General features: G+C 48.4%; 6 protein-coding genes across 16 annotated transcripts; 3 read left to right on the top strand and 3 right to left on the bottom strand.

Annotated features, from left to right (window-relative positions):
• The first annotated feature begins 18,073 nt into the window (after positions 1 to 18,073).
• ZNF174 (zinc finger protein 174) lies at positions 18,074 to 25,024 on the top strand. 2 transcript variants are annotated; one of them, XM_070362363.1, is made up of 4 exons: positions 18,074 to 19,290; positions 20,540 to 20,750; positions 21,067 to 21,078; positions 21,212 to 21,294. In XM_070362363.1, the coding sequence occupies exons 1-4, from the start codon at positions 18,883 to 18,885 to the stop codon at positions 21,277 to 21,279; spliced, it is 699 nt and encodes a 232-aa protein (XP_070218464.1). In that variant the 5' UTR covers positions 18,074 to 18,882; the 3' UTR covers positions 21,280 to 21,294. The 2 variants fall into 2 exon arrangements, with proteins under 2 accessions (XP_070218464.1, XP_005901372.2); XM_005901310.3 differs by lacking the exons at positions 21,067 to 21,078; positions 21,212 to 21,294 and adding an exon at positions 24,047 to 25,024 and having other exon boundaries at positions 18,083 to 19,290.
• Positions 25,025 to 32,319: 7,295 nt separating this feature from the next.
• ZNF597 (zinc finger protein 597) lies at positions 32,320 to 38,595 on the bottom strand. Its single transcript, XM_070362581.1, is given in 5 exon segments — positions 32,320 to 34,893; positions 34,895 to 35,096; positions 35,099 to 35,689; positions 37,248 to 37,374; positions 38,563 to 38,595. Coding segments are annotated over 5 exon segments (1,269 nt in total). The 3' UTR covers positions 32,320 to 34,577.
• A 755-nt stretch (positions 38,596 to 39,350) lies between these two features.
• Positions 39,351 to 67,670, top strand: NAA60 (N-alpha-acetyltransferase 60, NatF catalytic subunit). Of its 3 annotated transcripts, XM_070362173.1 has the most exons (8): positions 39,351 to 39,406; positions 40,352 to 40,419; positions 60,337 to 60,452; positions 62,064 to 62,193; positions 63,200 to 63,296; positions 63,966 to 64,200; positions 65,218 to 65,570; positions 66,335 to 67,670. In XM_070362173.1, the coding sequence occupies exons 3-7, from the start codon at positions 60,343 to 60,345 to the stop codon at positions 65,372 to 65,374; spliced, it is 729 nt and encodes a 242-aa protein (XP_070218274.1). In that variant the 5' UTR covers positions 39,351 to 39,406; positions 40,352 to 40,419; positions 60,337 to 60,342; the 3' UTR covers positions 65,375 to 65,570; positions 66,335 to 67,670. The 3 variants fall into 3 exon arrangements, with proteins under 3 accessions (XP_070218274.1, XP_070218273.1, XP_070218272.1); XM_070362172.1 differs by lacking the exons at positions 39,351 to 39,406; positions 40,352 to 40,419 and adding an exon at positions 50,547 to 50,728 and having other exon boundaries at positions 65,218 to 65,528; XM_070362171.1 differs by lacking the exons at positions 39,351 to 39,406; positions 40,352 to 40,419 and adding an exon at positions 50,547 to 50,728 and having other exon boundaries at positions 66,335 to 67,669.
• A 1,726-nt stretch (positions 67,671 to 69,396) lies between these two features.
• On the bottom strand, positions 69,397 to 70,806 carry C25H16orf90 (chromosome 25 C16orf90 homolog). Of its 2 annotated transcripts, none has more exons than XM_005901314.2 (3): positions 70,761 to 70,806; positions 69,981 to 70,334; positions 69,397 to 69,586 (listed from the first exon to the last, which is right to left on the bottom strand). In XM_005901314.2, exons 1-3 carry the CDS (start codon positions 70,804 to 70,806, stop codon positions 69,429 to 69,431), a joined length of 558 nt encoding a protein of 185 aa, XP_005901376.1. In that variant the 3' UTR covers positions 69,397 to 69,428. The 2 variants fall into 2 exon arrangements, with proteins under 2 accessions (XP_005901376.1, XP_070218210.1); XM_070362109.1 differs by having other exon boundaries at positions 70,791 to 70,806.
• A 6,605-nt stretch (positions 70,807 to 77,411) lies between these two features.
• On the top strand, positions 77,412 to 107,924 carry CLUAP1 (clusterin associated protein 1). 5 transcript variants are annotated; one of them, XM_070363199.1, is made up of 13 exons: positions 77,412 to 77,944; positions 80,608 to 80,719; positions 81,755 to 81,839; positions 83,993 to 84,172; positions 87,130 to 87,225; positions 89,367 to 89,450; positions 93,788 to 93,921; positions 95,969 to 96,110; positions 97,957 to 98,029; positions 98,904 to 98,981; positions 102,881 to 102,988; positions 104,126 to 104,181; positions 106,867 to 107,152. In XM_070363199.1, the coding sequence occupies exons 1-13, from the start codon at positions 77,923 to 77,925 to the stop codon at positions 107,011 to 107,013; spliced, it is 1,317 nt and encodes a 438-aa protein (XP_070219300.1). In that variant the 5' UTR covers positions 77,412 to 77,922; the 3' UTR covers positions 107,014 to 107,152. The 5 variants fall into 5 exon arrangements, with proteins under 5 accessions (XP_070219300.1, XP_070219297.1, XP_005901377.1 ...); XM_005901315.3 differs by lacking the exon at positions 98,904 to 98,981 and having other exon boundaries at positions 77,413 to 77,944; XM_070363196.1 differs by lacking the exons at positions 97,957 to 98,029; positions 98,904 to 98,981 and having other exon boundaries at positions 106,867 to 107,924.
• Positions 107,925 to 108,063: 139 nt separating this feature from the next.
• NLRC3 (NLR family CARD domain containing 3) lies at positions 108,064 to 138,433 on the bottom strand. 3 transcript variants are annotated; one of them, XM_070363193.1, is made up of 20 exons: positions 138,127 to 138,433; positions 128,556 to 128,648; positions 127,753 to 127,814; positions 127,292 to 127,493; positions 125,453 to 127,202; positions 124,376 to 124,462; positions 122,655 to 122,738; positions 121,932 to 122,015; positions 120,508 to 120,591; positions 118,877 to 118,960; positions 118,229 to 118,312; positions 117,548 to 117,631; positions 116,933 to 117,016; positions 116,291 to 116,374; positions 115,810 to 115,893; positions 113,670 to 113,753; positions 113,195 to 113,278; positions 112,445 to 112,528; positions 111,975 to 112,058; positions 108,064 to 111,675 (listed from the first exon to the last, which is right to left on the bottom strand). In XM_070363193.1, the coding sequence occupies exons 4-20, from the start codon at positions 127,467 to 127,469 to the stop codon at positions 111,585 to 111,587; spliced, it is 3,198 nt and encodes a 1,065-aa protein (XP_070219294.1). In that variant the 5' UTR covers positions 127,470 to 127,493; positions 127,753 to 127,814; positions 128,556 to 128,648; positions 138,127 to 138,433; the 3' UTR covers positions 108,064 to 111,584. The 3 variants fall into 3 exon arrangements, with proteins under 3 accessions (XP_070219294.1, XP_070219295.1, XP_070219296.1); XM_070363194.1 differs by lacking the exon at positions 118,877 to 118,960; XM_070363195.1 differs by lacking the exon at positions 127,292 to 127,493.
• Between the last annotated feature and the right edge of the window lie 684 nt (positions 138,434 to 139,117).

Raw genomic sequence — 139,117 nt, 5'->3', positions numbered from 1 at the left:
AGTGGAAGCATGGAGTCCTAACCACTGGACCACCAGGGAATTCCCAAGACCATTTTTCTTTCAATTAAATAGTTTCATTTAAATCGTTTTCTCACTGGGCCTTCCCTGGGTCCAGTGGTTAAGACTATGTGCTTCTACTGTAGGGGGCAGGGGTTCAATCCCTGGTCAGAGAACTAAGATCCTGCATTCTCTGTGGCCAAAAATAAATAAATAAAAATAAATCATTTCTTCACCAAAGTCCCAGCCATCAGGTTTGCTACCAGCATTTGGATATGCTAGTGTGGTCAGTGGTTATGGAATGCTCTTAAGCAAGTTTAAGAGCCCAGGAAAGACTGTCCATCTGTAAAGCATCTCCTCTGTCTCATAATCTAGTCCTTCACCCCTTAAGTTTCTGGAATTCAGTAATCAGTCCATAACTCAGCAAAGAACTCAGGTACTGGAATCAGAATGCCAGTTTGTGATTCTTCACATCACTAGAATTGCCAAGGAAATCCACTCCTGCCACCACAGTCCATGTGTTCTTTCCCCAGGGAGGAAAGCTGGGTTGATATGAGAAAGTTGCTTGACAAAACATTACCAGAGAAAAGGAAATCAATTGGTTTTAGGGCTATTTTCTAGAGTCTTGTTTCTCCCACAGCACTTAAACACATGCTTTATACATAGTAGATGCTCTAAATACTTTTGTGAGTTAATTAACAAGGCTCGTGAGTCTTCCTTTTTCACACTAGGAGCTAAATACATTAAGTGAACCACTTTCACATTTGCCACTTTGGGGTCATCCGGTCAATTGGACAATGCTGAATGAACAATGATAAATTTCCCCTCTTTCCATATTTCCATGCCTCCCAAAGACATCTAATTATATTGTCCCGGCCTGAATCTGTTTTTCCAGTTTCAGATCAGGGCCATGACCTATTTTCTCAGTTCCTTACACAGTAATACTGAGCTATGTCTCCAGGACTTACCACTTATCAACATTATCTTGGTCAACTCATTAAAGTCTGGAGTCTTGCAGACTCAAAATTTCTATTCATCAGCACACTCAGATAAGATGCGCTTCTCAGGACGCAGAATCACAATGATCAAGCTCCTAAAGGTGATATATAAACCAGAATGCCAACTGATTAATTTATGAGAACAGTACTTTCCAAGGAGGTATGTGTATGTTCAGTTGTTCAGTTTTGTCTGACTCTTTGCAACACTTTGGACTGTAGCCCGCCAGGCTTCTCTGTCCATGAGATTTTTCAGGCAAGAATACTGGAGTGGAGTGGGTTGCCATTTCCTCCTCTAGGGGATCTTCCTGACCCAGGGATCAAACCAGTGTCACCTGTGCCTCCTGCATTGCAGGGAAGATTCTTTACCCGCTCAGCCACTGCAAACTTACTTGGGGGAAAATATAAAGAAAATAAATAGGCATTCTGTTCAAACACTTCAGAGTTCTGCAGAGTCTCCCTATGGAAAGTACAGGACAGTTTAAATCTAACTTGCAGTTAGGGGCATGGTAAGACAGAATTAGAGGGAGGAGAAAAAGCTTGAGACGTGAATGCATCATGGGGACAACATACACCATCATCAAAGTGCACATGTGTTTGTCCTCCATTCTCAATGGTGGGCATGAAACAAAGTCAAAAATAGGAAGAGCTGAAGCCAACACAACATTGCAAAGCAATTATCCTCCAATTAAAAATTAATTTTTAAAAAATTGGGAAAAAGCTCCTTGTTTTGAGGACTTTTATGTTCCATTTCTAGGTTTCAGATGAAAAAAATATGTTTGATGCCTTATTCAGTTGGAAATTCAAAAAAAAAAAAAGAAAAAAAATGAAATACCAAGAAGTATAAAAGGTTCACCAGCGTTAGTAAAATAGGAATGTACAGCATTTGAAGATGCTGGTCTGGTCAGTGGATTTAAGTAAGTTTAATATCCCGTTTCAGAGAGCCCTTCAGAATCTGTTCAGATCCTAACCTCCACTGTAAACTGGCAAAATGAGTTCGGTGACTAAGTTTTGAAACTTCCAATGAAAATAGTCAGTCCTTCCCCTGTCTTCACAGCCTTCAAGCTCAATCCCACAGCTGTGGTTAGATGTTGGAATAAAAGAGATGATGAGAAATAGGAACTGAAAAGTGACTTTGGCTTGGTAAACTTACGCTGTATTATGTGAGTGTGAAATTACAGGCTAATGATTGGGTGAAAAGGTCGTTTATTTGACTATAAAGATGATTTGAACACATTGACTTTACTGGGTACTTACCCTGGGCTAGGTAACAATCTAAACTCTTTACATGAATCTCCTCTAATCCTCATGATAACCTATACCATCCCCATTTTAAGATGAGCACATTGTAGCCCAAGGGGAAACATGCTCACAGCACACAGTAGTAGGGCTGGGAATCAGACCCAAATGCATTTGACTCTAAAACTTGTGCCTCTTCCAATTTTTTTTTCTTTTTGAAATAATCATAAACCTACAGAAAAGTTGGAAGCGTGATATAAAGGGCTTTCCCCTCCCCAGATCATTTGAGAGTAAGTTGACAATATGATACTCTGTCTTTTTCCCTCAAATATTTTATGATGTATGTATAACAAACAAGGACATTCTCCTATAGGACCTCCATGTAGACATCAAAATTACTAAATGAGCATCAATACATTATACTATTTAATCCTGAGACCCCATTCTGCTTTTATCAGTGGTCCCTGTGTGTCTTTCATAGCAAAAGGATTCTGTTCCAAATCACATATTGCATGTAACTGTCATGTCTCCTTAGTCTCTGTCAGTCTGAAATGGTTCCTCCATCTTTTCTTCACTTTTGGGACCCTGACACTTTAAAAGATCATCAAGTTATTCAGTGGGACATATCCCTGTTTGAGTTTATGGCTCCTTATAGTTAGATTCAGGTTATCTTTGTCAGGAACTCCTCAGACGTGATGTTGCCTTCTTCTCATTGCATGCTATCACGTGATGCTATGGACTGAATTATCTACCATACCCCAAACTCATACACTGAAGCCCTAAGCCCCAATACAATTAATTGCATTTGGTCATAAGACCTTTAGGAAGTAATTAGGGTTAAGTGGTATCATAAGGGTGTGCCCGCTCCCCAGTCTGATGGGATTGGTGACCTTACAAGGAGAGGAAGGAGAGGAAGGAGAGGAAGGTCTTTCTCCACACACTTGAAAGGAAAGCAAGCTTCTGTAAGCCAGGAACAAGCCCTCACCAGGAACAGTTCTTCCAGAACCTTAACCTTGGGTTTCCAGGGTCCATAATTGTGAGAAAATTAATTCCTGTTGTTCAAGTCACTCAGTCTATGGTAGTCAGTTGTGGCAGCCCAAGCAAGCTAAGTGGTGTAAATTTCAGTGTCTCTCATTGTTAATGATGTTACTTGGATCACTAAGTGAGGATGGTGTCTGTTAGACTGTTCCATTATTTCCTACTTTGTAATTAAGTATTTTATGGGGAGGTACTTTGAAACCGAGGCTTCCCAGGTGTCACTAGTGGTAAAGAACCCGCTTATCAATGCAGGAGACCTAAGAGATGTGGGTTCAATCCCTGGGTTGGGAAGATACCCTGGAGGAAAGCGTGAAAACCCACTCCAGTATTCTTGCCTGGAGAATCCCATGGACAGAGGAGCCTGGTGAACTACTGTCCATGGGGGCACAAAGAGTTGGAAATGACTGAAGCGACTTAGCATGCGCACATGCACTTTAAAACTACTTACATATCCTGATACTAATTAAACTCAGTTTACTCTTTTATTTATGTATATCTTACAGAATCAATGTTTCCTGTTTTATTCTATGGTTTATAACTTGTTAATATCATTATATTGTTCTCCCCTGTTTAACCACTGGGAGTCCATTCAAGCTGACTTTTGTTTTTTTGACTTGTCCCCATATGCCTTGAGCATTTCCTTGCTTGCTTCCACAAGATGTCCCAGATTTATGTTTTATTAACCCTCTATGACACTCTTTTTCATCACCTGAAAAATGAATATAGTAGATGGCAGGAACAATGTAAGGATCAAAACAGGTAGTGCATGTTCTAGTGCTTGTTGCTAAGTCACTTCAGTCGTGTCCGACTCTGTGTGACCCCATAGACGGCAGCCCACCAGGCTCCCCCGTCCCTGAGATTCTCCAGGCAAGAACACTGGAGTGGGTTGCCATGTCCTTACTGATCTAACAAAGATGAGTTATACTTAATCAAAAGATGGAATATTTACCCTGAGGAGGTTTATTAGTCTGTTTCACATCCCAGTTCTCTCCATTTATATGCTGATGGAGAGCTACTCTCACTGTGCAACCAGGTTGTTTATAACTGATAGATGGATGATGTGGGGTCAGAATAAAGGCAGGGAGAAGCCGCCACTATTCTTTTCCTCACACTGTCATCCCAACCCATCAGCTCCCTCTTCACAATATATCCAGAATATCCCAATCCAGAATCACACACACATGTGAAAATTAGGAAAGTATCTGAATGTTCATCAAAAGGAAAATGATTTAAGAGTGAACTTGTAATGGGGAATGTCAAAAACAGGAGTTTAAAAAAAAATGAGGTTGATATATTGAAACAGAAAAGCTTGAAGATATACTAAGCAGGCAAAATTGCAGATTATGGTTCAGCAAGATACACACACTAAACAGTTATTTCCTCTTGAAAGGGAGTGTAATTTTGGAGATAAGAGATGAGAGAATTCATTTTTTTAAGTGAGAATGTTTTGCAGTACTTTTGGTATATGAAAAATTAAAATGTAGGGGAAAAAGCATTGGGTTAGAGGCGAGTTCTAGTCCTACTTCTGTGATTACACAGTCACTTAAACACTGTTGCAATTTTCTCATCTAGAGGATGATAACAGAATTGGCTTTATAGGATTGATGTCAGGATAAGTTACTGTGTTGTTATTGTTCAGTCGCTAAGTCGGTTCCCACTCTTTGTGGCCCCATGGACTGCAGAACGCTAGGCTTCCCTATCCTTCACTATCTCGTGGAGTTTGCTCAAACTTGTCCGTTGATTTTGTGATGCAATACAACCATCTCATCCTCTGCCACCCCCGTCTCCTCCTGACCTCAGTCTTTCCTAGCATCAGAGTCTTTTCCAATGAGTTGGTTCTTCAAGTCCCATGGCCAAATATTGGAGCTTCAGCTTTATTGTCAGCCCTTCCAATAAATATTCAGGGTTGATTTCTTTTAGGATTGACTGGTTTGATCTCCTTGCCATCCAAGGGACTCTTCAAGAGTCTTCTCCAGCACCACAGTTCAAACGCTACTGTGTATGTGTATAAAGAGTACACCGTACACAGAGTACATCATGAGAAATGCTGGGCTGGATGAAGCACAAGCTGGAATCAAGATTGCTAGGAGAAACATCAATAACCTCAGATATCCAGATAACACCACCCTTATGGAAGAAAGTGAGGAACTAAAGAGCCTCTTGATGAAAGTGAAAGAGGAGAGTACAAAAGTTGGCTTAAAACTCAACATTCAGAAAGATCATGGTATCCGGTCCCATCACTTCATGGCAAATAGATGGGTCAAACAATAGAAACAGTGACAGACTTTATTTTCTTGGGCTCCAAAATCATTGCAGATGGCGACTGCAGCCATGAAATTAAAAAACGCTTGCTCCTTAGAATAAAAGCTATGACCAACCTAGACAGCATATTAAAAGCAGAGACATTACTTTGGAAACAAAGGTCCTTCAAGTCAAAACTATGGTTTTTCTAGTAGTCATGTATAGATGTGAGAGTTGGACTATAAAGAAAGCTGAGTGCCGAAGAATTGATGCTTTTAAACTGTGGTATTGAATAAGACTCTTGAGAGTCTCTTGAACTGCAAGGAGATCCAACCAGTCCATCCTAAAGGAAATCAGTCCTGAATATTCATTGGAAGGACTGCTGTTGAAGCTGAAACTCCAATACTTTGGCCACTTGATGTGAAGAACTGACTCATTTGAAAAGACCCTGATGCTGGGAAAGATTGAAGGCAGGAGAAGGGGACAACAGAGGATGAGATGGTTGGATGGTATCACTGACTCGATGGACATGAGTTTGAGCAAGCTCCGGGAGTTGGTGATGGACAGGGAGGCCTGGTGTGCTGCAGTCTATGGGGTTGCAAAGAGTTAGACACGACTGAGCAACTGAACTGAACTGAAGACATCAGATATCTTATGGGTGGAATAGAGACTAGCAGCCCACAGTGTTCAGTTTTTTTGGAAAGAATGAAATCATGTCTTGTGAAGTTTGGGTGGGGAGGGGCAAAGGCACTAAGGCTGGAAAGCAGGGAGCCTGTTCCAAGACATGGGAGCAGCTCACTTGTGCTGGATTGTAGGCTGTGTATAGGAGAGTGGGCAGTGAGGCTGGAGGTGTAGGTTAGGTCTTGAATGCAAGGGAGAGCCCTGCAAGTTAGGTGGTCTGGGCTTATTTCAGCGGCCTTAAGTAGTCTTGAAGGCTTTTGAGTAGAGCAGTATATTCAATTGGATTAGATTTGTAGAAAGTCAAGAATCTGCTCCCACATGGCAAGTGGGAGACCCTTGTACCAGCCTGGCCTAATGATAGTGCCCCAAGACCAGGGGTTCTTAACCGTGGGCCATGTTGCCACTCAAAGATATTTGGCAGAATCTGCAATCATTGCCAGGACTGGCAGGTGCTCCTCATAGCTAGTAGGTGGAGGCCAAGGGTGCGGCTAGACATCCTGTGATGCATAGGCCACCCATCGACACAGACAACAAAGACCTGTCTAGTCCCAAATGTCAATGGTGGTGAAGCTCGGAAATCCCGCCCTGGAGCCATGGAATGGACACCAAGGGGAGAAAGAGAGAGCTCAGGGACATTTCAGCCAGAGACCAGTCTGTCTCCTTTCATAGTCTTTATAATGCTTAAGTACTGGACACCCAGTTAATCAGGTATAAAGACCCAGACTTCCTTGTCTTGTTTTGCCCTTTCATTCCTTTACAAAATATTTATCTGGTGCTGTGATTCAGCAATGAACAAATCACCCATTCTCCAAGAACCTTACATTCTTATATAGATGATAGACATTAAACCAATAAATACATATCAAGTAGTGAGATATGCTACCAAGGAGTTCCTTTAAGGTGGAGCTTCTGTTACTACCACCACAAACCATTTACTCTGCATCTTGTATGTGCCAAAGCCCTGGGCCAGATGCTTTACAAATAGTATTTCTAATCTTTTTCACTATGCTGCAAGGCCAGCATAGTTATGCTCACATGACAAACAGTAGCTTAGAGAAGTTGAATATTTTCCCTAAGGTCAGTTACTATGGAGCTGAGCTGGGACTGGACACTGGATCCACCTAATAGTCAAAACATTTCCATTAGGTAACACTGACTTGAATGGGAGAAAAAAATCTGTGCCTTCTCACCCAAACTTAGCAAAGTGAAGTAGAAATGAAGTTTTTATTGGAGAGGCCTAGCTGGCCAGACTGATAAGACCCTGCCGCTGTCAGGCAGGGCACTGGGATTCTTACTCTTCTGTTCTATCCAGTCACACATACCATGCCTCCATGGAAGGGGTACCTCTTGACCATCCTCTGCAAAAAGTGAGATCTCTGATGTCTCCTTTTGTTTCTTTTTAATTGGTCTCTTTCTGCTTTTTCTCACCTTGGGCTATAAAAGTTCTTTGGATCATGTCTAATCTATACTGTGTGATTAACTAGCTCTTAATTAGTGCCAGGGATGACAGCATCCTTGGAAGGTAGTTGGTCGTAATGGGTGTGACATGAAACCTCAGCTGTGCCTTCCTCCTCCCAAGGAGGCTGGGCCTATGGCCCCTGCCACAACAAGGCTGCCCTGGTGGTTTGAGCATGTAGTATAAGGTCTGTGTTTCAAGGTTTCACAGAAATTGGTAGCCAGAATGTTGAGAGAGTGAAAAATTCAAGGTTTCGAAATTGATTTGACTCAGGTTCAAAATCTAGCTCTTTCACTTAGTCACTATGCAAGTCACTTGACCCATGATAGCAGGTGTGCCTTGGGACTACTAGGAAACCCAGACTTGATTTGCAAATCTCAGTAAATCCCCAATTTATGGAAAACTCCAGAAGTGCCACTGGAATGGCCAACTGTACAGGGAATGCCCAAGCAGTTTCAGGAGCACAGCTTCCTCCAGATGCCAGAACAGGGTGGTGTAAGTTCAAAGTCCTACAGAGCCAGGTTAAATGCTAGCATCCTGTGACCTGCACATGTGAACCCCCTCTGTCCTTTTCTTGGTCTCTACCCAGAAGCCAAGCTGAGGATGAGCAACAGGAATGCATGGAAGCTGGAGCTGATGATGATGAAAGCAAGAATTTGCCTGTTATGTCAGCAATGCCACGGGCACAGTCTGGCCCAGGACCCCAGAAGTCCTGGCTATCCCCAAACTGACTGGTAAGGCAGTCCCTCACAGCAGAGGCAGAAGGGAGGTGACAAGAGAAGTCTGGTAGGAGGCCTGAAAGGTTGGCTCTGGCTTTGGCTGTGACCCCATCTGCCATTTTAGGCTGAGGAACCAGAGCAGATGTGTGAAAAGGTAAGGTGTGTAGACTTCAGTGTACTCTGAGTTGTGAGAATATTTTTCAATCTTGTCTGTAGGAAGTGGTTAGCAGTCCTTGGGATAAAAGGAATACTGTCAACTGAAAAATTGTATCAATTAGTTAAAATGTTTCAGTGAGGAAGGGAGGTATAGACACTATATGGAGAGCCCTAGTATTAAATGTACAGGGGAAAACTGGGCTTTTTAATTGGTATCTGAAGGGCTGAAGCAAACCAGGAGTATAAGTCACACACCTGAGGAAATGGATAGACCTGGGATGTTGCCTTTTGTACAGCCTACTTCAAATTTATTCTCAACTGGCTGGTGAAGTGATCAGGCTGATTGTCAGCGGGATGTAGACACTAAGGTAACAGAGGGGGCAACCATAGGAAGCTGTGACCATGCAGGGAGTAATGGGATTACAGGAGAAAGGTTGGGTTCATCAGAACTTGGAAGCTTGGAAGGGTGGCCCTGCAGAGCTGGGACTCAGATCCTGAGGCTTGCGGGCTGGGTGGTGCTGCCTGATATACTCTATTTCTGAGGGACCCAGTGAGGCTGGTTCTGGAAGGAAAATACAGTGTGTTTCACTCACTGCCTTCTATTTGGCTTCTATGTAATACCTGGTACTTTATAGGCAATCAGATATTTTTTGAATGAATGAATAACTGAAGATATTCTCCAGTTCTGTCTGCTCCAGACACTCCTAAAACACTGACAGGCAAGGCCTGGGTGCTCTAGTACTCTGGGTTCCTTCTCCTGCCCAGCAGACTAGAGGGTAAGGTGGTTTGGAGAGTGGAGGCACTCGAAGAATTCCAGGAGTCCAGCAGCTGTATCCCAGTTTCCCTGATCACCACACACCCAGGAGTGGGAGTGTAAGGCCTCCTCAGACAGCCATTTTGCTTTTTTGCATTTCTTTTTCTTGGGGATGGTCTTGATTCCTGTCTCCTGTACAATGTCATGAACCTCCATCCATAGTTCATCAGGCACTCTGTCTATCAGATCTAGTCCCTTAAATCTATTTCGCACTTCCACTGTATAGTCATAAGGCTGCAATGGCGCAGGAACAGCTGATAGGAGCTATCCCACATCCAAGGCCAGGGGTGGCGGCCGAGAGGAGATACCCCACGTCCAAGGTAAAAGAAACCCAAGTAAGACTGTAGGCACTGGGAGAGGGCATCAGAGGGCAGACAGATTGAAACCACGATCACAGACAACTAACTAGCCAATCTGATCACATGGACCACAGCCTTGTCTAACTCAGTGAAACTAAACCATGCCATGTGGGGCCACCCAAGATGGCCAGGTCATGGTGGAGAGGTCCGACAGAATGTGGTCCACTGGAGAAGGGAATGGAAAACCACTTCAGTATTCTTGTCTTGAGAACCCCATGAACAGTATGGAAAGGCAAAAAGATAGGACACTGAAAGATGAACTCTCCAGGTTGGTAGATGCCCAATATGCTACTGGAGATCAGTGGAGAAATAACTCCAGAAAGAATGAAGGGATGGAGCCAAAGCAAAAACAACACCCAATTCTGGATGGTACTGGTGATCGAAGCAAGGTCCAGTGCTGTAAAGAGCAACATTGCATGGGAACCTGGAATATTAGGTCCATGAATCAAGGCAAATTGGAAGTGGTCAAACAGGAAATGGCAAGAGTGAACATCGACATTCTAGGAATCAGCGAACTACGATGGACTGGAATGGGTGAATTTGACTCAGATGATCATTATATCTACTACTGTGGGCAAGAATCCCTTAGAGGAAATGGAGTAGCCATCTTAGTCAACAAAACAGTTCAAAGTGCAGTACTTGGATGCAATCTCAAAAACAACAGAAAGATCTCTGTTCATTTCCAAGGCAAACCATTCAATATCACAGTAATCCAAGTCTATGCCCCAACCAGTAATGCTGAAGAAGCTGAGTTGAATGGTTCAATGAAGACCTACAAGACCTTCTAGAACTAACACCCCGAAAAGATGTCCTTTTCACTATAGGGGACTGGAATGCAAAAGTAGGAAGTCAAGAAACACCTGGAGTAACAGGCAAATTTCTCCTTAGAGTACAGAATGAAGCAGGGCAAAGGCTAATATAGAGTTCTTCCAAGAGAATGCACTGGTCATAGCAAACACCCTCTTCCAACAACACAAGAGACGACTCTACACATGGACATCACCAGATGGTCAACACCAAAATCAGATTGATTATATTCTTTGCAGCCAAAGATGGAGAAGCTCTATACAGTCAGCAAAAACAAGACTGGGAGCTGACTGTGGCTCAGATCATGAACTTCTTATTGTCAAATTCAGACTTAAATTGAAGAAAGTGGGGAAAACCACTGGACCATTCAGGGCAGGACTCTTGGTGAAGCTTTTCTCACTCTGAGAGCACTGGTGAGGCTTTTCCCTCGTGTGGGGTTGTGGTGGGCTCTCAAGGGGGAGCCGTTGTTGAAGCTTTCCTCACACTGCCCACAACTGTGGGGCTCTCCTCAGCGTGGACTCACCATAAGTGATGAACTGGAAGCTGTTGTTGAATCTTTTCCCACAGACCGCACACTAATATGGCTTCTCCCCCATGTGGGTCCTCTGGGGAACAGTGAGGCTGCAGCTCTGGTTGAAGCTTTTCCCACATTCCCTACACTGGGAGGGTCTCTCTCCTGTGTGAGTTCTCAAGTGAGCATTGAGGCCGGAGCACTCGCTGAAGCCTTTCCCACACTCACTGCATTTGGGAGGTTTCTCTCTGGATTCTTTGGTGTCAAGCAAGATAAGAACTTTGACTAAAGCTTTTCCCACATTCATGACATTTAGAAGCCTTTTCCAGTTTGGGAACTGGGTGGTGGTGAGAGAGACAACTCTGAGATCAGTGAGAGCAGTTTTTCCCACACAGAAGGTGTGTGCAGGTATCCTCCCAGTATGAAGCCTATAGGGGTTCATCCTCTGCTGGGATGCAGGTTTCTCCTTACTCTCCCTGGAGAAGCTCCTTGTTGCCTTCCTGACACTGGCGTGCCTGCCCAGCCTCTTTTTAGCTCGGAGCACCCAGAGACTTACTGGGACCTCGGAAGAGGCTTATTAATTTCTTCTTCCTCTGTATCATCCCATTTCCAGTTCTCTTTTGTTCTTGATATCTCTGTCTTGCCTGCCTCTGTCCCATCTGCTGAGTCAGGCTCTTGTGCTTCACCCTTGATTTTTCTTCCCCAGTTGCTGGTGTCTTGTGGGCTTTCACTCTAGTCTCCCTTGTGGAAGAAGTCTTAGGCTTTTCCCTTGCCCTGCTTCCCTTACTATCTGGGGTCTCTGCGTGTTCTCTGATCCAGGCCAGTTGTCACTGGGGCAGAGCAGGACCATGGTTATCAAATCAGGGAGAGAGCAAGGCAGTGAGAGGTCAGGCCTCCCAGAGAAGGATCAGGGTGGGTAAAGAGCCATGTCATGATGTCAGTGGACAGAACAAGGGGACAACCCAAGAGAAACTCAGTGGACCACATAATTTTTCTAACATCTCCAGAAAAAAAGATTTTTAGGGAGAGTGGGAGTGCAAGGTGAAATGGAAACTTAAAGAGACAAAAGGTGTCAAACACAGCTCACCTGGGCCCCAGCACCTGTCTCCTGGTCTCTGAGACCCCTCTTCTGTGGAAGGTTCCCAGAGACCTTTGGAGTAAGCCAGGCTAGGGGAGAAAACAGCCACTGCCAGAGGGCAGTCTCCACATAACAGTCACAGAGCAGAGGTTGTAAGTGGGGTGCCAAAGCCTGCAGCCCCAGCAGCACCTGGCAGCGCACCAGAGATGCATATTCCTGGGCTCCACCTCAGATCTAAAGAATCAGCAGCTCTGGGGTGAGGCCTGGGGTTCTGTTTAACATGCCCTCCAGTGAGTCAGGTTTCAGGACCACTACCATAGCCAATTGCCTGTCTCTGTATTAAAAAGTTTCTTTTACTAGATCCCTCCTGACACAATAGCTTTTTTAAAATAAAAAGTTTTTTTTTTTTTCATTTTAAAGAAATATGTGCATGGTATATATATATAGCGGGGGGAGAGAATGTTTCCTTGCCCAACCACCCAGAGATAATCATAATGCTCTTAAAAATACCACAGGAACTCAATCCTTTTATTTTTTCAGACCAAGAGAATGAATTATTTCTCAGACCCCCACCTTCAAGAATAGTACAAAGGAAATGGTACATTTTGCTAACTTACTAGTGGAACTTCAGAGGACACTCAGAGTTCGGTGACCCCTGGGGAGGCTTCACCACCTGGGATCTGAGCCACCTGCGGGCACAGCAAGCTGTCAGAGCCGAACGTGGAACATGATGAGTCCTGTCCCCTTTACTCAGACCCCTGAGCCTCAGAAATCAGACACCAAAGAGCACAGATGTTCCCAAGGATTCAAAGTAAAATAAATTCTAAACAGCAAGGTTTTCAGAGATACTGATAGTGTATTCACTTCGCTTGAAAAATACAAAAGCAGGTAAACTCAGAAGGTTTTCCATTTCATCAACAGAAGCTTGCCTTTTTAAACCGCATGAAGACACAGTGTTTTTCTCTAGGATCTGAGTTACATAAAGATGAGGTGGCTTTAAAAAATTACTTACTTAATAACCTGTAATGACAGTTTTGAATTAAGCAGAAAAGGCAGCAGTAGCCTTCAGCTAATCTAGAAATGTATGCAGCCAAAGTGCTTCACAGAAGGAGACTTACAAAGACAGACCCTTGGCTGGCTATGCAGTGGCATATTGTGCCTAGTCACTCAGTCGTGTCCGACTCTTTGTGACCCTATGAACAGTAGCCCACCAGGCTCCTCTGTTCTTGGGATTCTCCAGGCAAGAATACTGGAGTGGGTTGCCATTTCCTTCTCCAGTGACATATTACACAGCCCTAAAAACAGACCAAGGAGTGATACTTTGTAGACTGGAAACATAAATGAGAGAGGCTAGAAACAAAAGGTCATGTATTGTAGGATTCTTCCTGTAAAATGTCCAAATCAGGCAAATCCATAGAGAGAGAATGAGGAGCAACTCCTTAATAAGCATGGGGTTTATTTGGGAGAGGTGGAGGGGGAGGGAGTGAAAACTGTTTTGAAACACACTAGAGGTGATCATAGTACAACCTTGTGACTGTACTAAATGCAGCTGAATGGTTCACTTGAGATGACTAATTTTACATTAGGTGATTAATTTCACCTCAATTAATTTTAGTTAAATTTTTGATTAAAATTTTCCTAAAACACTAAGACAAATTTCAAAAAAAAGAGCCATGGAAGAAAAAAAGTATAAGAAATGTATTTAGGAAGAAATTAAGCCAGATGGAGAAGGGGGTTATGTTTTCAAGTTCATGAAGAACTGCTTTGCAGAAGGTGAGGTCAACATGCTTTAATAATACCTGATTCAGAGGCAGTAATATTAAACTGTAATAAAAAAATTAAGTTAACACACAAAGGATCTCTGCCCCCATTTTAAGTGCTAGTACCATCAACTAAAATTTGAAGTATTGATTTTTGGATGTATCTCCAAGGCATTTAACCTGGAGGCCAGGGTCCAACTCCAGCTCAGACCTGCACTTTCCAGTAGATGATTGTCCCTCCCACCCCAGGGGAGGGCGGAGGCTCCTGCTTAAGCTTCTGACTGCCCCCACGGTCTCTGGGCTGAGCTCTGTGACCCCTTCACAGTCCATTCCCCTGGATGAACCCCCTGTTCAGGTGTCTGTTGTTTAGTCACTAAGTCAAGTCCAACTCTTTTGGGGTGGGATCTCAGTGATTCTCTGTTGCCCCCAAGACAGCTGTCTCATCGATGGGCATTTTCAGATCCTTCCCCGATTCCAGGACCTGGGGACAGACCCCATCATCTGTCACTACAAATTCCTGCCTAAAGTGACAGAGGAGAGATGATGAGAGGCAGCTGGAGTCTCACTTCTACTTCCTGCTTCCCTTTCCCTCCCTAAGGGGTTTCAAAGAGCTGTTTTAACGCTTACATTCCTGTGTTGTTGTCATTCACATGAAGCGTCTGGTTCTGAGGTGGTGCTGGACAGTAGGGAGAGATGGTCCATACATAAGTGGCAAGGGGTCTAGGATGACTGTGATAACAGAGGGATTCTGCCTTGCTTAGTCTCCTCTCCAAACTCTGACTTCATACAGATGCTCTCCTGCATTCTACATCCAGCCTAGTTACTATCAACAGTCGCCCAACCATGGATTTTATATTAATCTCCCCCATTTCTGATGCATCGTCACCACACTGCTCCTCCCTCCAAGTTATGTCAGAACCTCTCAATCCTCAATCTTATGAAATTTTATCTACAACCCCATCCCCCAACTCTTCATCCTACAGCTGGTATGCACATCCGCCTCCTCCCTGGAAAACACAAGCACATCCCAATCCAGCCATGCAGACTCAGAGCGCCAGTGGGCTGCCTCCTGCTCCAGACACAGTCACACTCAGGCCAGCCCTCCCCTGACCCACAACTGAAGGCTTCATGTTACTTTTCCTTTTCCTATGCCTTTCACACCACCCCCTTCTTCTGAAATATACAAGAATGTTACACTGATCAGATCCCAGACTGAATCTTTCCCGCCACATGTGGGCATCATGTGAAACTCATTACTGTTTCAAACCGACCACTTAATCCAGACAGCAGGGACTGGCTCTAGTGTGACTTTGTTTAGTGTACAACACATGGCACATTCCTTCAAGGAACCTTCTAGCAAGAGAGATCAGATTTAAATTCACTAACATCTCTAATTTTCCTGACCTGCTGAGTGAAGAATTGTTCTTTCCCTGGCCTTGTTTTGGAGAACTCTGATGAGTGTTTTACCACTTTAATTAGTGACTCTAAGCATTCACTGAATATATGAATGTCTAAGTTATTTCAGCAAATGAGAAATTTGAGAAATTTTTCCCATTGATGAAGGACATAAGATCAATGCAATATAGCTATTAATAATACTCTCTGGGCAGCAGATGAATTCTGGAATTTCTCAACTAAGCACCTCTCCAGTAACTGGATTCCTGTGCTGCTCACACCAACTTCTTCATGACAAAAACCACAGGGTTCTGACTGCCTTTTCTTACCTGTTGCCTGGCTGCTCTCTGTACATCCTCAACCAGAGCCACAACTTTCTCACCATTCTCTGGGCACTGCTCCCTCATCCAGCTCTGAACCTTTTCTGGCAGAAACTGCTCCATAACCAGCAGCTCTAGGATTTGCTCTTTTGAGTGTGTCTTAGGCCTCAGCCCGGAGAAGGCAATGGCAACCCACTCCAGTACTCTTGCCTGGAAAATCCCATGGATGGAGGAGCCTGGTGGGCTGCAGTCCATGGGGTCGCTAAGAGTCGGACACGACTGAGCGACTTCACTTTCACTTTTCACTTTCATGCCTTGGAGAAGGCAATGGCAACCCACTCCAGTGTTCTTGCCTGGAGAATCCCAGGGATGGGGGAGCCTGGGGGGCTGCCGTCTACGGGGTCGCACAGAGTCGGACACGAATGAAGCGACTTAGCAGCAGCAGCAGCAGTAGGCCTCAGCCACTGACAGCAGAGTTCTCAGAGTTTGCTAAAACCTTTATGGGGACCAGCTACCTTCTCATGGGGACCAGGTGCTCCTCACCTCCACTTCCTGGAAGCAACACTGCCCAAAGTGCTGATGGCAAGCTTCATAGTCGGGGCTCTGGCTTGCCATGCAGGGCTGATTGCTGTCCTGTGTGGAGTCCTTGCTTGAGGATGGTTGTGCCTGGGGGCTCTTTACTGCAGTCATGTTTTGCTTCAACCTGCTTGGTTCACTGGCTGTTACTACCATCCTGCAGTTCAGATTCCATCTCTTATCACTGGGAAGCAGGTCTCCTGGATACCAGTGAAATGTGTCTTTCTAGAATCAGAGACCTGAGCCTGTCATAGATGGGCAGACCCAGACTCATAGTTGAAAAAGGCTCAACTTTGAAGCGAGGCTGAGAAGAATAGAAGAAAAGACAACATAAAATCACCCCCTCTTCCTTCACTCTAGTTCTTACTGTTTATTTCTGTCCTTTCCTTTACTCCTTCTCCAATCCAAGCCAAGGAGCCAAAGCACCAAAAATATCAGAAAGCATCCTTTTCTTGCTAGCCTGATTTCTGTGGATAAATTCCCCAAATGGTTCCTCACAGTGTTATCCATCTGTCCCTACTCATGCTCCCCACATGCCTATGGCTTGTCCCTGTCCTGCCTACTCCCAGAAGCTTGGATCCAGCTTCCCAATTCCTCATTTTCTTAGGAGGGAAAAGTATTAACCTCTTCATTAATATCACACCCTCCTCCCACCACCACCATCACTACACACACAGTGTGGATAAGAAATGCATTTATTTTCCAGCATTCCTTCCCCACTTTGGACAGAAGCATCTTTCTCCCTTTGTGAAAAAGTCCCTCTCTATTCCACTGCCTCTGGTGGGGCTATTCATTACAGTACCCTTCCTCCAACCAGGAGTGGGCAACTCACATAGGCTGGGCCTGTCAGAATTCCCTGGGATTTTACATACAGCTGGGGTGAGAAAAATTCCAAATTTCCTGGAAATTGCTAAATTGGGAGGATGTAAGATAAAAGCTTTCTACAATTATGTGCCACTTTCCATTCCACTCCTCCTCCAAAGGCCCAAGTCTGTTTCAGTTCAGTTCAGTTCAGTTTCGTCGCTCAGTCATGTCCGACTCTTCGCGACCTCATGAATCGCAGCACGCCAGGCCTCCCTGTCCATCACCAACTAGTAAAAAACGGATTCAGGTTGCCTTTCTTCCAAAGCACTGTACTGTGAGCAGTGCTTTTTAACGAAGGAGCATCACCGAGCACAGTCTCTCAGCAGCAAGGCCAGGACTAGAAACTATACTCCTTGCCTTACACCTTTCCACACACCCCACACCTTCTAACGATGAAGAATAATTCAATGAATGCTACTCTAGTTCCATGCAGAAGGCGGAGCCTGCACTCTGATTCCTAATATCCCATTCATAGTTCATTTAAAAATACTCCTCTCTCAAAAATGTGTTTCTCTCTGGCCACACCCAAAACGCTCAGCGGAAAGTACAATGAGGATGTGGAGTCTGGCCGATTAACTTTTCACTCGTCATCCAGGATGGCCCCCTGAGTACTCCTGGTGCACTCGGTGCTGGGTTAGGACCTGCGGCTGAAGACTAGGAAACAAGACCACAGACCGCCACTGCACTAGCGGGGGCAGGGTCACTGGCCGGAGGGAGTCTGCGGTCGAGCACAGGGACTGGGACAGTCCTGGCCCAACCGCCTCTGCAACGACTGCCAGCGAAGAGCCCCGGGACGCCAGGAAGCTGAGCGATCACGGGTAGACTCACCCGCGACTCCCCAGACTCGCTCAGCCTCCGGGCCGGAAGTCGGCGCCCAGAGCGCGGGCTCGGATAGGTCCACTGCGCTTGCTCGCGAGTCGTGGAAACGGACTGCAACTCCCTACTTGCACTGCGACAGCGGCCAGCATCGGTAGACTCAGAAGCCAATAGGCGAGCTAGGACGCTTCCGAGGAGCCAATCCCTCTGCGCAGGAGGCGGGCCCTCCCGTGACGGAATTCCACAGCAGCTCGTGGGAGTGTCCGCGACAAGAGGCTTCTGCCCCGCCCCCAGCCGTGGCTCCCGGGTCCCCAGAGAGGTGAGTCGCGTGCAGGTGGGCGCGGGTTGCAGGGCTGTCGATCGCGCTGCCGTCGCAGGCGCCACCCCCAGCTCGTACAGGCCACGTAATCGAGCCGCGCGCCAGAGTGCTGCAGCTTGGCCGAGCTCCGGCCAGCTAGGGCGCGAAGCCCGGCGTCCTCAGAGGCCGGAGCAGCTGGGCCTCGGTGCTTCGGGGGCGGGCAGCCGGCGCGCCTCCGTGAACTTTGCTCGCCCGCAGGAGGTTTCCGCTAACTACCAAGCCTCGGCGTGCGCCGGGGCATGCCTGGGCTCGCCCTGTAACGCCCGGCGAGATGCTGGAGGTCGGCCTGAGGAGGATGCGAGAGAGGTGGTGTAGGCTACCTGGATGACAATCTAAAGTTTTCCCAGGAATTCCTGCCAGCTCATTTGTTTCCGTTGCGCATTTCCCCTGAGACCTGTTGTGCTTGTCGCTAAAATGCAAGCAATATTTTCCCCAGTTTCCTTTTAGGACATTATGACTTTTCGCCTTTGCAAGACATTTCAAGACGCTGGCAGGAAAACAAAAACTTCCCACTCCCAGGGACTGTGTTGTCGTCAGAAGTTTGGGCTCAAGGCCAGCGAACGAGGAGCCTCTGTCTGCATCCTTTCCTTTCCAACATCCTCAGAGGACCTTCGTTTCTAGCATCTTTCTAGTATTCAGGGCCATGGTCCCGAAGGCTTGACCTGTTTACAAGAAGGGAGAAGCTGGCTCCTGAGCCCAAAAATGGCGGCTAAGATGGAGATAACTTTGAGCTCGCAGTCCCATATTCAGGCTTTCTCCAAGCAGGAGAGACATATAATAGCAAAGCTAGAAGAAAAACGGGAACCCGCTCTGCAAGAAGACTGGCCCGATCCTGAGCTCTCCCGCCAGAGTTTTAGACGGTTTTGTTATCAAGAGGCGTCTGGACCCCAGGAGGCACTCTCCCACCTCCGGCAGCTGTGCCGGCAGTGGCTGCAGCCCGAGGTGCACACCAAGGAGCAGATTTTGGAGCTGTTGGTGCTGGAGCAGTTCCTGAATATCCTGCCCGCGGAGATCCAGGCTCGGGCCAGGCATCGATGTCCAGTGAGCAGCAAGGAGATCGTGACCCTTGTGGAAGATTTTCATCGAGCAGCCAAGGGACCAAAGCAGTGGGTAAGGCGGGTACTTCCTTGTCGTCCCCAGGATTTCTTTTTCATCTGGTTCGTGTTTGGTCTCTGGACCCTTCCCTAGAGAGAGGAGTCCAGAATTTCAAACGTTGCTTCTGGCCTCTGTTTGGAACCCTACCCCCCTCACCCCTGCTGGGACGGGAGGTGTAACAAGTTTTCAGAAAACACAGCCACAGGCACTCCAGTGAGAAAGTAGAGCTCTTGAATCTTTGCTGACAGATCTCCCCCAACCCATCCCTCTTGAAGCTTTCCTACAATCAAGATTCTTAGTAGACAAGAGTCATACTGTTGGTAGGAATTTGATCTGGGGGGCATTTTGCTAGCTCTTGTCCCAGCATATTGCCTTTGACTCAGGGAACTCCAGCTCAATTGGCCAGTATGCCTTCCAACCCCCACCCCCAAGTTTGACCCCAGTAGGGGCCTAGGGAGGAAGCAGTTAGGGAACAGGGTTAGCGCAGTTCTCTTAGAGCCATATCACTATTTAGATTTCCTTAATCAAGAGTGTCTTGGACAGAATAATTTATAGATAAGGGTGATTTTTCAGAGAAGGCAATGGCACACCACTCCAGTACTCTTGCCTGGAAAATCCCATGGACGGAGGAGCCTGGTAGGCTGCAGTCCGTGGGGTCCCTAAGAGTCAGACACGACTGAGCGACTTCACTTTCACTTTTCACTTTCATGCATTGGAGAAGGAAATGGCAACCCACTCCGGTGTTCTTGCCTGGAGAATCCCAGGAACGGGGGAGCCTGGTGGGCTGCCGTCTCTGGGGTCGCACAGAGTCAGACACGACTGAAGCGACTTAGCAGCAAGGGTGGTTTAATGCCTCTTCCCATACTGCTTCCTAATCCTACAGAGCCTGTTTCCAGCAGAAGCAGGGCAGTATAGGGTAGGAACCTGCTGGATGGGTGTCGTGGTTGACCCTGATATTTGTGCCTGCTCTCTGATGATTTTGACCCAGACCTTGAAAAGGGGCCAAGCTGTGGGGACATTTACTCAGGAAGTATCGGCTGATTTGGAGCAGGTTCCTTTTGGTCATTCTATACATCCTTCCCTTTGCTTCCTTTGAGAGTTTCAGCAGTCTCTATCAAGATTGACACCTACCCCCCCAGACCCCACCCTCCCTGGACATTATCAGAAATTTCCAGGGAACAACAGTCATTACAGAGCAGTGAAAGGTCAAGCTGCCCTCAGTCAGTCCTCCAGTTGTTCTCTAATGCGAGGGACTTGTTCCTAGGTGGCTGTTTGTATGGAGGGCCAGAAGGTGCTTTTGGAGAAAACTGGATCCCAGCTGGGAGAACAGGAACTGCCAGACTTTCAACCACAAACTCCCAGGAGATATCCCAGGGAGGAGACATTCCAGGCAGGATCTCAGGATCAGCGGAGTCCCCCTCATTGGGAAAAATCCCTGCTCCTCCAGGAACCAACCTCCAGATTGGCTGAGACAGGTAAACACTCTGTGTGTCTTCTCTTCCTCTCATCAGCGCTTCATCTCTATCAAAGCATCTCAGGGTTCTGAAAAGCCACAGATTAGCTATTGAGCTTTTCTTCAATATTGTATGGAGCAATATGGAGCAAGCATCTGGAGAAAAGACACTTGCTCCATGGTATGTAATAGTAGATCTTGATTCCCTAACAAACTCCATTAATTAGAATTGAGGTAATACTATATGTAAGTGTGCTGTTACCGTTTTCTTCTCATGACTCTTTGACAGTCCAGTACACAGAGGATTGTTTTAGTGCCTGCTTTTCTGTCCCTTTCAGAGCTGCTGATCAGTTCAGTTGCTCAGTCATGTCCTACTCTTTGCGACCCCATGGACTGCAGGACACCAGGCTTCCTTGTCCATCACCAACTTCCAACTCTCAGAGCTTGCTCAAACTCATGTCTATTGAGTCGATGGTGCCATAGTGAAGATAAATTCACATATGACCACTGATGAACTTCCATTCAAGCTGTGGCTGAGTTTCATCACTTAAAACGGTCCCGTGTTTAGAAAGGCCCTAAACAAGGTTCTGCTCATTAGAGCAAAAAGACTCTCTTGGTATTATTTTCTGCCCCTTCCTCCTCCTGTGACGTTAATGAAACACTTTGATTTGATTATTCTCAAAACTCAGGAATGGAGACCTAGGGCATCCAGCAAGAAGGCTCTGTGGTCCAGGCTGAGGTTCTGCCCCATAACCTGGCCTTCATGATCCTGAAGAAAGTTGACCATATGTACTCCCTTCTGCCTTAGCAGAGGCAGCTGGGTTGCATGCTGTCTATATCTCCTTTTATTTGATTCCAGAGTGGATGAAGTCTCATGCTCAAGGTTCACCCATGTTATAGCAGTGTGCTTCCCTGGTGGTTCAAATGGTACCTGCCTGCAATGCAGAGAATCTGCCTGCAATGCAGGAGATCCAGGTTCGATCCCTGGGTCAGGAAGATCCCCTGGAGAAGGGGATAGCTACCCACTCCAATATTCTTACCTTGGGAATCCCATGGACAAAGGTGCCTGGCGGGCTACAGTCCCTGGGGTTGTAAATAGTTGGACACAACTGAGCTATTAACATATTCAGCATGTGTCAGTACTTCATTCCTTTTTAGGGCTGAATGATATTCCACTCTGTGGGCATTTTGTTTGTTTTCAGTTGATAGACACTTGTGTTGTTTCCACTTTTTAGCTGATATGAATAATATTGCTGTGAACATTTGTGTACAAGTTTTCGTGCGGGTGTCTGTTTTCATTTCTCTTGGGTCTATACCAGGAGAAATTCCAGTACCAATTCCAGGAGTGGAATTGCTGGGTCCTATGGTGAAAGTGCGGAGAAGGCAATGGCACCCCACTCCAGTACTCTTGCCTGGAGAATCCCATGGACGGAGAAGCCTGGTAGGCTGCAGTCCATGGAGTCGCTAAGAGTCGGACACGACTGAGCGACTTCACTTTCACCTTTCACTTTCATGCACTGGAGAAGGAAATGGCAACCCACTCCAGTGTTCTTGCATGGAGAATCCCAGAGACGGGGGAGCCTGGTGGGCTGCTGTCTATGGGGTCGCACAGGGTGGGACATGACTGAAGCGACTTAGCAGCAGCAGCAGCATGGTGAAAGTGACAGTGAAAGTCGCTCAGTTGTGTCCTACTCTTTGTGACCGTATGGACTATACAGGCCATGGAATTGTCTAGGCCAGAATACTGGAGTGGGTAGCCTTTCCCTTCTCCAGGGGATCTTCTCAACCCAGGAATCGAACCCAGGTCTCCCACATTGCAGGCAGATTCTTTACCAGCTGAGCCTCAAGGGAAGCCCAGGTCCTGTGGTAACTCTCTGTTTAACTTTTTGATGTTGGACTTTTCCGAGATGGCTGCACTATTTTATTTCCAGCAGTCTGTGAGGATTCCAGTTTCTCTACATCCTGTTGACACTTGTTACTGTTGGTGCTTTTGATTATATCCATTCTATTAGGTGTGAAATGGAGTCTCTTGGAGCTTTTGAATTATTTCCCTCATGACTACTGCTGCTGAGCATCTTTTTGTGTGCCTATTGGCCAATTGTATTAATATATCTTCTTTGGAGAAATGTCATTTCAGATCCTTTGCTCATTTTTAAACTAGGTTGGTCTTTTTATTGTTGTTACAAAAGTTCTTTACATAATCTGGACACCAGACTCTCATATATAATTTTCAAATGTTTTCTCCCATTCTGTGGATTATCTTTTTACTTTCTTGATAGTATCCTTTGAAGCACAAATGTTTTGAATGTTGAGGAGATCCAGTTTATCTTTTTGTTTGCTTGTACTTTTGGTGACATATCTAAAATACTGTTGCCTAATCCAATGTCACAAAGACTTACACCTTTGTTCTATTCAAAGAGAGAGATTTAGCTGTTACATTTATGTCTTTGATCCATTTTGACTTAATTTTTGTGTTGTGAGTCAGGGTCCAACTTCATTCTTTTATGTATAGAAATCCAGTTGTTCCAGCGCCACTTGTTGAAAAGACATCTTTACCCCCATTGAATTACCATGACAACCTTGTTGAAAAGCAATTGACCATAATTGTGTGGGCTGCTTTTTAAATCTTAATTTAAAGTTAAATAAAAATTCAGTTTCTCAGTCACACAAGCCATGTTCCAAGTACTCAGTAGCCACATGTGGCTGCCATGTTGAATAGGTCTTCCACATGGCAGGAATCCTCCAACTTGCCCACAGGCCACTCAAACTCATTTCTCTCCTAATCCTTAATCCTGGTAGTCAGAAGTTATAGAGTTTCTGTAATGAGAGTACCTGACTGGCCCATATCCCAGTTGACATATGCTATCTGTCAACCTTGTAATGAGCAAAAACACCACACTCACTAGATTTATCATTATTTGAAGAGAGAGTGGTGGTCAGTGTCCATATAAGTGAGGGTGTATTTGTAGTGTTGAAGTTTCTGATGGGCTTGCTTCCCCCTATTTCTCCTTTCCTAAACCTTTTCCCAAACGTAGGAAGGAGGCAGGGGTTGGAGAACATGGTCCCTAACTTTAGTATAAGTCAAATACCCCCAGGCTCCCCCTGTTACCTGCAGACTTCCAGGCCCTACCTCCAGAGCTTCTGACCCAGCAGCTGTGGGGAAGCAGGGCAGCCTGTTTGGTTGACAGGTGCCCCAGATGCATCTAATGTGAGCAGCCCAGTGGAGAACCGCACTTCGAGAAACTTTGTATTCAGAGCTCTTTTGCTGAGGTTCTTTCTTCGAAGCCCAGAAATGAAGCATATTCTTTCTAATTGTAGAGACCCCCAGGACGAAAAGTGACAACAAGGAGAATCCACAGCAGGAAGGGGCTAAAGGGGCAAAGCCATGTGTGTTGTCAGTGGGCGGACCGAAAGGGAGTGGCCTGCAGAGTCCCGAACCCAGAGGGGCAAGTCTGAGTGAGCCCCGGCTATCCCAGAGGCAGTTCAGCACCCCCAGCGCCCAGAAACCCTTTGCTCACTACCAGAGACATTGCAGGGAACTGGAGTACATCGGTGCCCCTCTGAAAAGCCACCCACTGAGAGAGCTGAAGAAGAGCAAGGGGAGCAGAAGGAGCCTGAGCAACCACCTGCAGCGTCTCAGTCACCAGCCGGCCCGCTCGGCCAAGAAACCTTACAAATGTGATGAATGTGGGAAAAGCTTCACGTGGAATTCAGAGCTGAAAAGGCACCAGCGAGTCCACACGGGGGAGAGGCCCTACACGTGCGGAGAGTGTGGGAACTGCTTTGGCCGGCAATCCACCCTGAAGCTGCACCAGCGGATCCACACGGGGGAGAAGCCATACCAGTGTGGTCAGTGTGGGAAAAGCTTTCGCCAGAGCTCCAACCTTCACCAGCATCACAGGCTTCACCACGGGGACTGAGGGCAGGCAGGCCTGGGTCCTCGCTGTTCACAAGGGAGGTACTTGCATTCCTCCTTCCCCTTGCTCGCGTGTAAATCACAGATTTACGAGGAAGAAAGCAAGGGTTGCCTGTCCAGGAGGAGGCTGAAGGGGACCTGACATGTCTGGTGATGGGGAAGAAGTGGCAGGTCTGGGCCTTGGGTCAGAGAGCACTGAGGTGTCTGGTGGAGAGCGGGGAGTCCCACTGAGGGAGAATCAGGACAATCCTGCAGGTGTGCCCCACACCTTGATGTTAACTCTCCCCCTGCTGCTTTATTTATCCTGTAACTATGTTCAAGGATAAATCTTACATATAGTTATGCGTTTGCTTCCATACCTGACAATCTTTATCATGCGCGTACTCTTTTAATAAAAATGAGTCATCTGCAAGAATTTCAAAGCAGAAGTTCATTGGAATGTAAATTCCCTAATATTCTTCCTGTCATTCCTGGCTGTTCATAACAAAGACACGTGAAGTGGAAGTGTGGATCTGCTTGTGTGAGGAGGGGTCTTCAAGTATTGGTGGTGTTAACAAAATAAACACACATATACACGCACTGAGGGATCTTTTTATATCAAAGCACTTTTGATTTGGTGAAATAAAATCATGGCTGCCATAGCCCCCACCCGTAGCAATAGATAGAAGCTACCAGAAGTAAGACTGCCAAGGAGACGCAAAGGGAGTCCTTCCTAGTGTCTTTTCTCACTCAGGCCAGTAGCTTTAAGCACAACAAAATGATTGGAATGATGAAAATATTCTAAATCCAAATTATTTCAGAACATGTACTAAAAATCACTGACACGTTCATTAATTTTACGACATGTAAATTATGTCTCAGTTAAGTTTCCAAGAATGACAAAAGGTGGCAGTATGTTGAATGCAAGAGGACAAAACATTTTGTCTGTTGGGCTAAGAGATAATTAATGGGAGCCCAGTGGTCTGCCCCATCATTTTTGGTGGCCCTTCAGACTAGTCTGAGGTCCCCTTCCCAACAATTACATCAGCCTTGTTGGGAGGACAGGAGCAGTGTGTTTTCAGCAGTGGAAGGGAGGCCAGAGCCACAAAAACCTGTGAGAGGCACAGTCTCAGGAAATGGCAGAGCCCAGGAGGTGACGCTGCAGAGAGCTGCATAGTTCATATGAAATGGGGCTGTCCAGGTTAAAGACAGTGTTCAGAAGAAGAGTTTTCAGGTGTTTGTTTTATCTTTTGCTTCGCAGGTGGGCTGTCCTATTGCTGTGTCTCCTCGTGGTGGAAAGGCTGAGGGAGTTCTGTGGGATCTCTCTTGAGGGCACTAATCCCATTCATGAGGGCTCCATCCTCGTGACCTACCTCCTAAGACCATCATGTTGGGGGTTAGGTTTTCAGCACAGGAATTAGGGGAAACACAGACATTCAGATCACAGCACCTAGTGTGCATGAAATTTGGCTTTGGGCAGACCTAGACTCAACCCCAGCTTTAGTTCCCCTTTCAAACCTGTTTCTTCAACTTTATAAAGTTTAAATGCAAGGATCCGAGGTATTTGCCTCCATCATGGTGGATGCCCCTGCACTCGAAGGCAAAAGTCTCCATGGGGCGTAAATGCCTCACCCATTAAGAGACCCAGACCCCTCAGGGTGGCTCTGAGGTCTGGTCCAGCCACTATGGCAGTGTGGACCAGTGGGCACGGCTGCCTCTGGCAGAACTGACCAACAGAAAAAGTGGGAGGTGATCAACTGTCCCATACTCTTTACAAACCTTTTCAAAAATCACAGCATCTTACTGGAGGAAAAACCAAGATTCTCCAAACTGCCTGTTGCATAGTTTCTTTTTCCACACCCTGATGAGCTGTCATCTGAGCTCTTGTTAGAAATTTTCATGGACAGGGGAACTCATCATACGGTGCAACATTTTATTTGGAGGGGCATCCTAGTTGCTTTAAGTTCTAAGAAGCTGGACTTCCAGCCACTCAGGCTTGTGCACCTGGAGCCCTGGTTGCTTCTGTGAATACCTTGGAGAGGGGATGGGCTGGTGCAGAGGTCCAGGAAGGAGGGGGCTCATGTTACAGACCCACAGGAAGGCTCCACAAACATCGGTCCATCTGAACTCCTGAATGCACGGAAGAAGTCCACCAGCGCAATGTGTCTTCAGGGTACCTCAGTGACACAGACACCTCCAGAGCACATGCCTCTGTGTGTCCACTTCTGAGGCATTTACCACACTGTGCAGGATGATTTCCTGGGAAACAGGCTCTCTTCTGGAAGAGATGATAAGAGTCCTCTCTGATCCAGGATTGTGAGAATCGGAGGTCAAGGATCACACCAGAAATCAGACACATGCCCTCAGAGGGAGAAACCAGAGCTAAGGAGAAAATTCTGATGGAGAAGTTTGCTTCTAAAGAGCTAAGGACTCATGGGGGCTCCCCTGGTGGTCCAGTGGTTAAGACTTCACCCTCCCAATGCAGGGGGCCTGGGTTGGATCCCTGGTCAAGGAACCAGATCCTGCATGCCACTAAGACCGGGTGCAGCCAAAATAAATAAATAAAAATAAACGTTAAAAAAAAATAAGAATAAAGAGTAAGGGGTGGGCAGAGTCGGTGGGGGCAACTAGTTAGATCCCAAAGGACTGTTCACCCTGAGTCTGCTGAGGAGCTGAGTGGGAAGTGCTCCCCCGCAGCATATTCATGCACCTGCTCCTCTTTCATCTTGATTTCCTGTTCAGTCTGGAGCCTTGCCCCAAACCCTAGGGAAAACTCTCCTATGCTCAGTCCTTTGAAACTATAAGACACTTTCCTCTTGCAACAGGTGGGTTTTACTCAAGGAAATAGTGCCGAAACCAGGACACATGTCTTTTCAGTATTTTTAAAAATCCTTTTGGGAACTGCATTCTTATATTAACATCCGGTTTATTTAATTTTTAGTTTGGTTGCATACTATTGAGAAAATTGCAATGCACATAGATCAGTAGTTGCAACTGTTAATGGTTCTAATAGCTCATCTTACAAGATACTCTGCCCAGAAAAGGCAAAAGCAGCTTTACTATCAGGTCTGCACAAAAATACAAAAATATGTCATGCTGATAGCATAAATTATTTTTATGTCTCTGATACATTATTTTGTATATTACATTGAAATATTTTACAGCAGCTTTAAAATACTTATTTCAATTTTTTTAAATTCAAAGACAATTTTTTCAGTTGAGATATAATTTATATACCATAACTTCATTCTTTTTTGAAAATATTTTATTTACTTATTTGGCATCACTGGGTCTTAATTGTAGCACATGACATCTTGAGTCTTCATTGCAGCATGCGAACTCTTAGTTGCAACATGTGGGATCTAGTTCCCTGACCAGGGTTTGAACCTGGACCCCCTCCTTTGGGAGCATGAAGTCATAGCCATTGGACCACAGGGAAGTCCCCAAATTGATCCCTTTAAAGTACAAAGTTCAGTGGGTTTTTAAAAAAAAATTATAGTCACAAAGTTGTACAACCAGATCCATGTCCTTGAGAGACACAAAAGTTGCTTCTTCACAGGGAGTTAGCTAATCACACATATGTTGCTGCAGTTGAACTTGACCAGGAGACAGCCTGGGACAATAAGATCAGCACTGGGGGAGGCTGAAGAGCCCGGGTCCATTTCCAGTGCTGCAGGCAGCCACTTACTGAGCTCTGCGATGCTCGCACCTCAGTTGCTTTATCAGTAAAATGAGGGTCTAAACAGAATGCTCCCTAGTTTTCTTTTCAGGTCTACTCTGAGCTGCCCATCAAACCTCAAAAATTTGGTTCTTTCTTGGACCAAAATAAAGGTGACCCTCAGCTCAATGGTGTAGATTCTTGTTGGAGGCCTTGGACACAGGATCCCCAGGGAAGAGAAAGCAGAGGTGTAACATCCCAAGGAGAGGAGTTTATTACCCACCTTGTGTTCACTCTCTGGGTCTCTGGCCCTTCTCACTCAGGATCCTGGTTCCTGGGCTGTCACTGCAAATCCTCCATCCGGGTTGCTGCCTCTTGTCACCCTCTGGGTGTGACACTGAACCCATGTGGATCTCTTAGGATGGGCCAGAGTGTTCCAGCTCCAGGAGCTTCAGCATCTGCTCCTGCGTGGGCATCTCTGGCCTTAGCCACTGATGGCACAGTCTCTGGAGGTGACTAAGAGCCTCTCTGGCCCAGTTGCCTTATCCTGGCAGAGGGGCCTAATGCACTGACAGGAGCCTTTCAGGACCAGGATGGTGGGCTTGTAGGTTGGATTCCTGCCCCCAGGTGGTTTCTTTTATCAGGAGGCTCTCCAGTCCGGGGGAATGGAATTCCAGGGCATCAGAGTTTGCAACCATCTTATGGCTCAGGGGATAGCCTCATACCAGTTGGGACTGAACCTGGTTACTCTGTAAGGTGTGCTTGGGCATCTGGGTTCTCCCATTTCTGGCTGTTTTTCACCAAAAACAGTACAAGTGAGCAGGAAAAGCTTACTATACATGGGGTCAGCTGACACATTAGCTAAGACCTTTGCAGAGTTCTCCATTAGGACCCTGTGCCCTTTCCAGAAGCCTCCAATCATGTCGTCAAGTCAGTGTTTAGCTGTCAGCTTGTCTTGCTGGACAGGTGCAACCTCTCTCATAGCATAACATACCTCTTCTCTATCGCACTGAACACAGCTATGCTGTCCCCCTCATTTTTGATTAACAATTTCCCTAGAAAGCTTAGAGAAACTGTAAACTCATGAGAGGCAAGCTTTCTCTCTACAAAGCCACCAACCACCAAGTCACCTAAACCAGAAACTTCTGAGTCATCTCTGACTCCCTGCTCTCTCACTCCACCAAATCATCACTTTTTCCTCCTCAATCTGTCTTGAAGCCACACCATCTTCCTCATTCTCGTGACCCCTCCTTCAGACCCTCATCTTTCACTCACTCTGTTGCAGTAATCTCCTGAGTGTCTGTCATCTCCGAGCTTGTGCTAATCTGCAGCATCTGGCTACAGTCAACCCCACAACGTTGAAACCCTGTCCTTGCCTTCCTGTCAGTCCAGGCCAGTGCTGTTGGATAAGGGTGGATACAGAAGAAGTTAGATTTGAGATACAGGTTTGAGGTAGAATTCACAGGACTTGATGATTGAAAGTTTAAGGCACAAAGGAAGGAGTATTGGTTGGTAGCATGAGCAATTGTATGCACATGGTGCCAGGTACTAGAGGCAAACAGATCAAAGACTAAAAGCGTGAGTTTGGTTTTGGATATCTGGGGTTTTTTTGCTTTTTGTTTTTTAAATTTTATTGGCGTATAGTTAATTAACAATGTGTTAGTTTCAAGTGTATAGCAAAGTGATTCAGTTATACATCTGCATATATTCATTCTTTTTCAGATTCTCTTCTCAAATAGATTTTCACAGAATATTGAGTAGAGTTCTCTGTGCTATACAGTTGGTCCTTGTTGGTTACCTATTTTATATATAGTAATGTGTGTATGCTCATCCCAAGCTCCTGATTTACTGCTGCACCCCCCCACAAACTTTGGTAACCATAAGTTTATTTTTTACATCTGTGAGTATGTAAAATTTTTTTTCTTTTATTTTTATTTATTTTCTAAATAAGTTCATTTGTATCATTTCTTTTTTAAATTAGGTTCCACATATGAGTAATATATGATATTTGCCTTTCTCTGACTTACTTCACTTAGTATGCCAATCTCTAGGTCCATCCATGTTGTTGCAAATGGCATCATTTCATTTTTACGGCAGAGTAGTATTCCACTGGGCATGTGTTTTGATGCCTCAGAGACCCCAAAGGAAGATCTTTTATTGGCAGTTGAATACAGGGATTTAGGGTGCAGGACACAGGAAAAATTGGGGCTAGACATAAAGGGAGGTATTTGTAGTAATGGAAGCAGGCAACCATGCACGCAGGTGATCCCAGGATACACTCAAACCAGAAGCATGTTAGAAGTCATCTGGGAGCACACAGAAGTCATGCAAGACTGGCATTAATTCTAGATAGAAGTGTCAACTTTTAAAACAACACACAACTTAAAAGTTGTGGATCAAGTTTATTCAGTGTCTTACTGAGGACTACAGCTGGGGAAACAGCCTCTCAGCTCTGAGAAACTGTTCTGGAGAAATTAGAGGTGAGGTCACGATATATGTGATTTTAACACAGGGGTATGCAGCACACCCCTTCTTAGAAGGTACTATTAATTCAAAAGGAACAGATATCTTAAATGTTTTTAGTGTTTTTCTAAGCACGGTAAGATATAAGAATTTGGATTCATAGAATTTTCTCCTAAAAATGTCTTAATTATCTGAAGGTTTGTTCTGCCAGTTTCCCCATAGCAGAGTGCCCAATTCCTGATCTCCACCCTGAATTCCTTTCATGGCTTGTTGAAAGTCATTGACTACCCTGTCTAAACACTCAAGATTTGTAGCACTGGACAGGCAGCAACACTCCTTAGCTGGCAGAAGATACCATACCCAGGGCAAGTGAGGTCAAAGTATGCCTTTGACAAATCAGGCAGGGCGAACCCGTAACTTCGCGTTGCCAAAACCGTGTTAGGGCCAGGGAGGTGGCATCAGGCTCCTTCTCCCGTCCCCTGGGCAGTCGGCGCCTAGTCGTGCGAGATCTGGGGTCGGGGGTGACGGACAGTCACACCCGCCTAACCCTCTCGCTGGGGCCTGGGCACCATGAACCTCGGCAAACACTCTCACCCGGCCGCCCAGCCCCTGCAGAGGCCTCCTCTCCTGGGTAGTAGGGGTTGGCCGGGAGCCAGGCAAAGCGCCCACTGACCCTGCAGCTCCCCACACTTTGGCTGCTCTGCTACTGCTAAGTCGCTTCAGTCGTGTCCTACTCTGTACGACCCCATAGACGGCAGCCCACCAGGCTCCCCCGTCCCTGGGATTCTCCATGCAAGAACACTGGAGTGGGTTGCCATTTCTTTCTCCAATGCATGAAAGTGAAAAGTGAAAGTGAAGTCGCTCAGTCGTGTCCGACCCTCAGCGACCCCATGGACTGCAGCCTTCCAGGCTCCTCCATCCATGGAATTTTCCAGGCAAAAGTACTGAAGCGGCGTGCCATTGCCTTCTTGGCTGCTCTACGAGCGCGAAAATGCACCGCCTAAATAGAGCGCCGGAAGTAAGCGCACGACTTCCGGTTCCCAGCCTGTGGGCCGCTCTAGCGCGTCTCGCCTCGTTGGTATTCCCACCGCCCTGCATGGCTCGAGTCAAAGGCCGCAAGATTGTTCCGAGCCCGCGCAAACCCACGTGCGAACCCCACTTCGCGAGTCTTGCCTCTAGTCCTTGCTCCAGGTGGAGGCCCACGCGGGTCTTCGCTGGCCTGCGGGGCCGGAGGTACCGCCGCCGTGGAGCAGAGACTGCAAAGGAAGTTGACTTCTAATGCAGTTTCCTGGAGTAGCTCTGGAATTTTCTTCTGACTTCCGTTTTACCTCCATTATTAAATGGCCCGAAGTCATTCGTTAACCCCCTGCAAACCACAATCCCGCCAGCCTTCAAAATTCATCTTATTGCCATCTAAAACTACGGAAGTGTAAAGAAAAAATTTTTCATTAAAGTTCACCTCATTGCCAACGTTCATTTAAAAAAACCATTTATTAGATGTCAAATTGGCACATCAGATAAGACAGTCACTGCTCAGTGAGAGCCTGCACTGATGCGAATACACCCAAAACTGTAAAAGTTAAAATATTAAACAGCCCAAGTGCCTCCAACAAACATACTTCTAAGGGGTCCAAAGGAACTAGAGATGGCAGCATATTCTCAGGTTTATATAAACATATGTCATTTCCCCACCCTCCTCAGACTAACACAAGGAAAGATGTCAAAAAATAAGAACACCTGCAGTCAGATTGGGCCCTGAAAGGATGGATATCAAATATCAAGTCATCTTGATATTAGATCAACAGCTTTCTCAACCTGCAAAACTAAACAATGGATATACACATTTCTAATGAAGATCATTTATTCACTTTTTAAACAGATGGTCCAAGCAAAAACACTTTCCAACTGAAATCCTATAGGCATAACAAGTTTAATGAACAATTCAAATAGACTCTTTATTCAGATAAACTGTAACCTGCTTAGCACACATATGCAGTAAATTGGCAGATTACTTTGAGCAAAATCTGCAGTATCATTATACAACATGTTGTAATTATCAGAACAATGCTACTTAATTATACAGAACTGCAAGAGTCAGACTCAGAATGTCATTTGTGGTGAAATGTCACTTGTTTTTAGTTTTAACTCCCTGAATTACTGCATTAATCATTTTCTGTGTTAAATGGGGAGATGTGAATAGACTATTACCTACTGCAGTAAAGCTGTAAACAAAATTATTTTTAGTTCAAGAATAACAATTCCACAGTTTTTAAAATTACAAAATGTCAATTACAAAATCTGAATGTTATTGGAATAAGGCTGTTTTCATCAGTGATGGCTGTTACAGACCTGATATTCTAGCAATCACATTAAAGACTTGTTTGACACACATTTTCATCACTACATCAATAACAAAACCCAATGCATTTGTTCAATGGTTGATTTCCTCAGTACAAAGTTTTCACTCTGCATGTGTCAACATCCATGCTGCAAATGTTGTGAACCAATTGTTCCTAGTAATAAACTTCTGCACTTAGTTTTTCATTCTTAACTTTCATCCAAGTATTCATTAAAACTAACATGGTAGGCTAATGATATCTCTGAGTTAATGACCATCTGTGGACTCTGTCAGTTAACACTGTAAAGAAAGTGAAGTAGCTCAGTCATGTCTGACTCTTTGCTATCCTGTGGAATGTAGCCTACCAGGCTCCTCCCTCCATGGGATTCTCCAGGCAAGAATACTGGAGTGGGTTGCCATTTCCTTCTCCAGGGGATCTTCCCAACCCAGGGATCAAACCTGGGTCTCCCACCTTGCAGGCGGACGCTTTAACCTCTGAGCCACCAGGTTAAAGCACTGTAAACAGAAGGGTAAAAAAGCCATCATCATAAAACAGCATGGGTCTCACTGATGGACACTGACCTCTTCCCTCAACCCCTTGGGCTCAGAGCCTCTGGTTCTTTAACAACCATTCCATATAACAGTATTTTGCTCCAGTATTTATAGGTAACAACAGTATCTAGAGACCTATTTATTTTCAAGTATTTTGATTAAACAACTTTTTATATGTATCTTCCTTTAGATGTGAGGAAGAAAACCTTTTTTAAAAAACCAAAACTCAACTAAAACCTTAAAGGCTGTACTCTGTAGAGTCTGCAATCTCTGATTATAGGGATGGGGTTTGAACCTGCAGTCCTGGGGAGTCTCTCTGTTGCTTTGTAACCATACATGTAAGTCAGGCTTGGGATGAAGTGCTAAGGGAGTGAAGCACATGCACAGGGCAGCCGTCGTGATGAGCATACTTGCCCACCTGTCTCAGTCCCCAGCTGCCTGCAGTTTTAACACATGGTGCAAATGCCAACTTGCAACACAATGTGGCTGAGAGACCCAAGGTTAAATGCTAGCTTCAGTACGTTGCTATTTTTGTGTATGGGCAAAGTACCGCTTTTACCCTCTGCTTCCCTTTTATGAAGTGAGGATAGTCCTTTTCTGTCAGATTTATTCTGAAGAGTAAATGATAAACATAAAGTATCAAGTGTGCAGACTAAACAAGAGTTAGAAATTGTATCATTCTTTGGTTCATACAAATGGAATCTGGATAGTAATTGAGTTAGAATTCTGCCTTCCTTCAGTGGCTGTGAAATTAACTAGGTTTCCTTGGTTATAAAACAGAAACTATGGTGTCTAAATCAAGGCTGTGGTGAAAATTAAATGGTATATTACATGGAATCTGTGTACGGTGCTTAGTACACTGCCTGGCACATAAAGGGTAATTGTGCCCCAGTTTTCAGTACAGATACTGAGAAACACAAACATTAATGAAAATTTGCTATATCTACACAGTGTTTTGTGAATGGGTTTGCTGATCGAGAGTAAGATGTGTTTTCAACCTGAAATTTCTCCCACACCTGGTATATTTAAAAGGTTCCTCTCTCATGTGACTCTTCTGGTGGCATGCAAGCTCTGAGTCCAAAATAAAACTTTCCATGCATGTTTTGGGTTTATGGGGCTTTTCCCCTCTGTGAATGCTCTGATGAGAGATAAGCTCAGAGGCAGAAAGAAAGGTCTTCGAACACGTGGAACACTTTAAGGGTTTGAATTTTGAGAATGAAAGCAAAATTTCCCCTCAATTGCTGTAGCGTTCAGATTGTCCTTGTGGCCTCTCCTGAGCAGGGATACAAGGGCTGCCCAAAGCAATTCCTGCTGGGGCTGCACAGCTGCTGGGCGGCTTACCGGTGCTTTTCCTCAGGCAAAGCCAGATTTGTTTTCTAACCGACATATTTATCGCCGGCTTTTGTGGCAGTATGGGTTTTCTGATGCTGTGACAGTCCCCGGAGCTGCGTGAGCCCCCTTCACATATGCCACACCTATGGATTTTCTCCTTCAGGTGGGTCTTCCTGTGCTGAGACAGGTGCGAGGGCTGGTGGAAGCTGCTGCCACACTGTGCCGCACTCCACACTGGCGAGAAGCACTTATATGGCTTCTCACCAGTGTGGATTCTCCTGTGAGCTCTCAGGTTGGATCTGTGATTGAAAATCTTCCTGCAGTCATCACATTCACACTTTTTCTTTCCTACATGTGTTTTCTGATGCCAAATGAGGTATGAACTATCACTGAAGCTTTGGTCACATTCAGGACACTTGTATGACTTTTTGGTTTCTTCTTTGGGAAATGGAAGAATTTTGGGAAGTGCTCTGGTTCTTAAACTTTGAGCTAGTTCTATCTTTGGGGTGTGGTTTTCAATAGTAACTAAAAGGCTTCTGAACCTTTTCTTGCAAGCAGAAATTCCACCTGATATTTTCCTTTCAAAGTTTCCAGCTCCATGCTCAGAGCATTTTTCTTGGTAATAGATGAGGGGCACAGCAAGGGAACATTTTTCTAGGGCAAGCTCTTCAAGCCCCATAGATTCTAGATGTAGCAGCTGATTAATCTCAATCTTATCATTTTCTGCTGATAAAAACAAAACAAAATATAAACACCCTCAAGTAGTACTATGGTAAGAACAAACTATTGATAGTTACACAGAGGACCAGGAAGTTGTAGGATAGCTGACAAAACTCAGGCCTGCCAGAAAGAAAAAAAAATCATTCCTTTTTAGTGTTCTCCCAAATATTCATAATTTATAAAGCCAATACGTCAATCCAAAAGGGATTTTCTTTTCCTTCCAAAGCAACAGCACTATGATTGCCCCAGTTCGCTGCCTAGAAAGGGTTTCTGGGCTGCAGGGCAGTGTGTGGAAAACCAGTCCTCAGTGGTTTTGCTGATTCAAAAAGACCAAATTCAGGAAAGTCAACGCAGCTAATGTGATGGCAAAAACCAGAGAAGAGGGCAGATGTCCAGGCACTGAGCTCTGGGCATCTAGATGGGGTCCCCTTAAGACTCTGGCTGCATATTAATCTGTACATGCATGTGAGGAAACAACCCCAGGCCCAGGAAAGAACCACTAAAAAGGAATAGAAAGAGCAGTCTCCAGAGTTCACAAAACACTTCAGTAGTTCATGTTCCAAAGTGGAGACAGTCCCTGCCGCACAAAGCATCAGGCAGTATCCTTAGACACTGCCTTAGCAGGAGGCCAAATCAGCCCCAGATTAAAGATTGCTCTGAACACACCCTAACAAAACAAAAAGCAAGCCTTGAAAGGATCATATTGATTCCAAGTAACTTAAATTAGCACCCCACACCAAAGTCTGAAAACTGTTTTGAAAAAACAACAAAAACCAGCATCCAACAACATAAAACTCACAATGTTCAACATTCAGTCAAAAATTACCGGGCATGGAAAGAAGCAGAAAAATATGACCTGTAACTGGAAGCAAAATCAATCAAGAAAATCAGACCCAGAAATGACAGATGACAAAACTAGTAGAAAGAACATTTAAAGGGCTATTATAAATGTGCCTCACATGTTCAAGAAGTTAGAGGAAAACAACATGATGAAAAAGAAGTAGAAAATATAAAATGTGAGTAATGGGAAAGTTCAAATAGTCAACCCTAGTCAAGGATAAAATCTACTTGGGCATGGGGACATTTCTACATATAGCTCCTTTTAAGTGAGAAAGGCACACCATTCCCTTAAGATTAAAGCAATTTCCAACTTTTAAAAAATTTCCAAATAATAGTAACCCATACTAATGGAATTTCACAAGTAAAATTATGAATTGATCATAACAAATATTTGGAATGATTACCAGGTACTTCCATGTCTTATGCAAAACCATAGTCACTGTAATAGACAGGTTTTCCCTTTTTTTTTTTGGCCACACCCTTTGGCTTGCTGGATTTTAGTTCTCCACCTGGGCAGTCCTAACCACTGGACCACCAGGGAATTACTGATTTTTGCCTAAGACTCATCTCACCTTTTGAAAATCACACTCTCATTCAAGTTATTGTCATTTCCACATAAATCATTCAAGGATAGGTCCCACTCTCCCATACTAACACATAGATGAGATATGCAATCCTAATCCTAGAAAGTTCCAAAACGCAGGAAAAACAATTGTGTTACCACTCAAGGCCTTGTCCTCGAAACACTCCTGTGTCGCTTCTCTGCTGAGGGACCTCTGGGCAGGGTGCAGACTCGCACACTCCTCTTGAGAAAAATAGACAGCCAGGTCCTCAAACAACACTGGTCCCTGAAACAACAGGACAGCCCATCTCAGGCCAAGCCAGAAAGCTACTACCTTACTCAGTCTGGGGATGCTGAGAAAAGCTAGAAATATGAGAGGCAAGAGCTTGTTGGAAAAGGTATCTGAGCGCTGGGGTGGGGTTCTGAGTGGGTTCTGAGTGCTGGAGGTAGGATTTAGGAAGGAGGGAGTAAAAATAGATGTAATTTTGGAGGCAGTAGTATAAGGACCAAAATGGCAAACCCTGAGAAGTTCTGGAAGAGTGTGTTAGAAGAGAATAGAGGGAACAACTCTCAGCAAGGGAGTTAAGTAGGGTTGCTCTAAGACAGCGCTACTCATTCTTTTCGGCACCAGGGACTGGTTACGTGGGAGACAGCTTTTCCAGGGCTAGAGGTGGGAGGATGGGGAGATGGTGGATTTCGGGATAATTCAAGCACATTACATTTAAAGGCGATGGCACCCCACTCCAGTACTCTTGCCTGGAAAATCCCATGGATGGAGGAGCCTGGTGGGCTGCAGTCCATGGGGACGCTAAAGAGTCGGACACGACTGAGCGACTTCACTTTCATGCATTGGAGAAGGAAATGGCAACCCACTCCAGTGTTCTTGCCTGGAGAATCCCAGGGACGGGAGAGCCTGGTGGGCTGCCGTCTATGGGGTCGCACAGAGTCGGATACGACTGAAGTGACTTAGCAGCAGCAGCTACATCTATTATTACATCAGCTCCACCTCAGATCATCAGGCATTAGATTCTGGAAGTTGGGGACCCTTGCTCTAAGAGAAAGGAGATGAGTGAGCAGCCCAGGAAGAATCAGAAAGCGAACACGAGGTCTAGGATTCTCCGAATATTTTTCCCTTTGCTGGTCCCTCTCCTTCTTCCTCCTGACACTCATTGTTAAGCGCAGTCATATCCAGGCCTATTTCTCCTTCGCTAAGTTCACCAGTTCTATAAATCTATAGAATTCTGGTGTGATTAAGATCACCTGGGGTTTCTGTTTGTTTCTGTTCATTCAACAGGTGTGGAATGAAGCTTAGAAAACTGTTTAAGTTTGAGCAGCATTTCAGAAATACTCGGAGGTACTCTTATGTAGTCTCCTATGGGCCCTGTTCCCAGTTGGAGGTCCTAAAAGGCCGGTTCTGATTAGCCATCTCTTCTGCCTTAGGTAGGAACAAAGACAGCTTGGTGAAAGGGCTCACGGGGATCAGGAGCCCTCGCATCACGACCGGCATGCCTAACCCTCTTCTACAAGAGGCCAGGCGGAGGCCAGAAAGGAGCGACCGGACCTTGGACCAAGAGAAGGGGACCTGGTCTCACGTGGGCCTCGGCTGTAGGGTGTGTGGATGCCATCTTGCGGGGGAGGGTGGGGTGGTGGTAGTGCTTTCTTCCAGTCGCCACAGGGACCTCGGGGCAGATAACGGAGGGGAGAGAATAGTCCTTGGAGGGGCCAATTCAGCTGTCGAGCTCCTCCACGCACCGCCTCGCTTCCTTGAACCCTTTAAGACCTGAGGCGATAACTCCTCTCCCGGGCGCAGCCTCGGAAAGGCAGACTCCCGGGCTGGTCGGGCCCACCTAGGGCGTCAAGACTAAAAATCTCAGGAAGCCTGCAAAAGCAACAAAAAGCGACGCGCAGCTGAGACTAGAGACCAGGAGCCGGGGCACAACTAAGCTCCCACTCTCCCTTACGCTAGACCCGCCAAGAAAGCCGGGGGACGCGGTCCACCCTCGTGCTTTTCCGCAGCTCTGCCCTGTGATTGGCCAGCGTGATCTCAGAGGGGATAGTCCCTTTTGAATATCGACCAATTGGGCGCCTTAACAGAAGATCTGAGGCTCACCGGGCATTCTGGGAGATATAGTCTTTCCTCGGTTTTCCCAAGCATTTCCGGTTCCGCTACCTGGGTCTCCTCTGTGAGCTCCCTACCTGCCGACCTGAGGAAGTGGAACGTTAGCTTGACCACCGAGGGAGGGGCGTAATGTTTCAAGGAAGAAGGAGAGCAAGCAGATGAGGAGAATCCGGTACCCGAAGAGTATCGGTACTGACATGTAGGTTTGGCCGGCATTGTCCCATGGGTCCTAAACTTCGGTCGAGCCGGGGTGAGGTCTCTGTGTGGCCAGGAGTACGGGTTCTAGTCTTGACCTGTGTCTTGGGTGGACTGCGAGGCGGTGGAATGTAAATGAGGTATCGTCTGCGTGGGCAGAGTTCAGGTCGGCATAGGCGGGATTGCTGATATGTCCGAAGTATTCTAGGGGCATTGTGCCCGGGGAATGCACCCCAACCGACCCAGATTGAGCTCAGAGCCACAACGGGCCTCAAGCGGCAGTAGAGCCATCCGATCGCTTCGAGGGACATGGTAGGCCACCTAATACTTCACAGTCGATTTGCCCCATTACCACATATATCCTCTTTACTGGCACTGGGTGCCGTAGTGTAGGCGTTTGGTATTAGAAATTTGAGCTCCTTCCGCAGCTCTGCACTAATTGCTTGTGACTTTTGGGCCTGTATATCAATACAGGTTTGCCTTCCCCAGGTGATAAAAGCTCAGAATATCTCTCTTCAGAGGGCAGTTTCAAAGAAGTTTTCAGTTTACAAAGGTGTTTGCAAAAACACGGATGATATTATCTTCTTAGAAAATTCTGAGTACGTCTCAATATATTTTCTTGGGAGGATGCACCTATCTCTTCTGTTCACATTCCAGTCTCTAGATCTTAGTCAGGAGGTCACATAACCACACCCAGCTCAAAGGAGGCAGGGAAGCTAGTAGTACTCTGGCAGCCCACACCCAGCTAAAAAGCACAAGTGCTATTACAGTGACAGAGAGGGAGGAAGCAGATTCTGGAGACAGCTGGCAGTAAGTGCCATGGAGATATGTTGAAAATGGAAAAAGATGAATGGACATGGATGGGAAGACATGAAGATGTTCATTGAAGAATTACAGTCAAGAAAAATTGGAGATGACTTAATTTCTAAGTATTTTTCCTCTTTTGCAGGAGGAAACACTGCAGCCAATTAAGATGCTATATAGAAGTTTTTGATAACATGCAGAAATGTATCCAATGTAAGTTTTAAAATGTGATACATTTATACAAGTATACAATGTATACAACTTGTATACATTTATACAATGCATACAACTTGTATACATTTATACAATGCATACAACTTGTATACATTTATACAATGCATACAACTTGTATACATTTATACAATGCATACAACTTGTATACATTTATACAATGCATACAATGTATACAACTTGTATACATTTATACAATGTATACAACTTGTATACATACAACTTGTATACATTGTATACAAGTTGTGCATGAAATACCATCATAATTAAAAATGTATTGAGGGACTTCTCTGGTGGTCCTCTGGTTAAGACTCCACACTCCCAAAGCAGGGGCCCCAGGTTAAATAAATATTATTATTATTTTTTTTTTTAAAGACTGTTTCCCTTCCTCTTATACCCTGCTTACCAAGTTTCTGGTTATCAATCTAGTGTCCCAGGAACACTAAGAGAAGAGGTGTCTGGAGCAGGAGTAGGAGCATTCCAGTAACTCTTAACTATCAGAAAGTAAGCCAGAATTTGGTTTAAACCTCACTCTTCTGTGAGTCTGACGGGTAAGCCCAGTCTCAGGGTACACTGACAGAAAAATGGAGAATCAGATCCTTCCAATATACTGTCCTGTGTTAGTCCAGGCTAAGTAACTCTCAGTTCAGTTCAGACGCTCAGTCGTGTCTGACTCTTTGCGACCCCATGAATCGCAGCATGCCAGGCCTGCCTGTCCATCACCAACTCCCAGAGTTCACCCACACTCACGTCCATCGAGTCAGTGATGCCATCCAGCCATCTCATCCTCTGTCGTCCCCTTCTCCTGCCCCCAATCCCTCCCAGCATCAGGGTCTTTTCCAGTGAGTCAACTCTTCCCATGAGGTGGCCAAAGTACTGAAGTTTCAGCTTTAGCATCATTCCCTCCAAAGAAATCCCAGGGCTGATCTCCTTCAGAATGGACTGGTTGGATCTCCTTGCAGTCCAAGGGACTCTCAAGGGTCTTCTCCAACACCACAGTTCAAAAGCATCAATTCTTCGGCACTCAGCCTTCTTTACAGTCCAACTCTCACATCCATACATGACCACAGGAAAAACCATAGCCTTGACTAGACGGACCTTTGTTGGCAAAGTAACATCTCTGCTTTTGAATATGCTATCTAGGTTGGACATAACTTTCCTTCCAAGGAGTAAGCATCTTTTAATTTCATGGCTGCAGTCACCATCTGCAGTGATTTTGGAGCCCCCAAAAATAAAGTCTGACACTGTTTCCACTGTTTCCCCATCTATTTGCCATGAAGTGATGGGACCAGATGCCATGATCTTCATTTTCTGTATGTTGAGCTTTAAGCCAACTTTTTCACTCTCCACTTTCACTTTCATCAAGAGGCTTTTGCGTTCCTCTTCACTTTCTGCCATAAGGGTGGTGTTATCTGCATATCTGAGGTTATTGATATTTCTCCTGGCAATCTTGATTCCAGCTTGTGTTTCTTCCAGTCCAGCATTTCTCATGATGTACTCTGCATATAAGTTAAATAAGCAGGGTGATAATGTACAGCCTTGACGTACTCCTTTTCCTATTTGGAACCAGTCTGTTGTTCCATGTCCAGTTCTAACTGTTGCTTCCTGACCTGCATACAGATTTCTCAAGAGACAGATCAGGTGGTCTTGTATTCCTATCTCTTTCAGAATTTTCCATAGTTTATTGTGATCCACACAGTCAAAGGCTTTGGCATAGTCAAGAAAGCAGAAATAGATGTTTTTCTGGAACTCTCTTGCTTTTTCCATGATAGCGGATGTTGGCAATTTGATCTCTGGTTCCTCTGCCTTTTCTAAAACCAGCTTGAACATCAGGAAGTTCACGGTTCACATATTGCTGAAGCCTGGCTTGGAGAATTTTAAGCATTACTTTACTAGCGTGTGAGATGAGTGCAATTGTGCGGTAGTTTGAGCATTCTTTGGCATTGCCTTTCTTTGGGATTGGAATGAAAACTGACCTTTTCCAGTCCTGTGGCCACTGCTGAGTTTTCCAAATTTGCTGGCAGATTGAGTGCAGCACTTTCACAGCATCATCTTTCAGGATTTGAAATAGCCCCACTGGAATTCCATCACCTCCACTAGCTCTATTCGTAGTGATGCTTCCTAAGGCCCACTTGAGTTCACATTCCAGGATGTCTGGCTCTAGATGAGTGATCACATCATCATGATTATCTGGGTCGTGAAGATCTTTTTTGTACGGTTCTTCTGTGTATTCTTGCTACCTCTTCTTAATATCTTCTGCTTCTGTTAGGTCCATACCATTTCTGTCCTTTATCGAGCCCATCTTTGCATGAAATGTCCCCTTGGTATCTCTAATTTTCTTGAAGAAATCTCTAGTCTTTCCCATTCTGTTGTTTTCCTCTATTTGCATTGATCGCTGAGGAAGGCTTTCTTATCTCTTCTTGCTATTCTTTGGAACTCTGCATTCAGATGCTTATATCTTTCCTTTTCTCCTTTGCTTTTCACTTCTCTTCTTTTCATAGCTATTTGTAAGGCCTCCCCAGACAGCCATTTTGCTTTTTTGCATTTCTTTTCCATGGGGATGGTCTTGATCCCTGTCCCTGTACAATGTCATGAACTTCCGTCCATAGTTCATCAGGCAGTCTATCTATCAGATCTAGGCCCTTAAATCTATTTCTCACTTCCACTGTATAATCATAAGGTATTTGATTTAGGTCATACCTGAATGGTCTAGTGGTTTTCCCTACTTTCTTCAATTTAAGTCTGAATTTGGCAATAAGGAGTTCATGATCTGAGCCACAGTCAAATCCTGGTCTTGTTTTTGCTGACTGTATAGAGCTTCTCCATCTTTGGCTGCAAAGAATATAATCAATCTGATTTCGGTGTTGACCATCTGGTGATGTCCATGTGTAGAGTCTTCTCTAAGTGACTCTGTCTCAGTTTTAATTGCAGAAATCAGTATCATCCTTTGTCATCCAAGTGTACACTTGCATCATTTTTCAGCCAAAGGAATTTTTTTTTTGGAAGCAACTTACTTGATTCCTGGTTGTACTGTCTTTGATCCATGCAAATTTTCCCCCTTCACTTATTTTACAATACAAATGTGATAAAGTCTTTGTTTCTTTACACTTACATGTATCCAGAGAGTTGTGGGGGCTTCTTTGTTGGTTTTTTGTTGTGGTGGTGGTAGTTGTTTTTTGGGAATGCCACCCAGCTTGTGGATCCTAGTTCCCAGATCAAGGATTGATCCCAATCACCAAGTCCCAGTCACTAGATCACCAGAAATTCTCTAGAGAGATTGTTTGCCCATGCAGATCTATTTTATGGATTTTTCTCTTTTCATTGTGGTTTATTACAGAATATTGAATATATTTCCGAGTGGTATACAGTGGGACCTTGTTGTTTATTTATTTTATATACAGTAGTTTGTATTTGCTAATCCCAGACTCTTAATTTATTCCTCCACCACTCCCTTTCTCCTTTGGTAATATATGCCCAAGACTAGGATTGCTGGATCATATGACAACTCTATTTTTAGTTTTCTAAGGCGCCTCCATATTGTTCTCCATAGTGGCTGCATAATTTACATTCCTACCAACATTGTAGGAGGTTCTGCTTTTCTATGCACCCTCTCCAACATTTGTTATTTGGCTGCTTGAGGTGAACAGCTGGCTCACTTGAGAAGACCCTGATGCTTGGAAAGATTGAAGGCAAAAGGAGAAGGGGAAAGCAGAGGATGATGTGGTTAGATAGCATCACTGACTCAGTGGACATGAATCAGAGCAAATTCCGGGGTGAAGGACAGGGAAGCCTGGTGTGCTGTAGTCCAAAGAGTTGGACACGACTTAGCGACTGAACAATGACAATTAAAAAGACTTCAAATTGTGTAGTTTTGTGATTTACAATGTTGTGTTAATTTCAGGTTTACATCACAGTGATTGAGTTATACATATATTGAATCTTTTTCAGGTTCTTTACCCACATAGGTTATTACAAAATACTGAGTAGAGTTTCCTGCGCTATACAGTAGGTCCTTGTTGGTCTGTTGATGGACATTTAGGTTGCTTCCATGTCTTGGCTATTGTAAACAGTGCTGCAGTGAACATTGAGCTGCATGTATCTTTTCTTTTTTAATTAATTAGAGTATGGCTGCTTTACAGTGTTGTTAGTTTCTACTGCACAGCAAAGTGAATCAGCTATACATATATACATATATCCCCTCTTTTTTTGGCTTTCTTTTCCATTTAGGTCACCCACAGAGCACTGAGTAGAATTCCCTGAGCTATACAGTGTTCTCATTAGTTATCTATTTTATGCACAGTATCAGTAGTGTATATATGGCAATCCCAATCTCCCAATTCATCCTACCTCCCATCCCCCTTGGTGTCCATACATTTATTTTCTACATCTATGCCTCTATTTCTGTTTTGCAAATAAGATCATCTGTACCATTTTTCTAGATTCTACATATATACATTAATATATGCTATTTGTCTCTTTCTGACTTACTTCACTCTGTATGACAATCTCTAGGTCTATTCACATCTCTACAGATGACCCAATTTCATTCCTCTTTATGGCTGAATAATATTCTGACGTGTATTTGGTACACATCTTCTTTATCCATTCCTCTGGTTTTTAAATTTTATTTATTTTTATTTACTTTTGGTTGTGCTGGGTCTTCATTGCCTACGCACAGGCTTTCTCTAGTTGCAGTGATCAGGGTCTACTCTTCGTTGCAGAGCACGGGATTCTCATTGCAGTGGCTTCTCTCGTTGCAGAGCACAGGCTCCAGCTGCGTGGGCTTCAGTAGTTGCAGCACACAGGCACACGAGTTGCAGCTCGCAGGCTCAGTGGTTGTGGCACATGGGCTTAGTTGCTATATGGAATGTGGAATCTTCCCGGATCAGGGATCAAATCCATGTCCCCTGCATTGGCAGGCCAATTCTTAACCAGTGGACAGCTAGGGAAGTTCTATCCATTCCTTTGTTGATGAACATTTAGGTTGCTTTCATATCCTGGCAATTGTAAATAGTGCTGCAATGAACATTCGGGTGCATGTATCTTGTTGAAGTACGGTTTTCTCTAGGTATATGCCTAGAAGTGCAATTGCTGGCTTTTTATTTGTAGATTTTTTTAACGAGGGTCATTCTGACCTGTGTGAGATTGTACCTCGTAGGTTTGATTTGCATTTCTCTAATAATTAGCAGAGCTGAGCATCTTTTCATGGGCCCGTTGGCCATCTGTATGTCTTCTTTGGAGAAATGTCTGTTTAGATCTTCTTCCCATTTGATTGGGTTGTTTTTGTTATTGTTGAGTTGTATGAGCTGTTTGTATATTTTTAAAAAATTATTTAGGCTGTGCTGGGACTTAGTTGTGGCTTGAGTTGTATGAGCTGTTTGTATATTAAAATTTTTTTTTTAGGCTGTGCTTGGACTTAGTTGTGGCGTGTGGGGTCTTCAGCTGTGGCATGCAGGATCTAGTTCCCTGACCAGGGATGGAAACTGTGCCCGCTGCATTGGGAACATGGAGTCTTAGTCATTGGACCACCAGGGAAGTCCCTGTTTGTAAATTTTTTGAAATTAAGACCTTGTCAGTCACATAATTTAAAAATATTTTCTCCTAGTTGTCTTTTCATTTTATGGTTTCCTTTGCTGTGTGAAAACATGTAAGCTTGATTAGCCCCATTTGTTTTTTATTTTTGCTTCTATTTCTATTGCCTTGGGAGACTGACCTAAGAAAATATTGCTACGATGTATGTCAGGGCATGTTTTGCCTATGATCTCGTCTAGGAGTTTTGTGTCTTATATTTAAGTCTTTAAGCCATTTTGAGTTTATCTTTGTGTATAGTGTAAAGGTGTGTTCTAACTTCATTGATATACATGCCCTTGTCTAACTTTCTGAACACCACTTCCTGAAGAGACTGTTTTTTCTGTTGTATATTCTTGCCCCTGTGTTGAAGATTAATAGACCATAGTTAATGTAGTTTATTTCTGAGCTTTCTGTTCTGTTCCATTGATCCATATGTCTGTTTTTGTGCAAATACTACACTGTTTTGATTACTGTTGCTGGAAGGATCATGCCTCCAGCTTTGTTCTTTTCCCCCAGGGTTGCTTTGGTAATCTGGGGCCTTTTATGGTTCCATATAAATTTTAGGATTACTTTTTCTAATTTTGTGAAAAATATCACAGTTAATTAAATAATAGGGATCACATTAAATCCATAGATTGCTTTGAGTAGCACGACCATTTTAACATTAATTCTTCTAATCCAAGAGCATGGGATCTCTTTCCATTTATTTAAATAATCTTCAATTTCCTTTTATCATTTTATAGTTCTCAACATCTAAGCCTTTTACCTCCTTAGTCAGGTTTATTCCTAAATATTTTTTTTTGGGGGGGTGGGCAGTTTCAAAAGGGATTTTTAAATTTTGCTCTCTCTTTCATTGTTAGTGTGAAGAAGTGCAGTGGATTTCTGTATGATCCATGCAAATGTTAATAAACCCATCAGAACCATGAGTCAGAACAATCCACTTCACCTCAAGCCAGTCTCCTGGAGCCTTTCTCCTCTCCTGGGAGTGCTCCAAGGATAGTCCCGTGTCCTCTCAGGCAAAGCAGATGCTGGTCAGCAAGCTGTCTGTCTGTAGAACTTGCCATGAAGTGGCTTGTTCATGCTCTGTTTCTAGGATCCTGGAAAAATGTTTTTGAGGTCTACCTGCAAAGTCTGGTTTTGGAAACCCAGCTGTTTCCTGGGTATCAGGAAGGTTGTGATCCAAGAGAATGCATCATAGTTTTATTTGTTTAATCACTTATTTATTTTGGCTGTGCATGGGCATTGAGCAGGGACTTCTCTAGTTGGGGTGCAAGGGAGCTTCTCTTGCTGTGGAGCTTGGGCTCGAGAGTGTGTAGACTCACTAGTCGCAGCTCTCGGGCTTAGTTACCCCACACCATGTGGGATCTTGGGTCCCTGATCAGGGATTGAAGCCTCATCCCCTGCATTGGAAGGCAGATCCTTCTTTTTTTTGTCTTTATTTTGAAAGGCAGAGTCTTAACCACTGGACCATTGGGAAGTCCCAGTGCATCATCGCTTTAAATGAATCTGGAACTGAAAAGCACGTTTTGTTTTTAAATTTACATTCAGTAACTAAATTGAAGGAGAGAAAAAAAAAAAAAAAGAAAGAAAGAAAGCCAGTGGTCTCTTAGATCACTTGGAAGAAATATCTCAAAACATACCAAAAAGAGAGAAAAAGAAACAAGGAAGGCAGAGACTTAAGAGGACCAATCCGTGTTGAGCTCAGTGCCAGTCAGAGTTCCCTGAGCCAGTTCCTGTGGTCAGGAGATGCCCCTTCCTGCCTGTGTTCTCGTAAGGTCTGAGCCTGCATTTTAAGTACATCCAGGTGATGCTAATACTGCTGGACCACAAGACAGCACTTTGAGTAGCAAGAACCTCGGCAGGGTTTGCCTTTCCTGTGTAACTGAAAGGGCTTACCACTGTCTCCACATTCTGTTGATAGGAACCTGATGGAAGGCAAGAGAAAGGATGAGGAAAATAAGCAACTTTCCTTTAAAAAAAATTATTCACTTTTAGCTGTGCTGGGTCTTCATTCCTGCACACAGGCTTTCTCTAGTGGTGAGTGGGGCTTCTCTCCAGTTGTGGTGCGAGGGCCTCTCATTGCTCTAGGGTTGTGGAGGACGGGCTCTAGGGTGCTTGGGCTTCAGCGGTTGCAGCACGTGGGCTTACTTACCCTGCGGCATGTGGGTCTTCCCTGAGCAGGGATCAAACTCATGTCCCCTGCATTGGCAGGCGGATTCTTAATCACTGGACCACCAAGAAAGCCCTAAACTAGCAATTTTCCTTTATTTAAAATCTCATCTTTTTAATTTAAAAATTTCAAACCTCTGAATATTTGAAAGAATAGTGCAGTAAACACCTATGTACTTTTCACCTAGCATCACCAGTTATTAATATTTAAACAATTTCTTCTTAAGGACATGCTTGAGAACCTAAGTTGCTCACATCACTTCCACTGTTGTTCACTGGCAAAAAGTCTGGCATATGGTTTCATCTTGCTGCAAAGGAGGCTAAGAAATACAAGCTTAACTTGTTAGCTCTTTGCCTGCTAAAGGGGGTACTGTCCTACTACTGCATGAGAATGTGATTAAGCAGTTGTTTTTAAAAAAGAAAGGAGAGGACGGACTTTCCTGGCAGTGCAGTAGTTAAACTTTGCCTTTCAATGCAGAAGGTAAGGGTTTAGTCCCTGGTTGAGGAGCTAAGATCCCATAGGCCTCCCAACCAAAAATCCAAATCATAAAAAAAGACAAGCAATATTGTAACAAGTTCAATAAAGACTTTTTAAAAATGGTCTACATTAGGGAAAAAAAAAAAAAAAAAGAGGAGGAGGAGGAAGACAGTGGATACTAGGGGACAATTACTCTGACACACTGACTTGCTGGATCTTGCAACCAGTTCCCACTTCAAAGTGAATTTTTGGAAAGACCGCAGCTAAATTTGCAGCCCATCTCTAGAAAATGTGTAGGACTTCAAGTATGCATTTTATAGCCTCCTCATTCTTGATTGTTCTATCCTAAAGTTGTTTTTTTTTTTACAAGTTTGATTATATTAAAGTTTATAGTTATTTTGAACTCTATATTTAAAGTTTTTTTAACAAGTTTGATTATAAGTTAATAGACACACTAAAGTTTTTTTAATAAGTTTGATTATAAGTTAATAGTGACACACTAAATATATAGAATGCTTGAAATGCCCTGAATGGACCAAAACACATTAACCACAGCATTTTTGCTTACAACAGCATGTTTGCTGTACTTAAAACTGTAACTCTACAGAGTTGTAAATTGTATATTTTCATTTTGTCCATAATTTTTCAGCTTTTAAAATAGGAACTTAGAGAAACTGTTACTAAAAGAAAATGTAAATATTATATAAGCTGCTTTACACAAATCAAGATTCCACCAGCCACTAACATCTTATTGTGTAGACAATAGACTTTCTGGGTTGTTATATATCCTCTTGTTACACTACTCTTGATCTATTTACACCACTTACCTTTCAGACTTCTAATCTCTTTAGGTAACTTTTCATTGCCAAAATGTTAAAGAATATGCATTTAACGTTTATAAAATAGTGTGATTTTAGACTGTTTTAATCTGTCATAATGTCTATTTGGGTGTGAATTAGGTCCTTTGAGGGTTGATCATTTTAGCCTTCTTATTCCGTCCTTTGGCCATATTACCAGTGAAAGGTATTTGAAGGCAAAGGATAAATATATCCTTTAAAGTTAACATCAGATTTTGCTCAACACAAGTCCCTTAGTAACAAAGTTTGAGTTAGGTTTTGTGATGTAGACCAGGGGTCCCCAGTCCGCAGGACCTAATGCTTGATGATGTGAGGTAGAGCTGATGTAATAAAGTGTATAATAAATATGCTTGAATCACCCCCAAACCATCCCCCCATCCCTGGTCCGTGGAACAACTGTCTAACATAAAAACCGGTTCCTGGAGCCAAATGGGGTGGGGACCGCTGAGTAGACCCTCCTCCAACTTGAGGGCAACTGACACCCTCCCCTGCCCAACCCCCCGCCCCCGGCGCCCCTGCCACTTTACACGGCAGAAACTGGACTCTGGCTGCCGCGGACGTCCGGCGCTGAGCCGGGTGGTGCTGCCCTCCAGCCGTCGTTGGCCACCGGATCACTCTTCCCTAGCTGGAAGCCCCGTCAGGCGCTGCGGATGGAAAAGCTCCAGCCCCAAACCAAACGAGAGGACCGCTGGCCAGGAAGTGGAGGGCTGCAAGCCTCAGCGCTCAGCCCAAGAACCCAAGCCCGCCGGCTACCAACCGGACCGCGCCCCCGGCGTCCACGCCCGCCGGGCTCGGGCCCCGAGGATCGGCCGGACCTGTCCAGCCCCTCCGCCGGCTCTCAGAGCCTCGCGAGCCTTTAGCAGACGCGCCCCCTAGAGGTGCCTCCGCTGCTCCACCGCCGACGTCCCAGCTTCTCTTGTGTCCACTCACTCCGGTGTCCGGCTTCGCGCGAGGCCCGCCCGCTCTTAAGATGGCGGCGTCGGCGTCGCGAGGTGCCGCCCCACGTGGACGACGCTGGCCAATGGGCTTCCGCCTGTGCCGCCGGCCCGGCGCGGGAGGCGGAAGTGCCTCGGGCCGCCGCCTCCGTCCCGGCTGCGGCCCCTGCCGGTTACATAACTGGTTGCGGGCTCAGCGCGGCCCCACTTCCTGGCTCCCCGCGAACCAAGGATGCACTGAGCCCTAGAAAGCTGTCCGCTGCCGCCGGCTCCCGCCCGAGGTGAGGCATCCCGGGGCTCGGGCCTGCGGCGGAGCGCCTGGCCCGGCCAAGGGCGGGCGTCAAGGGAGGCAGGGGAGCAGTTCCGGGCCGGGGCGGCAGCGCAGTCGCGGGGTTCTGCCGGGGTGCAGGGGGCCCGAGGCGGCCCTGGCGGGGCGTGGGACGACCCGTCGGTTCGAGGGAGGCCGGTGAGCTGCCCCCGCCAGCCGGCGCCCAGACATCTCCGCGGGGTTTCAGGGCGATCACAGAGCTCGCGTTTCCCCGGCCGAGGAGGGGGCCGAGGCCCCAGGGGCGCGATCCCGATCCTTTTGCTTGGGCTGCCTCCGTGCCAGGCCTCGGGACGACCTGGCGGGGGAGATTTGGAAGCAGAAGGCAGCCTGCCCCTTGCTGCCCGCCGGGCCTCGCGGGAGGTGCCGGGCCCGTCCTTTTCACAGTTCAGCGATTTGCTGCCTTGCCGGGCCCCATCGCTGCTTTGGTACTTGTTGCATGGGTTGTAGTTACTTGGCGACTTTTTTGCCCTCCCGTGAACTCTGGAAACCCTGAAACTCTTTCTCGGTCGTCTCCACTTCTTACTCCTTAAGCTGTGTATTTTGGTTAAGACAGCTCAATTCCTTACGTTTTGGGGTAAAGGTTGGCCGTGCAGACCCTTGCACCACATCTGAGCTCTGGCCCATTGATTGGGCACTTCCCATGTAACAGAGGGAATCTGTAGCCTCTGTGGTTTGTTCCCCTGGGAAGATTTTCAGGGAGGCTGAGCGCCTTCCCTGGACCACTAACAACAAATATCTGTGTGCTCAGGAAGTGATGGACCCCAGGGTCTGGGGATGAGAGGAGGAGTTACTCTGTCATAAACGTGGCCATTGGCTGCTTCCTTGGTCTGTTTTAACTCTGCCCAGTCCTTAAGCCATACCATTTTGTTAGTTTCTCTTGAAGGAAAAGGATAACAGCCCTACAGCCCTGTGGTACCTGGAATGGTTGTAATCAGAGAGTCAGAACTGAAGATAACTTTGCTGGGTGCAGATATTTTACTGGAGCACAGAAGACAGAAAATTTAATGTTAACGCTTAACTGCCTGAACCGGGAAAGTCAGTATGACTGCAAGTCAGTGGTAGAAATACCACATTCTGTGAAGCACTTTGTATGTACAGTTAAGTGTTAGAAGTCCTTTGGCCAACAGTACTGGCTTGTGAGGCAGGGAGAAGGGTAGTCTTGAACAGCACTGAATTTAAAAGGGGCTGGAGCAAAACAAATCCTCTCTTCTGGCAAAAATCCCTGAATTGCTTTAAGCTCAGTTTGAGAAGAACGGGTTCAAGGCCAGAAGAAACTCAAGGGTGGCTGAAATAGAAGTCCCTGTCATTTAACAAGTGGTCATGGCTGAGCATGACATAGGTCTTCATCTCCCCTGTTGTTGGAAGTTTGTGTGTTAGAATTAAAGTGCACTTTGGCCCTTTGAGAAGCAGTGTGCCTGGGCTCCTCTTTTGGGCCACAGTTTGCTGAAGTTCCATATCACTGTGTTTCCAGAAGTGCTGGATTTCTATGAAGATGGTTAAAACCTGTAAGTAAGAGTCAGTGCATGGTGTGGTGTTCACAGGCCAAAATAAAAAATACACACATTATTTTAAAAGGTCTGTGTGTGTGTCTTACCTTTAGCCTCTCCCCACTATCACTTACAGTGACTTTATCACTGTAAAATGTTTATTTTAACCACACCCACTCTCAGACTTCAGATGTGACCTGTTGATGTTGTTTGGCAACTTGGCCTCTGCCTGTGTTGGAAGAAAATACCTGGATGTTAGGAGATTTGAGAAATGAAGACACTAGAACTAAGAAGGGTGGGGCCGTCATTGCTCACCTGGTGCTCTGCCCCGCAGACTGTCCAGCCTCAGTGGACTGGCTCGCAGCAGTTTGTCTTCTAGCAGCTGAGATGTGTTTAGACCAGGTGGACCCAGAATCCTTACCTGGCAGCAGCTACAGGTATTCAGAGCTCTGAGTCTGGGGCAGTACAGATCTCTGCCAAAATGCCCCGAGGTCTCTGCTCGCTGCTGACGGCTCTCCTACCTGAACAGAAAGCTGGCTGCTTGTCAGCTGCCAGGCCTTCTCTTAAATGGAGGTTCCTCCCTCTCCACATCTTCGCCTCCACCACCTCCTCCCTGACTTCTCTTTCTGGAAGAAACCCACGGAGTCCTCCTAGCTCACCCACCTCAGTTCCTCATTTACAGAAAAGAAGATTGGGATCTAGATCCTGCGTCCTGCTTCCGTCCACACACAGCGCTTTCGAGTAAAACACTGATCTGCAAAGTGATGCTGGAACTCCTGGGTCTCTTTCTGGCCAAGATTGAAGGTTGAATTTCATTCAACAAATGTTTCTAAGTGTCTCTGATAATTCTGGGATCAGACCTCCTTCCCGAAATATGATGATTTTAGCATGACTTCTGATCGAGACTGGCTGGCAGGCCAGGTCAGGGTTCGCTGAAGCCCAGTGCTGATTAAAGAGAGGTTAAAGAGAGATCTGTGTGTTTGAAAACCCAGTAAGCACATGCATAGTAGGGTTGACACTCTGCTCCGAACCTGAAATGTTTGCTCGGTGCCTCTGGAGTGATGGGAAGACATCTGAACAGGGAGCCAGGGCCTTCTGCACATAGTGGTTTGGGGTCTGTGTCAGCAGTTGAACCAGTGAGTGGTCCATTGAGTGCCGCTCTGCAGAGGCTGGCCGACATGTGGCGGTCACCTCGAGGTGCCCACGAGTGGAGCCTGGATGGTCAGGGTGTCACCTCACATGAGGGCCAGTCAGTCCCTAGTCCCATCCTGAGGGCCTCTCATACTCCCCATCTCCTCACCTGAGGCTGACTTCCTGCTCAGGCAGGGCCAACACTTGGAATACTGATGATGTGAGCCACCTATGAGTGTGACCACGTAGAGACCTTAAAATGCCTCTTTCAGTGAATAGACTCTCTTAGTGTCAACGTTGAAGGTCCATACCCGTGAAGTAACCCAGCTCTTGTGCACTGATGCCAGACATAAACATTCTAATAATATTCACAGTTGTAGGGACTTTCCTAACGGTCCAGGGGTTAAGACTCCAAGCTTCCAATGCAGTGGGCGTGGGTTCGATCCCTGGTCAGGGAACTAAGATCCCATATGCCACATAGCCAAATTAAAAAAGATTTGCATTTGTAAAGAAGCAAAGAGGAACTGATTGGGAAAAAGGACTCAGAACAAATGTTTGTCCGCTTGCTTCCACAGGAAGACCAGAGAAAACAGACCACATTGAAAAAAGAACTTCTTCCAGTTCTATTTCTTGTTATTAAACAGTAAATTGTGTTCTCTATTTTGTCTCCTGCATTCCTGAAATAGGACAGCAAAGTATTTGGGCAGAAAAGTAGTGAAATTTGAGCCCATCTTAAAAATAACTGAGAAGAAAGCAATTTCTTTTTATAAAATAGTCTCTGGGTAAGTGTCCCTTAGCTGCTGAAAGGATTTTTATCTGGACAGTGTTACTACAACAGTATTTCCATAGTTCCTGTAGCTCTGAGTTGCTTGCTCCTTTCTAACAACTTGTTTCTTTTTAGATGCTTCCTTGTGACTCTAGTTGTAAACTATTCAGAAGCTCTTGCTGGCCAAATATTTGCTACTCTTTCTACTCTTAGCTTCAAATTACAGGATTGCTTCTCTTCTGGCCTCCTGTGTTTAACTTTTTTGTGGAAATATGTAGAAACGTATAGAAAAGTACTCTGCTTGACATTTGATCACGCTGTTACGTACCAGTGAAACCTCCCACCTCAGAAGCCCCCTCGGCCCCGTACCCAGTAAACCCTCTCCTATGTAAAAAGTTTGCTTTCTAGTAGGAAACTCAAGAATCTATTAACCTTCATTTTACTGAGGACAAAGTGAGGAGGGGGCTTTTGAGTTTTTGCTTCATATTGTGTGTTGATTCTTATTTTACCATGAACAAAGTTTTAAACAGCATTTAACAAATGGGGGATGTTCTTTTTTAAACCTTTTTTGGTTTTTTTTAGATGGTTGTCCTGAAGCCTTTAAATATTTTTAAAATTGATTTTTATATGGCCACTGAATTTTCTTTGTAATGATTGCAGAGGAACTCTTTAAAATATTTTTCTTACTAACAACTGCCTCCTCTTTGCTTCATTACAAGTATGGGTCTATGTTTATAATGTTTATTTCTGGCATCAGTGCATAAATGCCACGCTATGCCAAGGGTATGGGGCTTAAACATTGGCACTGAGAGTCTATTTTAGGGTAAAATGGATAACCATTCTACTTATAATTAGAAGAGACATTATAAAATTCTCAAGTTGTTACAATTAAAAACATACTGTAATATAAAAAATGTGTTCTGAATTTTCACATACCACCTGGAAGTCTTTATTTTTTTCTGATAATAAAAACAAGCTCATTGTTTAAAAAAAAACTCAAATGAGGCAGAAGTGAGTGATGTAAAACAGACATCTGCCTTAATTCCACAGGCAAATGCTGAGAGGAGATTGAATTTCTTTTTAAAAATAATTTTTGTTATGAAAGTTAACCACATGGTCAAGTATTAATTTATACCGAATTTGACCCACGTTCACATTTAACATCTGTTGGATTTTGAAGGATCTTAAATACAAACCCAGGGACGCAGAGATTAAAAAGTCAAATGTAAAACAACAAAGCCCAGCAGAGTCAGGTGGAAAAAGCACAGAAGCGCTGGAAAGGGCTGGGGGCGCTGGTTTGCTGAAGGGGCAGCGGTGAGAGGCAGGCAGGGTTTCTGAGCCCGAGACCGCCATGGCTGTGCTTTCCCCCTAAAAACTGAGCTGCCAGTGGCATCCATTTCAGCCCCAGATCCGGGCAGTGCTGAGTGGGCCCGCCTCTGGAAGAATCCATTCTCCTCCTCATCCTCGAGAATCTGGTGACGGCCCGAGTTTCAAGTGCGGGTCCTGCACGTTCACTAGTCCCTGGAAGAGAACTTGGCACCTGGCAGTCATGGCCCCATTTGTAGAAGGCTTACTTTTACTCGCCTGCCAGACACCCTGCACATGTCCTGTGAGGACTTTGGTCCCCGCGTCACAGCCCTGCGGGGACCCAGGGCCCGCACGTGGCGGGGGCGCCGGACAGTGCATGTGTGTGGCCTCGAAGCCTTGCCTGGCCCTGGACGCCACTGCTGTAAGAAATACTGTGAGCCAGTGATCCCTCTTGGTTTTGGCAGGGAGGGCATGAGCTGACGCTCGTGGGACAGTTCAGGACTCTGTTTCTCCTCCTGGAACTCTTGATTCAAGGAGGCGGATCAAATAGTCAAGGAAAACACCTTGAGTGATGCAAGGGGATCTCCTGCCTTCTCCTGAGGGCTTGGGAGGGGAGCATCCCCTCCGACAGGTGTGTTAACCCCTCCCTGCCCAGCCTGCTGGATGGCATTCTTTGTGTTCACTGATGTGCTGTTTGCCTCGGAATTCCTCAAGCAAAGGAAGCGTTTCTGAGAGTATTTAGGTAAAAGAGCAAGAAAACACACACCTCCTCACCCTCTCCAGCCCCGCCAGTGATCACAGATGTCCATCTCTGCTCTTTACTGCAACCGCAGTGTCTAGTGTGGGGCCTGGGTTTTCAGTTCAACTTTGATAAATAAATGAATGGATTCTCTTTGCGATGGGGGCGGTGGTCATAGAACCCCTGGCCCAGAGGGAAGCACGGGCTGACCCCGGGACTGCTCCAGACCACTGGTTGTTGTCTTGTTTTGGAGTCGAGAGATGGTTCACATGCCGCCCAGCCGGCAGATCTGAAGTGTGCAGGTGAACGCAGTTGACGACCCTGATGGACATGGGAACATTGTCGCCGGCCCCACGAGTCATCCTATGCCCTCCCATCGAGGTCCTCTGTACCCCCAGCCGCATTCTCATTGCTCTTACCGTCAGTGTCTTCAGCCAGTTTTAGAATATCACACAAACGGAATCCCCCACTGTTAACAGTTCGCAGGTGCAGTGCTGTGTCTTAAATTGTGTGTGAGGAGACTGTGGGCTCCCTTGGGGCATCGTGTGGCGGACTGTAAGAGGGAGGTGCTTTGAACCCACAGTGCTGGGTGTTTGTGTCTTGTCTGCTGTAAATTATTCATATTTCTCCTCCCACTCTCAGGCTTTGAAAGGCTTCCAGGCTGCTGTAGAGACAGCTCCCACCGCCCCGCCCCCAGATGGCTGCTCACTTGAACAAATGAGCTGAACTGACACGGTTTCCCTCACTCCCTGCTCTGAGCCCTTCAGCCCATTTTACTGATGAGCAGGGTGGTGCCGTGTGTCCATCACTGGCTTACTTTTCCTTTTTTGCGCCATCCACCCTTAAGGCAAGAGCTTGGAATCTGTTGTTGGGTTTGTTGAGCCAATAAGCCTGATGCCTGCAGCATTTCACATTGGAGGGCCCTGGTGGTCTTTAACTCTGTGCCGTGGACTAGTATGCACTGATCTTTCCCGTGCTTTGTTTGAGAAGGGGCCCAGAGTGCAGGGACAGGCCAGGGTGGTGCTCTGCCCCATGGGCATTGTGATGGTGCCAGGAAACCCCTCCCGAAACTAGAACAGTCCCATCCCAAGGCCCCAGGTCCTGAATCCCTAGCACTTGGCAGCTGGGGGGTGGGGTGGAGGATATGCCTGAGATGTTGGAGTTCACTCTGTCCTCTGGTTGGGCACGCGCAGTCCCTCGGGAAGTGGGGTCTGGGAGCGCACGCCCAGGTGATCAGGCATCACCCCCAGCCACCGCATGGCATCAACCCAGGGACCCGAGAGGTCATTTCAGCTCAGAAGGAAGATGACTCTTGCAGACAGCCCACGGGGACGAGGTTTAGGGAAGGAGAAAGGGCAGATGGAGAGGTGAGTGGGCTGGCCCTTCATCGTCTTGGAGAATCCAATTTCTGTCCCTTCTAGAAATGTTCCACTCGCCCACCCCTGCAGGCCAAGGGCAGAAGGCAGACCTAGCAAGCCCGGAAGAACTCTTGCTGCAGGCCGGAACTGTGTCTTCTCCTGCACAGTGCGTCCCTGCTATCGTAGGATCTGTGTGTCTGTGTCTTTGTAGGGAAATGCACGGAAAGGTGGCCTGTGTGCCTGCGGCTCCAGCCCCCTGGGGCTCAGGACAAAGGGCTGACCCGGGGGCTCTGCTCTGGTTCACCTGCCACCTCTGTCCTCCAGTGAGTCTTCTGAGTCCTTGTCCCTTAAGCCCGTAGGGCAGCACATAGCAACAGGAGGTCAGTACTTGGCTGAAGGTTCCAGGTGGACAAGCGGGGTCCCCAGAGGTGTCAGATGTCAGTCTCCCGGCCTCTCCCCCAGTGGTGGACCAGCGCTGCCCACCATACCCCCTCTGTCTTGACCACCCGCCCACCCCCCAAACATCCCTTTCTCTCTGGCATGTGGGTGCCGGATTCTCCCTCCTCCACTCCTGTCGGTTGGGCTCGGGCAGATCAGGCACAATAATATACTACATTTCCCCTTAGTTAGATGTGACATGTCTCTATTTTTAAATCAAGGCATCTAAAGAACGGCCTTTGAAAACATCCAAGTACTTTTAATAGGGATGTGAGAATCCACAAATAGCTGTGTGTCTTAGAGGCCAGTGTTCTTTATGAACGCTGAACAGGGAAATCCTGCCCCTTTGGTCAAGAGCATCGTCACAAGGACACTAGGGTGAAAATGTATAAATCCCAGGACGGGCAAGTTGCTTGTTTATTATCAGCCTCTCCCTTTGCTGTCACTCCTCAACCTTTAAAATGTTTTAAAACCAACTTTATGGAAGTTTAACATACATACAACAGAATACACCCAATGAGTTTAACATACGTGTATATACGTTTGTGTACGTAACTCAAGATACAAAACATTTCCATCCCCTCGGGAAGTGCCCACCCCAGCCTCTTTGTAGTCAGCCTCCTGGTGCAGGTACCACAGGTACCGTGCTCCCTGTGGTGCCAGCTCCCCAGGTACCCAGCATCTGCCTGCGGCCGCGCGGAGTAACTGCGCCCCCAGCTCTGCAGCTGGGGTTGTCAGTCGCCGGCACTTGTCCTGCCAACTCCGGGGAGAGACTGCGGAGGGTGAGCCGACGCCTCCTGTCCTGTACCTCCTCCTGCGGAGCTCAGAGCACCCCAGCTCTTGGTTGAGAACCTGCTGGGCACAACCAGTGAGACACCTGAAGCTCTGCCAAGGGTGATGAGAGCAGGCAGTCTTGTTGCCCAAGAGGAGGGCGTCGCACTTCCAGCAGCAGGAGGGCTCTGGCCTCGGGCACCCTTTTGGCCTCTGGCATTGCCTGGGTCCTCGCAGTGCCCCCGCACAGAACCATCGTTTCCCCAGCCCTGACCACAACTTTTGTTAAGGAAAATTTCAAATACATAGAAAAATGGAATGTGTAAACAGTCAGTTCCTGTTTTATATAAACCTGCCACTTAGATGCAACCACTAACAGCATTTTGTCACATTTGCTTCCTAAGCAGTTGAAAAAATTTTGAGTTATTTAGTTTTAAACCTGATGATGCCTCGCTCTGAAGTATTTCAGCAGAGCATCTCTAAGACCGTCTACAGGAGCACTCCACCTTCCACGTCTGAGACAGTAACAGGTTCATAATCATTTCATAATAAATTCATCATCTTGCATCCAGCCCACATTTAAGTTTCTCCCAAATGCTGTTTGACTTTTTGTGTTTCCCAGAAGGAGTTTGCACATCATGTTTGGTTGTAGGTCTCCCTGTCTCTTTCAGTCTGCTTCTGTTTTTTTAATGACAATGAGTGTTTGGAGAGAGCAGGCAGCTGTCACGTAGAATGCCACCCCTTCTGTGTGTGTCAGATGTCATGGTGCCCGTGTACTGGGTAGCCTCGAGGCTTGATCTGCTTCAGACCCAGCACTTTAGGCTGGGACCAAAGGGCTTTGTGTATTTTACTGGAGGCACTGGCAGCCTGGCCTCTATCCCTGGGGGTCCTGTGGCTGCAGGATCTCAGGGGGTGCAGGGTTCGGCTTTTCCTTGGCGATTGCTTGGTCCTGGGGGTGTAGGTGCTTCGTCGGAGCCCACACTTGACCCTCCTGTCTGGATTGAGCATAGCTTCCTGATTTAGTCGTTGCAACTCGTGGCCCCTGACTTGAAGTTCTGGCATCTCTTGAAGTCTTTCTCTGTACATGAATCTTAATCTCCTGGATGGGGAGGAGAAACAGCCCATCCCGTAAGTGCCACTCTAAATCCACCAGGTCCCTGGGGCCGTTGAGCTCTGGGTCATAGGATGCCACTGACCCAGGCAGAGAGGCGGGGCCGTGTGCCCTCCCAGTGGAGGAACAGCGGGTGAGGGGAAGCGGGGTGGGTGTGGGCACTCAGTGTGCAGCTCAGTGGGGCTGAGCGGGGAGAGAACAGAGGCCAGCTGCCCTCCACAGGGCTCAGGAGCGTCCCGGGTGAGCAGGGAGGGGGCCTCTGGGTATCCCCATCCTCCCAGGCCTTCTCTGCAGGGTAGGGTGTCTGTGATGCCTGGTGTGGGAACACTCATGAGGGGAGAGGCCCTCCACCCACGGGGCCACTGTGAGCGTTCCCGTCCTGCTAGCCCTGCAGATTGCCTGAAGAGGAGGTTTGGGGCGTGCGCCGCCCTCCTGACGCCCCTCCCCCACAGGTGTGAATGACAGAGGCGGTGCCGTCCAGCGCGCTCAGCGAGGTCAGCCTGCGCCTCCTCTGCCACGATGACATAGACACCGTGAAGCACCTGTGCGGCGACTGGTTCCCCATCGAGTAAGTCCAGCGGGTCTGCAGGTGGGCATTGGGGTGGGGGTGTCCGGGGGCCTGTGCACAGAGTGCTTAAGCTGGGGGGCTCGCTGTGTTGGTCCTTGGTGACCGAGAGCCCCCTCACCCGTCGGGGCCCCAGGCCCTGCTCCCTGGCGCTCCTGGTCTCTCTGCACCTCACCATGTTCTTGTACAGAGATCGGGAAGGGCCTTGCAGAGAATCTTCAGTTACAAGGACACTTCATGCAGTGCTGCTTATGACATTCAGAAAATCGAGAAGCAACCTAAGTGTCCTAACAGAAAGGAATTGGTTCCCTACATCAGGGGATATACATGCAGAAGTACAATATTATCCAGCCAGGGACAAAGAAATCTGTCCTCGAGGTTTATATGTTTGTCTGTGTGTGTGTGAAATAGTAGGTGAAAAAAGCAGACGAGAAGCCAGGATATACCACAATCCCTCTTTTATTTGAAAGCATATACAAGATAAAAGCTTAGGAGGAAGTGTGCCATGTAGCAAATGTTTTTGGTAGTTCTTTGGGTGGATGATTAGCAACTACAAGTTTTGTTTGGTTTTGCTTGTCTCTGTTTCCTGCATTTTCCTATAATGTGCTCGTAGAGCATTTATAGTGAGGAAAAATAGTACAAACTCTTAAAAATTGAAAATAAACACTATCCTGCCAACATCACGTCTCCATGAGTCTCAGCCTCAGACCTGCTCAAGCCGGTCATCCACCCCTTACTTCCCTGATTGGAGTGTGCTGTGGGCTAGTGGTGGTTTCATAGAAAGTGACCATCAGCCCAGCAGTCCCACCGCTGGACAGGAATCCAGCAAGTCTGTGCAGTAGACCCTGCTGAGGGTGACCTGGGGTGGGTGGAGCCTTACCGGCCGGAGTCTATGGGCCTCTGAGGAGCCCGGCCTTCCTACCTCCTTGGAGATGGCTGGGCTGGAGGCCTTAGGTTCTAAAGATGGTGGACAGAACTGTAGTCCCCTCGGGCCGTGTGGTGGCTCACTCCTGGCCGCTGTGCCAGCTTGACACTGCTGGTCAGAAGGTGGGACTGACGGACCAGGAGAGGAGGCTGGGTGATGCTCAGCTTCTGTGGAACTTTCTGGCAGGGACAGTGGGGCAGTGGCCTCTACAGAGCAGACCTGAGGAGAGCACCTCCCTGGGTCTCCAGGCGGGGTCTGAGACCCTCCTCTGCTCTTGGTCCCAAGAAAGGAATCCCAGGCTAACCTAGCCTGTCAGGAAACCACCCCTCACTCCCACCTGTCCGAGTCTCCTGGGCTGCAGCTGACTCTGCCTTTTCAGCACTGCCTCACTGCTCTGTTCCCCGCTGCCCTCGGGGTTCTTGCTGAGCAGCCCCAGCAGCTCTGGACACACCTTGCCCTCATGTGCCCAAAACTCAAAGGCCACTCAGCAGTGAATGGTCCCGTCTGGACAGATAACGGCTATCAGAAGTTGCAACTCTGAGGGTGATGCCCTTTGGTGGAGACTGGGTGGTGGGCAGACCCTGAGTGCTGGACGGAGCAGCCAAGGGTCCTCCGTGGTTCCACTCTGAAGCACAGTGGTGATTGGACCTGACCTTCGGCCAGTCCACGTGCGTTTATCTCTTCCTCAGGTACCCAGACTCATGGTATCGTGATATCACCTCCAACAAGAAGTTCTTTTCCCTCGCCGCGACCTACAGGGGTGACATCGTGGGGATGATTGTAGCTGAAATTAAGAATCGGACCAAGATACACAAGGAGGTGAGTGTCTGCAGCGATGGCTCAGGGGCTGACACCTCTGGACGCTGCCTGCGCTGGGCCCCATCCTCTTGGGAGCCTGGACAGGTGTGAGTCCTAGGTGGTTGGTTTCATTCTGTGTGTTTGTGACACAGTCATACATGCATTAAGTTGCACGACCTGACTGTGGGCTTCACAGTGACCCTTGTCGTGAAGTAGGGAGGAGGGTGATCGGTACACGGGCTTCCTGTGGCTTCGAGTCACAAGAGCCGGAAGGAGGCTTCCTCCCTGAGGCCAGTGGTGGGTCCTCCTGTGTCCAGGTTAACTGCTGGGCGGAGGCTGGGGTGAGAATGGGCCAGGCTGCCCCTGATCCAGCACCTGGGAGCCACTTAGCGAGCACGGGACAGGACACAAGCCGAGTCACAAGTGTCCTTTCCAGTGAGGGAGCGAAAACCACACACATGGCAGAGCCTTCCGGTTCTTTGTGAGGCAGAAGAACATGAGACCCTGGTCCTGGTCAGAGGCGTGACTCTCCCAGTCCGGTGGTCCATCTCTGGAGCCAAGAGGCCGCGTGGGGTGTCATGTCGCTCGGCCGCCCCCACCTGCCTCCCCCTGTACTCCAGGACCCCATGGGACCGTGTGGGATCCTTCAGTTACAGCGCCCACACCCCGTGGGGCCGCCTTGTCTCCTGGCACATGGACTGACACGGACCAAGGGCCCCCTGAGCAGCGCTTCTTCCCACCGTGACTGCTCTGGTCCGGCTTTGCTAACCCTCCCGCCTGGTTTACCACCCGCCCCAAGAGAAGCAACTTTGCGTGTGCCTTGTTCGCAGCAGTTTCTCACAGAAGGGCCCGCAGCCTCTCGCTTCCATGGGGCTGGGGTGGCTCTCCATTGCCCTCTGTCCTGGGTTCTCCTGCCCCGGTGTTCCCCCAGGTGTGTGTCCCGGAAGTTGGCCCAGGAGCTGTGCGTGTCCTGCAGCAGGACCGGGGCCTCCACTGCTGACTCTGCGGTCTCTGACTTTCTCTCTAGGACGGAGATATTCTGGCCTCCAGCTTCTCTGTGGACACACAGGTCGCGTACATCCTCAGCCTGGGAGTGGTGAAGGAGTTCAGGAAGCACGGGATAGGTAAGGGGGGCCTGTAAGTCCCCCCAGCTCACCTCTGCTCCCTGCCGACTCTCTCATAAGACCTGCTCAGTCTCTGTCTTGCTCTATCCTTCGGCCCTCTGTTGGGGCCAGACTCGCACCCTTCCTTCGTTCCCTGCCCCCGACAAGTCTGCCGGCCCCACCCACTCTCAGCCTTCAGCCTGTCTTCTTTCCACGTTTCGCTGGGTCTTTCTGCTGTGGCCTCCTTCCCAGATCTGGTGAGATCAGATGAATAACCCCTGCCGGGCATCCTCATCAGAGAACGGCCCCTCTGACCGTGCCTCTCGCGCGTAATTGAAGGAACAGTCCCAACCATGGTTTATCGGATGCCTGCCACCCTTGGGGGCCCTGCCGCCCACACAGCTCCAAACTCCTGTCCCACGCGGCCAGCGAGCGTCGGGATCTTCCCTCGTAACCAGGCCCTTCCACTCCATGTTTTCCTGGGCTAAAAGGGCAGTGAGTTTCACTGTAGGTCCAGCCCTTGGGAGGGACTGTGGCTGGCTTACATCCTCGTCCGGGACATTCGAGCCTCAGCTGACAAGCCCCACCAAGGGTTCGGACGTTAGGGACTCCGGCAATGGGTGGTTTTGGAAGATCAGCCTTTGCCTCACGCTCCCTTCCCCCCACCGCCCCTTTCCTGTCACCCCTCAGGGTCCCTGTTACTTGAGAGTCTAAAGGATCACATATCAACCACTGCCCAGGACCACTGCAAAGCCATCTACCTGCACGTCCTTACCACCAACAACACAGCCATAAGCTTCTACGAGAACAGAGACTTCAAGCAGCACCACTATCTCCCTTACTACTACTCTATCCGCGGGGTCCTCAAAGATGGCTTTACCTACGTCCTCTACATCAACGGCGGCCACCCCCCTTGGACTATCTTATATCCTTTCTCTCTCGGGGGTGAGGGCTGGTGGCTTCCTAGTGGGGTCTGTGTGCCAACTGAAGCCACGGTTGCCTTCACGTGGCATCCCTGAGGCCAAGTTCATGGGACCCAAGTGTTGTGGGCAACTCTGACCAGCACATCTTGACAGGATATAATGGTCTGGGTGTGGATGCTGGGAAAGTAGGTGCTCCCTGGACGTCAGCCTGGCCCAAGATCCATCCGTCAAGTATCTACTGAGAGCCTCCTATTTGAGGTCGAGGGGGATGCAGCAGTGACTAAGGCAGACAAAAACCCCTGCTTTAGTGCTGACGGGAGAAAACAAGCGCGGGAGGCGAAAAGAGTGGTTTGTTGATTTTGAACTCTGGATTCAAACCTTCCTTATCGGGTGCGTGACCCAGCTGGGTTTCCCTGCCCTCCACCCTCCTCTTCAACCTTCCTCTTCAAGGGCCAATTCTCTCTGGCCCTTGACAGATTCGATGGAGGCCAGGAGTCTTCCTAACAGTCACAGGGAGTGGCCCCCAAAATAATGTGTGTATGTGAGAGACAGAAGTTAAACGAATGATTCCAGGCTTTATCCATTTCATAGGGAAATAAACAGGAAAAACAGGGGTGACCCAAAAGCCTGCAGGCCTGGCTCACGTGAAGGGGGGCGCTCTCTGTGGGTGTCCACGGGGTGGGGACTGCAGACCCCTCCTCGTCTCAAGGACAGGGCCCGGCATAGGGGCAACAGGAGCTCTTGCTCCACCAGACCCCGCCCCCGGCTCCCAGTCGCGTCCAGCCTCAGTCGGGTCCGGGCGTGTGGGGCTGCACCTCGAAGGTCCTGTGTTTGCACAGCAGAGCCCCCTCCATCTGATGGGGCTCCCAGCCCTGCAGAGGCCACGCAGGCTCATGGCCGCCCGCAGGAGCGGTGTGTTGTGTGCAGGCAGCCCCTGCGGGTCACCGTGCTGACCGAGCGGCCCAGGGCGTGCGGGCAGGCGGGCAGGCCAGGCGGAATCTTCCTTAACGGAGCCGCACGGACTACATCCAGCACCTGGGCTCCGCGCTAGCGAACCTGAGCCCCTGCTCCATCCCACACAGGATCTACCGCCAGGCCCAGAGCCTGCTCTGCAGCTTCTTGCCATGGTCTAGCATCTCCACCAAGGGCGGCATCGAGTACAGCCGGACCATGTGACGCCAGCCAGGCAGCCTCCGCCGGGCCCCACCCCCCCGGCATCTGGCGGGCGCCGCCTTCCTGGCCATCTGACTGCGGCTGTCCTCTGCAGAGGAACTGGTGGCCACCTGCCGGGCTGGTCGACCCGCCCCAGCCGCAGGCCGGTGCTACACAGGTTCGGGAGCAGAGCAACGTGGGGCATGCCCTGTCTCCCCAGGTACCCGGAGCAGGGGTTGTGGGAAGTGGAGGAGAGCCTAGGGGGTGATGGTCAGGGAAGTGAGGGGCCCCGCGCCGTCAGCAGTGAGAACAGGCAGCCCCAGGTGGGCATCTGCCACACAGGTCATGGGCGACAGAGCCCAGGGCCAGGGGGATCCCTGACCACCTCTGGGAAACTTTTGGAGGAAAAGCAGAGTCCTTGAGCCCTGGCCAGAGCATTGTCTTTTCACGCCCTAAACTCCTTTTTTAAAAAAATAACATACTTACGTGGTTCAAAAGTTGAAAGTTACCGAAAGATCAAGTCTCTTTCCCCCGGGGCCCCGGATGCTCAGCTTCTCCTTCCCAGGCCGTGGTGCCACCGTGTCCCTGGCCGTGCTTCCTTGGGTGTACACGTGGCCTTGACAGCGCCAGCGGCGCCTGCTCACTCTCTGAGCTCCTGGCTGAGTGCTCTGCCCAGACACGGCCACTTCTGAGAGCTATGGGGACACCAGGATGCATTCATGCGTGGACATGACCCGGAGCAGGTTGTGACAGGGGCCGAGCCCACATGGCAGGGCTCCGTGGCCTCCTGGGCTGGCACCCCTGTTGGTGCCATGGTTTGTGCTGGGACCAAGGGACCGAGGGGAGCTGGTGGTCCTTGGAAGGAACTCTGGGCCTGGAGGAGTGCCAGCGCCTGGCTTGGAGCTCCTGGGCCAGTTCCTTGGGGTGGGGGCAGAGCGTTTCCACCCTGGCCTTCACCCTGCTCCCCTCTTGTCTACCCCACAGGCTCTCCCAGGCCTCCTACCCGCTCTGAAAACCTTCAGTTCTGCTGAGCCCTGGCCCAGCCCTGCGTGTGCACACCGGCCTCATGGGCGGCCCTGGTGGCAGCGTTCACTGTGGTCTGTTTTTTCCGCTGCCCCGGGCGCAAGGCCGTGGGGAGGGGCTTCTTCTCTGTGCCCCTCACCAGCCTCCCCCCATCCTCAGCCCATTCCTTCCAGCTCCTTCCTCCAAAGCCAGAATTAACTTCTCAGAGGGAGGAACCCAAGTGTTATGGACACACTTGACCCTAAAGACACAGGAGCCTGAAAAAAACAAGGGGTCGAATACCGGGAATGCCAGCCCCTCGTCCAGAGCCAGCCCCCAGAGGCCCGGGAGCAGGGAGCAATCTGATCCCTCTACCTGGGGCTGGGGCTCCTGGGGGACAGCCAGAGAGGCCCCTCACCCACACTCTGAGCTCCGACTCTCAGGCTCTGCTCCCCACATGGGCCTCAGGATAACGGGCTGGATGCTCACACCCCCACCAGGAGGATGAGTCCTCCCACGGGCTGGCTTCATTCTGTCCCGGGTGACCGGAGCTGCCCGGCCGACGGTGGACGTGCCATTCACCTGAGCTGCTGTGGGGAGCCAGGTTGAGGACGTGTGCCGATAAGGATCCCCAGGGTCCATGCCCCCCTCCCCCGCCCCCAGGCTCCCAGCCCCTTGAGCTGCAGCTCTGAGGCCTGGCCAGATACAAAGGGGACAGAGGACGACGCTGCACACTGCGTTGACCAAGTGAGACCCAGCCTTTGAGGCTGTGGGCAGTCACGTGCCTTGTGATCCCTCCGCCTCTGGAGCAGAGACTCTGAGGGGAGTGTGCACGGATCCCCTAGAGCTGCTCGCTGCCCGCCCTGCCTTCTGGAGCAGGCGGGGTGGTGCAGAGTTGTGCTTGGCCCAAGAGCTGGAGAGGGAACAGGGCAGGTGGGGCTGCGTGACCGCGTCCTTCCCTCCCTTGGAACTTCCAAGCCTGGGGGCTCCCGGGATGAAGGGCATCTGGGCAGGAGGGCTTCAGCCTCCCCTCCTCCGAGCTGACATCAGCTTCACGCTGAGGCCCAGCTAGGTGTCCTCCCTAATCTGAATCAACAATGACCATGTAATTTTTTTTTTTTTCCCGGCCCTTGGGGTAAGGGAAGAGTCTTCCAGAATGTTCTGCCTTGGACATTGGTAATGAGCTCAGAGGCCTTGCCCTGCCCCTCCATCCCGCCCCCTAATCATTGCAGTGTCCAGCCCAGTGTTGAACAGATTGTAGTGTTTCTTCTCATTACAAACAAATAAATAGACTTCAGTTGGTCACATTCGGTCTTTGAAGGCTCTTTGCGCTCCTGGCCCTGCTCCTTGGGCCCACCCCGAGGCTGAGGGCAGCTCAGGAGGTGCCTGTCCCCTGGCAAGTCCCAAAGCTGGCTTCCAGCTCAATGGGCGATTGTTTTTTTTACAATTCTAGTTGTAACTTCCCCTGCTAAGGAATGGAATGTAGCCCTGGAAGAGGCTCTAGAACTGATGGCAAAGCAGTGGTCAGGCGGGGGCTCTGCCTCTGGCCTCGCTGGGGACAGGGGTCATGCCTGTCCCTCCATCAAACAAATGAGGAAAACTGGTTGAGGGGCTGGGAGTTGCCCAGGAGCCACACAGCTGTGAGCAGTGGGCCTGAGAGCCCAGCCTGTGGAAGTCGGGTCCCTCCATAGCCTGGGTGCGTTGTTCCCAAGGGCTGCTCCTCCCCCAGATGGCCCTCCTGCGGGACAGGGCCTGGGGCTGGTGGCCCCGACTTGGACCTTCCCCCGCCCCAACCAGGGACCAGCGTCTCCAGAATCTGCCGTCCGAGGATACAGGGATGGGGCAGGGCCTGAGGGAGCCTTCCCTTGTGTCTGGAAGGATGCCCGCTGTCCCGACGTCCAGAATGTGCTTGACATCATCACGTGTGGTCTGACAGATGCCCATGAGAGGGGCAGGTGGGCCCTGGCCCGGCTCGGGCTGCCGGGACAGGAAGCCAGAGATGGCGAGGAACATGGAGGCAAACCTGGATCCTCCCATCCAGTCTCCACAGGCCAAAGCCCAGTGATGTGGAACAGGGGGTCTCGGCCAGAGTGATTCTGCCCCTCAGGGGACATGAGGCCACCCAGAGGCTGTGGTTGTGCCACATTCCAGGAGGAGGGCGCTCCTGGAATGCAGTGAATGGAGGCCAGGGACAACACTAGACATCCTACAGCACACAGGATGGCCCCCGAGACAGACAGCAGCCCAGCCCCAGATGGCAGCAGGGCAGGGTGAGGACCTCCTGGTACAGCAAGCCCATGCCTGGGTGCCTGGAGCCTTGCCCTGCTGGGAGAAGGGCTGTGCCCATTCTGTCTGGAGAGTCAGGGCGGCCAGGGGTCCCCAGGGAGCGTGAACTCCACTGTGGCCTCAGTGGTGGGCGGCGTGGGGCCAAGGCCAACATTTCTGACCGGGTTGGGAACTTGCTTTCCTTCCCAACACCCTCCCTGAACCCGGCCTAACTTTCTCTGTCCTCTGCCCTCTTCACCCAGAACACCATGCCCTGTTGGTAGGCGTGCCAAGACCCTGCCCAACCAGAGGAGGACAGCACCCTCTTCAGGGTGGGAGCACCTCTGATTCTCCTGGGAGCGACACCGAACTTAGCTCTCAGAGCACACATGCCAAGGGGCCGTTTCTCTGACCGAATTGGCCTGACGACAGACAGACCCAGGGACTGAAGCGCAGGCCTTGGCTTTTATTGACATTAGATCTGTAGGCTCCCCGGCCCCTCAGGAGCCCAGCTCTCCACTCCACCTGGCCTCCCCAGTACCCGTGGCTGACGTGAGTTGAAGCAGGCTGCAGGGGCATGCCCCGGCTTCTTTTTTTCTCTGTCCCTCTCGTGGGACCTCTTCCTCCTCCCTCCACCCTCAAGCTTTCCCCAGGCTGGCCCAGGCTCTGGTGCTGGGCAGCTGCCCAGGTGTCTCGGTGTGGTGGGGGCTGAGCCCTTCCCCCCGACCCCGAACCTGTCTCCTCCTGCTCCTGGGGCCACCCTCTCCCCTCCTGTCCTGAGCTGGGAGAACCAGCCCTGGCACTCGGATCCCTACGGCCTCTCCAGGCCCCCAGAGCGGGTTCTCTTGCACAAGGGACATGTGGTCTCCTCTGGGGCCCCCCAGGATCTCTTAGGCCTGAGCCCTAAGCCTTCAGGGGGACCAGACTGGGAGGGGGCACCCTTGGCTGGGTCCATGCTGGAACTGGAAGCTGAGGAAAGAGGGAGAGAGAGGAGTCGTTCAGAGGGACCCAGGGGAGGCTGCCAGCCCACCCTGTGACCCTTGAACCTGGCATTCTTCCAAGCCAGAGGGGAGGGGGGCAGTTCTTAAAGAAAACCCCACGGAGGAGGAGAAAGAGGGAGACATGCTTCAAGCAGGAAAGACCCTTCTCTAACTTACACCCCTCACTTTACAAATGGGGAAACTGAGGCACAGCCAGTGGGGGAAAGCAGCCCGAGGTCCCTCATCGAGTGGAGAGCTGGGACAGGTACCCAGGCAGCTCAGGAGTGGAGAGGGACCACCTGGGTCCGTCTGAGTGCCTAGCCCACCCCTGCCCTGGGTCTCTCCCTCCTGTCCCTAGCTCTGTGTCACCTGGACAGGCTCACCTGTATTTCCCCGGCTGTCCCTGGGCAGTTGAGCTTCCAGAAGGGCTGAGCGGTGGCTGTTACCTCGGCCCACAGTCCCATGTGCTAAATCTAGGGGCCAGACCAGGCCCTCGGGCTGTGGCAGGCAGCCCCCGGCCAGGAGCCGACCCAGCCAGTGGCTCTCACACTGGCCAGCAGGCTGCAGGTGGCCCGGCAGGTAGACAGCCAGGCCCCGGAGGTGGCGTAGCCGGAAGTTCTTGGGCTTGCTTCCCTGGGCACTGGGGCACTGCTGCTGCTGGGCCCCCAGCCCCCCCTCATAGATATTGGGTGGTGTGTCGGGGTGACTGGTGCGTCCTGGGGCCCAGCTCACTGCATCTGTGGAGGGGAGAGCAGAAGGGTGTGGCCGGGGGGCCCCATTGGCCATGAGGGGAGAACAGTCCCATGATGAGCCCCACCCTGGCCTGCAGAGCCTTAGCTTACCTGTCTGTCATGTGGACTCCGCCCCCTGCCTCCCACCCGCCTCATCCAACTTAGCACTCCTCTCCCTCCCAGCCCACAGGGAGGGCTGAGAAACCTGGTCTCAGCACCAAGATCTTTTCAGGACTTCAGGCTCTTTCTGCCACCCACTATTGTCCCCTGCCCTAAAAAGAGCATTCCAGTGTCCAGGGTCAAGTGGCCTGGACCCGTGGCCATTCCCTTCTCCCAAGCATGCATGTCGCCAGGGCCACCCTGGTGGCTTTGGGCCCAGGTCAGGACAGGAGGGCATCTCTCCTCCTGCCTCTCCTCCCCGCAGCCCGGCACCTTCTCTTATGCGCAGCTCAGAGAACGCACAGACCAAGGCTTCCATGGAGGGCCAGCTGGTGGGGCGGAGCGGCCGGGCCTCCTGTGCAGCAGGGCTCTGCTCTCCGCCACCTAGCAGGCGGGTCTGCAGGGCTCCCTTGGCAACCAGCTCTGTGATGTCACAGGGAAGACTCCCTCATCTCTTGGACCTCCAGGTTTGGCAGGGGATGATGTACAGAGCCGGGGCAGGGTGGTAGGTGGGCAAGGGGATGGGGCAGAACCTTGGGAAGGTCCCTGGTCTCTCTGGCTTGGGACAGGCATGCAAAACAGATTTGGCTCTTGCAGTCTGGGGAGTCACTCCCTGGGGTGACCTCTTGGGGTATCCTTGTCCTCATCAGTGGGTGGAAAATGAACGTTTAGGGACGCAGACATGGTGAGACCTGTATCAGTGCTTTGAGCATGCCAAGAAGGTGGTTCTGGGTGACTGGGCAGGTCCCTTAACTTTTCCATCCATTTTCCCGTGAGTAGGCCATGGAGTATCCTGTGGATTGTACCAAGTGTGAGGAAGGGTTTGGAGAAACCAAAACTCTCATATACTGTTGGGGATGGGGGGATGAAAATGATATCACCCAAGTGGGAAACAATTTCTTTAAAAGTTAAACTTTTCAATTCCCTCTGTTCACAAATGACATGGTCCTATATAGAGAAGAAATTAATTCACACTCAAAGGAAATAAAAGAACCTATTTGAGCTAGTAAAACTATCAGAGCTAATAAGTTAGTTGAGCAGTCTCAGGACACGTGATCAACACACACAATGAACTATATTTCTATACACTAGGAAAGAACAAAAAGAATAAAATTAATCATGGAAGTGCAAGACAGCACTAAAAACTAGAGAACAAATGAAAGTAAAGAAGACTTAAATGGAAAAAGACCATGTTTGTGGATTGAAGGCTTAATATTAAGACAGCAGTCCTCTCCAAGGTGATCTACAGATTCAATGCAATTCCTGTAAAAATCCCAATGGCCTCGAAGGCAGAAACAGGAAAACTGATCCTAAAATTAATATGGAATTACAAAGGAATCCAAAAGCCAAAAACAACCTTAAAAAGTTTGAAGACTAAGATTTTCTATTTAAAAACTTCTTATATACAGTTCAACACTACAGTAACCAAAACAGTGTGGAACTGGCACAAGACTAGAGATCTAGACCAGTGGAACAGAATAGAGCTGCTGCTGCTAAGTCGCTTCAGTTGTGTCCGACTCTGTGTGACCCCATAGACAGCAACCCACAAGGCTCCTCCATCCATGGGATTTTCCAGGCAAGAGTACTGGAGTGGGGTGCCATTGCCTTCTCCAATAGAATAGAGAGCCCAGAATAAATTCATACATCGCTGGACAATTTATTTTCAACAAGATTATCAAGATTATTCCATGGAGGAACTAATAGTCACTTCAACAAAGAGTGCTGGGATAATGATATAACAAGATATGAATGAAGAGCAACCTAGATGTCCACCAACAAATGAATGGATAAGGAAGTTGTGGTACATATACACAATGGAACATTACTCAGCATAAAAAGGAATGCATTTGAGTCAGTTCTAATGAAGTGGATGAACTTAGAGCCCATTATACAGAGTGAAGTAAGAACAATAAAGATGAATGTCGTATTCTAATGCCTATATACGGAATCTAGAAAAATGGTACTGAATTTATTTACAGGGCAGCAATGGAGAAAGAGACATAGAGAATAGACTTATGGACATTCGGAGAGGGGAGGAGAGGGTGGGATATATGTTGTGAGTAACATGGAAACTTACATTACCGTATATAAAATAGATAGCCAAAGGGAATTTGCTGTATGGCTCGAAACTCAAACAGGGCTCTGTATGAACCTAGAGGGGTGGGATGGGGACAGAGATGGGAGGGAATATCAAATGGGAGGGGATATGTGTATACCTATGGCTGCAGAAGAACCAGAGATCAAATTGCCAACATTCATTGGGTCATTGAAAAAGCAAGAGAGTTCCAGAAAAATATCTACTTCTGCTTTATTGACTACACCAAAGCCTTTGATTGTGTGGATCACAACAAACTGTGTGATCTGCCTCTGAGAAATCTGTATGCAGGTCAAGAAGCAACAATTAGAACTGGACATGGAACAACAGACTGCTTCCAAACTGGGAAAGGAGTACGTCAAGGCTGTATATTGTCACCCTGCTTATTTAACTTATATGCAGAGTACATCATGAGAAATGCTGGACTGGATGAAGCACAAGCTGGAATCAGGATTGCTGGGAGAAATATCAATAACCTCAGATATGCAGATAACACCACCCTTATGGCAGAAAGTGAAGAGGAACTAAAGAGCCTCTTGATGAAAGTGAAAGAGGAGAGTGAAAAAGTTGGCTTAAAATTCAACTATCAGAAAACTAAGATCATGGCATCTGGTCCCATCACTTCATGGCAAATAGATGGGGAAACTGGAAACAGTGTCAGACTTTATTTTTTTGGGCTCCAAAATCACTGCAGATGGTGACTGCAGCCATGAAATTAAAAGATGCTTGCTCCTTGGAAAAAAAGTTATAAAACAGCTTATTAAAAAGCAGACATTACTTTGCCAACAAAGGTTTGTCTAGTCAAAGCTATGGTTTTTCCCGTAGTCATGTATGGATGTGAGTTGGACTAAAAAGAAAGCTGAGCACTGGAGAATTGATGCTTTTAAACTGTGGTGTTGGAGAAGACTTGAGAGTCCCTTGGACTGCAAGGAGATCCAACCAGTCCATCCTAAAGGAAATCAGTCCTGAATATTCTTTGGAAGGACTGATGTTGGAGCTGAAATTCCAATACTTTGGCCACATGATGCAAAGAACTGACTCATTTGAAAAGACCCTGATGCTGGAAAGATTGAAAGCGGGAGGAGAAGGGGATGACAGAGGATGAGATGGTTGGATGGCATCACCAACTCAATGGACATGAGTTTGAGCAAGCTCCAGGAGTTGGTGATGGACAGGGAGGCCTGGCATGCTGCAGTTCATGGGGTCACAAAGAGTCGGACACGACTGAGCGACTGAACTGAACTGAATGGCTGATTCATGTTGAGGTTTGACAGAAAACAAAATTCTGTAAAGCAATTATCCTTTAATTAAAAAATTAATAACATAAAAATATTAAAAATATATGAATGAAGAATGAAACTGGACCCCTACCTCACGCCACATACAAAAACTAAACTCTTTGAAGAAATGTTCATCACCATGGATTTGGTAATGGATTCCTAGATATGACAACAAAAGCACAAGCAAAAAAAGAAAAAGAATAAATTGGTCTTTATAAAATTTGAAAATTTTTGTGCTGCAAAAAAGCACAAACTCTCAAGAAGTGAAAAGACAGCTTATAGAATGAGAGAATATACTTGCAAATCATGTATCTGATTAGAGTGTAGTATCTAGAACACAAAAAGAGCTCTTATAACTCAACAACAAAAAGACAAAACAATCAACTTTAAAAATGAGTGAACTTGCATAGATGTTTCCCCAAACAACATACACAAATAGTCAATAAGCACATGAGAAGATGTTCAGTGTCCTAAATCATTGGGGAAACGCAAACTTAAGTCACTACTTCACACACTTGAGGATGCCTATAATTAAAAACCACATGGGATCTTCCCAGATGAGGGATCAAACCCTCATCTCCCATGTCTCTTGTATTGGCAGGCAGATTCTTTACCACTGAGCCACCAGGGAAGCCCCAGATCTATGAGTTTTGACGAACAGCTACTGTCATGTAATTACCACCACGAGATATAGAACAGTTTCATTACTCCCTCCCCACACACATTATTACATTATTACGTATCCAGCTCCTCCTCGAAACCACTAATTTGTTTTCTATCTCTATATTTTCATCTTATTCAGGATGTCATATAAATGGAGTCAATAGTATGAAGCATTTTGAGTCTCTGTCTTCTTCCACTTAGCATAAGGCACTGGAGAGCCACCGTTGTTCTTGGGTATTTCAGCAGTTTGCTTCTTTTTTAAATTGCTGAATGGTAATCCATGGTACCACATGTGTTTATCCATTTCTAAGTTGAGGGGCACCCAAGTGGTCTCCAGTTTGGGGAAATTATAAATAAAGCTGCTCTTAATATTTGTGTATAGGTTTCTGTGTGAACGTAAGTAGTTTTCGTTTCTCTTTGGTGAATACCTGGGAGAGGGATTGCTGAACTGTATGTTAAGTGTATGTTTAGTAAGAAGTACCAGCTGTTTTCAAAGTGGATGTACATTTTCATATTCTCACCAATCAGGTATGAAAGTCCAAGGTGCTCTCCATCCTTTCAAGCCCTTAGCACTGTCAGGGTTTTTGTGGTGATTTGTTGTTTTAGCTATTCTAATAACTGCCTAGTGATATCTTGTGCTTTAATATGCATTTCTCTAATGACTAATAATCTTAAGCATCCTTTCCTTTGCTTATTACTTGTAAGAAAACAAGACTCAGTATTTTAAGGCAGGAAAATTTAAACATCAGTTTTTTCCCCGTTTGTGCTTCCTCTTCTCCCCTCAAGTGTGCATTATGTGTCTGCATTATGCACTAACCAGACCTCTGCAGTGGCAGAAAAACTGCTCAACTATAAAGATTCCTTTTTCTCCTTCTAATACCAGCCATGTAACTCCTTAGAAGATAATGTTCCTTTCTCAATCCTGTCAGGGGTCACTATGCAGGTATGTTTGGTGAACTTTATGTGCAAGGCCAATATAAACAGTCTTTTAAAGACAGCGATTTGTGCAGACAGACTGGGTCAGACAACCTAGGGAGACACTGGGCCACACCTAATGGAAGTTCTTAATTTCAATACTTACTTGTGTATGCTAAGTTGCTTCAGTCATGTCCAACTCTTTGCAACCCTATGGACTGTAGCCCGCCAAGCTCCTCTGTCCATAGGGTTCTCCAGGCAAGAATACTGGACTGGGTTGCCATTTCCTTCTCTGGGGATCTTCATGACCCAGGCATCAAACCCAAGTCTTAATGTCTCCTGCATTGGCAGGTAGATTCTTTACCACTGAGCCACCAGGGAATTCCCTCCTCTGTTCCCAGCCACTGGAACACCAGGAAATTCCCAAAGTTTATGACTGTAATAGTGTAACTCTAGATATGGGAAGAAGCAATAAAAGAAAACCATTTCCTGAACCATAACAGACTAGAGAGATAGGCAAGATGGTCCAGATGCTTTTGGCTACTGTTAAACAGTCCAATAATAGCACATTGAGTGGCCTGTCAGTGAAATCCTTGCTTGACCTGGGTGTGAACATTCCTATTGCTGTGTGACAAACTGGTCATGAAATGTCTCTAAGCCTTGGTCAAAATTAAAACTGAAAGAGAGGAGATTATAAAACCAAGAATGTTACCCACCTTCCAGTTCTACAATTGAGTCATTTGCCACTACAGTCACTGACCTACATACAACACACAGCGAACGAACTTCAGGGCCAAGATCAGGATGAGGCATTTTGTGCTCTCAGAAGACTGGCAGAACTGCCCTCAGATAGTTAGGTATTTTCAGGAGAAAATTGTACGAATTCAGTTTCTTATATCTTGCCTACTTAGAAAAGAACTAAACCATTAACTAAAATGTCTGTTCCTTGTTAATAGCAATAAACCTCTACAATGTTGTACCCTTGATTGCACCTACCCCTTACTTAAAATCACATGATACTAGCTTCACCCCTTTCCTCTTTGGACCGTCCTTAGAGCTTTCTGAAAGACTCCTTGCCTGATTATAATCCTCAGGTTGGCTCGAATAAATTCATGCGTTTCTTAGCTGGACTAATTTTTTGTTGACATTTGCCATATCTTTTGTGAACTAAGTTTTTGATCTGCTTTCTCATTGTTTTCTTCAGTGAGTTTTGAAAGTTTGTTATGTGTTTCAGAAGTCTTTTTAATCAGCTGTGTTTTGTGAATATTTTCTTTTAGACTGTGGGTTTACCTTTTCATTTTCTTAAAAAGTGTCTTGAAGAGCAGTTCTAAATTTTGATGAAGTCCAATTCATTAAAAAACATTTTTAAAGGATGACACTTTTAGTGTATTGTATCTAAGGGCTCTTGTTGTTTAACCCAGTCACAAAGCTTTCCAAGTTTTCTTCTAGAAAAGTCATCGTTTTTACCCTTTACATGTAAGGATGCAAGTTCATTTGTTTGCATTTCCAATTGTTCCAAGATAATTTGCTAAAACGATTATTCTTTCTCTACTAAAGGGCTTTATTTATCCCAATTACCATGTATGTGCGGGTCTATTTTGAGAATCTTTAAGGTCAGCGCATTCATCTGTTACTTCACTAAAACCAATACAGGGGCGGAGGGCATCTTAGCATTGGTAGTCCCTCTTCGTCCACGCTCTGGGCTCAGCTCACTTCACCTCCCCAGCCCTTCCGGTTGCCTGTCCCCAGCCGTGGCAGCCGGGTAGAAAGTGCTCCCAACCGAGACCACAGCTGATCTGCCTACGGGGTAGGCGCGGTGCACCCCCGATCCGCCCCCTCCCTCCACTGCGCGGAAAAACCGGCTCCAAACTTCAGAGCTCAGAGTTGCCAGGACAACCTCCCGGCGCGCCGGTTTCCGGCCTGTCGTAAAACCCGAGCCCGCTGCGCACGCGCGGGTTGCGGCTCGGCCTACTCGCCGCCCCTCGGTCCGCTCTGGCTTTCACCTTGCAGTCCGTGGCCTCAACTGCTTCCCGCTGCAGGCGCTTCGGATGCGGGCGCGGCCAGCCGTTTTACACATGCCAGAGAAAAGAGTGCCGGGCGTAGGACTCAAAAGGGAGACCTGGCTTCGTGATATCGTGTACATCCTTTCTGGAGGAATTTAGGCGGGAATGAAAAGTAGTATGTAGACCGCCTTGCACAGGCACTTAGGTGCTCAGAGCGTGTCGGCCAGTGCAAATATCTGCAAAGTGTGTGAAGGGAACTTTGACGCCACACCCGCTTCCTCAGCGTCGCGTTTTATGCCGCCTGCCGGCCGCCTTCGCTCCGGCACATACAAAGCATGCGCACAGGGCCCGGTCTGCTTTGCTTCCAGTCTTTTTGGCCCCGGCTGCGCGCCGTCGGGGACTCCGTGCGTTGCCATAGAAACCCAGGAGGGCTAAGGAGCTAGCCGTGGAGACTTCGGGATCCTGGGCACTTGAGCGCCATGTCTTTCCGTGATCTCCGCAGTAAGGCATCCCTGCCCTATGTGACCTGCGGTCCTCCCGAGACTCGGGGCTTCGGTCCCCGGCTCCCTGTCCGAGCCCCGCCGAGACTCTCGCGCCGAAGTCCCCCTCCGGGGCCTCTGCAATCAGGGGCGCCCCTGACCCGAGCCGCCCCCCGCCAGGCTGAGCGCCCCAGTCTGTCTCATAGCGCTTTCTGCTATGATGGGAGGCTGTGGATGTGTATGCGGCCAGTGCGGCTGAGGAACCGAAGTTTTAATTTTATGTAATTTTAATTGATTTGGGTCTGTTCGCTACTGTATTGCAAACCACCGTTTTCCAAAGCGACCAATTTTGAGCTGGGTTAGCTTAGAGTTCCGAGAAGCGAACAAGAGAATCGAAGAGGGGGCTGGTGAATAATGATTGAGGCTAAAATTTTTCGAGTTTTTGTGATCTCTCAGGTAGTTGATTACTGTTTTGTGTGTGTCCATCATTTCATTTACTCTGAACAGCAGTTCTCTTATGTTTAGGCGAGGAAATGGGCACAGAGACGTCAGGTCCCTCGGTCAGGGGACATAGGTGGTAAGAGCTGGCGCTGGAGTGTGAAATCGTGTTGTCGAACCTCCAAAGCCTGCACCCTTTCTAAAAGGGGCTGGTGAGGAGAAGGGAACCCAAGTACCTTTGCAAAGAGCGTGGGGAAGTGGAAAAATGTGGATTACAGAACTAGTTATCACCGTTCTGGGGAACATCTGTTACAAAGCAAATATTTTACATTTAATATTTTATTTTAGTCCTCACTGTTACAGTGAGGTGAGTCATTCCTGGATGGAATACTTTGAGGCAGGGAGATGAAATAGCTGCTTTAGATCATACAGCTAGAACTGGGTGGAAATCAGGATCAAAACGTGGGACTGTGTGAATCAATCTCTTGCCTTTTATATGCTATCGTTTTCTGAATCTGAAGCAGTTCAGGGAACTGGCCCCACCTGCACAGGTGTAGCAGGTGTTGCCAATCGGTGTGATTTGCTGCTGCTGCTAGGTCACTTCAGTCGTGTCCGACTCTGTGCGACCCCATAGACGCAGCTCACCAGGCTCCTCCATCCATGGGATTCTCCAGGCAAGAGTATTGGAGTGGGGTGCCATTGCCTTCTCTGGTGTGATTTGAGGGGCCTCTTTAAGGCCAATTTTCTAATAGTTGCCAGTGCCTGAAATTTCCCCATTAAAGATTACTCCTTTCAGTTGTGAAGGGCTCTTTCTATAATGTAAATATATAGGAAGAGGCATCACAGTTTATTGATGCCTACTAGCACTGTTGTGCGGAGAAGGCGATGGCACCCCACTCCAGTACTCTTGCCTGGAAAATCCCATGGACGGAGAAGCCTGGTAGGCTGCAGTCCATGGGGTTGCTGAGGGTCGGACACGACTGAGCGACTTCACTTTCACTTTTCACTTTCATGCATTGAGAAGGAAATGGCAACCCACTCCAGTGTACTTGCCTGGAGAATCCCAGGGACGGGGGAGCCTGGTGGGCTGCCGTCTCTGGGGTCGCACAGAGTCAGACACGACTGAAGTGACTTAGCAGCAGCAGCACTGTTGTGTGAATCTCTCCCCTCTGGGACTTGGACATTCTTGGAGACCTTATGTTGTAGAGACATGTTTCTCCTCCCTGCCAGCCTTCTACTAAGGGACACTGAATGGAGTTGTTTTGGGAAAAGCATACAAAAGGATTTCTGAACGTTTTTTACCTTAAATGAATGCCTGCTTTAGGCAGTTCATGATAAGAATCTTACTTGTCTCCTTTTGATGATGATACTGCAGAATTAACAGAATTTGGCTACTACTTAGTAAGAGGAAGTGTTTAGGCCTCACCATGTGGTGGGAGGGCTGCTGCTTTATTTTTCATTGCTGTATTTAAATATACCCCCAAACAATGGCAGAGGCCCTCTGCTGCTCTTTCCGCTGCTTATACTTTCTCTTCTGTTGTCTGGTGAAATTCAGCCTAATTTCCAATGACCAGGTAGCCTATTGTGAATGTCATTGGGACATTTTGAATATCCACCTTCAAGAAGAGTGAAAACAGACATTATTTAGTCAGAAGCATTCTTGGCACATCATGGGAACTAAAAGGATGTTATTTGCAAGTCTTGCTTAAAACTTAGTGACTGCAGTATTAAGAACAAGTGTTAGTATTACTGTTCCTTAGTCTGTTTCATAGTACAGCCAAGTTTTGCTCTGTAGTTCAATCATTCTCTTGAACATCCATCTAAGTAACACGAAGACATCAATTTTACCCTACCACCATCACCTCCACAAAAAAAAAGGTTAACATTTTAAAATATTTTTCTTTATGGCATTTGGTAAGACCAGATATTTCTCATTTTGACTAGTGAAGAGAAAGATAGCCAGGAGATAGTTGAGATACCCAAAAGAGAAATTAAATTCACAGGCATTTCCTAAACCGTATTTCAACGTAGTTTCCAGTTCTCCCATTGAACTCAAATAAACATTTTTCAGGAAGCAGGTTAGCAATTTTATCTCCTTTTTGTTTTTCTCTTAGAGAGTTGATAAATAGTCCATAAACATGTCAGTAGGTTGGGAGTAAGAAGAGAAAAACGAAGGAAATATCTGCTGATAAGTAGCTGATATTTGAGGAGGAGCTGACGACACTGTGTTTTTTTTACCTTGGACAGATTTTACAGAGATGATGAGAGCCTTGGGATACCCTCGACACATTTCCATGGAAAACTTCCGCACCCCAAATTTTGGGCTTGTATCTGAAGTGCTTCTCTGGCTTGTGAAAAGGTTAGAACCGGGCACTTTACTGTGGTTTAAGAATAGATTCGAGATGTTATTCATTAGCCACCTAGAAAATGGATACTTCTGTGAAGCAAAAGGAAAAGTTCAACAAAATTTGACAGGCTAGGCTGTAACCTGTTAAAAGTCAGATGAGTGTTAAGGAGTGCTGTGGGAAAGGGAGTGTACCAGGAGGCGGTAAAAGACTGTCTCAGCAGGAAGCTGACAGGGGTGCTGGTCCACACTCGTCATCCCCTCACTCATCAGGGATCGACAGGACCTCCTCACACATCGTGCTGAGTATCTGGCTTAGGATTGGCAAACTTTTTACTAAGGAGATGATCAAGATTTTAGGCATTGCAGGCTACATAAGATCTCTGTCAGGCTTCCTTGTGTTTTATTGTTTATTGCCCTTTAAAAATGTAAAAACCTTTCTTAGCTTGCGAGCTGTACAGGAGAAGGCCGAGGGCTGCAGGCTGCTGACCCCAGCATGTCATCAGTAACTTGAAGAAAGGACCTCTGGCACCACTGCTGAGTCAAGGGCTGTCAGCCAGAGTAATAGTTCTGGATATTTTAATTAAACTTTGCTGTCTGATATAGATTCAATTTTGTAAGCCCCAGATTTGGTTTTTGAAATTTTAAAAGACCCTGATGCTGGGAAAGATTAAAGGCAAAGGAGAAGGGGATGACAGAAGATGACACGGTTGGATGGCATCACTGACTCGATGGGCATCCATCGAGTTTGAGTAAGTTCTGAGAGTTGGTGATGGACAGGGAGGCCTGACATGCTGCAGTCCATGGGGTCTCAAAGAGTTGAACACGACTGAGCAACTGAACTGAAACCTATTTTTTGGTGACGATTTGTTCTCTTGGTTGTTTGGTATTTTGTGTTGCTTTTGAGGTCTTTCTTACTCTTACTGCCTTAGCTGGGGAGTCAGAGAGCTTCCTGTTACAGATCCACTGAACTCCCAGTTTACTTTCTGTTTTTTGAACTTTCAGCTTAATTAACTTGTGTCTTTCTCTGTCTCTCTGTCTCTACGATAGGTATGAACCTCAGAATGACATCCCTTCTGATGTCGAGACTGAACAAGACCGAGTTTTCTTCATTAAGGCAATTGCCCAGTTCATGGTGAGTTCAGTTTTTTGATGGAGTTGTAAAATTAAATGCATCGGAAGGAGATGGAGCCTAATTAGAGCTACTTTCAGCTTTCTTAACACTCTCCATTACCAGATTTCTGTGGAGCCATTTTTAAAATTTTAAACAATTTTTACTACACAAAGGTTATCACATAATTGGATAGTTCTCTACTGTGTATACGATTATTTTTACTCTCCACAGAAAGGCTGCTTCTTAACGTCTCATCTGGTGATGGCTAGCACTATCTGTGGAGTCATTTTACCAACAACGTTTTCTGAATTCTTTGTTTTTAACTCATGATTTGTTAAGAATGTGAGAGTCCCGTGAGGCACCGGTGGTGGCAGTATACAGGGTAGTTGTCTCAGGGGGGCAGTGAGAGAAAAGGGTTAGCCATGTCGCCTTTGACCAGAAAGGCGGTCAGCACTGCGAAAGCCCCAAGGCCATTCATCCTACGGTCAGGCTGTGTTATCAACGGGACACATTTCAGGTCCGCTAGATCTAGGTGTGCGCCCTGCAGGTGGACAGCGTCGGCCAGAGAGGGGTGGCAGAAGAGGCTGAGCATGCTCTGACAAACGTGGGTGAAATCCCCAGAGCAGGAGGCTGTGACTTCGCAAATGTAAAAACAGCTGTTCGGCCGACTGACATAAATGACTTCCATACTGTCAATGACACCTACAAATAATTTTTCCAGGGTAGCTTTTCTATAAGAGAAGGTTCGCAGGTTGCTTTGCCCAAAGGAAGCTGTTTTGAGATTGAAGCAGTAGCTGTCCAAGGGCCTCTCGTGACATCACTCCCAGTAATGGGCCCAGTGTTATTTAGTCTGAAATGTTAATAATGTTTTTAAATTAACATCTTAATTTTTTATAATCTTTGTTGGAAAGCATAAGGTTGACTGAAATATATGAAGTTATTACGGAAATACCATATGATAAGAGGAATTGAACATGAAGGCTAATGATAAATCTAGTTATTGATGTTATAAATTACACTTATGTAACATTTGTATTACTGGATAGAGGAAAAGAGACACATGTTACATAGTTACTTAGATAAATAAAAGTAAAGGAAAATAAAGTAGGAAAGATGAGTTACTGTTTCTGAGAAATAATAAAGAACACACCTAATTCAGTTAAGCTCTATTAATTTAGTGATGTGGAGTATTTATTTCTCATGTCAGATACTATATGCTTCTGCTTTTACTTAATAAAATTATATACATTTGAATGGTAGATCTAAAGGAGAAGAAAGTGGACCAAAATTTTATACAGATATTTTTCTTTTTGAGAGGTTAAGAAAGTAAAGTGATAGTTTATTTAAGTAAAGATACACTCTCAGAAGGAGAGCAGACAGGTGAAGGACTGCTGCTAGATAATACTTTTCTAATGTCATTAAAATAGCATGCAGATTTTTAAAAGAATTTTATTTACTTATTTTGAATAGTCAATATATTTTATGGCTCAAAAAATTTTTTTTAAATCATGAAACAATATAGAGTAAAATGACTTTCTGTTCTGTCTGCCATCAGCCCAGTTCCATTCCCAGTAATCACTGTTTTTAATATTCCTCAGTTTCTTTAGGCATATTTAAGCAAATAGGATATATACTCTTTTTCCTTCCTTTTACACCAGTGGTGGCATACTCTACACCTCTGTTTAGAATCTTGTCTTTATGTAATAGTATATTTTGGAGAACTTTTCAAATAAAGACAGAATTTCTTCATCTCTCTTACACCTGAGTAGTGTTGCTTGCCTGTTTATACCATAAGTTGTATAATTTATACAGGTTGGCATTTAGGTTGTTGGTAACTTTTGTGCTTAGAAACAGTGCTGTAACAGATAACCTGTACACGCAAGTTTTGTTTGTGACAATGTATATTCCTATCATAAGTTCTTAGGATTGGAGTTTCTTAGTCAGAAGATAGGTGCATTTATCATCTTGTTGTCATTTACCAAATTGCTTTCCATCAGGATTGTACCAGTCTGTGTACCCACTCACAATATAAGAGTGACTTGAAAGTTGGACTCTTAATGTGCTTTGGTTATGTACCAATTGTTGGCAGAGACATTTTCAAATGACCTACATGGGCTTTGGTTTAATTTTACATGGAAAGGATCTTAAACTTTTTTTTTTTTGCCTGAAAATAGGCCACCAAGGCACATATAAAACTCAATACCAAGAAGCTTTATCAGGCAGACGGGTACGCAGTGAAAGAACTGCTGAAGATCACCTCTGTCCTTTACAACGCTATGAAGACCAAAGGCATGGAGGGCTCTAAACGAGCAGAGGAAGACGTCAGCAAGTTCAAGTTTGATCTTGGCTCCAAGGTGAGGACAGTGCAGGGCTTGTAGTGAGAGATGGGATGTTTATTTCTCAGACTCAGAACTGGAATATAGCAATACAGGAGCACCCCTTTCCTTACTCCCTGACTGAGGGCCGTTTGTCAGTTTTGAGCTCACTAATCAGCATTGCTTTTTAATTTTTCAAAAACTTAATTTGTTTGTCCCTGTTGGGTCTCAGGTGTGGCAAGGGGATCATCGCTATGGCAAGCAGGGTCTGCGATTGTGGTGCGTGGACTCTCTAGTTGTGGCACTTGGGCTCCAGAGCTCGTGGGCTCAGTTGCAGCGTGCAGGGTTAGTTGCTCCACAGCCTGTGGGATCTTAGTGCGCCCACTAGGGATCAAACCCGCATTGCTTGCATTGCAAGGCAGATTCTCTTAACCACTGAACCACCAGGGAAGACCCAGTTTTGTGCTTGTCAGCATTTGGATCAAAGCAGAAGGGACAATAAATTCAGCTATTTATGTTCAAGTGCTGGGGGTACAGGCGTGAGCAAGCACAGGCTCCTCAGTTCCTGCGGCTCCGCTGGGGGAGCCAGACTGAACTGCACAGCAGAAGGAGCGGCATGTCAGATGGGCTGAACGGGTGATGGATGGTGAAGAGGGAGGGGCTGAGGTGCTGGAAAAAGTGAAAGTGAAGTCGCTCGTCGTGTCCGACTCTGCGACCCTGTGACTGTAGCCCACCAGCCTCCTCTGCCCATGGGATTCTCCAGGCAAGAATACTGGAGTGGGTTGCCATTTCCTTCTCCAGGGGATCTTCCCGACCCAGGGATCGAACCCAGGTCTCCCGCATTGCAGGCAGACGCTTTAACCTCTGAGCCACCAGGGAAGCCCTGGTGCTGGGGGAGGGCCTTAAATTGGGAGATAGGACAGCCTCAGGGACTGCGTGATGTCTCAGCGAAGATCTGAAGGAGGGAAGGAGCAAGCTGTTCAGTGGAGGGTGTGTTGTGTGTGTGTGAGGAAATGCGAGGGGGGCCGTGTGATGAGAGCTGGGAGGGGAGGCTGCCACAGGCCCTGGGGTCCCTGGAAAGCCACTGCCAAGACTTTGAGGTGGAAAGTGGTCGAGTTTTGAACAGAGAAGTCCATCATTTGAAGCCTCATATTAAAAGGATCACTGTGGTTGCTGGATTGAGTCAGACTGAGTGTGGAGGCAAAGGTGGGAGCAGAGAGACCTATGAGAAAGCCCGAGGTGATGGTGCCTGTGACTCTGAGCGGCCAGTGAGCGCTCAGCTGAGTTTGGGGAGAGTGGGAGCTGTGAGGTGTCGGAGGACTCAGTTAAAGCAATAAGCCAAACGTGAAAGCTGTGTCTTTAATCACTAGCTGTTGTGGTGTAAGCAAGGGGCTAGAGCCAGAGGGAGTGTCGACTCCCTGTTTCATAGAACTGCTCTGGCAGTTTAAACGGCCCCCCCGCCACACCAAGGTGTGGGAGGCTCAGAGTGCGAACGTGGTGGGGACTGAATGGGGGAGAGGGTCATCAGGTGTTTGCCCTGCCTTCCCAAGTCAGGTCGGCAGAGGCACTGAAGAGGACCCGGGCCCGAGGCCTTGGATAAAGAGACCTAGGGTGCAGATCTTCTTAATAAGAACATGACTGGCCAGAGGGCCCGGGTCCTTGACTGCAGCTCTGTTCAGAGGCTGCAGGGCACTGGTGCTGGGGGCAGCTTGCCCCAGGAGGCAAAAGGTTGAGCGAAAGTGGACGCTATAAGGAAGGTCTGAAACGGCTCTGCCGAGTCACCCTTCCTGTGCTGGTGGATGTGGCCTGTGCCACGCGGCACGGTGGCCACTAGCCACGTATCACCAGTACAACCCAGGAACTGAGTTTAAGTTTTACTTAATTTTAAATGGTTTAACATTAAAACTGGCATGTGACTGGTGGGCATGTGTTAGATGTCACAGCTCTAGAGTATGGGTATGAGTTCCCGCCAGGACGGGGTTGCCATCCGCTGAAACAGAGGAGAGTTTGGAAGGAGCAGGTCTGGCAGGAAAGATGAGGAGTTTGGTTTGGGATGTTGCCTTTGCAGCACCTCTGAAGTGTCCTAGTGGAGACGTGGAGCCTCAACTCGTAGCTTGGATCTCAGCATCTGAGCCAGGAGCTTGTGGGGAGTGTGAGGGGAAGAGGTTGAGGGGCTGAACTCTGCTGATTCCAGTACTGAGAAGTGGAGAGGGGTGGTGAGAAGACTCCCACAGGGGAAGCCAGAAGCTCGCTGCTGGTGGAAGCAGAGTCCTGAGGACTAGGAACCGGACGAGTCGCCCACTGTGAGTGAAAAAGGAGCGTTGTTGCAGGTGGCTTGAAAAGGCGGTGGGAGTTCGTTGACTGGGGGAGCAGGGAGAGACCAGAACTGGGAAATACTTGGCTCTTTGGAAATGTAGCACATTCACGGAGGAGGCTGCGGCATGCATACCCTGAGAGAGAAGCTTTCCCCAGGCTGCGTGCTCAGTCGTCCTCACCATCCTCACGGCAGAGTCTTGTGGCGGCGGCTCTGCTGTGAGCGCTTTGGGCCAGTGAGCTCCTCTGAAGCCTCGGTGGCCTGTGGAGTGCCCCCTGAACATGTTCAGGGTGAACACAGGGCCTCAGGGCTGCACAGGACTGTGTCCTCAGGCTGCCCCTCCTCTGCTCACCCCGCCGCTGCCAGAGCCCCTCATTGTGGGAGGCGTGCCAGCCTTACACCCCCACACACCTCCTCTTGCAGAGTGCATTTGACTTGACATTGGGGTTTTCAGAGAGACCCAGGGGGCCTGGAATTGATATAATTTGTGCTTAGATCAGTGTCTCTTAAACTGGTGTCTTGGGAGCTCTCGTCTATGGGGTGTAAGTATGTCTCGGGGAAAACACGTTCTATAGTTAGATAAGTATTCTGACTGGAGGAGGCAATGATAGGAACAGATTGGTTCTTTCTGCATGCTGAAAACCTGTTAATGAAGTTTCTGTTTTTGATATCTTCCTTCTAGATTGCAGATTTAAAAGCAGCAAGGCAGCTTGCTTCTGAAATCACTTCCAAAGGAGCGTCTCTGTATGACTTGCTGGGCAAGGAGGTGGAGCTGAGGGTGAGTGGTGTTCAGATACCTCCGTTACCTCCCTAATTACCTCCTCAGCTGAGCAGACTTCCAGGGTTTCTTTTCCAATTAGCTTTTTTCCTGTTCTCTTGGTTTCATTAAACAGTACCTGATAAAATGAGATACTTTGCAGGAAAGTACAATCCATGAGCTGCAGTTCCTCCTCCTGGTGGGCTCGCGTCTGTTTCTGATGCCTTTGGCATCTGGTTCAGGAATGGCACACGTGTGCCGTGTTGCCTCAGCTCTCCCTCTTGTTCCTGTGGCAGACTTTATTGATCACAATGCTTTCGCCCCGGTGCCCTCAGCCTCGGCGTGCTTCCCAACAAAACGCTCCTCCCAGCCTGTGGCTCCCGAATCTCGTTGCCCAGTGGAATCACCTGGGGATCTTTACAAACTGCTGGTTTCTGGCTTCCATGCTGATGTCACTGGTACGGAATGTGACTTGGGCATCAGGAGTTTTAAGTCTCCTGGGTGGTTCTAACACTTAATCAGTTTGGGAGCCAGTCACTAATCTAGGCAGTCAATTGAAGTTGATGTTACAGTTGAAATTTATTTGCAGTCTTTATTTTAGCCCCTGTCAGTCAAGGTGGATGCTCTGTCCTCTGTGTTTAAGGAGCTGTTGAAGAGTGGGTTCCTAAAACGCCCTTGAAGCTCCTATAGAGCTTTTAAATCACCCGACATCCAGGTCGTCCCCTGGACCAGTGGATTGAAATGTCTGCAAGTGAGAGCCAGATTTTTGAAGCTCTGCAGGTGATCCCAGTGTGCAGCAGAGTTTGGGAGCTAGCTACTGGTTGAAGAAGAAATGGGAGTGTTAGTTCTTACCTGTGAGGATTTATGGCATTGCAGCCTATGGGCGCACATCTGATATTTCTGAATTAGATGCGTTTAGTTGGCTGCATCCCCGTCAGGTGTGCCATCCGTGGCTGTTCTCACTGCCTCGCCCGTGTCCTGGCATTGCTGTCTCAGTGTGATGGTATTGTTCCTTTCTGCCCTAGAAGCAGACTGCATGCGGGGACTTGGTGCCGGCTCACCATCCCGGCTCTGGATGCATTGCCACCTGGTGCCGTGTGGTTGGCAGAACAAACCTGCCAGTGGTGTCTGACAGCTGGTTTACATAAGCAGCGAGGCAGTTCCAGGCATCCCGTGTTTTCTGTTGATAGTGCGGTGAATGTGTGTCTGATCGTGTTCCTTGCAGACCCAGAGATGAGAGCTGGTCACTCGCTGTTCACCAGCAGAGTTTCCTGGCTTCGTTATGAGGCTTCACCAGGATTCCGAGGGGCTCTTTCCACGCCAGCCTGTAGTGAATTGACGAAGCAGTCAGAGGCTGAGCTGTTGCCGTGGAGCCATGAGGCCCTGAGTGTCCGACTTGTCGAATTCTGTGTAGTTGTGATCCGCAGAAGCTCCCATCCGGTACACTCAGCAGGCGTTCCCCGAGGGCCGACTCCAGCCTCAGACCGGGAGGCTCTGTTCTGTGTCCTTGAGGTCGTGTCCCTGTGCTCAGTGGCACTCCCCGGCGGGGGGACAAAGTGCACCGCGGACTGAAAGAAGCACAGGGCAGGGTTTGAGGAGGTGCTCCCGGAACCCCATAACCGCATGCAGTTAAAGCTCCAGCTTTCAGAACTGTCCCGTACTGACATGATAGGCGCGGATGCCCCCCTTGACGGTTAGTGGCCAGTGCCGGGGCAGGGCCGCGTGGACTCTTCTCACTGGGCACAGTTGTCAGTGATAAGCAACTTAGAGGGCCGTGAGCATAAGGAAGACAGTGCAGGCTGGCGGAGGACTCAGACAGGAAGTTCAGTTGCACTTGGTTTGGGGTCTCTGAATGGAATGCAGGTAAAGAAGCAGATTTGGAGAGAAAAGATTCTGAGTGGTGAGTTCAGCTTCCCATGGTGTTGGGGTCCTGGGGGCCCATAGCTGAAGAGTGGGGCCTTGAGCTCTGGAGAGAGGTCAGATTGGCAGAGAGTCATAGACGATACTTGTAGGAGGTGACGGCAGGAGTGTTGCTGCATAGGAGACCCACGTCATAATGAAACTTTGAGAACTAGTCCATAAGCCATATCTAGAGCTGGGAATTGGTTTTGAGAATTCCTCTTCTAAAAAAAATTTTTTTTTCGTTTCATTGTTTCTTATAGGAACTGAGAACAGAAGCAGTTGCCAGACCTCTGGAAATAAATGAGACTGAAAAAGTGATGAGAATTGCAATAAAAGATATTCTGGTAAGATTACTTGTATTTAAAGTTTTTGTGCCTAGAACTGGAAAATAGTGAGTTCCTGGTTTTACAGGACAGAACAAGCTGGGCCTCATAACAAAGATTGAACGTGTTAGTGGGGAAGTGAAAAATTTAGAGCACGTTCTGGAATAGCTAGGTGATTTACTGTTATCTTACGCTTGTTATTGTTTTCGTGTTACTAAAATTTTGTCAGTTTTATTAATTTAATAATTTCTTAAAATTTTCAGTAAATACTGTTTTATGGACTCTCCACAACTTATTTAACCATTTCCTCACTGTTGAGCATCTAGATTATTTCTAGGTTATCTTAATTCTAAACACTGAATAAATAGAATGATCATCATCCTTTACTAATCATCCATGGTTAGTTATTATAAGCTCATTGCATCTGAATCATTCATTTGGAAGGTAGATAGTGACAGAAACTCAGACTACTTGGGCTTGAACCCTGCCCTGTGTGACGTCAGGCAGGTTTCTTAACCTTTCTGTGCCTTACTTTCCTCATCCATAAAACAGTCCCTGCCATGTGGGGTCCTCATGGGCATTCATTATGACAGTCTGTCATACAGAGACTCTGGTACATAGTAGGTATTCAGTCATTATTCAGTTCAGTTCAGTCACTCAGTCATGTCCGACTCTTCGCGACCCCATGAATCGCAGCACGCCAGGCCTCCCTGTCCATCACCAACTCCCAGAGTTCACTCAAACCCACGTCCATCGAGTCGGTGATGCCATCCAGCCATCTCATCCTCTGTCGTCCCCTTCTCCTCCTGCCCCCAATCCCTCCCAGCATCAGAGTCTTTTCCAATGAGTCAACTCTTCGCATAAGGTGGCCAAAGTACTGGAGTTTCAGCTTTAGCATCATTCCTTCCAAAGAAATCCCAGGGCTGATCTCCTTCAGAATGGACTGGTTGGATCTCCTTGCAGTCCAAGGGACTCTCAAGAGTCTTCTCCAACACCACAGTTCAAAAGCATCAATTCTTCGGCACTCAGCCTTCTTCACAGTCCAACTCTCACATCCATACATGACCACAGGAAAAATCATAGCCTTGACTAGACGGACCTTTGTTGGCAAAGTAATGTCTCTGCTTTTGAATATGCTGTCTAGGTTGGTCATAACTTTCCTTCCAAGGAGTAAGCGTCTTTTAATTTCATGGTTGCAGTCACCATCTGCAATGATTTTGGAGCCCCCAAAAATAAAGTCTGACACGGTTTCCACTGTTTCCCCATCTATTTCCCATGAAGTGATGGGACCAGATGCCATGATCTTCGTTTTCTGAGTGTTGAGCTTTAAGCCCACTTTCTCACTCTCCACTTTCATTATTAGAGGTTCATTTTACTCAGTATACAGAGATGAGGGGCCTTACATAAATTAGGAGTAGTTATAAAACAAAATTTGCTGAGAGTTGTACAGAACTCCAAGATGGATAGGTTTTTATAGTCCTCTTGTCATGTAACAGTGACACTCCCTGGTCAGCTCAGCACAGAGAGGCAGAGCCTCAGCAGCGGGGGAGGTGTGGGGCAGCCCAGACGGAGACAGTTCCATATCGGCAACTTGACCAAATGAGGGAATATATTAAAGATGCGGGAGCCAAGGTTCTCACCATTGGAGACGGGGTTACTGATACGGAAAGGGAAAAAATTAGAGCAAACCCTGAAATAGGTGTTGATTGACAGTTAAATGCATTTCAATATAGATAGATAGTTATGGGAATGAATCTTATGTACACATACCTTATGTATGACATATTATGTACATAGGCATGCATACCCACACACGCATTCATGTTTCTTAGCCCCAAGGACACCTAGCCCCCAGATCTTGGTTTCTAAATGCCACTGGGCTCTAAAGGGAAGCAGGGCTCTTGGGAGAAATGACTGATTCCAGAGCTGGGAGAAGAAAATACAAGGTCTTCTTCTGCCAGAAAGCACGAAGTACTCAAAGAACTGAATGAGCTTCCCCCAGCCACATCAGAGACAGGTTAAGTGTCAAAATAAATACAGTAATGGATTATAGACCGTTGGATGAGTGCTCACAGGTATAAAAGGTAAATGAATACATTGCAAACTGATGAAAAGCAGATTTTTACATGGTTTCAAAGTAGCTCCCTACAAGATACTCATTAATTAAGGAGAGAGTGATATATGAGTAGCTTGACAGACATTCCCTTAATCCAACGATCAGGGTGAACATCTTCCATGATGGAGCAGGTCAGAATAATGCGTGCCTGTTGAAAGGCAGGGGGCGGTGATAATCTGCGCTGTTCTGCTAAGGGTGCATCATCTGAAGCTAATTAGATGAAGGCAGGTTGAGGGGCATTCTGAAGTGCCCTGGCCCCTACTCTTCAGCAGTGGAAAGGCCCTGAACTTCCAGGAGAGGCTGAGGAGCTGTCCAGACCCAAGGAGACCAGGTAGACCTGGTGACTGAATGAATGCCCAGGGTCACTCCTGTCTGCTATTGAGGCCTTCAGTGGGTTGTGGGTTGGATGAGGTTGTGCGTCAGGGTTCGTCTTCTGTCTGGATGTATAGGAGGAAGTCCTTATTGCAGGAAATACACATTAAAGTATTTAGATGTGATGGAGCATCAAGTCAGCGGCTCACTCTCATCTAAGTCAGGGAAAAATGCTTTGTATTATACTTGAGCTCTTTGTAAGTTTGTAATTGTTAATATAAAACAAAATTTTAATGATAATATTTTTGTGCTTGTGAGTGTTCTGGCTGAATCAAGTTAGCATGGCATAAATGTGCCTTTTCTACTAAGTGTATTAACAATGAGGGCGGCCTGTTGAGGCTGCCGAATGAGGGCACAGTTCATTTCTTGGTGAAAATCTCTTAAGGTGTCTTTTCATTGTTGGAAAATATCCATAATATTTGATAATTCAAAAAAAATGAAACAACCTGGAAACTTAAAAGGGATTATAAAATATAGGCCATTTATTTTAAAAAGAGCCTTTTTAAAAAATATATATTTATTTGGCTGAGCTGGGTCTTAGTTGCAGCATGTGGGATCTTAGTTTCTGCATGTGGGATCTAGTCCCCTGACCAGGAATCGAACCTGGGCCTCCTGCATTGGGAGCAAAGAGTCTTAGCCACTGGACGACCAGGAACGTCCCAGAACCTTTTAAAAAACTTTACTTTTGAGGTCAGATAGATGATTCACTAGGTTTTAATCTGACTGATTTACAGAAGTGTTGCCATTAGCTTGAGTAGTTTGTTCAAAACGGAGACCCACTTTGTCTTCCTCTGAGAGTAAACTCGGATCCCTGCTTGGGCTTTGTGAGTACCTTCAACAAGTTAGTGGCATGAGATTCGTCTTCATGAAGGCACCTTGGAAATGGTTAGTGAAGTTAGACAAAAAAAATTAAGCCATAAATTATCAATGAAAGTGACGCTTCCAAGTGTGTGCCGACTCTTGAGAGTCGTGGAACGTGTCTGGTCTCCTTAGGCAGTTTCTCTGGACCACATAGCATTTCAGGGGCCTGCAGGTAAACAGACTATGCTATGCGAAGTCACTTCAGTCGTGTCCGACTGTGTGACCCCACAGACGGCAGCCCACCAGGCTCCTCCGTCCATGGGATTTGCTAGGCAAGAATACTGGAGTGGGTTGCCATTGCCTTCTCCGGTAAACAGACCACACGTGTAAATTCTAAGGAGATCAAACCAGTCAATTCTAAAGGAAATCAACCCTGAATTAGAAGTAGTGATGCTGAAGCTGAAGCTCCAGTACTTTGGCCACCTGATGGGAAGAGCCAACTGATTGGAAAAGACCCTGATGCTGGGAAAGATGGAAAGCAAAAGAAGGGGGTGGCAGAGGATGATATGGTTGGATGGCATTATTGACTCAATGGACATGAATCTGAGCAAACTCCAGGGAAGTGAAGCTAAGATAAAGCTTGTTTGTGCATCTGTTCTGTAAGTCAGTTCTTTGTAGCTTGGGAGAAGCCTGAACCAGGTAGATGAAGGCGGACCATCACCTGCAGGTGAGGTGTAACCATCTCAACAGGTGAGCCGACAGGTCTCAGGCTCTGCGTAGGATACTTTCCTACGCAGGATTCTTTCCACCTGCATTCGTTTCCCTGGGCAGAAACACCTTCTCATGGAAGAAAAATGGATACTTTTTTTCCTGGGCCTCTGTGATGTTCCTCCTGGAAATAGTGGGTTAAGTGAGCGATGGCTCGGGGGAGGGTTTGATCTGTTTGCTTCCCTTTGTTTCTGTTTCCCGAGGTCTTGCTGGGCCTGAGGAGTTGAGAAGCCCCTCTCTTTCAGAGTCGGGTCGAGGTTCTTTACTGGACCTTGTCTCCTTCATTTCCTGTTAAATGTAGGCACAGGTTCAGAAGACAAAAGACCTGCTCAATAATGTGGCCTCTGACGAAGCTAACTTAGAAGCCAAAATCGAAAAGAGGAAATTAGAGCTGGAAAGAAATCGGAAGCGACTGCAGACTCTGCAGAGCGTCAGGTAGGTGTGAACACCGGGGTGTGAGTGGAGGGCTGCCCCTGGAAGTCAGAGCAGACCGAGGGAGTGTGCGGCCAGTGGCGTTAGCCTTTCAGGCTGTGGGACGCCTCTGCTGCAGAATGTACGTGTGTCTCTTGTTCCAACAAGCACACTGTTGGGCTCCGTCTGTTGACTGCTTTCGGTATGTCTGGAAAACTGCTTTATTCTTGAACCCCCACTTCTAGCCTTTTAGCTTCTTGGAATGCAAGGCAAAGTAAGTAAATCCAGATGGTGGAAGTTGTTATACAAGGCCTGGCTCCCCAGACCCGTGTCCTGCCATAAATTAGGTGGGAATAGAAACACTCTTGCTTCTTGGTTGGAGTTGGATTTAGAGCTTTATAATTCCTCACTGGTAATTCATCTTCTTCCCTTTCCAGCATGCGCCTCACATTTTCTTGGGGTTCACTCTCTCTTGCCCCCACCTCTTTCTTTTTCTCTGCCTCCCTCCCTGCTTCCATCTCCCCTTCTCCCTCCCCCCAGCCCCCGCAGCTCTGTGTCTGCTTTTCCTCGCTCTGCCCTGTTGCTCTTCGTCCCTTTCATTCTTCTGTTATTTTTCTCTGTCCTCCCTCCTCTGTCCAGCTGCTGTGTCCACTCTGAACATGCCTTGCTTGTTTGGGACACTGGTACCTGGCCTGCACTCTGGCTGCTGTCCTGAGACCTGCGGGAAGGCAGCGCCTAGGAAGAGCAGACAGTAGCCCAGAGAGCATCAGGCTTCCTCCTCCTCAAGGGCACGCCCCGGCCCCTTCCGCCTCTGGAATCAGGGTCACTGGATAGATTTGTCTCATTAAAAAATTCTGCCTTTCAAGTTTAAATTCAATTTTGTTAAGCCTCAGATCTTTTTAATGGAAAAATTTCTGTTTTCCTCTACTCCAAGAGATTTTGAATTATTTTTCTAGTTTATCTGTTCATTGTTTTAAAAGAAGAGAGGTTTCTCTTTAAGATCAACAATAGAAAATAGAAACTTCAGCAAACCAGTTTAAACATTTTTTTTTAAGTTTTTAAAAAATTATTTTTATTATCTATTTGGGTGCAGCATGTGGGATCTTGAGTTGTGGCTTGTGGGATCTAGTTCCCTGACCAGGGACAGAACACAGGCCTCCTGCATTGGGAGCAGGGAGTCTTAGTAACCGGGAAGTCACTGTTTTTAAGTTTTTATATTTTGGTTTAATTAAAATTTGGCTTTAATTTGTAGCAATCTTTGTTTCTTTTTTTAGGGGACTGATTAAATTTTGGAACATGCAGACAGCAGAGTATTAAGCCCAGCTAAGTTAGTGCATGGGGCTTCCCAGGTGGCACCAGTGGTAAAGAACCCTCCTGTCAGTGCAGGAGACTAAGAGACAGGGGTTTGATCCCTGGGTCAGCAAGATCCCCTGGAGGAGGGCATGGCAACCCACTCCAGTCTTCTTGCCTGGAGAATCCCATGGACAGAGGAGCCTGGCGAGCTACAGTCCATGCGGTGCAACGAGTCAGACACGCCTGAAGTGATTTAGCACACAAGATAATGCATACATTTAATTTATTGATTTTTAGAGATGTATACAGTTTGTGATTATTTTTTAACTGTATTGAAATCTGTGCCATACCAAATGAGAAAAAAAGACCCTAGAGCTTCATTTAAGATAATATTCGTAATGTTTGTTGAAAAGAAATCATTTCTGTATATACCTATGCACCGAAAAGTCTGGAAGGATGAATGTCAAATATTAAGTGGTAACACCTAGTGATGAAATTAGGCATCATTTTAATTTTATTCTTAGTACTTTCAGGATATTTTTCTAGCTTTTACAAAGAACCCATCTTAATTTTTGATTAAATGTATCTTCCTTTTGTGGGGAGGAGAGAGAAAAGGAGAAATTAGCTTTTGTTACAAGAATGAAGAACCTCCCCCAGTTAAAGGCTTTCCAGGGAAAGCCAGGATGGAATCTGGGGCTCTGAATACCAATTTCAAGTTACTATATGTTTGTGTATTGGTTAATCTTTCCTTTTTTTTTTTTTCATTTTGTTGTTTTAGGCCAGCGTTTATGGATGAATATGAGAAGATTGAGGAGGAATTGCAGAAGCAGTATGAAATTTATCTCGAGAAGTTTCGGAATCTGGCTTATCTGGAGCAGCAGCTGGAGGATCATCACAGGATGGAGCAGGAGAGGTTTGAGGTGAGTGCTGAGTCCCTTCTGCACAGACCGTTGGTTCGGTTCCCGTGTGTTGCTTTGTACTTGTTGACTTGCCGGTTTATAAAGAGCATCATGAGAAAGAATATCGGATGAGTGTTTTTTCTCCCTGATCAGACTCATGTGGTGCTTCTGTTTTCCTGGTTGTATAGCCTGGACTCAAAAGTTGTCAGGTTTTTGATGGCAGGTTTGGTCAGTCAGGGCTACAGACAGGGCCACCACGTGACCTGGGCAGTTGGTTATAACTGCAGGCTTAGAAATTCCTGGGCTGGCTTTAATGCTGCGTTGTCTTGAAATTCTTAATTCTCAACTGCATTTTATTTTGCACTGAGTCCCACAAATTATGTAATGCGTCCTGAGGACAGATCTAAAAACTTGCTTGGTTAATTCACTGGAAGATTTTCAAGCCCTCGTTAATTGAATCATCCAGACTGGCTTTTCAGAAACTGCTTTATAAAGCATTGTAGTTTATTGTGGGAAAGAGGTATGACCTTGAACCTGACCAGTTGTTTTACAGGTTCCTCTCATCCCAGTGTGTAAAGTCATTTATGAAAGAGTATTTCAGGTCCTAGCATCAGTTGATAAATATGGAATCAGAACTAAGGAAGTTGGATTGCTGTCATTTTGAATTGTCCTTATCCCCTAAGAATATTTCTCCTTAACCTAAGAATCGTCATTTGAAATTTATGTTCACTGTGAAACTGGTCTGCAAGCTCCCTTTCCCCTGCTGTCCTTGACAACTTTTGGTGTAAAGGTCATCCTTGCCTTCTTACAAACCTGGACATTTGAATTAGGTGATGCTGCTTAGTTGTCCAGGAGAGCTGGCTGTGAGTGGCTTATCACCTTCATCTGGACACGTTTATCTGGACAGGAAACCTGTTGCCACTCTTGCTTACGGCAGAGGCAGGAGTGGGGGACCCAGGACAGGCACATTTTGAGGGCAGTGAAAAGCCCCTGGGGTTCTGGAAATCTTAAACACTGAGCATCTGGGAAAGAGCAGTAAAGAGACAGTGAAAATAAGCTGACCATTTTGTTCTGTTTCTGGGCCACCCTGGGCTTGGAAAACGTAAGGAAGAACATGCCTCGGGATGCGAGAGGGCAGCTGGGGTGACTTCTGAGGGGCCCCTCCCTGCCCACTGTCCTTTCGGCAGCACCTGCCGGCTCACACCTGCTCCTGGGCTTCTGGTTCCTGGTCCCTCAGAATATCTCATCGTGGAACACTGCTTCCTTTGTAATGTTCAGAACAACAGCACCTTTTTTAAAGCCGATTTCCTCTCCCATTTTCTCTTGAGAATAATCAGGGTCACATTTTATAACCCAACTCAAGTATTGGCTTTTTAAAAAAATATCCTAGGAATTAAGATGAGTCTGTCTTTCTTTCTTTTCCTGTTTGATCACTTCCACCATTTAGCACCTTTCAGGGCCAGAATTGTGCAGGGAAGGAAAATGGTAAATCCCTGCTTTATTTTATTAGCAAAAGGCCCAGAGCTGATGCATCCGTTTCTGTGTCCACATCCCACGCCAGCATGGGTGGCAGACGTTTCATTGTGTTGTTGCTTTTCTTCAGAGGCAGTTAGGTGTGATGGAAGGAGCGTGGGTTTGGAGGCCGGTCAGGCCATCTTGGCCAAATGTGTCCTTGCTGGGAGCCCCCCACTTTGATCCGGCTCCTGGGGTGATGACGGAGAAGGGGTATCAGGTTTCCTCCTCCCCTTCCTGGAGCTCAGTCTTCTCTGCTTTTGCATCACAAGTCTAGCAGTACTTACATGGCAAAGAAGAATAAAACAGTCCAAAAGGGTCCTTTCTCCTGGCTCTTGTTTCTCCTGCTCCACAGGAAACTGAGAACACTCTCCGTCTGATGCAAAACAAGCTCAAGGAGGAAGGAAAACGTCTGCTCAAGAGTGGAAGTAAGTCCACACGTTTAAACAGACGTGCTTTTTCTGGACTAGTGTTTTCAGCCTTGGAAAACTTAACACGCACATTTTATTTTTTTAAAAGGTGATTTTCTCACAACTTTTTTATCAGTACTATTTTGATTCAGGAGCTTGAGAGAGAGTGTTGTGTTAAAAATTACATACCATTTAAAAGCACATTTGGTTTTCATGCCAACTGAAATCTTATTTTCCCCTATTTAAATGATAGTTATTAGTTAGAGTTATATATAACTATAGAAGAAATCTTGTTTTCAGCAGTCTGTAGGGTTCCTTATTTTAGGGCAAACTGAGGGGCAGCAAGTATTGTGATGGGGTACAAGTGCATTTTCTTGAAGGTAGTCCCCCACCACACCCCCAGAACGTGTCCCCCCAAAGTTCAGAGTCCTTTGTCTAGGCTCTCACCTACAGAGAAATGGGGGCAACCTACATGTAAGACCTAGATCCTGGGAAGGAGTCTTCCCCGAGGCTGGTCAGCCCACTTCATCCACAGACTTCACCAGGGTGTCAGGTCAGCCCTGGGCGCAGTAGCAGCACCCGGTCGTCATGTGGGGTTCGTGGCTGCGTCTCCGAGACTCTCTGCTTGCTTGTTTCTCTCTTCTTGTGATGGTTTCTCTCGCGTGCTCGCGGGAGGTGTCCCCGGGACCGCAGGTCTGCGTGCTCTCTTGCTCTGTGTCTTTTCCTTCCGTACCTCTTTGCTGTTATACTTGTTCTCTGCCTCTCTCTCCTGAATCTTAGGCAACTTTGTCTGGAAGGAGTGTAGGGACTGCTGGGGAATCCTATAGGGGTGAGCTTAGAAAATTCCCTGGGCCTCTCTAGCCAAAGCAGCCGCTCACCTTTATGGTTCCAGGTCAGCCAGGAGTGCCTGACGCGGCCCTCGGTGATAAGCCTGCCTGGAGTGTGTCCCCCTCCGAGAGGCCCGGCACAGGTAAGAGCCTGGTTCCCCTACATCCCGCTCTGCCCTGGACTGCACATTGAGACCTTTCTCACTGAGCCTGCTTTATTCTTCTTAACTCAGACCTTAAGTTTGTGATCCATAGGTTTGGGATCTTCTGAAAGAGATTCTCATGCGTATGTGTGATTTAGTGTTTCTGGAAAAGTAATTTTCAGTTTAAACCAGCCTAATGAAGGGTAATGCTTAATTAGCTTGTGGTGAGCAAATAAGTTAGGAAAATAACTTATGAAGCACCACTCTCAGTTCTGCTCATCCTGAGCTACTTAAGCTTCCCCGTCTGTCTTTGCTTTTCTACACATATGGGAACATGGCCATAGTGGAAAGTGAAGGCGTTAGTCACTCAGTCGTATCCAGCTCTTTGCAACCCCATGGACTGTAGCCTGGCAGGCTCCTCCATCCATGGAATTCTCCAGGCAAGAATACTGGAGTGAGTAGTCCTTCCCTTCTCCGGGGATCTTCCTGACCCAGGGATTGAACCCAGGTTTCCTGCATTGGAGGTGGATTCTTTACCATCTGAGCCACCAGGGATATAAATGAGGAGAGGTAGAAAGGAAGACTTCCTGAACTTTTATCTGTGAAAAAGTCCTCTGAACAGAACAATCTAATAGTACATAGACTTGAATTGGAGGTGAGGATGAGCAAAATCCAAGATCTGGAAGAGATCATTTTGTTCAGGCTACCCTGTGGGTGGCTGATTTAACCCAGCAAAGCATTATTGAGTAGAGGTTCTGGGTGCTAAGGACATTTCAGTGGACAGTAAATGGGGATGCTTGCCTTAAATGAATTGACGGTCTGGTGACATGCTTGGGGACAAACAAGCAAGCTGTTTGTGGAAGGTGAAAAATGCCAATGTGGGGAAGTGGAGCAGGTCAGGACGTAGGGAGGGGGTCATGGATTGCAGTTGTAAAGAGGAGTCAGGGGAGACCATGAGGAGACTCTGTTTAAGCAAAGATTAAATCTGAGGAGCTGGGAAGATGGGAGCTACCAGAGAGGGAAAATCCAGAAAGGCTGGCAACCAGGGCCTAGGGTCAAGGGTGAGTTTCACTGAGCAAGGAAGCGTATGAACACACAGGGCTCAAGCTGAGGCAGTTTGATGAGCTGGAAGGTGGGTCGTATGCTTGAGGGCTCACATCCAGTGGAGACTATTTTTTCTGTTAAGCAAGGAGTGAAGTCACCTCAGGTTTGGCTTTGGGGTTTGGAGTGAGGGGTTTGAGGAAGATAAAGGCTGAGTAATTAGAGATGGAAAAGTGCCACTGGCCCCAGAGATTAAAAAGACTAAGTACTTTGTTCAGATGCCCGGTAATAAAAGTCAGAGGTGACTCTTCATCTCCCCACCAGCGTCTTAAACCTTGTTGCTGGCGGTTAAGCGTCTAACTGCATCCTCTGTAGAATTCAGGCACTGTAGCATTAGGACTGAAGGCCGCCTCTGACTTTATAAAATGACCCAGGAATGTCTTGAACGCAACTGAGTAGCCCTGTCATGGAGTGGAGAGCAGATATTCACGCATGGCGCGCACACTTCCCGGGTCCTGCCGCATCAGCTGTTGCCCCAGCGCCCAGAGATGGAGGAGGCGCCTAGGGAGCTCCCTGTCTCGAAGCCCTGGGTGTTCCTGGCCATGAGCTGGTGTTCTTGAGCGCTTGAAATGTGGCTAGGCCAAATTGAGATGCACTGTTTGTAGCAAATACACACCAGATTTTGAAGACTTGATATAAAAGGAAAGTAAAATTACTCATTAACGTTTTTTTATGTTGGTTACTTATTGAAATGACATTTTAGGTATATTGGGTTAAATAGAACATTATTGAAATTAATTCACCTGTTCCTTTTGCTTTAATATACTTGTAAATTTTAAATTGCATCTGGGGCTGGCATATTTCTGTTGGACAGTGCTTATCTAAAAGAAACCTATAAAAAAAACTGCCTGTAGTTTAATCACTGGGGTTTTGAGTTTCTCTGAAATAGCTAATGAAATGGAGCATCTTTTTGTCTGCTTTTGGCTGTGTATCTTCTGTGTATCTTCTTTGGGGAGATCTATTCTCGACTTCACACATTTTTTAATTGGGTTATCTTTTTTTTTTAATGTTTATTTTTATTTATTTATTTGGCTGCACTGGGTCTTGATTGTGGCACGTAGGCTCTAGTTCCCTGACCAGGGATTGAACCCAGGTCCCTTACATTAGGAGCTGAGTCTTAACCACTGGACTACCAGGGAAGCCCCTGGGTGGTCTTTTTACTGTGGGGTTATATGTCTAGATAGCAGACCCGTATGTGATTTGCGAGTATTTTCTGTCATTCACCTTCTAGATGCTGTCCTTTGTTGTTACAGAGTTTTGATCAAGTTCAGTTTATTAATTTTTTTTTCTTTTATTGCTGTGCTTTTAGTGGCATGTTTGAGAAACCGCCGAATTCCAGGTCACCGGGATTTACCCATGTGTTTTTTTCCTAGGTGTTCTATCATTTTAATTCTTACGTTTAGATCTCTGACCCATTTCAGGCTAATCCTTTGTGTGTGGTGTGAGGTAGGGGTCCAGCTTCATTCTTTTGCACGTGGCTGTCTACTTGTCCCAGCAGCAAGTCTGTTCTTTCCCTGGTGAATCTTCCCAGCACACTTGTTGGCTGTACTCATATTACTGTGTCGCTGACAGCTCGACTTCAGTGACTTTTGTGTTAGCGCTACTAACTTTACGTGTTTGACCCTCAGTCCGTTGCTGCGAGTTGTCAGAAGAAATCATACTGAGTCTGAGGTACTTGTTTTAATGTTGGGTTAAAATTCATGGTTTCGTTTGCTTTGTATTGCATGGGGTGAAGACTTAATGTCAAATTGTTTCTGGAGGAAGTAAAAAGTGAACTAATCTGAAGAGTGATTTCACTTTATGGTCATTAATTTGTATTCATATCTAATCCCATTCTCTGTAATGGCTTTTGTAAGGGGGTAGTTTTTGGATCGATTGTGCTGAGGTCCTCTCGGGATGCTCTTACTGACACTTTCTACAGCTGCTGGCTCTGGCCTCCGTGCTGTAGAGCACAGCACTTTCCTCCAGGGTGGATGGAAGAAGAGCGTTTCCTCAGAGCCCAGCCAGATGCAGCTGCCGCGTCATCACTCTCTACAGCAGGGCCTAATAAACAAAGCATTATCACAGATGAACAGTGACTCTACTTCCAAAATGTCTTAAGAATCAGTGATCAGAACAACAACTGCATTCTTCCAGTTCCATCCTTCTGAAACCTCTGCCACTCTGGGCACAAAAAAGTGGCTGGACAGTGATGTCTTTTCCTCCCCACTGTGGAAACTCCTGTAGGTTTACAGGAAATGTTCGACCGGCACAAGACTCCAGAGGGGTGTTTAGGAAATTAATGTGAAAGGCTGTTGCATTGAGAACCACCTCTCTTTATCTTTGTAATGAATTTTCTCCAGTTAAGAATATCACGGGCCCCAGTTTTCATTGCCAGTTACCAGGCAGTCGTTTGTCCCGGACAGCCACTCAGGCCCTTCCTGGCTTGCCTCCAGGCTTGTCTTGCTGAACAGAGAATGGTTCCCCCCCACCCTCAAACTAACGAAGAACTTCCAACTCCCTTGACAGCTGGCTGTCAGTGTTTTAGTTTTACATGCCGGAATAGTGTTTCTGATATAACTGACCCACTTTTTTCTTGTTTCGGAAAACTGTTTTTTAAAAAATCTAGCCTATCCTTGTCTGCATGAACCCTTCCCTAAGGAGCTAAGGACATTCCCAAGAGACTTGTAGAATCAGCTGCATCCCAGGAAAAGCTGAGCAGCACAGATGGCTCTTCACAGGAGCCTCACTGGACAGGGGCTGTTCTGGAGGGAGTGATGGAGCTGCCCTTTCGTTTTGCCTCCTTGTGTCCCTGCCAGGTAACGGTGACTCTGACGTTGACATCCAGGAGGACGATGAATCCGACAGCGAACTGGAAGAGAGGCGGCTGTCCCAGCTGCGCACGGCCATGGAGGTGCTCACGCAAGGTAGCCCAGCCTCGCTTGCTCACCCCCTGCCCCACCCCCGGGCCCAGGAAACCGCAGCCAGACTGCCGTCAGGGCTGCTGGGTTTCCAGGCCCGTAAGCACCCTGCTCTGTTGTTAATCGGGATTTTGCTCTTAACCTGCCTAGGGGTCATCTTTGCTGCTGATACTCTTACCTTTGGCCCCAAGAAGAGTCAGGCTTGTAGTTTGGTGCTTCTCACAGAGGTCATGGAACATACTGCCTCCACCAAGGAGCTGAATTCTTTCCTTTTTGGGTCCAAACTGGTCTCAGTGCAATTACGTCCTTTATGCTCAGAGAATTAATGTACAGATAAGGGACCTACGTGAGCATCTCTGCTGTTAAAACCTGTTTTTAGTTTCTGCCTTCTCACTGCAGAAGACTCAAGCAGTAAAATAACATGGAGTGAATGTGGGTGCTTCTCTGGGGCCTTCCTCATGTCCCACTCCTACCGTACAGGGGTTGTGGCTTGGGGCTGGGTCCTTCTAAAGTGCCTTTCTGCACATGCAAACACACATAAGTATACACATCACACACATACACACATCACTGGGGGCCCTTCTCAGCCTTCAGGGGAGTGCAGCTCTCTGCCTCTACGTGGGAAGGGTGGCTCTTGAGTTTTTGCAGAAGTCACACTTAGATGACATTGACTTCCAGAGGAGGAGTGGAGAACCACTTTGGTAATGATGCTGTTTTGAAGGATAAGTTAGAGTGATACTAACTTTTGTTTTTACTTTTCGAAGCCCAGATGTGGATCCCAGTACAAGTGACCCTGGCCCACAAAGCGAGAACTTATCTCTTCAGCAGAGAGCACACACCTCCATGTATTCTAGTGACAGGGTTCAGTGATTTTATTTCTTCCCCTGGGACATTTATAGGATGCATGTTTATTTTTCCCATCCATGACTCGTGCTCAGATTTCATGGCCTTATTCCTCTTTTCCGAAGTGGAAATGCAGAAGATCTGTTACTGGTACACTTCTGAGTAGCTGGCTGCTCCCTAGGTCAACTTTTTAGTGTGAATTCTTCTTCCCACTTTCCTAAAGGAAAGCAGATCTTGGTGCCCACTTCCTGCCTTGTCTCACAGGTTCTCATGCTCTCTTCACACTTCTCTTTTTCTCAGGACAGCCCAGCAAGCACGTCGTGGGCACGATGCAGGGTGGAGACACGGATGATGACGTGAGTCCTGACCCGCCCCTTGAGCAGCCCTGGTCTCGGTGGTCCTGGGCCAGCTAGGTCCTGGACTCGGTGGACCAAGGAGCTGAGTGCATCTCACCAGTGTAGTATAAAGAGCTGCTTCTCAACCTGGCACGTTGCTGGGTCTGTGGCAGAGCTTGGCCTCCCAGGGAGCTGACCTCTCGTCTTTGCTTGTTGATGGCTCATTTCTTTTCTTTTCAAATGAACATGCTTGCCCTACTTGGTTTTTTCCTTCTCATTGTTCTTTCCATTCTTGCTTTCCAAAGATGGTAGCAGCACCAGCTTTCTTAGGTAAATGCAGGACTCCCAGCTCCAAGCAGCAGGTTGGTTTTCTTTTTCGCCTCATCCAGTTTGTGTGTGTGTGAGCTGCTAAGGGCCAGCAGAGACCTCCCCCAAGAGTGATGCCCGGGGTCCAGGGCAGGAAGCCACTTACGTGGTCTCCACGGTGGGTGGTAGACTTACCTAACGGTCCCTGTGTTAATGAGGAGGAGGGGGTGGATGCTGAGCCGAGAGACAGGAAGGGCCATCAGGCCTCTGAACCGTATCCTAGAAAAGAAGGGCTGCTGTTGAGGGCTGGGGTCAAGGCCAGCTCCATTCTTGGGAGGGGACATAGAAGGCAGGCTCTCCCGAGACCAGGGCCCAGAGAGGCTGTGACGTGAGGCTGCTGGCGCCCTCAGCATTGTTGAATGAATAACTGTGGGCCAACGGAATGGGGTCCGGTTGTTGGGGCTGCACTGCTCTGGACCTGCTTCTTTGTTGAGTCCCTGGCAGGGCTGTGAGGCCCAAGAGGTGATTGGACTGATGGAGTCAGGGACCTTCTGTCCAGGTGAATGCCGCGTGTGTCTGGAGCCTGGCACCAGCACAGAGCCTAGACCGATATTCTACAAAAGATCCACTGATTGGGTCCCAGCAGTGTGGCCTGGGGAGCGCCGACTGGCCCCCCTTCTTAGGATTTGCTTGATCGTTGGTATAGCTTTCTACTTTTCTGAGCGATCACCTTATTTGTAGTTTAAAGTCTCCTCTGTGCCTATTGCTGCTTGTTAACTTCAAGGAGGCTGTTTCCATGCAGCACCTTGGGTCTGTCCTTCACCCGTGCACTCATTCACTCGCCAGGTCCTTGTTGAGTGCTGGTTGTGTCCCAGGCACCGTTAGGGGTTGGGGAATTCAGGAGTGAACAGAACCAATCCCCTGCCTCCATGAGGCTTATATTCTAATGGTCATCAAGCAGATACATCAGGGGTCATCATGGTAAGAAAAATAAAGCAGATTCAGGGAAAAGAGGGACAGGGATGAGGGTTCTGACTGAGTGGGTAGGGGAGGGTTGTGCTTGGGAGGGGCTGTGAGGAATTGGGTGGAGGGCATTTGCAGGGGTCTGATTCAGAAGTGGGAGTGGCGGTAGCGGCAGATTGTTGAGAAGTGCTGTTTCTAAGGTTAGAGCCATCAGGTTTTGTTAATTGGACATGAAGTGTTAGAAATGCCCTGGTTGTGGCTTCGTTGGCTGAAAGTGTAGTTCTTACATTCCCAAGGCGGGCAGACCTCAGGACGGGGCCTGGAGAGCAGACAGGAGGTCTGGCTCGGTCATTCTGAGTCAGCCACCTGCTAGGTGTCCACATGCTAGTGCTGAGAAGCTAGTTGTATTCAGGTCTGGACTTAAGGTCTGAGCTGGAGACTGAATTTGGGGGAACCTCCCTAAGATCACCTTGAGGGGGACATGATTGCTTGGGGAGGGAAGTAGAGAGGAAGAGCAGAGGCCCGAGCCAACTCTGTATCACAGCAGTCAGGGAGGGAGAGCGGGTCTGCATCTTGACTAAGAAGATTCGAGAGTGAGGGGGGCAAGCACAGAAGAGGGTCTCAGGGGTCAAGAATGGAGAACTAATTACCTGTAGGATCTGAGTCCATTGACTGTTTCAGTCTTGGGGGCCTCAATGGGAGAGCGTGGCTGGAGGGTGCTGAGAGGGCAGAGAGCAGGGCCTGTGTGAGCTCAGGACTCGCTCAGGGATTTGCTGTGAGGCCACGGGAGAGCAGGGCTGAGCAGCTGCAGAGGAGGATGGGTTATGTGTTAGGGTGTTTTATGTTTTTAAACAGAGGGAAATTGTGCATTGGTGGGAATGGTCTGTATAGAGTGACCGACCATTCTGGTTTCCCCAGGGGTACAGGACCTGCACTTTGAGAAAGCTGGCTGAGTTAGTGACCCTTACCCAGATGATGAGAGAGAGAGAGCATGTTTCTTTTAGTTTGCTCCTTACACCCATTTCCTGAGTGGCTTTCCATCCAAAAGCCAAAGTAAGCCCCCCCGCCTGTCTCCAGGCCCCGTCCTCCTGGCTGGCTGCTGCGACGGGGGCGCTGGGGAGGAGCTCTGGGGCTTGACGAGCAGATCCATGCTGCTCCTGAGACAGAAGCAGGAAAGCCACTTGCAGCACCAGCCTCAGTTCGCATGCTGGTGTTTCAGGACACGCTTACATATGTGTTACTGTCCCAGCCAGCGGTCTGTAGACCCTGGCCCTGTGCTTATGCCCCACACTCTGACTATTTCCTCTTCCAAGCTCTCCCTTCGCATAGGTTTTGCTGGTTATTCAGCTGCTAGTGAAACAGCAAGGTAGGGTCTCTGCTGACGTGACATCAGCAACCGGCGGGGCCACTCAGCTGTGCTCACCATCTCTCCCACAGGAAGACCTGGAGGACAGTGAGATGGACATGGAGGACGACGAAGACGACGATGACCTGGAGGACGAGAGCGTGGCACTCTCAGTGGCCAAGCCCAGTCGAAGAGGCCGGAAACCTGAGCCACTGGAGGAGAGTGACAGTGACTTCTGACCTTCGTGCCAAGGGACCTGGGCAGATGAAAACCCGCGGATTTGTAGGGAAAGGGGGAATTAAGGAGGCAGAAGAAAAGAGGCGTTTGTTGGATAAGCCAGCTGGACTTGTTAATGAAGCAAAGCCTGCTTCTGGTTTAGTTTCTTGGGTGTTGCTCACACATTCCAAAGCTTCAGAACCGGAGCCAGCCCCACAGACTTTTTTTTTTGCCTTTTCTATCTCCTAAAACTTGGGAGATGCATGTGTTCCTAGAGATTCACATCCACAGGGCAGAAGCTTTTGAAAACTAACAGCCAACAACATATAAGTCTTAGCTGTTAGGTTTGTCGCACTTTTTCTCTAAAAGTCAGCGGGACCTTCCCAAACCTGGGGCTGAAACTGGGCACAGGCCTCATTTCCGGAACTGTAGGGCAGTCAGGACATTTATGTTGTATCAGCTTTTGAGTCTCGGCTTTAATTCACTCTGTAGTCTTATTTTCCTCCTCCTCTACGTTCACAATACCAAGCTTTAAATGTATTTTACTAACTAAAATTTTCTGAAAGAAAGTAGCTAATTCAGATGGAAACCAGCTTTGCTTGAAAATCAGGCAACAGAGAGATGCCCCAGGTCACGCATACTTCATTCTCTCTCAGAAGGCTGATGTTCCTCCTTAGGAAGGAGGAGATTAAGGGGAAAGTGTCGGTACGTATTCAGGTTTCTGACTTAAAAAAATAAACCATATTGAATTTAATAAAATAGCACTAGAAGAATTTCCCTTTTGTGAAGGAGGAGTGACAGGTATGTGGATTTTGCTTTGCTTTGGTTTTGTTAATACAGAGAACAAGCACAGAGGAGTTTTCGTTTACTTTTCAATTATAAAGTCGGAAGACTTGTGAAGTTTTTTATCTCAATAAATGTATTTTACACCATATTTTTATACTATTAAGTTTTATTTGAAAATATAATTATTCATTTGTACCTATAACATATAAATAACTTCTTCAAGAAAAATTCATGGATTATTACTGGACGTGTGAATTTTAGGAGACAGTGTGACAATTCTTTCTGTCTTTGCTTTTTTTTCTGTCTTTCCCTAAATTTTACATGAGATTACTCTTTTTTTTTTTTGTAAACCTTCAGTGTTCAATTAATTCACCAGTAATTTAAGCTATGGGAGTAAGTGTGTTGGGAGTCATGTTGAACCTACTTGGAAGCCATGGCTTTTAAGCATAAGTTGCATCTTCTTGGATGTTACAGCTATGGTTTAGCTGAATCTGACCTGACTTCTGTTTTAAAAAACAAAAAATGTATTTGTTTCCCTCATGTGATTCTTTCTTCTGATGGGCTTTAACATGGGAACTCTGCCCAAGTCACAGATGATGTGTCCAGCTGTTTCTAGGTAATTGTGTCCCAGAATGAAGCTCAAGACTATTTTAAGGAATATAAAAATCATCAGTCCCCAACAAGAGAAAGTTTTCAATGTCTGGTATCAAAAATTACCAGGTGTAAGATGCCAGTCAATTAGTGGAAAAGGACAGACAATTATGACTGTATTCCATATATTCAGATAACAGAGGAAAGCATGAGCAGGGTGTGAGATGTGGAAGATGGAACGTCTCTAGACTTTGAGAGCTACTGGAGGTTTAAAAACCAAGAGGGAAACTGTGCACACTGAGATTAAGAGCAGATTATACACTGCAGAAGAAAACATTGCTGACCCTGAAGACACAGGGCATGTTTGTCCAATATGGAATACCAAAATGATCCCGAAGTCCCATTGTGATGGTTATCCATTTATTGCCTCGGCTTCAAATTCACCTTCTGGTCTGCTCTATGCTAGTGAAGCTGTTGCTTGTCAGTCTCCTTGGAAGGAAAGCTATGACAAATCTAGACTGTATTAAAAAGCAAAGACATAACTTTGCTGACAAAGGTCCAAGTAGTCAAGGCTGTGGTCTTTTCAGTAGTCTTGTATGTATGTGAGAGATGGGCCATAAAGAAGGAAGGGTGCTGAAGAATTGACACTTTCAAACTGGTGCTGGAGAAGACTCTTGAGAGTCCTTTGGACAGCAAGGAGATCAAACTGCTGCTGCTGCTGCTAAGTCGCTTCAGTCGTGTCTGACTCTGTGCAACCCCATAGATGGAAGCCCACCAGGCTCCCCCCATCCCTGGGATTCTCCAGGCAAGAACAGTGGAGTGGGTTGCCATTTCCTTCTCCAATGCATGAAAGTGAAAAGTGAAAGGGAAGTCACTCAGTCTTGTCTGACTCTTAGCAACCCCATGGACTGCAGCCTACCAGGCTCCTCCATCCATGGGATTTTCCAGGCAAGAGTACTGGAGTGGGGTGCCATTGCCTTCTCTGAAGGAGATCAAACTAGTCAATCCTAAAAGAAATCCACTCTGAATACTCATTGGAAGGACTGATACTGAAGCTCCAATACTTTGGCCATCTGATGTGAATAACCAACTCACTGGAAAAGACCCTGATGCTGGGAAAGATTGAGGGCAGAAGAAGGGGACAACAGAAGATGAGATGGTTGGATGGCATCACCAATTCAATGGACATGAACTTGGGCAAACTCTGGGAGATGGTGAGGGACAGGGAGGTCTGCCATGCTGCAGTCTATGGGGTTGCAAAGAATTGGACACAACTTGGTGACTGAACAACAACATGTTAAGCATGGTCAGTAGGATGCTTGAGAGACTTTGAAGGAGGGAGGGGGCTCTCCTTCCAAATCTAGTGTGGCTTGCGTTGAGGTCCCTGGAGAGCACATTTTAGCCCCTGAGGTTTCTCCAGTGCTAGTTTCCTGCAAGGCACAGCTGTCTGCAGCATTTGACTGCTGTGACTCTTGTCCATCACCTCAACTCAGCCAGAAACAGTGCCAACAAGAAGACAGTATAGCAACCTCTTGAAAGTGCTGAAAGAAAAGACTATCATCCTTGAATTCTATACCCAGAAAAAATACCTTTCAGAACCAGTAATCTAGTGAAGATTATATAAGACTTATGAGCAAATGTCCCTGCCTTCCAAATAATGTTATTTATAGCTGATTGTTTCCCCTCTAGTCTTGGATCCAATCAAAGCTCTTAAGTTGTTAAGACTCCTTAATAATAAAACAATCCCAGCCTTTTTGTTTTCTTCATGAGGTTGATGATTTTTAAGAGGCCATGCTAGTTTTTCCCAGAGTACCCCTCAATTTGGATTTTGTCCGACTGTTCCTTCATGATTAGATTCAGATAAATGCTTTTGGCAGGAATAGTACATCAGTGACGTGTCCTTCTCAGCCATTACACTGGGGGCACAGAGTGTCCCATTTTTCCCGTCATCAGTCATGTGGAGTTGCATCACTTTGCCAAGGTGATATTTGCAAAATGTCTCCATTTAAAAAACATATTTATTATACCAGCATATTCTTTTTTTTTTTTAGCTTGTGGGATCTTAAGTTTCCTCAACCAGAGATCTAACCCACGCCCCCTGCATTGTGAGCGCAGAGTCTTAACCTCTGGAATGCCAAGGAAATCCCCAAAATGTCTCCATTTTTATGGAGCCTTTGTAAATACCTCTCTGTGGGGTGATACTCAGAGACTATGATTTTCTCCCTTAATAGGATTTCATTCATGGTTATATCATCCAATGATGTTTCTTGCCCAAATACTCATTTTTAAAGAAACATTTGGAGCAATAGTTCCTGTTCAAATTTAAAAATGATAATTATAGCTTCCATAACCATTTTCCTTGGTTATGTAGTTGAAGAACCCCTGATGTTCATTTGGAATAGTTTTCCTTCCAACATTGAAAGGCATCTGAGGGAGTTTATGCCATGTGGAAGCTCGGCTGTCTTGCTCTCATGGGGAAGCTGTAGATGCAGAAGTGCTTTGGGGAACCTAATACAGAAAGGTAGTATGAAGACATCGATTTTTAACAGCCTATTGATAACCACAATGCCAGATTCCAAGTGACATACAGTGGACATAATCTCTGCCTTTGAGAGTGTTTGTAATGGGTGAAAGATGACAGAAACCTTGGAGAACTTTTTTTGTCTCTGCTCCAGAATCCTATAATTAAAGCCTTCCTTTCTCTTCAATTTTTTTTCCCTTATTTTTCCATATGACTCTAAAGATCATACTCCTGTAGCCTTTTCTTGAAAAAAGATGTTCCCTCTGTCACTGATGCCAAATTGACACTCTTCATGGGCTTGAAGACGGCAGTTCATTTCAGAGTGAGGGAGTGATTTTATCCAGGGCAGTCATGATAAGAAAAGGTTGGGGCACGTTAAAGACCCCAGGATATAAATAGGCGCTGACTGGCTTCTTGCTGAGCTCTGAGACCCATCCCTGAGTCCCTTGGCAGAAGACCGTCCGTGTTCCGTGCTGTAGTGGGGCGTCCATCTCTCCCCTGCCTGGACTGACCCTGGACCGGGAGAGGGGCTCGGATCCTCCTCTGGCAGCACCTTTCCTGCCTCCTTGCAGGAGACCAGCACTCCTGGGGGTCAGCATCTTTCCCAGACCGCAGGAAGGCACCCTGGAGAAATGGTCCTTTTGTTGGAAAGCTTTCAGCTGTGTGTCTACCGGATCCACCAGGAACTTGTTTTGCTCACATTTCCACAGTGCACGAGGGAGCATTTGTCTTGATAGCCTCCGAGATCATCCTGGCGCCAGACTCTCCAATGTGGTTTCCCTGGAGACTGGAAGAGAAGGATCAGGACAGGGCTTGAGAAACGGGAGGCCTGAAGGTCCTCATCAGTAAGGAGCAGGTGGTCACTACCCGAAACGCTAAACCCAGGTGAAACTTGTGCTTCCACTATCCCTCTCATGGACGACGCTCCAAATGGCCCCCTTGTATACGGAGTTCCCTGTAGAGCTACTGGCGGACTGGGGTCATCTGGCTCCGAGGTTCAGAGGCGAGGCAGGGTCTGACCTGGAAGCACTTCTAAGGGTGAACCAAGCTGGTGGGAAAGGGCAGGTGCCGCTGAGCCCCACTTACTTGATGTGCCGGAGCCCGTGGTTTCCAGACAGTGCAGTGGCAACGCATATCGCCCCCTCCATTCCCAAGGAATTCTCTTGAAGACTAGGCAGAGAAGAGATTGGAGATGCCACAGTGAGCCCTTCAGGACAGAAGGACACACCCAGGAAGCAGCATGGCACTCTCTTGGAGGGACCCGTCTGGGCCTCATTGGTCCTCAGGTGCCATAGCAACAGCCAAGTGGCATTTAACCCTGAGACCCAAGTCTGCACGCAGCCAGGGTGTCTTGTGCAGGTGCCACAGAGGACGTATGACCAAAAACACGAAAGGGAACAAACCCATCCACAGTACTGACTAATAATGACTGTAGTGTCAGCTATTTGTATTTTGAAGGGAGCAGCTACAGCAGAAAGCAAGTCTTATGCTACAGGGGGAGTCCAGAAGAGAAGCCGGCTGTCCTGAGGCACGGGTACATCTGTGCAGCCACTCACTTGAGTCTCCGGAGACTGGAATTGACCTTGAGAGCATTCGCCAGGGCTTTGGCTCCGGCCACCTCGATGGTGTTTCCTCTTAAGCTGTTGAGAAAGGCGGGAACCCTGAGGCGCAATCTCAGGCACAGTGGCAGCTGAGAGGGGAGCCCGGCACCCCTTCCGGTGAGCGTAGGCGCCTGGGTGGAGGCAGTGTGGACTCAGCAACTGTGGGGGTGCGGTTGCTCCTCCCTCGCTCCTGGGCACAGAACAGGGACTGGCTCTGGGGAGCAGGACGTGGGGAGGGGTGAGGCCGGCCCAAGCTGGGGGTCTGTGGGAGCCCTTGTCCTCCATTTTCATTCCAAAGAAATAGGGGCGGAGACCAGAGAGGCAGCCCTCCACCCGGAGGTGCACGTGCGCTTGGAACCCCAGCACTGCAGGAGCAGCGAGGACCAGGCAGGCCCGAGAGCCCCACAGAGCTCGGGCTGGAGCTCGAATCTTCTCACAAGCTGGGTCAGTGGCCACTGCCTCCTCCCCAGGGCCCCTAAACGGCCTGGGGACATGTTCAGTCTGGGCAAGGCCAAGGAGAAGAGGACCCACGAGTGACCCCCAGGAAAAGAGGGTGACGGGGCTGGAGAGGCTGGAGCTCCTTGATCTCTCTGAAGGCATTGAAGTGATCTGGGAGTTTCCATGTTCATGTCCTCCTTCCATATATGATCACTCTGAGTCAACAGCTTGACTTCATGAGCTGTAGCCAGAGACTGGAATACTTACTCTAGAATCTCCAAGGTTCTGTTCACAGCCAGGGCCTCCCCGAGTGCCTGGGCCCCCGGAGCACCAATGGAGGCCACCTGGAGACTGTAAGAGGAGATGCGGTCATTGCAGGTGGGCAGCCTCCAGCCCACACACCCACCGGCCCAGCTCCATCCGCGTTCACCCTTCATCTCCACCCCCTTGACCTAGGGCTGAAACCGGTGAAATAGCGCTGAAAGTTGTTGGCCTGCGGTGTGTCCAGAGAATGCTGCATCTCCTGCCCACACTGATGCCAGGCAGAGATCTGGACACAGGAAGTGCAGGTGTTCTGGAGAGTTTGGGGGACACCCCGGAACCCCTAGTTCTTACTTTTTAGATGCCTGATGTCCTAATCACTAATATTAAGAAAGTCAAACCCACCTGCCTTTCCTGGGAAAAACAGGGATGTTTAGTGTGGAAAGATGGCTAAGGGCCAGCTGTGCACGTCAGGACTTACTAGAGAGCAGTGAGGACTGTGTTCACTTTCAGCGCGCTGGCCACTGCAGAGGCACCTTCATCCCCAATGGCATTCTCCTGTAAACTGAACGCAGAGTCTGACCCAGGTGCACAGGACCCGAGCCAACGCTCTGGCAGGACGTGCTGAGCTTGGACCTTCTAGATTTAAATCAGGGCACACACCCCATAGTAGATGATCTCTGGGGATCATTGCACCTCCTGTGTGGCCACTGCCCCGTGGCCACCTAAGCCTGCACACTGGTCTGGAGTCTGCATGAGTCTAGACCATTAGGCAAAACAGAAACGGACACATGGAAATACTGTCCACAAGAAACTGGTGTGATTTCCAAAGCCATCCCCCAAATCAAAGCTCTCAGTCCTCAAGCCATTCTTGCTGGTCAGTGTTTGACAGCTTTTTTTCCCCCCTTTTTCTTCCACATTGGAGGAAAGTGGAAGGCCCTGGAGCAATAAATGACTAAGAGTTTAGTTCCAGTGGACACTGGCACGTTTGAGGGAGCAGTTTGCATTGATAATTTTAGCAAATATTTAAGTGCCTTGGGGATCAGCAAACCCAGTCCTGGCCTCTTGGAACTCAGGTGGGGGAACGTGTGAGATGAGAGACCAAGTGTGAAGTGCCCTCCCCAGTGTGGTCACAGAGGCTGCTCGGCAGAAATAGGTCTAGACCAAGCCCATGCGTGAGAGATGGGGGCGGGCCTGACACATCCAAGGAACCCAGAAGAATTGGGTCAAGTTGCTGGGGTGTGGAGTGAGGCCCCAGGGGTGCAGAGGAAGCAGAACTTCAGGGCTGTGGGAGCCACACTGAGGGCTGGACTTCACCCTGCAGGCACTGGGCAGCCAGCTAAACTTGTCCAGGATGGGGATAGATTGACGTTTGGGAATCTTTGGCCAGCAGTGTGAGAGGAGGGACTGGATGTGGAGGCTGCGGCAGTGAGGCTGGTGAGTGACGCTAGCCCCCTGGACAGTGGCCGTGCGGGTGGAGGAGGCTGGGTGGAATGTTGGGAGGAGAAGCGACAGGACTTGGAGATGAGCTGCGGTGGGAAGTGAGGAGGACGGCGATGTTTCTAGCTTGTACAGTGGTGGCCAGAACCCCTCACATGGTGAGGAACCAAGAAGCAGGCTTGTGGGGGAGGTAAACCGGGTCCACCCAGGGGGAAGTGGAGTGGGCAGTGGACATGGGGGTCTGAAGCTCAAGAGAGAGGTCTGAGCTGTAGATGTGGGTGCCTCCAGGACTTCGAAGGGAATTGGAGCCCTGGGTGAGGAGGAGCTTCTAGAAAGAGACATCATTCGGGAGAAGATGACCCAGGACAGGACCCTGAGGAATAGCATGTTCAGAGTCAAACGGAAGCACCTGCCAGACAGGGCGTATATCGGAAGCTGTGGGAGCATGAAAAGCAGGTGAAGCTCAAAGGGTAAACAGAGTGAGCACCTCACTCAACAGGTCTGCTCCCAGGCGTGCTCAAGAGAGAATTAAAAGCATGTATCCACACACAGAAACTTGTGCACGAACGTTCACAGCAGTGTTACTCATAATAGTCCAGAAGTGGAAACAGCCCAAATGTCCATCAGCGGGTGAGTGGATAAGCATCATGTCTGCCCACACAGTGGAGTGTTATTTACTCGGAAAAAGGAACGAAGCCCTGACACATGCTACAGTGTGGACGGACCTTGGCACCCTTACACTAAACGAAAGACGTGAGTCAGAAAGATCACATATTCTGTGACTTAAATTTTGTGAAATGTCCAGAATAAGCAAATCCATAGAGACTGTAGATTAGTGTTTGTCAGGACTAGGGGACTAGGGAGGAAGTGGGGAGTGAGTGCTGATAAGCATGAGGTTTTTCACGGGGTGACTGAAGGGTTCAAAAATTGATTTTAGTGATGGTTACCCAGCTCTGTAAATATACTAGAAACCAGTGACTTGTACACCTGAAAGAGTGGATTATATCTCAGCAAAGCTGTTATTTTGTTTAAAAAAAATATATATATACACAACACCAAGTCAGATGGAAACATGCTCTCTGGCCCTGGAGCAGAGGAGGCTGCATGCTGAGGGCAGGAGAGCCTGTGGGCAGCAGGGTGGCTGAGTCTGCACCTCCCGCGCCCTCGGAGGCCCCACTTACTCGAGGCTGGTCAGGCTCGTGTTGAGCTGTAGTGCTTGTCCCAGGGCCTTGGCAGCGCCGGCCTGGATGAAGTTCCACTGCAGGCTGGGCAGACACACACACGTGACGACATGGCCCAGGGCAGAGCCAGGAGGTCCTGGGAGCTCCAGAAAAAAGGGGCTTCTCCCAGGAGAGTGACCAGAGTGGGTGGAATCCTTGGGGATGGGATCCTGGCCAGGGTGGGCAGAGCTCCTGCAGCCCTCCCCCAGGCTGGTCCCAGGGAGGGGCCCTTGCATGGAGTGTGTGACACAGCGCAGCGTGGGCGCCCACCTCCCACCACTGGCCTCTCCATGCATCAGCCCCAGGAAACAGAGCAGGGGGCTGGGCACAACCTGCTGAGGCCTTGCGGGGGGCGGGGACCCTGAGCCTCCTGTCTCCCCTGGTTAAGTGGGGCCCTGCTGCTCTGGGAGGACAGGGCCGGCTGGGGGCGCCGTGGACTCACTGAAGGGATGTGAGGGTGCGGTTTTCCCTCACTGCCTCTGCGACGGCCTGGGCGCCCTGGTCGTGGAGTAGGTTGGCTGTCAGGCTGGGCAGAGGGGAGCGGGCAAGTGAGCCGGAGCCAGCAGTGCAGCCCCCGTCCTTGCTCCCTGGGGATCCAGACCACTCCCGATCCCCAGCTCCACCCCAGGGCTGCATCTTGTCCACTGGGATTTCTGGGCTCAGGCTCTCAGGGCACTTGAATGTGCTCCCGGGTGCCACGCCTGCCACGTGTCCTGGGGGTGGGCAGGGGGCAGGCTCTGCTTGGTGGGCCTCCATGTCTGGTCACCTGCCAGGAGGTGGCAGAGCTGCCTGGTGACTCACTCACTCCTGGCCCATGTGCTGTCCCCCCCACCCCCTTTCTCCTAAATTGTTGCGGGGGTGCGGGCTCAGGCAGGGTGACTGTCACCACTCACTCCATCCTTGTGTACTTTGCGGCATCAGAGGGGGATATGTGTCAGGGTCACCACCAGGCCTCCCGGCCACCCCCCCCACCCCAACCACATCCTTCTCCCAAGGGCCAGCCCGTCAGCTCCCAGCCTGGGGTGGGCAGGGACCCTGGTGGCATAAGAGAGCCTTAGGAAGCCCCGCCTGCCCCCTCACGTACTCCAGGCTCTTCAGGGTGCTGTTGGTGCGGAGAGCACGTGCCAGATCCTGGGCTCCCTCCGGGCTGATGGAATTTTCTCGAAGGCTGAGGAAAGAGAAGACTCTAAGCTGCTGATAGACAGGGGAGGCCTTTGGGGGGGGTGGCGCGGCGTCCAGGTGCTCAGGCTGTTTAGAAGCCTGGAACCCTAGGTGGGCCCCGGGTGGAGGCGGGAAGAGCCCACTCCAGGAAGCCCCCCTCACAAGGCTTGCCAGCCACGTGTTCCCCTGCCCAGGACTGTCCGCAGGAGGACAGACAGTCCAGGAGGAAGAGGATAAGACGCCAGGACCTCAGAGGTGTGAGGGGGAGGGGCAGGCCGGCGTGCTTGGTGGTTGCAGGCTTGCCCTCAGGAAGGGGGTGGCAGACCCGCCTGCAGAGGCTGCCCCCCTCCCCCGTCCCCGTGAGCTGGGGCGCAGGTGGCCAGGCTCCAGGGTCAAGCTGCCCAACCACGGCTCTTCCCCCTCCCAGGCCCTCGGGGTGGAGGTGGGAGTGGGGGTTTCTCAGCACCAGCCTTTCCCTCCACGTCCCAGAGTCCCTTCAGACCCCCAGCCAAGGAACGGAGGGAAGGGCGGGGCTTACTTGAGGCTGAGGAGCGTCTGGTTGGTGCAGAGGGCCCCCATCAGCGCTGCCACTCCCGGGTCGCTGATGGAGTTGCTTTGCAGGCTGCAGACAGAGGACAGGGTGCCCTGGGTGTGGCCGACTCAGGACCCGGGGCGGGGGGGCAGTCCTTCCGGGGTCATGGGCCCTGAGTGCAGCAGGGGGCTGGGGCCCTGTGCCACCCCCGTGCCCTCCCCATTCCTCACCCCTCTCCCGTGCCCCGCAGTCCAGCCCCTGCCAGCTGAGGGCAGGTGGGCCAGCGCCACCAGTGCCAGAGTTTAGACGTCACCTTGGTTTGGGCAGCTCCGCATGGCTTCTCAGGGACATGTGTCTGCAGCCCCCGGAGAAAGCGGCACAGCCAGGTGTCCCCACTCCCCACCATGGCCCCTGGAGCCAGCCCCCTCCACAGCCACCTAGGCCAGCTCCTAAAGGGCACTCGGTGCTTGTCACTCTGAGAACTCCAGAACCAACACCAACCTACTGTCCAGGGAGAGGGAACTGGCCTGGTGGGCTGGAGGGAGAGACATTCGGAGCACAGAGTGCCCGGGGTCATGGGCTGGTGGGTTCTGACTGACAGCCCTTCACCAGGACCTGCCCCCCTGCTGGCCAGGGAACCCGGGTGGGGGGTCACCCTCTGCCCACATCCACCCCCTGGGGACTCACTCCAGGCTCTTCAGGCCCTGGTTCACCATCAGGGCCTCCGCCAGGGCCTTGGCACCTCCATCGCCAATGCTGTTACTGGAGAACCTGCAAGAGAAGGGACGTGGGTGGAGCGGCCGGGCGGGGTGAAGCCAGGAGGGGTCAGAGTCCGGGAGCCCTCCAGGGAAGGGCTGTCTCTGGTCTCAAGGGGGCCCAGTACACAGTTTCTTCTGTCTGAGGCCGGCTGGCAGGCAGCTTTTGTAAGAGATCAAGGTAGCAGTGTCCTTCTCAACTCCTTGACGGGGGCAGGGCCAACCCTTCAGTGAGAGGCATTTGTGATCTTTCTGTGAATGTGGCTGGGATGTCAGTAAAGGTAAGCCTGAGACAGTTGGACCTCACTCCTTCCTGGGAATCTGGATCTCCATTCTCCTGGCTCAGGGTTTTGGAGTCCAAAACCAGCTCTCTAGTACCCATGCATTCAATCATTCATTCACTCATCCATCTGCTTACCCACTCATTCATCCATCCATCCATTTACTGACTCATCCACCCACCCATTCAGCCATCCATCCATCCATCCATCTACCCACCCCATGCTCACAAATATGTGTGATAAGCTGGGCATTGTGCCAGGCACGAAGGGTGCCAGTTTGGCCCTTCTGCGTTTCTCACATGAGCTCCTTCAGACTCCTGTTTTGCTTCAGGGCATCTGCCATCTGCTGGGTTCCCACTGGCCCGATGGAGTTCTTCTGCAGGCTGAAGGAGAAGGGTCCTTCGGTAAAGCTGGCCACAGGCAGTCCCAGACCAAGGACAGTCTGGTTCAAGTTTACCGCAGCATGGGGGAGGGGTCCTTGGATTGTTGCCAAAATGTTGCTAATTAGATTAATGGAGTTATGTGAAGAGTAAGAGGCTACCGGTGGGGGCTTCCCTGGTGGCGAGTTGTAAAGAACCCTGCTGCCAATGCAGGGACGCGGGTGCGATCCCTGGATAGGGAAGATCCCCTGGAGAAGGGCATGACAACCCACTGCAGTATTCTTGCCTGGAGAATCCCATAGACAGAGGAGCCTGGCGGGCTACAGTCTATAGGTTCGCAAAAGAGTAACACACGACTTAGCAACTAAACAACAAAAAGAGGCAAGGGCAGCTGGGCCTTCCCTTGAGGGGTCAGAAAGCAGTGACCAGCAGACACTGTTAATATCCATCAACTTCCAAACTGGAGACTTTCTGAAGACTTCTACATACAAGTCCCACTGGCCCCTCACCTGACCAGCCTTCTCAACACTCAGCAGTCTGCCTCCATTCAGATCAACCGGCAGCCTTCCCCCCACCCTACAGTCCTCCTGAGGGCGGACCCTGGCTTAGGCTCCTCGTCTGCAGAAGCTACTTCCTCTTACACTAAATCTGGAGGAGGAAGACACTACAGGAGGACCCCTGTGTTCATCCTAGGACAGGCAGGCCAGGACCTCATCTGTATGAGGCTAACTACAATCCAAGCAAAATGGAACTTTCCTTGGTTCCAAAAGAGCAGGGGGAGGAAAAAACACTCCCCTCCCATAGAGTATTTCCTTGAGGAAACTAGGGATTATAAATCCTTTCCCTGTCCCTTTGAGAGTATGTAAATCTTTTTAAGAGCTATTAATAGAAGTTAGCCTCTTGCTAGACTTACAGCCTAGGAATGTCTTTGGTAAGGGCCTCCGCGCCATCTCTTTGAACCCTGCACATCTGGGAAGGCAACACCTCCTCCAGCTGTAAGTGCCTGCTTGTCATAAAGCCAGGAGTTTTCATTTTCCTCGGCATGAAGGCAGGAGGCAGGCATAGACAGCTCCCCGTCCCGGACGACAGGCAAATTTAGGATAAACTAAGTACGACACATGGTGCTTTTCCAGTTCTCTTGTTTGAGGACAAGCTGTGGTCTTTCTGGAAAACCCACATGTAAAGGGTTTTGTCTGCTCGGCTGCAGGAAAGGGTGAGATTCCTTTCTGTCTTTGCCATCCCACTGGCGGGTCACCTTGGATGCTCACTGCAGGCTAGCTGAGTGCTTACTCCAGTAACTAAGCTGTTTCGTACTTTTCTGCATTTGTGGAGAGGATTTCCCATCTTGGTGGGAGGCTCTGTTTGTAATTATTCCCCCAACACCTATTCTCCGGAAAAGCAGTGGACGTCAGGTTTTCCAGGGGCCGTGCAGATGGCTCAGAAAGCCTCCAGGCCTTGTCCCATCCACCCCTCTGTGCAGGAAACAGGCCCTTGGGGGAGGAGAAGAGAGGAGAGAAAACCGTTCTCTGCCAGCCAGCATGCCCACTCACTGCAGCACGGAGAGGGTCCGGTTGGTGGCCAATGCCTCAGCCATGGACCTGGCACCGTCGTCCCTGATCCTGTTGCTCTGGAGGCTGTGGAGGCAAGGAGAGGCATCACTGGTGGAGCCCAAGAGGGTGCCCGGCAGGCCCTCACCCCACACACCCAGGGAGTGGGGGAGCTGGCCCTTCCCACCGCTGCTCTGGCCTCAGGCTTTCCCTGGGTTCTCCAGGCACCTGCCTGCTGGCTGTGGACAAGGAGCCCCTGATCACTAGACCACAAGGTCATCGATAGTCTGAATTACAGCTGAAACATAGCAGCCAGGTGTTGGTGAGGACGTGGAAAACTTGGAGCTCTCATCCCAGTTGCTGGTAGGAACATTAGACGGTGTGGCCTCCGAGGAAAGCGGGCCGGGCCGTTTCCTCAAAAGGTTAAACACAGGGTCACCTGTGACCCAGCAGATCCCACTGCTATGTATCCACCTGGAAGACCTGAAAAAAAGGTCCTCAAGAGCTTGTACACAAATATGTACAGCACAATAGCCAATAGGTGGGAACAACCCGTGTCCAGCAACTGGCGAATGGATTAACAAATCGTGGTCCATGTAATAGAATATTATTCAGCCTTAAAATGGAATGAAATACACATGCTTCAACATAGATGAACCGTGAAAACATTCCACCGGGTGTAAGAAGATAGGCACAAAATTACTCTTTGATTCCGTTTACACAAAATCTTCAGACAGAAAGCAGATTGGTGGTTGCCAGGGGCTGAGGGGGGAGGGGGGCATGGGAAGTGACTGCTGATGGGTAGAGGGACTCCTTTTAGGGGGATGTAAATACTTAGGAACTAGATCGAGGTGTTGGTTGCATAACTGTGACTGTACTAAATGCCATTGAACTGTACACTCCAAAATGGTAAATTTTATGTGAATTTTGCCTCAGTAAAAAGAAGGAAATGAGCAAAACAAACCAACAGTACGCATCAACGCATTGTATCCATCAACTAAGGATGGATACAGCCACTGGCCCCTTAAAGGAGCCCAGCAAACCTCAGCAAACCATGGGGAGCATCTGAAAGATGGGATTTCAGTGTCTTGGAAGACACCTCAGGGGTCATCCTGATGTCATGGCCTTGGGGACCTCCCACTTATGGAGACAAGAACTTTTCCTCGTAGATTGTTTTGCCTGTCAGACCTCCTCGTACCTCTCTCCCTCTTCTGCTCCTTCCCCAGTTCAGACCCTGAACACAGGCGCAGTGAAGAGCTGGACTTAGGAACTCGCTCAGCACACAGGATGCCCTGGCATCCACTGGATGGGAGCCAGTATCTTGTGGCTGCTGTTGGGAATTACCTCCCGCTACACGGGTGGCACCTGAGGAGATGGTTTTCTGAGCCACCTCCTGGGGGCAGAGGCAGCAAGCAGGTGACACGTACCTCAGAGAGGCCAGGGTGCGGTTAATCTTCAGAGCATCTGCCAGCGCCTTGGCCCCCTGAGGTCCGATGGAGTTACTGCGGAGACTGGCAGAGGAAGAGAAAAGACCAGTTATCCAGTTACCGGGGAGGGAAGGCAGGACAGAAGTTACTCAGATCTTTAAATCTGTGCTCCTTGAAGAGAAGGTGCCAGGGTTTGTGGTGTTAGTTGCTCAGTCGTGTCTGACTGTTTTGTGACTCCATGGACTGCAGCCCACCAGGCTCCTCCGTCCATGGGATTCTCCAGGCAAGAATACTGGAATGGGTTGTCATTCCCTTCTCCAGGGGATCTTCCTTACCCAGGGATTGAACATGGGTCTCCTGCACTGCAGGTGGATTCTTTACTGTCTGAGCCACCAGGAAAGCCCTGTTTGGTGGAACTGGGGCAGAGATCTTTGTTTAGGCAACTGAGGAAGGCATTCCCTATGATGGCCCCACACGAAGCAGGGAAGAAAGCAGGGTCTGATGGACTAGTGGGCTTGGGCTGAGTGTGGAGAGGAGATGATAACACCAGGTTCAAGGCCAATATTCTGGTGCTTCTGTGAGCGAGCCCCAGCAGCTGAGGAGGAGCCAAGACTTGGCTGGCTCAGCTGTCATTCCAGCCCACCCTGGGGAGAGTGTTGCCTAGGGGGCTTCACACGACGGCTCACAGGCTCCCCCCATCCCAGTGGTGAGGGTCCTACTTACTCCAGAGTGGTCAGGCTTCTGTTGACAAGGAGGGATCTAGCCAGAGCTTTGGCCCCTTTGTTACTGATCTGATTCTCAGCCAAGCTGCCCGAAGAGAAGGAGAGGGTGCTTAATGAGGGTCTTTAACCTCATCACCTCTTCTGCAACTCCAGGCCTGTGATCCAAACCCGTCAGCCACCATAGCATCATCAGGGCCTGGACGCAGGGGGAGACCAGATGAGCCAGGCCCAGCAGATGGGCATGGTAGGGCCAGAGTGGGTGGACAGGCCCTCACATTAGCAGAGACCCCCATGTGTGCGTGCTCAGTCACTTCAGTCATGTCCGCCTCTTCGCAACCCTATGGACTGCAGCCCGCCAGGCTCCTCTGTCCATGGGATCCTCCAGGCAAGAATCCTGGAGTGGGCGGCCATGCCCTCCTCCTGGGGATCTTCCTGACCCAGGGATCGAACCTTTGTCTCATTTTGTGTCCTGCACCGGCAGGCAGGTTCTTTCCCACTAGTACCACCTGGGAAGCCCAGCAGAGGGCCCCAGGGAGAAGTCTGACCAGAATCGAGTGCAACAGCTTCTACACAAACAGTGCAGCAGAGAGGATGGGCAGTTACTGCAGACGACCACGTGGATTCCAGCCAGGGCTGTGCTGGAGAACCAACTCTCAGGAAAAAGCGAAATAACAAAAGCCCTGATTTGTTGCGTTGGCTAATTTCCATGGTGTAAATACTCCCACTGTGGCCAATTTCTAGCACTGTCAACATGTAAAAATTCCTGCTCATGACCTGGTGGCTGAACCTGTGGCTCCAGCACACCCGTGGCCCCTGTCCTTTCTCTAAAGCAAGAAAGCAAAATGGTTGAGCTATGAAGCTGACTTTAATAAAATGTACATCTCTATCTACCTTGAAAGGGTATACCCTGAACACACTGAAGAGTGGTCCAGGGGACCCCTGAACCCCTACTGTTTACCCTCTTCAGGCACAAAGGTCACACAGAGGTCCAAGGTCACACAGAGCTCACCACTCTGACCACTATCCTCAATGACTTACTTTGGGTCTGGACTCAGTCTATATTTTTGTCTTTTCAGAAAAAGATGGTTTCAAAAGCTGGAAGCTTATGTGAGGCTTATGAAAATTTACACTCTGAGTCTTATTTTCTCTAAATTCACTTCCCTAGTTCTCCCAAAGCCAGCTGCTGGTCATCACATTGATTCAAATCAGGTGTTATTTGGACTTGGCTATGTTATTTATAGGAGAGATTTCATGAGCATATAGATCTGCTCTGCAGTTAGTATATAAACTGTCATTAATTAGAATAGTAAAGATGCGATATTTAAAATTGTTTTAATTAATATGAATTTTTAAATTTAAACGTTTGGATTTTTTTTTTAAAGATGTAATCCTGAATACCATCTGAGGGCAAACTCTGAGAGGGATGTAGAGTGAATCGGGCCTGGCAGTACATCCACGCATACAGTATTGAGAAAACGTATCTACGGTAGCATCTGACTCTTGCCATATCCTTTCTCTCTTCTTACAAGTGAGGTACCTGGGCCTCTGGAACTTTCTGGAATGGGTGGAAACAAGCAGTCTGCACCTTGAGCCACACGCCCTGAAGATACCTCTCTTGGAAAGCATCGCAGGCCACTTGAGCAGAGAGGAGGATGTGAAAAGAGCCCCGGACCCTGAGAGACAGGCGAGCACCCTGTGTGGGGTCTCCTGGGTCTGTGTTACCTGATCCTCTGAATGTGACAGTCTTTCCCACTCAGCACGCTGCCCAGCAGCTCCATCACGGGGTCCTGGAACTGGTTGGTGTCCAGCCTGGTCAGGAGGAACAGCGGTAGTGAGTGGTCCTACTGCTGCCCGTGGGCAGGTGGGATGAGGTCCCTGGCACTGGAGTGGCCACTAAGCTCAGACACCTAGGCTGAGACCCTCTGCCGCCCCCTCCTCTCCATCCCAGCGAAGCCCCTGCTGAGCGACTCAGAGATCTGTGCCAGGACACCTGCGTGCTCAGAATTCTCCCACCAGGCGACTTGGGAGGTTCAGTGGCATAAACCATGGGCTTCTGACCCTCGGGGCTGTCTTCCCTGCAGCCCCCACAGTGTGTGTGTCAGTCGGACACCAGCTGCCCTCCTTTAAGGATTGTAGAATGGCCCTGGTCCTCCAGCCTTCCCCTCCCTGCCACCAAAGTCCAGAGAGTGGGCAGAGGATGACAGGCTGAGGGTGGAGTGAATGGGCGTGGCCTCTGTCAGCACTGGGGTGCTATACGGGGTGTTGTGGGTCGAGTGGTTTACCCCTGTAAGATATACTGGTGTTTACAACCCCCCACCCCCATGCCTCAGGAATGCAACCTTCTTTGGAAATAGAGTTGTTGCAGATAACGAGCGAGGATGAGGTCATAGTGGAGTGAGGTGGTCTGTAACCCAGCGTGGGGACCAGTGTCCCCAGGAGAGAGAGAGATCGATGAGAAGACAGACACGGAGGAGACAGCCGTGTGACCTCAGAGGCAGAGCCTGGGTCTGCAAGCCAAGGACTGCCGGCAGACACCGCAGGCTGGGAAGGCCAGGAATGACCCAAGGACCGTCCCTACAGGTTTCCCAGGGAGCACGGCCCTGCTGACGACGTCCTCTTAGACTCCAGTCTCCACAACCGGGAGAGAAGAGGTTTCTGTCGTTTGAAGCCGCCTGGGTTGTGGTCCTTGGTGACAGCAGCCCCAGGACGGGACACAGAGGGGCATGGGGGCGGGAGGAGCCCGCCCGGTCCTCACTGTACCCTCCTCCTGCACACCCTGCCCCTGCCCCTAGCGCCCACCTCAAGCTCCGGCAGTAGAGCAGCTGGGGCAGCAGGCTCTGGAGGACGCCGGGGCTGAGGCACAGGGGCAGGGGCGCCTCCCAGGCGCAGACGTCGGACACCTGCAGGAGGTAGGCCAGGGCGGCGCGGTGTGGGGGGCTGGTCAGCCTGGCCAGGCCCCCGCTGGCCACGGCCTCCTCCACGCTGCGGGCCAGCTCGGTGTGCTGCAGCTCGCGCAGGCAGTGAAGGACATTGATGGCCCGGGCGCAGACTGCCACGTCGGGGCGCAGACAGCCCTGCAGGAGCTCGGCCACCTGGGCCTGGTAGCCCTGGTGCTCGCCCTGGGTCAGCAGGGAGCCGGCCAGCAGTGCGTTGACCCTCGGGGACAAGAGGCCTGAGAGGAATCGCAGGAAGACGTCGAGCCGCCCGTCCTCAGCCTGCATGGCCCGCTGGGCCGCACTCCGGAAGTGTGTGAGGAAGCCCAGCCGGGGCCAGGACACGCCACCCTCGGTGAAAAGGTCGAAGATGGCCCTCTTGGAGGCGCTGCAGTAGTACGCGGCCGCCAGGAACTCCTGCACGGACAGGTGAGTGAAGCAGTAGGCGGCCGCGGAGGCCAGCGTCTCCTCCCGCTGCAGGAAGCGGCCGCACAGGGCCGTCTGTAGCAGCACGAGGTCCACGCCCAGCACCTTCAGGTCGGGCTCGTAGAACACGTACTTCTTCCTGACCAGCCCGTGGAAGGCCAGCCGGCCCAGCGTGCCCACCAGCTTGCGGCAGCTGTGGGCCAGCTGCTCGATGCGGGGGCTCGCCTTGGCCTTCTCCTGCCCCTCTCCGCCAAGGGCCATCCTGAAGTACCACGAGTAGAGCTCACACAAGGTCCTCGGGGGCCACAGCTCGGCGTCCGGGGGCCCTGGCCTCTTGCGGTGCAGGTGGCCCAGCGCTGCCCCCACCAGCCGGCAGAAGGCCGGGACGGTGCACATGAGATACAGGGTCCGGTCAGCCTGCACCTGGCTCAGGACCCAGCCCATGAGGACAGGGTCCTCGGGGAACATCTGCTCCAGACAGGTCTTGATCTCCTCCTCGCTGAAGCCCCGGATCTCGGTCATCCGGTCCACCAGGCCCCCCGGAATCTGGCCAGCAGCTCCGGGACGGGAGGTGATCCAGACAGACACTTCCGGGAAGAGGTTGCCCCGGATAATGTTGGTGATCAGGTGGTCCACCTGGATCTCCTTCTTGGGGTCCATGCAGGCCACAGTGTTGGAGAAGTCCAGGGGCGTCTTACACTCGTCTAGGCCATCCAGGACCAGGAGGGCTTTGCTCAGCACTGCTGACGCCAGGCCCGCCTCCCCAGCGTGCGGGAAGACGGAGCGGAGGAGTCTGTCTGCAGACAGCTTCTCATGGGTGTTGAGATCCCGGAAGGTCAGGGGCAGTACCAGAGAGAAGTCCTTGCCCACCTGCCCTCGGGCCCAGAGGTGGACGAAGTTCCTCACAAGGGTGGTCTTGCCCACTCCGGCCACCCCGATGGTGATGGAGATGCGGGGGGGGATGGACACACGCGACAGGGGCAGGAAGAGCCTGTCCAGGGCGATGGTCTTGGCTGAGCACCAGCGCCCGCGCGTAGCCTCCACCTGCGTGAAGTCGTGCTCCCTCAGCTGCAGGTCCGTCAGGCCCTCCACCATCAGGAGGCTGGTCAGCCTTGGGGAGGGGCTGCCCAGCTCGGGGCCGCCCCCAGTCCTGTTCAGCAGGGCCTCCCGGTGTTTCTGTATCTTCAAGTCTGCAGGACAGAGGCCATGGGGGAGGGTGGGAGAGGCGGGGGGGAGGGGGAGGGGGAAAAGGCCTGGGGATCCCCATCCATGGGCCTACCATTGCCACGGGGCTTCAGCGGGCATTCTGGCGTCCTGTTGGGGGGCTGCGGGGCCTGGGAGCCCTGACCGCCTTTCCCGGCCAGCAGGTCCACCAGGGCTTTCACCTGCTCGGCTGGGGAGCTGGCGGTGTGGCCCTGGCCAGTCTCCCCACCCGGGCGCAATTCCTGCTTCCTCATGGAGTCGAGGACTGCGGCCAGGGGCTGTGGAGAGAGGCCTGGGCCTGCTGCCTCTGTCGTCCCGCCCAGTGGCCTGGGACAGGTGACCGAGCCTCAGGGCCCAGGTGGGATGAAGGCCCACTCTCTCCCTCCCCGGATGGCGGGCGGCTGGCCCTCGGTCTGGCCTCCAGGACGGGTTTGGGGGGGGCGTGGTTTGTTCCTGGGTGGCCACAGTGGGCCCTGCTGCCAGGAGCATCGCCAGGGGCAGGGAGCCCCGGGCTGGAATCTGAGCTTTGCCACTTACCGTCTGTGCGACACTGGACGGGCCGCCTGAGCTCGCTGTGCCGTGGTGTCCTCATTTGTAACCTGGAAACGGGGCTAATTAGGAACAGGTCCACCGGCGAGAGGGAAGGGTGGAAGAGGCCCACGGAGAGAGGCTGCGTGCAGTACAGTTCCAGCCCCATGGCCTTCTGGAAACGGCAGAGCCACGGAGATAGTGAGCGGACAGTGGCCGGCAGGGCTCTGGGGAGGATGAACTGGTGGAGCGCAGAGGATTGCCGAGGCACGGAAGCGACTCTGTGATACTGCAACGGTGTGTATGTTTGTCCAAAGCCATAGAAGGAACAGCACCAGGGCTGATGCTGATGCCGGTTCTGGACTCTGGGTGACCGTGACGTGTCGGTGTAGGTGACCGATTGTAACCAACATGCCCCTCTGGCGGGGCAGGGTGCGTGTAGGCGGGGAGGGGGAAATCTCGGTCTTTCCCACTCCATTCTTTTATGAACCAAAAACTGCTCTAAAAACTAAAGTCTGCTAATTTAAAAAGAAAAGAAGAAAGGAGGAGACGAAAGGGAGGGGAGAACTGGTTCTCAGAGCAGCCACTCAGCTCCTTTCGTGTCCTGTGTCTCCGGGAAGCACAGGCTCCTCCTGAACCGCAGGCAGCGTGTTTTCTGCCGGGGACAGTGATGCGGGCACTGAGAGGCAAAGCCCTGCCCACCCACGTTCCCTTTCCTCCCTGGGGACTGGAGTGGGTCCCACGGCTAAAGCTGGCCGCCCCCGCGTGTCCCTCCCTCAACCAAGGCGGGCACTGGAGGACCCCCTCCTCACCTGCAGCGGGCAGGGTGTCCAGCCCTCGGCAGCCCCTCCAGCAGGGCCCCAGGCACTCAGCGGGCAGGGGTCAGCCATCCTTTGTCCATGGGTCTAGGAGAGAAAAAAGGACGTGAGGCTGGGCAGAGGCTACACCTGCTGCCTTGGGTGGCAGAGGCAGTGGTTGACCCACACCCTCCAGCCCTGGAGCTCTCTGGGTCCTGATAGGGTTCATTTAAGAGAGATCCACTGGCTATAGCCCCCAGGATCCAACACACTCCTCTACTTTGGATTTGATTGGGCTTCCTGGGCATTTTAACTTGGGATGGATCTTTCTACCTGGAAAATACTAAAAGAAGTTTGTGTGTGTTCAGTCACATCCAACTCTTTGTGACCCATCGGACTGGAGCCTGCCAGGCTCCTCGGTCCATGGGATTCTCCAGGCAAGAATACTGGAGTGGGTTGCCACTTCCTCCTCCGGGGGATCTTCCCAGCCCACAGATCAAATCCAAGTCTCCTGCATTGGCAGGTGGATTCTCTACCACTGAGCCACTTGGGAAGCGCAAAAGAATCTTGGCAATAAGTAAAACAGTATTTTCCAAGCATTCAGTTCATGGTGACACTGAAGAGTTAGTGCAGCCAACTTGAGGTAGATAGTGTCCAACTGGGCTGAACTACTTTGGGACTTCAGAAATAGGCCAGGGCAAGGCAATGGCACCCCACTCCAGTACTCTTGCCTGGAAAATCCCATGGACAGAGGAGCCTGGTAGGCTGCAGTCCATGGGGTTGCTAAGAGTTGGACACGACTGAGCGACTTCACTTTCACTTTTCACTTTCATGCATTGGAGAAGGAAATGGCAACCCACTCCAGTGTTCTTGCCTGGAGAATCCCAGGGACAGAGGAGCCTGGTGGGCTGCCGTCTATGGGGTCACACAGAGTTGGACACGACTGAAGCGACTTAGCAGCAAGGCCACACTCCCTCTACTTCTCCAGGTCCCTTCTGGCTCTTTTATTTCATTTTTCTAAATGTTAATACCAAGGGGAAAAGAAACTGGCTAGGATACTGGTTTAAGCTGTATTAACGTGCATGGATTAATGGAGCTATTATTGAGGTTTTCCTTTAGATCCTTTGCTAAACTATAGTTTTTCTTATCTAGATCTTGCCAGTTTCTTCTTTGTGTCTAAGTATTTTTAAATAATTCTTGTTGTTGTTATGAATTTTGTTGGTGTCAAAGAAGACAATTACTTGTTGTGTATTTTAATCTCATTATCCCATCCAGGTGTTAAGTATTCCCAGGAGTTTTCATCATTTCTCAGTTAACTCTCTTTAGGCTTTTGAGGGGCTTCCCTGGTGGCTCAGGGGTAAAGAATCCGCCTGCCAATGCAGGAAACATGGGTTCCATCCGTGACCTGGGAGGATCCCACATGCCGAGGAGCCACTAAGCCCGTGTGCCCATAGCTGTTGAGCTGTGCTCCAGAGCCTCTCAGACTTTGCCTCCTGACCCTTTTGTGAGTTACAACTACTGGACGCTTGTGCTGGAACTACTAAAGCCTGTGAGCCCTAAGAGCCCTTGCTCTGCAACAAGAGAAGCCACCGCAGTGAGAAGCCACAACTGGAGAGCCGCCTTTCTCGCTGCAGCTGGAGAAAAGCCCAGGCAGCAACAAAGACCCAGCACAGCCAAAAATAATGAATTATAAACCAGAAAAAAAAAAAAAAAAACCCTCTCTTCAGGCTTTTGAATGACTGCAATACAATAATTTCATCTCTTCTCTAAAAACCTAACTGTGATTTTGAACACTTTCTTTGCATGGCCACACCTCACTGTTGCTGCCAGCAGTGTTGAAGGACAGCATCCTTGTCCGAATCCTGACTCTCCCAGGAGGAGTTCTAGCCCAAACTGTTAGACCTGATGTTTTTGACTGGTTTCTTTTATTTCTTTTTAACTAAAAGTTTTTATTTATTTTTAAACTTCTTGGCCACACCGAGTCGCGTGCGCGATCTTAGTGCCCCGACTAGTGATGGAACCCGTGCAGTGGAATCTTAACTGCTGGACTGCCAAGGAAGTCCCTATGACCAGTTTCTAATTAGTTCTCCTCTTGGGAAAAGATTCCTTCAATTCCTCATTTCTTCTTGCCATTCAGGTTAACACTGTATAATACTTGTTGAAGGTTTACTGTGTTCCTGACCTTCTGTTAAGCACTGGACTCACATCATTTCCTTATGTTCTGTAACAATTCTCATTACCATTGTTTCTCCCATTTTATAGAGGAGAACATAGAGGTTCAGAGAGGTTCAATGATTTTGCCCAGAGATGCATGACCAGGAAGCAGTTGAATTGGACTAAAAACCATGTTTTTACTGACAATAAGATTTGTGCTGTATAATCTACCTGCCTCGTAAGGTATGTTTCCACATTTTATAAAACTTTTAGGCTTGTCTGCTAAATGAGCAAATGACTTTTTAGCGGCATTGATCTAATTGCACGATTTATTATCCTTCCTGGAGAAGGCAATGGCACCCCACTCCAGTACTCTTGCCTGGAAAATCCCATGGATGGAGGAGCCTGGTAGGCTGCAGCCCATGGGGTCGCTAAGAGTCGGACACGACTGAGCGACTTCACTTTCACTTTTCACTTTCATGCATTGGAGAAGGAAATGGCAACCTACTCCAGTGTTCTTGCCTGGAGAATCCCATGGACAGAGGAGCCTGGTGGGCTGCCGTCTATGGGGTCACACAGAGTTGGACATGACTGAAGCAACTTAGCAGCAGCAGCAGCAGCATTATCCTTCCAGTCATTCATCCAGCCACCAGATGTTCACTGGGGGCCTGATGTGTGCTGAAGGCACTGTCGATGTAACGGTGAACAATTGGACCAAGTCCTTACCTTTTGAGTGTGGTGGGGGTGGAGGATAATGGCACAAGAAGAAAATGGCAGTTAGTGCCTGAATAAAATAAACCGTGCGCATGATGGAGAGGGTCAGGGTCCCGGGGGAGGGCAGAGGGGATCCCGGTGGCCAGGGAATGCCTCTGTGAAAGAGCTACACGTGAGCAGAGATCTGAAAGTTGGGAGAGAGTCATGCAGAGAACCAGGAGACTAGCAGGCAGGACAAGACCCGAGTGGACTTCCCTGCCGCTTGCCAGAGCACAGTCGGCGAGCGAGTGGGCTCACCATGGGGTTAGGAGGCAAGGTCAGAGGGGCTCGAGCCCTGGTCCTCAGGAGTGTGGACGTATCTCAGTGTGTGTGAAGTCACGGGAGGGAGTGCCGTGACTTATCTTGCCTTTAAACTGTGAGCTGCACTTGTGGATTTCCTAACTTCAAACCAAACTTGCAGTCTTTTTTTTTTTTTTTTCGCTTCGGGTCTTTGTTGTGGCAAGAACTTGCATTCTTTTTTTATTTAGATTTCCATGATTTTTTTTTCCAGACTGTAATCTTTTCATTTTATATCGGGGTATAGCCGATTAACAATGTTGTGGAAGTTTCACCTGAAAAGCAAAGGGACTCAGCCGTCCATATACATGTATCCATTCTCCCCCAAACCCCGCTCCCATCCAGGCTGGCACATAACACTGAGCAGAGTTCCCTGTGCTGTATAGTAGGTCCTTGTTGGTTATCCATTGTGAATATGGTGGTGCGTACATGTCCCTCTCAAACTCCTTAACTATCCCTTCCCACTTTCTCTCCGACAGAACTTGCATTCTTGAATATAATCTTTCATTATTATTAAGCTATGTATATAGCAGGGTGGGATAGCACAAAAATAGAATCGTAAGTCAATAAAACATAACATAGGGTCCAGGAACAAGTATATATTTATATTATTTACATAGGAAGGGATTTGGTAATGTGACAGAAATAACATTTCAAGTCAATGAATTTGGCCAGCCCATGAAAAACATGTTTTTTGAATCGTACGTCACATGAAACACAAAATTTCTCCTTAAGGTTTGAAGGACAGTTTTGCTGGTTTTAGGACTCTTGGTTGATAGTTCCTCTCTTGGAGCACTTTGAACATGTCAGCTTACTCTTTTCTGGTCTCCAAAGTTTCTGGTGAGAAGTCTGCTGATAATCTTATTGAGGATCCCTTGTATGTGATGATTTGCTTCTCTCTTGCTGATTTCAAGATTCTTTTTGTTTTTTGAAAGTTTGATTATTATGTGTCTTGATGTGGGTCTCTGAATTAATCTGACTTGGAGTTTGTTGAACTTCCTGTATGTTTTACAGTGTATTTCTATGTGGGAAAAAAATCAGTGTGCAAAGGAGAATTATGATAAGATACTTAAAAAAAAATAAGATATCATTTTTGTCTGGCTAGAGGATAGCTGGAAATATATGACAGAGGGATTAAGGAAGTGCTTCTTATTTTGTGAATTTCAACTGCTTACTTCTGCTGCTGCTGCTGCTAAGTCGCTTCAGTCGTGTCCCGACTCTGTGCGACCCCAGAGATGGCAGCCCATCAGACTTCCCCGCCCCTGGGATTCTCCAGGCAAGAACACTGGAGTGGGTTGCCATTTCCTTCTCCAATGCATAAAAGTGAAAGATTTTGCTAACTGATATGTACTGCTCTCCCCTCATTTAAAAATATCACTTATATAATTATAAAAGGCAAACACTAAAATCACATAAGTAACATAAAAGTAAGTAAAATATAAACCTGACTTCCACTCCTCAGGGGTAACCTATCCTAGTTGATGGTTGCTTTTTTTTTTTTAATAAAGTAGGTGCTAGTGCAATAGGGCAAATGAAAGAAAGAAAAGACATCAAGATTAGAAAAGGAAAAGATAAATGTATGTGATCACTATTCATAGTTGACATGATTATATATATTGAAAATCCAAAGGAATCTACAATAGAATTGTTAGAACAAATATATGAACTTCAGGTTTCGGGACACAAGATCAATACATGAAAGGGATCAGTTATATTTCTACTTACTAAGTAACACTCAAATCAAAAGTAAAAATTCGAAATGCCATAAAAATATCCAATATATAAGAATAAATCTAGCAAAAAATTTTCATGACCTCTACACTGAAAACTATAAAACAAGTAAGAAGACCTAAAATTAGGGATTTGCTATGTTCACAGATTGAAAGACTTAATATTATTAAGATGTCTGTCTTTCCCAAATAGATTAATAGATTGACATCTCCATCAGAATCCCAGCAGGTTTTTTGGAGAGGGGGAAGAGAGGCAAACTGATTGTAAAACATAAACAGAAAACCTTGAAATAGACAAAATCATTTCGAAGAAGAACAAAGCCTGAGGACTCACAGTACACAGTATCAAGACTTCATGTAGGGACTTCCCTGGTGATCCAGTAGCTAAGAATCCACCTGCCAATGCAGGGGAAATGGGTTCCATCTCTGGTCTGGTAAGATCCCACATACCACTGGGAGATAAACCCATGTACCACAAGTACTGAGCCCTCAAGCCAGGAGAAGCCAGCAGTGAGAAGCCCAGCCACCGCAACTGGAGAGTAGCCCCCATTCGTTGCAACTAGAGAAAGCCTGCGCACAGCAACAAAGACCCAGTACAGTCAAATAATTTTTTAAGAAACTTCTCTTAAAAAAAAAAGCACAAAACCTAGTGTAGAGCTATGGATATTGGTACAAGGGCAGACAAATAGACCGTGCAGTAGAATAGAGGGTCTAGAAACCGACCCACATATATACGATCGCTTGGTCATATATGATCACTGGGTTTATAACGGGGCTCCACTGCCGTTCAGTGGGGAAAGGGTGGTCTTTGCATTAAACTGTGTTGGCTAATGGGATGTTCATGTGGGAAAAAGGAACCATGACCCCTACCTCACACCATACACAAAACATTAATTTAAGCTGGATCAGAGATCTAAGTGTGAATGCTGACATAGTCAAGCCTTAGAAAAAACACGGGAGAACATCTTTATGAACTTGGCCTAGGTAAAGATTAAACAGATCATAAGATGCACTAAGCATGAAAGAAAAGAGCAGTGTTTTGGGATTCAGGAATCTCTGAATGAAATAAAATCAGGAATATCTGTTTGTTAGAAGACATAATTAAAAGGGTGAGAAAGCAAACCTCTGACTTGGACACGACATCCCAAACACATTAATTAATCAGTAAGAAACAAAAATCCAATGATAAAATGAGCCGAAAACTTGAAGAATGTCACAGAAGAGAATATCAAAAGTCATTAGAGAAATGCAACTTAAGATCACTCTGGAAAAATATTTGTTAGTAATAAGGTTAAATAAGCATATTTCTGTGACCCAGTAATTTCCCCCTGAAGTATAAACCCAAGAGAAATGAGTGCTTATGTCCACCAAACCACAGATCAGAACATTTATAGCAGCTTTGTCCATAAAGTCCCCCCAAAATGGAAACAACCAATGTCCACCAACAAAAGGATGAGGTTTTTTTTGAACGTTCATATAATGAAATCCTACATAATAAAGAAGAAGAATAAGCTACTGATATCCTCAACAACATGGCTGACTCTCACAGACATTGTGAGAGAAAGAAATCTGATGCAAAAGAGACACCCTCTGTGATTCCATTTGCAGGGGGTTTAAAATCAGGCCAGACTGATCTGAAAAGATAGAAGTGAACATGTGGTCACCCTTGGAGGCGGTTCTGACTGGACAGGGGTGTGAGGGAGCCGTCAAAGTTGCTGGACACCTCTACCTATTAATTTGGGCAGAGTACACACAGGTGTACACATATGTAAAACTCCACTGAGCTCACTTTGTGCGTGCATGCTTAAGTTGCGTCAGTCGTGAACTCTGTGTGACCTTATGGGCTGTAGCCTGCAAGGCCCCGCTGTCCGTGGGATTCTCCAGGCAAGAATACTGGAGTGGGTTGCCATGCCCTCCTGCAGGGGTTCTTCCCCGACGCAGGGATCGAGCCAGTGTCTTTTATATCTCCTGCATCGGCAGGTGGGTTCTTTACCACTAGCGCCAGGTGGGAAGCCCCAAGCGCACTTTACTGGCTAAGTTATACCTCAATTTAGAGACGGCTATGCTAGCAGCTGTCTAAAAGTTCAAATGTACGCAAACCAAAACAAAGAATTGCTCCTGCCGCCTCTTCTTACACGAGCTGGGACACCCAGGCCTGCGTCCTGCTCTCGGTGTGATGTCAGGGTGTGGCCCAGGTTGGACACAGCCCCCTGCACTGGATGTCCAGGTGCGCTCACCGGGTAACTGACGGCCTTGGGGGGGACTGGGTGGTGGCCAGGAGCACGCAGGACCATGTGGAAGAAGGGCCAGGCTTACTGCCTCTAGAACATTGTCTGGAGCACTGTATATTTTTTTAATTTAAAATTTTTATTGTGGTAAAGTGTACCCTGGTGGCTCAGTGGTAAGGAATCTGTTTGCAATGCAGGAGACCGTCTGCAGTGCATGAGACCCTGGTTCGATTCCTGCGTCAGGAAGATCCCCTGGAGAAGGAAATGGCAACCCACCCGATATCCTTTCCTGGGAAATCCCATGTACAGAGAAGCCTGGGGTCCCAAAGAGTCAGACATGACTTAATGACTAAACCACCACCACCAAAATGTATATAACATAAAATTTACTATTTTAACCATTTTTAAGCATTCTATTCAGTGGCATTGGGTACATTTACAGTGTTGTGAAACATCACTATCATCCACCTCTAGAACTTTTTCATCTTCCCAATGGAGACTCTGGCTCCCATCCCTCTTTCCCCAGTCCCTGGTCACCACCAGGCTACCTTCTGTTCCTGTATATCTGATGACTCTGGGTTCCTCAAGTAAGTGGGATCACGCAGTATATTTGGCCCCTTTCACTGAGCATAATGTTTTCCAGGCTCATCCATGTTGTAATGTGTGTTAGAATGTCTTTCCTTTTTAAGGCTATATCATATTCCATTTTATGGATGGACCACATTTGGTTCAGGCCTCCACCCATAGGCAGACACTGGTTGTTTCCAGTTTTTGGCTCTTGTGAGCGATGCTGCTGTGAACAAGGGAGGGCAGATTAGCAGTTCAAGGTCCTGCTTTCAGCTCTTCTGTGTGTCCACCCAGAAGTGGGGTGGCTGGATTACATGGCCATTCTCTGCAGCACTGTTTTAGAAAAGCCACTGCTTAGTCCGGCCACACAGAGACTTCACTGGTTTAGTGTAGGGCCCCTACGTGGACGTGTGGTAAAGCTGCTTGGATGATTTTAATGAGCAGCCAGAATGGAGAACCCCTGGGCCAGAGAGTGGTTAGGCAAGTGACGAAGAAGGCAGCAGGCAGGAGTGAGCGGGGAGGAAGAGGCCAGCCGCGTGTGCCTGGGAAAGTGGGGAGGTGAGCTCCCCAACTCTGGGTCCCATTAGCCACCGGCACCAGAGCAGATACTCCCTCATCAGACACCCATCCTTCTTGCCCCACTAAGCCTTGCCTACGGTTGCCAGATTTATCAAATTAAGATACAGGACACCTAGTGAAATTTTAATTTCAGGTAAACAAGTAATTCTTTTCAATTTTTTGGGGGGGTGGTTTGGCTGCACCGTGCAGCATGCAGGATCTTAGTTCCCTGACCAGGGATCAAACCTGTGCCCCTGTATTGGGAACACAGAGTCTTAACCACTGGACCTCCAGGGAAGTCCCCAGATAATTCTTTTAGTATATGTTGTGTAATACTTGGGACATACTTAAACTTTAAAAGAAAAAACCACCTCATTGTTTAATCTGAGATTCACAATTAATAGACTGTTCTGTCATCTGGCACCCTTTCTCGGATAAGAGCCCCCCGCAACCTGGCTTCCACCCTTGGGCCAGTAACAACAGAGGAGGGGAGCCGAGCAGGTGGCCCAGGAACCACCCCACTCCCAGGACCTCCCGGGGCCAGCAGCAGTGGCTGCTGAGGGGTGTTCTCTGCAGGATGGTCTGCAGTGACTAAAGGTGAGCCCCAGGGCTTGGGGAAGTAGGGGTCTACACTGAGAGGACAGGGAGGAAGCCTCGGGCCCAGGAGACTGGCCATGGGAGAGGACCCCAGGCCAACAGCCACTCTGGACCTGCTCCATGGCGCCTCTTCTGAGAAGGAGTCTGTCCCTCTCAGAATGATGAGCCTCGTCTCCATCCATGGGCGCGGCTGGGTGAGGACCCTGCAGGCTGCTCACCCAACATGAAGGCGACATTTAGGAAGCAGGCTCTGGGTAACCAATCCCACCCCCCTGCACCACCTTCCTGGGTCCTCAGGACACTGGGCAGGTCTGGTGTTGTCCCCTCCATCTTAAGGGAGGAAGAGGGCTGCCCGGATGGGGCCAAGGTCCGCTGATTTCAAGCTTAACCACAGGCTGCCCTGCTCAGCATCACCTCTGCCTATCTGCAGCGCTTTCCGGCTACTTCCTGCTCCTCCCGGCGTCCTGTCGTTGGTACCTGGGGAGCTGGGCTTTGTCCCCTTCGCCCATGGTGGGCTGCCCTTGGGCATGTGTTTGTTTATCCACACTGTGATCTCGTCCTGCCCAGCAGCTCCCGGCACCCGAAGGGACACCTTCACGGGGCTGCCCCAGCCAGCCCTCCGCAGGGCAGCTCAGGCCTTAAGAGTCATGGTCCTTCCTGTCAGCTGTCTCCTCTTCCTCCCCCATCCTGCACTCGACTTACCTCCCGGGCCTCATTTCCCCAGGGAGGCCGAGACTGGGGGACTGGGGTTGCTCCATCCTGGCACTTCTGGGCTCCGCCTTGCTCCAGTGGACAGAGGCAGCTGGGTGGAGGGCAGGACGTCCTGGAAATCTCTGCGGCCGGTCAGCCGGGCCCCTCAGCCGACAGAATCTGTCCAGGGTGGGAGTGATCCCTGTCCAGATGGATCGGGGGCTGCTGACTGTGCAGGGCAGCGGGGATGCGGCCCGCTAGCTCCTGCACTCCCCTGAGCCCACCAGCTGTCACTGCAGCCGGGGCTCCTCACCTCTTCCTGTGCCGGGCTCCACCTCAACCCTCCTTCCTGTCTCATTTCAAAAGCCAACAAGCTTCACAGACAAATGAGTGAGCTGTGGCTGCCTCTGGCCAGCTCTCTGGCTTCGTCATCACCCCGAAAGCCAGAGGCAGGGGTTGCTGCCAAGGCTTCTTCCGAGGACCAAGTGCCCCTGCGGACCTGATGCTCAGGGAAAAGTGGTCCAGCCAAGGCTACAGAGGAGACAGGCTCACATCAGCAGACCTTTGCCTTTGGGGGATGGTGGTGGGGGTAGGGAACCAGGCGCGTGTGGGGCGTTCAGTGATTTGCCCAAGGCCGCACGGCAGGCAGCCGACTGGCCAGGGCTGGAGCTGTGTCCTGCCTCGGGCTGCACGGTCACCCCTCCTCCCCCAGCCTCATCCACTTTCCTTCTCTCTAGCACCCAGCAGGCACCTTTGCCTCAGCCGTGCCCCGCAGTGTCTTCCTGTCCCCGAGGCAGGTCAGCTGTGCCTGAAACACCAGGCTGTGGTGGTTTACTCAGGCCCCTGGAGGTGGACCTCAGCACACGTGCTGCCTCGATGGGGAAGGACACAGCCCAGCGTGAACGTGAGAAAAGTTACAAAGGAGGAGAAATATAGGACATCCTCTGGTGACAGACAGGGAGCAAACCACTCCATGGGAAGCCACCGACAGAAGCAGGTGATG

The sequence above is a fragment of the Bos mutus genome, chromosome 25 (assembly GCF_027580195.1).
Source record: "Bos mutus isolate GX-2022 chromosome 25, NWIPB_WYAK_1.1, whole genome shotgun sequence".
NCBI lineage: Eukaryota > Metazoa > Chordata > Mammalia > Artiodactyla > Bovidae > Bos > Bos mutus.
This window is presented reverse-complemented; position numbering and strand designations above follow the sequence as displayed.

Excerpts from the sequence above, each read along its gene's own strand:
- ZNF174 (XM_005901310.3), top strand. The coding sequence starts at position 18,883 with ATGGCGGCTAAGATGGAGATAACTTTGAGCTCGCAGTCCCATATTCAG. Across the intron at positions 19,291-20,539 it reads CCAAGGGACCAAAGCAGTGG|GTGGCTGTTTGTATGGAGGG; the intron begins GTAAGGCGGGTA and ends ACTTGTTCCTAG. Across the intron at positions 20,751-24,046 it reads CTCCAGATTGGCTGAGACAG|AGACCCCCAGGACGAAAAGT; the intron begins GTAAACACTCTG and ends TTCTAATTGTAG.
- CLUAP1 (XM_070363196.1), top strand. The coding sequence starts at position 77,923 with ATGTCTTTCCGTGATCTCCGCA. Across the intron at positions 84,173-87,129 it reads AGTTTGATCTTGGCTCCAAG|ATTGCAGATTTAAAAGCAGC; the intron begins GTGAGGACAGTG and ends TCTTCCTTCTAG. Across the intron at positions 102,989-104,125 it reads CATGGAGGTGCTCACGCAAG|GACAGCCCAGCAAGCACGTC; the intron begins GTAGCCCAGCCT and ends TCTTTTTCTCAG.
- C25H16orf90 (XM_005901314.2), bottom strand. The coding sequence starts at position 70,806 with ATGGAAGCCTTGGTCTGTGCGTTCTCTGAGCTGCGCATAAGAGAAG. Across the intron at positions 70,335-70,760 it reads TGAGCTGCGCATAAGAGAAG|ATGCAGTGAGCTGGGCCCCA; the intron begins GTGCCGGGCTGC and ends TCCCCTCCACAG. Across the intron at positions 69,587-69,980 it reads GGACAGCCGGGGAAATACAG|CTTCCAGTTCCAGCATGGAC; the intron begins GTGAGCCTGTCC and ends CTCTTTCCTCAG.
- NAA60 (XM_070362173.1), top strand. The coding sequence starts at position 60,343 with ATGACAGAGGCGGTGCCGTCCAGCGCGCTCAGCGAGGTCAGCCTGCGC. Across the intron at positions 62,194-63,199 it reads GGACCAAGATACACAAGGAG|GACGGAGATATTCTGGCCTC; the intron begins GTGAGTGTCTGC and ends CTTTCTCTCTAG. Across the intron at positions 63,297-63,965 it reads GTTCAGGAAGCACGGGATAG|GGTCCCTGTTACTTGAGAGT; the intron begins GTAAGGGGGGCC and ends GTCACCCCTCAG.
- NLRC3 (XM_070363193.1), bottom strand. The coding sequence starts at position 127,469 with ATGAGGAAGCAGGAATTGCGCCCGGGTGGGGAGACTGGCCAGGGCCAC. Across the intron at positions 127,203-127,291 it reads GCTGAAGCCCCGTGGCAATG|ACTTGAAGATACAGAAACAC; the intron begins GTAGGCCCATGG and ends TCTGTCCTGCAG. Across the intron at positions 118,313-118,876 it reads AGGAGTCTGAAGGAGCTCAT|GTTCTCCAGTAACAGCATTG; the intron begins GTGAGAAACGCA and ends CTTCTCTTGCAG.